At 40.0% G+C, this 131,163-nt stretch overlaps 2 protein-coding genes and 2 long non-coding RNA genes across 7 annotated transcripts; all 4 read left to right on the forward strand.

The window, feature by feature from the left end:
* Positions 1-4,510: 4,510 nt before the first annotated feature.
* Positions 4,511-5,560, forward strand: LOC121143745. Of its 2 annotated transcripts, none has more exons than XR_005881065.1 (3): positions 4,511-5,066; positions 5,158-5,272; positions 5,343-5,560. It is a non-coding gene; the product is annotated as an uncharacterized LOC121143745 (long non-coding RNA). The 2 variants fall into 2 exon arrangements; XR_005881066.1 differs by having other exon boundaries at positions 5,161-5,272.
* A 37,895-nt stretch (positions 5,561-43,455) lies between these two features.
* LOC121143479 (ankyrin repeat domain-containing protein 26-like) lies at positions 43,456-81,489 on the forward strand. Of its 3 annotated transcripts, none has more exons than XM_040755331.1 (9): positions 43,456-43,655; positions 59,947-60,061; positions 60,224-60,397; positions 61,956-62,068; positions 68,509-68,566; positions 73,675-73,811; positions 76,306-76,339; positions 76,904-77,033; positions 81,156-81,477. In XM_040755331.1, exons 1-9 carry the CDS (start codon positions 43,591-43,593, stop codon positions 81,410-81,412), a joined length of 1,083 nt encoding a protein of 360 aa, XP_040611265.1. In that variant the 5' UTR covers positions 43,456-43,590; the 3' UTR covers positions 81,413-81,477. The 3 variants fall into 3 exon arrangements, with proteins under 3 accessions (XP_040611265.1, XP_040611264.1, XP_040611266.1); XM_040755330.1 differs by lacking the exon at positions 43,456-43,655 and adding an exon at positions 56,976-57,206 and having other exon boundaries at positions 81,156-81,480; XM_040755332.1 differs by lacking the exons at positions 43,456-43,655; positions 73,675-73,811; positions 76,306-76,339 and adding an exon at positions 56,976-57,206 and having other exon boundaries at positions 81,156-81,489.
* An 8,176-nt stretch (positions 81,490-89,665) lies between these two features.
* On the forward strand, positions 89,666-109,251 carry LOC121143723. Its single transcript, XM_040756190.1, has 7 exons — positions 89,666-89,998; positions 99,719-99,798; positions 102,000-102,078; positions 103,656-103,735; positions 105,941-106,019; positions 107,333-107,412; positions 108,823-109,251. Exons 1-7 carry the CDS (start codon positions 89,666-89,668, stop codon positions 109,028-109,030), a joined length of 939 nt encoding a protein of 312 aa, XP_040612124.1. The 3' UTR covers positions 109,031-109,251.
* Positions 109,252-111,606: 2,355 nt separating this feature from the next.
* LOC121143480 lies at positions 111,607-118,940 on the forward strand. The gene is made up of 3 exons (XR_005880670.1): positions 111,607-111,675; positions 116,562-116,641; positions 118,847-118,940. It is a non-coding gene; the product is annotated as an uncharacterized LOC121143480 (long non-coding RNA).
* Positions 118,941-131,163: the final 12,223 nt, after the last annotated feature.

Consider the following 131,163-nt stretch of genomic DNA (forward strand, 5'->3'; position numbering starts at 1 on the left):
TGAAAGCAAACCTCTTTATAAAGCAGGGCATTGCAGGCCCCACATAATGAACCTTAATTGTTCAGTGAGCTGTGATCCCTAGAGGCTGTAAGAGACTTAAAGAAATTAACCTCGAGGATGGCATGGATGCTAAGAACAAAGGGTCAGTGTTTCAGTGTGGCAGAGATTGGAAGCCTGATCTTCTGATCATGACATACCTAATGATCCTCATGACATTTACAAGTGTTTCCAGTGTGGAGAAATTTACTTTGACGTCATTACCCCCCACCCCGTGTGTGTGTGTGTGTGTGTGTGTGTGTGTGTGTGTGTGTGTGTGTGTGTGCGTGCACTCATGCATGTGTTCAATACCCAAATGGAAACTAAGATTGACTCAAAGGCCAAGGCCATTGGCTAGAGGCTCCTGCTCAGGGACATGTCCCTCCCTCTGTAGACAAGGACTACAGTGGAAAGCCCTTTAGCTGGATTTCAGCCACAATTCTCTTTCAAAGCACCCATTCAATTCAGTTTTGCCAGTTTCCACATGTTTAACATTTGTTACCTGCTTCTCCTAAGACTGGGTCCACCTCGGATTATAAACATTGCCCTTCTGGAAGGTAGAGGATCTTTTGAAATGTGAGGCTGCAAGCAGAGAGCACTCCCAGGTCAAAAAACTGGCATGGAACTGGGCAAATTGTTACTAAATGTTTTTGAAACATTAATTATCTAGATCATCAGGGTGCCCAAAGATCCTTGGACTAGGGGTCACCAATTGCGTACCCTTATTGCCAGATTCAAATAGTTTATAAGTCAGCCACAGCAGCTCCCACCTCCTGGGGTGTCCCTCCCCTAATCCAAATATTTATTCATTTTATGCATTACACATGAGCAATGGCCATTGATATTTAAAGGGCTTGGGAATGATAGGCAATAACTTGACGTTGCATTTTATAAATAACTGCCTCTTTTGGAGAGAGACAAGACCTTTTGCTTGATAAGTGCTCTGGCTTGTGGTAGATTGTTGATGAATATTGGTTTCATGAATAAATAAGTGGTTGAGGTACTGAATATTAATTCAGCAGCCTAAAATAATAGTTTCTCAAGCTTACTTTGCAACTCCCCACTACTAGAGAACAGAAAATAAATATGCCTTTAACACTTTGGATGTCTTAAATGGGTACAGAAGATTTTTTTAATGGGATGGAACCAGTGTTCTAGGATTAGCCGCACTGTGCAGAATGTAGTTCCAATAGTTGGATGTGTGACTTAGTTAAAACTTCTTCAAAGTGTGACCAAGAAGAATATCTCCCTAACAAGGAGATATTGGTAGCCACCATGAGAAATGGCAGCAACAGGGGCCATATTGAGAAAGGAAACTTGCTCACCTTCCTCCAGCAGCCAACAACTGCTAATAGCTTTTTTCTTATGGGTGGGGCCTCATAATTCCTCCATCCATGGTGGAATTTCCACTAAGGAGCCACTGCATGTCTTCTAATGGGGGATTTTTAGGGCACTAAAGGGTGCTTGTGAATTTTCTGGACAGATCTTCAGCTTCAAATCCGTGAAATTTCCCTATTAGATACTCCTCCTGGAGCTCTTTGCCCAGAGAGTCATAGGCTTTGCTTAGGCAATGACTAGGTCCTATTTCTTTTTATAAAGCTCATGATACTTGGAGGAGGGCTTGAGTACTAAAAGGGGGAGGGGGAAGTGCATAGCTCAGGGGTCTAGCTAGTGTTATCTGATCTCACTCTCCCTTGGGCTTTTTTGAATCTGGCTGCTCTTCATACAGTCTCAAAATATGCACCAGCCCTTCCACAGCAAATGACAAGTGGTCTCTGGAGTCAGAGTGCCTGGGTTGGAAGCCAGGATCATCTAAATATTTACTACCTGTGAGGTTTTAAGAAAGTCACTTCTTACCTCTCTGCCTCGATTTGCCTAATTAAACAATGAAGACTATAATGAATAAACTAAAAATCTTTCAAAATTAAGGAAATATTACATGCAAAGCTATTAGTGTGGCACATATGGTAAGCATGTCAATAAAATTTAGATATAAAATATATCAACAACCAAGAGTTTAAAAGGGCCCAGGGTCTTAAGAAAACACAATGGGTTGGAGGAAGAGAGTGTGGAAAAACATGGGACCTCGAATGTGGGCTGAGAGATCATTTCTGGGTAAAAAACCAGTCTGACAAATTCCTGGACCTTGGACAAAGTAGGATGACTTTGGTGGCTGCTGAGGTCAAGAGGGAGAAACGCGAGGACAGGGAGGGTGGAGAAGCATGTGGGACAGGGTTAAGGAAACTGGCCTGTGGGGTGAGGAGAAGAGAATGCCTGGAGATGGAAAACAGGTGCTGTGTTTGAAGACTGTCCTCTGAGCTGAGCCTTTGGGTGCCATCGTATCTGCTGGTGCAGTAGGCAGGTTGACCTTCTCCAAATAAGTCTCAAAAACTCCCCATAATGTCATCTTAAAAAGCAAAGTGTCCACATTCCTCCTTTTTCCTTGAAAATCATAACCAAAATAAGTAAGCAAGTAAATAAATAATAAAGGCTTCTCTGTGGAGTTCTGGTTAAACATCTAGGTTCTGCTTGCCCCCCCCACCCACAGGAGGCCATCCAGACACTTTAACCAGACCTGTAGAGTCAAGAAGCTCCTGCAGTTTCCCAGTATGCGACTGGAAAACACAAAAATCTAATCTGGATTCTCTTGCCTGGTCAGGATTTGCTTTCCTAGGCTGAAACAGTTGACCTCGGAGGCATTTCCCCAACCCCCACATTCAGCAAACATTGGAGGTAAAAATGTCAACTTGTGAATATGTCTTCCCTTAAACACAGAAAAGGTAAGATCATTTTAGGATTATCTTTAGAGTCCCTGTAATTGTATTTCTTGATTTCCTTGGCTTGATTTCTTACAACAAGATACATATATATACAAAATTGTGATTTTCTATGAAATGCAAATCTTCCCTTTTAAAGTTATGGAATGTTCATTTTCCAACTTCCACTTAGGAAAATCCAGAAACATTTGACTGGACATTCAGGAAATCTTAAATAGTTTTTAAAGGAATAGGATTTCGTGTGGTGGAGTTGTCAAGAATTGAGTTCTTTGAAATGTAATTTCTGCGATGATAAATATATACACATACATATGTATATAAAATTTGTTTTAAGAAGATTCAATTTAGTACACCCGGCTTGTTATTTTGAAGGAGGTGCTGGTTGGTTTATTCTGCTGCCATTAACAGAGAATCTTTAAGTAGCCAGAGGGTTCCTCGGACAAGCTGTAGCCATTACAGAGCTCACTGAGTCTCTGAGATCCTAAAGAAGTCAAACTCTAGCGTTGAAACAGACAGAAAATAGACAAAATCTACTAGCATAAAGAGGAATAATTACAAAATTTTGGAAGCTGGGTCAGAAATGATAAACTCGAGAACAGTGGGAGGAATTATTCGTATAAATCTCCTTAGGATAGTTAACAAAATTTGTTCATTAAAAAAAAGAAAAAAAAAAAGAAACAGGAAACAAATTCCTAATAGCACTGTGACTTGGCATTCGGGTACTCAAAGCACAGTAAGCTAGCTGGGGGAATGTAAGCAGTTTCAGGACATTTTTCTAAAGTGTTCTTTGTAGTGTGTAAGAGTTTAGAATGTGGTTGGTTTTATGCACTGGTTCCCTTTTCTGTAAATGCTTCAAGAGGCAACTTACTTAAAGCTAACTCACGTTTCCACTGTAGGAACCAAGTGTCAGCCTCCTTGCGCTATGCAGGGAAACAGAGGCACACAGCTCCGGAGCCCTTAAAAGTTTTGCAATGAATGAGTGAATGAATGAAACCCGGCTGGGGCGCTGGAGGCTGGAAAACAAGCAGAAACTTTCTGGACTCACTGCAAGCTCAAAGCCTGCAAATTTAGGACACAGGACAGGCAGGGCTGCTGACACTGGGTCTGTGTTTCCTAACCCAAACACCTGTTCTCAGGTGTGTTTTTGACTGAGCAGCCCCTGCCAGACACCAGTTAGGTCCCTGGGCTACAGGAGAAGCAGATGCCTCCAGGGAGATCTAAGGAACTTTCTGCTCTGTCCTGAGCTGTGAGTAACTCTGAAGATTCAAGTTGTAGCTGACCTAGAGACTCCATTCCTCCATTCTAGAGCACACCCAAGTCTGATCCCTAATCCTAATCCGACCAGGGAATCCTTTTCCTGTCTTTCCTGATTCCCCCCCCATCAACGGAGCGATTAAATTAGACACAACCAGAAAGAGAACCCAGACCACTAGGAAAGTTACAGTGTTTCTTTGAGGGGAGATGATGGTGCAGGTTGTTTGGACTGTGGCAGAGCTGTGGGTCCCAGACTGGGAGCTGCGCTGAGCGGGACCGGTTTTCCCGGGCTGGCAGCTGCCTAGCAAAAGTTTCCTGTGGAACAGTGACCGGCGGGGGCGGGGGCGTTGGCGGGGGCGGCAGGCGCAGGGGCGTTGGCGGGGCCGTTGGCGGGGGCGGCAGGCGCAGCCCAGGACGCGGGGGCGGGGTGCGACCGGCTAGAGCCAGGCCGGAAGATCGTTAGAGAGGCTCGCTCAGCCCCGGGGCCCCCTGGCTAGCCTCCCTGCTCGCGGCTGCCCACCTGAGGACGTGACGCCCCACCAATCCCCTTCGAGCTCCTCCAGGCCCCTTTGCCTTGCACCGCCCCCCTCCTCACCCTGAAAGGCGCACCCTGCCCTGTCAGCTGTGCGCTCTCCCTGCGGAGCACCCTTCTGGCTTCTCGACAGAAGGATGCCTAAGCTCTTCTGTTGCCCTTAGCCAAACTTACTTTCCCGCCTCTCGAAAACTCGAGCTTTCCTCTTCCCCATCCCTTCAGCTCACTGTTTTCCACTCCGTTCCCCTCCTCTCCCATGCCACAAACCCAAGTCCCCTTTCCTCTCTCCCATCCCCTCCTCCCTTCCCGGGACCCCTGTAAACTCTTCTTCCTCCTTTATCTCAGAAACTCAGTCCCAGAGCTCCTGCTGGACTCGGTCTCTGTCTCCTGCTCTGATTCTTCTCGAAGTCATGGCAGGACCTGGGGGTTGGATGGACAAGGAGGTGACAGATCTGGGCCACTAACCGGTAAGTAAAGTACCTCCAGACCTCCACCCTCCTCGTGAGCTTCTTTCAGAGGCTTTTGAAAGCCCAGGGGAAAACAGCCCACACCCTCCAGCAGCCTAGGCCAGGACTTCGATGGGCTGTGCCTCAGGATGGACCAGGAAAGCAGGCAGAATCAGCGTCCCTGGGCTCCTGGCTAAGGTGAAGGCCAGAAAAAAGAAAGGGACCAGGTGAGGTTGGGGAGAAAGAAGTGGGTCCTACAGGGTGGGGCCTTTTCTAAATAGAGCCCGCTTTGTCTAGGTGCTCCCGGGTACCTGTCACAGCAGCATTCGTGGAGAGGACAAGGGGCTGACCGCCCCCCCAGCTTCTTTTGCCAGCCAAGATCTCTGCCTATGGGTGACCCCTTAAAAAGTAATGAGCACTAGAAAATTGAAGCATTGAGTAACACTGCTCTCACTTTGTAGTACTAGTTTCTAAAAGTTTATTCTCACCAGGAAAATGTTCTCGATTCAGTATTGCTGGAGCGAAAAGGACTCGATGGCTCCTAAATAAGAACTGGATTCTGTACATGCCTTTTATTTTTTTATTTTTTATTTTTTTTGGTTTTTTGAGACAGGGTTTCTCTGTATTGTTTCGGAGGCTATCGGTCCAGCCCGAGCTTGAACTCACAGAGATCCGCCTGCCTCTGCCTCCCGAGTGCTGGGATTAAAGGCGTGCGCCACCACCACCCGGCTCTGTACATGCCTTTTAATTCTTGAAACAATGTATTATGCCCCTTAGATAGCGAAATATAATTTTATGTTCGTGGTTATGCGCAGGGTCTGCTTTTACTCCTTGTCCGGTTGAAATTGATTGGTGCGCTACTAAAGGCATCGTAAACAACAGACTTACTACTGTAACAACACAGTTTATTTCATGGCATCCGGTTTCTGGCTGATACTGGATCCCACCCAAATCCATTTTCAAGTTCCCTTTTTAGATTGGCATTTCACTTGCACTCTCTCTTGAATGCAAAGGGCCCCTGGACTCTCCAAAGGAGAACTAAGCAGGCTCTGTGCTGGAATGATCGCCAAGAATGTGTAGTTCAGGCCTCCTTGCCTTGAGAAAAGCTAAATATTAACTGTGAGGTTATAGCACTATTCAAAGTCATCTTGCCTTAATTAATTTTTTGTATGTTTGGCATTTAAAGATATGGGTTGTTAATGACGGCAGATACCTTCCTCCCTAAAAATGGTGTGGTATGTGGTGAGGGGAAGTGGCCTACATGGGTAATATTTTATCAGACTGCTATCAATCATTAAGAGAACATACTTCAAATCAAAACTGTTGAATGGCAACTGTTAGAAATGCTGTTATTGTTGCAACTCCATAAAATAAGACCAAAGATAAAAAATTAAACCATTATTCATCCCACATACACTTTAAACCATTTCTTTTCCAGGACCTATACATGATATTATGGATTATGGAGAACTCAATTGGTGGATTGCATTTTGAGCAGAATTTTCTTTTTCAGATTGTGATTAATTTGTTCCTAAATAAGACTGTAAAGCCAGTGAGTGAGCTGCTCACCTCCTCAGCATTCTCTGTGTGTGTGTGTGTGTGTGTGTGTGTGTGTGTGCATGCGCACACACATGGACAAGCTGAAATAAACTGCTGTCTAAAAATGACCAAATTGGGGGATGGAAAAGACCTTATAGAAGCGATAGCACAGGGAACTCCAAACCCAAAGAACAACAACCACAAAAAAGTTGTGGTTTATTACCACAAACATTGAGGATAAATTCCCTGGATTAACTGACCTGGTCATGGCTGTGGACATACAGCTTTGATGAGAGTCCAGGAGATAAGAAAAAGGCTGAAACCTTTATACTGTAGTTCACTAAGCATTAGTGTTTGTTCTCAAGATTGGATGAGGGTGGCAGTGGGTACAGGAGAAAAAGATGAGCTTGCTTTGTAATGTTAGGGGATATTGAAAAGACACAAAAACATGGGCTACAAGTGATATTTTCCCTCATTTTAAATTCATAGATGGTTCAATTTAGAAAAATTCCTATATTTCTGAATTTTATATTAATTTCTGCACTGTCTGAGCAAATAATAGGTAATTCCCCCTCTCCCTAGATCCGAATTCCAAGAAAAGAAACATAGCTGAAGAGCAGCATACTCTTCAATATTTTTATATCAAATGTGTAGAGATTTAAAGTCATTGTTTCTTTAGTCACTGAGCTATACTTTTTTGTTTTGTTTGTTTTTACATTTAACTTATATCTTGAAGACTTTGAAGTAAATGAATAGATGAATTGATAGTTAAGTTAGATAGACATTTACATTATGATGCAGAGAGACATGATCAAGGAAAAAGTAAAACGGCATAGGGCAGTGTCCCTTGCAATAGTTATTTTCAATAGGACACATGTGAAGGAGAGAATATTGGCACATGTCCCTGCTAAGTGTAACAGTTTGGAAACAGCTAGATAATGAGGAGAGATTCAACCCTTCAAACGTCAAATTGATCTAAAGGAATCTTGGAGGCCTGTGTATGGACTGACTGAGTTGTAGAGTACATGCCTAGCATGAACAAGTCTTGGGTTCAAGTCCCATATTACATAGGCACGCACAAACATATACAAATCTTTTTTTTTTCTTTGTATTAATCTAGCTCTGGTAAACACTGACTATTATTATCATAGCCACAAGCTCAATATTTTTATTTCTCTTTATTTTTCTTTTTTTATCATTTTTATTTTAATTTTAAATAGCTTGTTTTACATGTCAATCCCAGTTCCCTCTCCCTCCCCTCCTCCCGCACTCCCCTTCCCCCTCCCTCCCACCCTATTGCCAAATCCTTCCACATAGGGGATATCTAGAGTCTGTCATTTTACTCTTGGTAGGGTCAAGGCACTCCCCTAAGAGTCCAGGCTGAGAGAGTATCTCTCTTTGTGCTATAGGCACATGAAGACAGTTTGTATACCAGGGATAGACACTGATCCACAGCTCAGGGCCCCATAGGTTGCCCAGGCCTTCTCGCTGACACTCACATTTGGGGGGTCCAGATCAGTCCCATGCTGGCCTCCCCACTGTCGGTCTGGGGTCCAAGAGCACTCCCCTGTTCAGATCAGCTGTCTCTGCTGGTTTTGCCAGCCCATTCTTTGCCAATTTGCTCATCACTCCTCTCTCTCTGTCACTGGGTTCCTTGGGTTCAGTTCAGTGCTTAGTTGTGTGTTTGCCTCTGCTTCCATCAGTCACAGGATGAAGGCTCCCGGATGGTTATAGACATCAAGTTCATTATCAGGAATGGGCATTCGAGGTGGTCCCTCCACTATTGCTTAGCTTGCCAATTGATGTTATACCTTTAGATCACTCGAGGTCACTCTGGTGCCTGATCTGTCTTCGATCCTATGATTCCCTCTTCCCCCTATTCTACCCCCACCCCCTCAACTTCCTGTTCCCCCATGACCAACTCCCTTCCTCTTTACCCCTCTATTCTTCCCAGGTCCCACTCCCCCCACCCCTCGCCGTGTTCTCACCATCAGAGGATCTTGTCTCCATCCTCTTCTCTTGGGTACTATGCATATATGCATATCTTTTAGGTTCTTTCCTGTTTCCCAGACTCTCTATCTGTGGAAGTGCAGACTGGCACTATCCTGATCCATATCTAGAATCCATATATGAGTGAGTACATACCATGTTTGTCTTTTTGCGACTGGGTTACCTCACTCAGGATGGTTTCTTCCAGTGCTATCCATTTCCTGCGAATTTCAAGATTCCATTGTTTCTTTCTGCTGAGTAATACTCCATTGTGTAAATGTACCACATTTTCTCTATCCACTCTTCAGTTGAGGGGCATCTAGGTTGCTTCCAGGTTCTGGCTATTACAAACAATGCTGCTATGAACATAGTGGAGCAGATGCCCTTGTTGTATGAACCTGCCTCATTTGGATAAATGCCTAAGAGTGGAATTGCTGGGTCTAGTGGTAGATTAATTCCCATTTTCCTGAGGAATCTCCATACTGATTTCCAAAGAGGCTGTATGAGTCGGCATTCCCACCAGCAGTGGAGGAGTGTTCCTCTCTCTCCACATCCTCTCCAGCATAAATTGTCTTCGGTGTTTTTGATTCTAGCCATTCTGACAGGAGTAAGATGGTATCTCAGAGTTGTTTTGATTTGTATTTCCCTGATGGCTAAGGATGTTGAGCACTTTCTTAAGTGTCTCTTGGCCATTTTAGCCTCCTCTACTGAGAATTCTCTATTTAGCTCTGTACCCCACCTTTCAAGTGGATCCTTTGGTGTTTTGGAGACTTGTTTCTTGAGTTCTTTGTAAATTTTGGAGATTAGCCCTCTGTCAGATGTAGGGTTAGTGAATATCTTTTCCCATTCTGTGGCCTGCCTTTTTGTCTTTCTGACTGTGTCCTTTGCCTTACAGAAGCTTTTTAGTTTCAGAAGGTCCCATTTGTTAATTGTCGATCTCAGTGCCTGTGCCACTGGTGTTATGTTTAGGAACTGGTCTCCTGTACCAACTCGTTGAAGAGTATCTCCCACTTTCTCTTCTAAAAGTTTCAGTGTGGCTGGATTTATGTTGAGATCTTTGATCCATTTGGACTTAAGTTTTGTACAAGGCGATAAACATGGATCTATCTGCAGTCTTCTGCATACCAGTACCCAGTTATGCCAGCACCATTTGTTGAAGATGCTTTCTTTTTTCCACTGTACAGTTTTAGCTTCTTTGTCAAAAATCAGGTGTTCATAGGTGTGTGGGTTAAAATTAGGGCTTTCGATTCGGTTCCATTGGTCTACCTGCCTATTTTTGTGCCAATACCAAGCTGTTTTCAGGACTATAGCTCTATAATAGAGCTTGAAGTCAGGTATGGTGATGCCTCCTGAAGTTCCTTTATTGTATAGGGATGTTTTGGCTATCCTGGGCCTTTTGTTTTTCCATATAAAGTTGATTAATGTTCTTTCCAGGTCCTTAAAGAATTGTGATGGAATTTTGATAGGGATTGCATTGAATCTATAGACTGCTTTTGGCAAGATTGTCATTTTTATTATGTTGATCCTACCAATCCAAGAGCATGGGAGACCTTTCCATTTTCTGGTATCTTCTTTGATTTCTTTCTTCAAAGACACAAATTTCTTGATATACAGGTCTTTCACTTCCTTGGTTAACATTATCCCCAGATATTTGATGCTGTTTTTGGCTATTGTAAAAGGTGATGTTTCTCTGATTTCTTTCTCAGTCACTTCATCATCTGTATATACTAGGGCCACTGATTTTTTTGAGTTTACCTTGTATCCTGCCACATTGCTGAAGGTGTTTATCAGCTCTAGGAGTGACCTTGCGGAGTTTTTTGGATCACTTATGTAAACTATCATATCATCTGCAAATAATGAAAGTTTGACTTCTTCTTTACCTATTTGTATCCCCTTTATCTCCTTTTGTTGTCTTATTGCTGTAGCTAGAACTTCAAGTACAATATTGAAGAGATATGGAGAGAGTGGACAGCCTTGTCTTGTTCCTGATTTTAGAGGAATTGCTTTGAGTTTCTCTCCATTTAGTTTGATGTTAGCTGTTGGTTTACTGTATATTGCTTTTATTATATTCAGGTACGTTCCTGTTATCCCTGATCTCTCTAGGACCTTTATCATGAAGGGGTGCTGGATTTTGTCAAAGGCTTTTTCAGCATCTAGTGAGATGATCATGTGGTTTTTCTTTCGCAGATTGTTAATATGGTGGATTACATTGATAGATTTTCTAATGTTGAACCATCCCTGCATTCCTGGGATGAAGCCTACTTGATCATGGTGGATGATTTTTCTGATGTGTTCTTGAATCCGGTTTGCAAGTATTTTATTGAGTATTTTTCCATCAATGTTCATGAGGGAAATTGGTCTATAGTTCTCTTTCTTAGTTGTGTCTTTGTGTGGCTTGGGTATCAAGGTAATTGTAGCCTCGTAGAAAGAGTTTGGCAGTGAGCCTCCTGCTTCTATTGTGTGGAATACTTTGACGAGTATTGGAATGAGCTCTTCTTTGAATTTCTTTTATTAGAGTATAGAAGTACAATGAGATATATAGGTTTGGGATTTATACATTACATACTTGTCTATGATCAATTAAATAAAAGTAACATAGTAATCCTAGAGAGCACAGGCTTGTACAAGAGTATAAATTGGAATTTAAAGAAACAGATGGAAATTTGAGTCATGAAAATAGAAAAGAGCCATGATTTGGGGACGAGTGTTGGCTGCATAGTGAGTTCCAGGATAGCCTGAACTTCCAAAAAGACTTTCTTTGTAGCACAAAACAACAAAGGAGTGCTATAAATTTATGTGGTAATTTTAACTAGATAATATTTATGGCTAAAACATTAGGCAGTTGTGAAATTAGAGGAGAGAAATTACATAGATTTCACAATTGTAAACGCTATTTTGATGCAATTACAAAACCTCTTCCATAGGGTCTTAGAAGATAAGAAAGCCATTACAATTATCAGTTAATAGGTCAATTCAACTATATTTGCTCTGTTTTTAAGACAGGGTTTCATGTAGCCTTGGCAGACTTCCAGTTATTTATGTAGCTGACTGGTCTTGAGCTCTTGGTTCTTCTGCCTTTATTTTCTAAGTGCTGGTAGTAAAAATGGACCATACAGAATCATTCTAGTCAATGACCTGCTCTAACTTTTCCCAATTTTTAATTGAATATATACTTCCTATAGGAGAAGAAAAGTACAGAGATTTGTGGTACAGAGATGCTTCCTTTCTTTGCAAAGAGAATTGTATTGTGTATGTGTTTATAATTATAATTGTATATTACATTTTTGCTAATTTATAATTTATTATATAATGTATGTGTGACTGGTAAGCCTGCATAACTCAATCTTCTTCCTCTCCGAATCTAGCTGGTCTTTCACTATGATTGTCCCCCAAGCCTTCTCTGCCCAGTATGGTAATGACATTCCTTGTGGATTTGGGCTTGGTATTTGACACTGTCATGTATACTCCTAATCTATATTGGGGTCAGGATTAGACAGGCTTTGAGGCCAGTAGTGGCAGAGGTGATCTGAAATAGTACATGATCCAAACACTATATTTGAAATACACTAGGTTTACAGTTAAATATAACTTCCAGTTTTCCCAGTCTTCACTAAGAAGGCAAAACCCAAGTTCCACATTCAGTCATGAGAAGCTTCCCACTTTACCAAGCCCCTGAGCTGCTCTGTGGAAGCAGTTTTGCCTTCAAGTGCACAAGGTTTGAAATAACCAGCATATCATCCATTACATGTAGAAGCTTCCCACTGCCTCAGCTTGACATTGTAATTCAGTCTATTTTCTGAAGCATGTTCCCCGTCTCCAAGACAGCATTTTTTCCATGTTAGTGCACAGAGACAGGGTACGTGCATTGAGAATCATCTGGGTATCTTAAAAGAATCGTCCAAGGGAATTCTGATTTCATAATAAGAATTCTTTAGTTTTAAACAGGGTTTCTATATGAGTCTCATGGAGGGAATATATATTCAAGCCATGGACTATGAAGTAGAGATCTATACGGATTTTTCCTTCCTAAGTTCTGATTCTATTGTGAAGCTCATCCTTCACTCTCATCTCATTAGAACCAACATTTTAGGAACTCTACCGACAAGTTCTTTTCATAAAACTACTATTTGTAACATTAAAATAATGGAAGAAAAACACTATATACTCAGTGTTTATTCTCACCTTTGTTTTGTAAGCAGTGGAACATGTTCCCTAATCTTTAAGTGAATGTCAGTACATTTGAAACTTCTTGCTACCTGTGTTGACCGTGTATTGCTTTCCTTTCCTCCTTTGCATAGGTGCATTTAGTTGTATTGATCAGGCTGGGGAATGTGTCTTCCTTGACCAGGAAACACTGCCTTCTAGTGGTTCATTTGCTTCCTTCTTCCACACCCTTAAGAAAACAAACCACTGGGTGCTCAGTCTTTCCTTCTCCTGCCTTCCTTCAGAAGAAACAACTCTCAAATCCCGGTTTTCAAGGACAATTCCATTAGGGTTTTTAATTTACTAGAGACAATTTGGATATATAGAAATATGTGAAAAATCGTTTTAAAAATTGCCTAAAAGTTTCTGGCTCAGAAATAATTTGACTTTTTTTTCATCTCACTTTTTGAGAGAAGATCTAGAAATTTGGCTTTCTTATTTTATAGTTCAGAATACATATGGGCTGACTAAAACAGAAAATGAGATAGAAATATTGTGCATTAGTTTACAAATCAGCAAAGTTCTTCTCTCTTCATCTGAATTTAGTAACTCATTTAGTTGTAGAACAGATTAGAGGAGAGATAAGGATTAACAGAGCATGCAGAATGAATGAAAGGAATAGCCTTAGAATATAGGAATACTAAGTTGGATATGCTTTTAAAACTTGAAACTTAAAAATTTGTTATTTTATTTAAAGTGAGCATTAGGGTAATTAAGATGATTTCATTGCAAGTGACTAAAAAACAAAGATTTTTGACAATGTTAATGAAGCTGAAACAAGATTTCTGTGATTTACACTTTCTCTTTTGACTTAAAACCCCACTATAAGATATGCTTATTGTTGAAGGGCAGATATAGGATTAGATACATTTCTGAAGATTCAGAGATTCCAGCTATATATCATCAGACAATATGAGAGTTCCCAAACATGGTATCTTATCAGGTTAAACACAACCATACTTATAAAAGTAATAGCTTACCAATAGGATTTAGATAACTTGTTTGTTTTAAAAAATAACCTGGCCCAACAAGATGGCTCAGCAGGTAAAGGTGCTTGTGGTCAAGTCTGAAGACTGAAGTTCAGTTCCTAGAACCCACAGGCCTGAAACCAGGACTCTGAGAAGTTGTCCTCTGATCTACATGTGTGCATTATGGCATGCATGGATGTGCCCACACACATTACAGAAGAAATAAATAAATAAATAAACAAATGCATTTTTATTAAGTGAGCAGTTGTTGTTTCTCGACTTCCTCATGGTGTAGATAAACTTCCCAAGGATATCTTTGAATGAAATGTGCTAAAGTAATAGTCCCTAAAAGCTGGTTCTTAGTAACTCCTTTGTTGTTTACCATTACCCCATAAGTCTTCCTGAAAGTCATAGCAAAAGTTATGTACAAGATACTAAATATAGTTTGCTTCTCAAATACTAAAAGCTGTTATTTAAAGATTTTTTTTAAATTTTCAGCTGGAAGATGTGCCTTGATCAACTTGTTTATAATCATGACTTTATTGTGTTATTATTAATTTTAATGAGTGTTTTTAAGAAAATAAGAGTCTGCTGCCTTAATGCTTTTGTCATTTCTGTGGAAACATCTGGATTTTAGGATGAAAGTATCAGATTTTTTTCCTGCAAAATATTAGAACTCAGAAATCACTGAACACAATACCTTCATTTTCCACATGTGATAATGGAACCCAAGAGAATAAACGTCACCCAGAGTTGTACATTTAGTTATTAACAGCTCTGGAGTCAAAACTCACTTCTCCTGACTCCATTTGTATACTTGTTGATTGAGGTTAATCTGGAATTGTCATTTAACCATGGCAGTTTTGCTAGATCACATAAATATCACACTAATCTTAAGAAATCTATGACTTTCTTCATATATGTTCCTTACTGAGTAGCTTTCTGTTTACTCTTTTTATCTTGCATTTTTCACAGAGATAAAATTATTTTATGACATCACTACATATTTGTGTTCTGTACACTTTCTGAATTTCCAAGTACTTGCCAATGCCTTTACCATTCTCTGTATAGACTGATATCTATTCATGGTTCATACAAATATTTTTTAAGTCTCTAGTGTTGATTAAAAAAACAAACTTTATGGAACTATATTTTGGTGAATGGGAAGATAATACTCACATTACACTGTAAGAGCATAATACTCGATGATGAGTATGAAAGATTCAGGACTGTATTCATAAATGTATTTTCTTCGATATGAAGAGTCAAAAGAACATTGATCAGTTTGTGCCATGGAAAGACACTAAGCTGATATAAATGTGAATGTAAGAAGCAAAACCAAGACTATCTCCTGGTTTTAGATAGAAGCTCCTAATGCTGTGGTTCGTGCTTTGGTGTTCATATTAGAAACAGTAGTTCTAAGTGTTTCTGTGGTATAAATCAGTTAGACTTTGTCCAATATTTACCCCTCCTTCATGAATGTTAAACTTTTTAATCTATCTCATTAGAACTCAGAAAGGGATAATAAGTGAATACTTTTTTAGCATGTGTGTGAACTTGTTCTATCTTACTTATATCTATGTAGTTTACTCAGAATTACTTACTTATGGTGATATTATTTATGATTTATTAAAGTTTTCCTGAGGATTCAGAAATCAAAGTCAGCCACAAGCCATAGAAGCCAGGCACACATCTGTAATCCCAGCAGCCAGAAACTAGGAGGTGGTGGTACACACCTCTAATCCTAGGACTCAGGATTAAGAGGCAGACAGATCTCCGTCGATCCAAGACTACCCAGATCTACACAAGATTAATCCAGTCCTGTAGAGAAACAGCTTACACAAAGATGATCTCAGCAACTGGGATCATACACCTTTAATCCCAGCATTAGGGCGGTATATAAGGTACATAAGGAGCAAGGTCTCTGTATCAGACATTAATTCTCTAGCCATGTTGAGAACAGGAACACCCCAGCCCGTATAGAGGTAAGAATTTACTTTCAGGCAATCTTTAATATATCATAAACAGTATATCACTACACTTACCAGTATACAGCTTAATGGATGATTGCATACTTTCTTAGTGTGTTTTAAAATAAATTACTACACTCAATCTGAGGATATTGCTCCATATTCTTTTGGGAAATGGGTTCATCAAACAACATGTTTCAGGGGTATCTTTTATTTTGTGAATTCTAAAAGAACAATGAGGATTGGAATTTTTTCAAGGAACTGATAATTTTTGTCCTGCTTTTTGTAGGATCCAACTGGAATATTCTCACCAGATAAAAACATTGGTCTCGGTACTTATGGGAAAATCTATTTGGTAAGTGGAACTAGATTATTTATTCATGTTTAATTTTCTAATAACAACAGTAATTGTGAGTGAGACCCCCAACAGTGTAAATAAAATATTGCTAAAATATATTACATAAATCTGAGAGGTGAATCAAATTAAAATACATCATTGAGATTTTAAAATGTTGAACCAATAAGCATAAAATGCAAAATTAGAAGCAAACATGAAACTCCTTGATTAAAAGAGGGAAATCAAATAGAATGTACAAAAATAATAATATTACTTGTTTTATAATATGTATCAGTGGATTTGTCATCTATATTCAACTTTAAATTGAATGTTTTATTATTGATAGACAAAATTCATTAATTTTCTATATTAACAAGTTTGCAAATGTGTAAATAAAGTTTGCTAAAGAATTTCTCAAGAAAAGCTGTACTTATTTAATAATTATATATTACAAACTAAGTATGCTCTAGGAACTGTGACAGTCCCCTAGGATGAACTAATGAATGGAACAAGTGTCCTGCCTACTCTTCTGGGGATTATAATATTGAAGCAGATCATCAAGTGTGCATATGTATACAGGATTGTTTAAAACACCCACATAGGGTATGCAAGTAAACACACAGCTATGCCATTCTAATTGTCATGTGTTAACTGTTAGAAAACTCATAGCAATATAGGTGTACAAAACAGGGAAATTCATTTGGATTGGAGGTTCATTGTTGACTGGCTTCCTGAAAAATTAAAAACTGCTATCAGGAGGATAAAGGCAAGGTGTTGTTGAGGTGGATATTCAGACGTTCCAGGGGGTTAGGACAGTATTAAGAGATTGCAAGTAGCATTGTCACCTTAGTCAAGCCTGCTTCTTGTACTCTAAAATATGGTAAACTTCTATTTTCTATCTTATGTTTTAAAATACAAGGTTTTATACAAGGAAGCCCTTCTTTTGCCAAGGACTTTCCCTTGAAAGCAATGTTACTATATGTAGGCTAACCTTACTGCCCAGTAAACCACAGGTCATATTAATATGGATTGTGTAGCAATGCCCCAATCTACTCCTAAAGGAAACATCTTCTTACCCATTCAGACAAGGATGTCCTCTATAAGGACATGTCTGGAGCAGCATCTTCCCAGTGAGGCTTCGTCTCTAATTTATCTGCCCACGTTGAAGTGTGAGATGCTTTATAAACTTCTTACCAAAGCACATTCCACAATGTAGGCAGGCCCTAAGTATGGAAGTAAGCTTAGCGAGTACAGGGAACAGAGAGAGTGACAACAAAAAGGATAAAGGTTTCCTGTTCTTCAAATAGTTTTGATCTTACACATAAACAGAACTGATTATCTACAGTTGCCTATGCAATGTCGAATTTCATATTGCTAATATTCTCAGTTCTGCCTCCTAATACAATGATAAAACACCTTTACATGGGTAACAAAATATCTTTTTATGACAGACACATTTAGAATATGTATATTACATAAATATTTCAATTCCTGAGATGGGTATATATATGTATATATGCATTTGTAATTCTTCTAAGAAGCATAGCACCTTCTCCATCACCAAATGTTGGAAATAAGGTAAGAATTAAACATTCATCAGAGCTCTGATATCCTCACCAGAAGAATAGTCAAAAAGGGAAAAAGGTATGTTATGCATGAAAATTTATTTTTTAAAACTCTGGGTCTACAGCAACTGCACTCTTAGGCATATATCCAAAAGATGCCCATTCATATAACAAAGATGTCTGTTCCACTATGTTCATAGCAGCTTTATTTGTAATAGCCAGAACTTGGAAGCAACCTAGATGTCCCTCACCCGAAGAATGGATAGAGAAAATGTGGTACATCTACACAATGGAGTACTATTCAGCAGAAAAAAATAATGGAATCATGAGATTCGCAGGCAAATGGATGACACTAGAAGAAACCATCCTGAGTGAGGTAACCCAGTCACAAAAAGAGAAACATGGCATGTACTCTCTCATATATGGATTTTAGACATAGATCTGGGGAGTGCCAGCCTACAATCCTATTGCCAGAGAGTCTGGGAAACAGAAACTTCATTTACTGGCTGGTTAAGTACTGAGCTGAACTCAAGAAAGCCAGTATCAGAGAGGGAGGACTGATGATCAAAGGGATTAAGACTGGGCTGGTTGAACCCCCAGAAACAGCTGACCAGACAAAGGTTAACTCTTGAATCCCAGGCATCAGCCTGGGAATCCAGCATGGGACTGATCAAGACCCCCTGAATCTGGGTGTCAGTGAGGAGGCCTAGGTAATCTATTGAGCCTTGGACAGCAGATCAGTACCCATCCCAAGTATACACACGGTCTCTGGATTCCCATAGAACAATGTGAGGTGCACTCTCACCCTGAACTCTTGGGGAAGGGTCTAGGCCCTGCCCTATATGAAATGACAGACTATGGACACCCCCATGGAGGGCCTCACCCTCCCTGGGGGAATGAGGGGATAACGGGGGGGGGGGATGGGGAGGAGGGCACGGGAGGAGGGGAGGGAAAGGGAGAGGGACCTCGTACTGACTTGTGAAGCAACCTTGTTTCTTATCTAAATTTAAAATGGAAAATAAAAAAAAATTAATAAAAAAAAAACTCTGGGTCTAGCCGGGCGGTGGTGGCGCACACCTTTAATCCCAGCACTCGGGAGGCAGAGGCAGGCAGATCTCTGTGAGTTCGAGGCTAGGCTGGACCGACAGCCTCCAAAACAATACAGAGAAACCCTGTCTCGTAAAAACCAAAAAAAAAAAACCCCTGGGTCTAATATATAATTAACTAAATTTACTTATGAGTTTAAGCAAATATTTATAATCATTAGTTTAAACCAGTATTTATAATCGTATAGCCATCACCACAAATGAAGATTTAAATATAGGTTTTATGTTAATGCAAGTCAAGCAATGCCCTTACACTTAGTTGTATGGTATACCAGATGACTTGGAATGATTATGACATGTAATAAAAACCTTCAATTGTGCTATAAGTTTTATTTATATTGAATATACTGACTCTATACTCACCATTTTTTGGGGGGATTTAGATGGTCTACTTCTTTAGACAAAATAAAAATAATGCCTTTTATATTAACGTTTAGTTTAGCCATTTCTAAAATTTTCATTTATTTGTGAAAATCCAGTTTTATACCTGACACGAAGAGTTTAAGACTAAAGACTTTAATGTTCCTTATAGTTTGAGGCTTCTACTAATGAAATGCATGAGTTCTTTTCTTCTGGAAGATATTTACAGGCATAGGGGCTCTATTGACATTTTCTCTCAGCAGTATAAACATGTCACTCCATTTCCATCTGGTTTCCATAGTTTCTGGTGTGTGTTTGTGTGTGCGTGCATGCGTGTGTGTGCACGTCGGTTTCCAAGATGTCCTCTCTCTTTTCCTTGCCTCATCCTAGTAGTGTTGCATCTTCCTTCATTATGGCTGTGCCATAAATCCACACGGAGTTGCCTGTGTGTCTGTAGTTACATACTGTTTCTCACTTCCCAAGACGTTTGCAAAGTCATGCGTGGTCTTTGGTGAATCACATAAAAAAATCCATGCTTTCTTCATGTCTGCTTGTATGTATGTCTGTGTCCCCTGCAGCCATATGTGAATCCATGTCTTTCTTCAGACTTAAGGCTTGTTTATGGCTTTGAACTCCTCTAGATTCAAAAAGTGTGATTTTGTAGATTGTTTGATTTTTTTTCTTGCTGTTAGGTTAGGAGTGGCTCTCTTTCTGGATTTCATATCCTCATACAAAGTGAGAAGTTTATGTAAATATCTTTTAAATGAATGCTTATGATGCAGTCGTTCACTGTATGTTAAGACACATCAACTTCGAAGAATTTTATGTGAACCTATTTAGATCCAGGGCTAAGAGTAGTTTCCACTGTCAGATTTTCTAAGCAGGGCCCAGTTTCAGGATAGTTATGATTAAAGTTCTACTGACAACATAAAGATTTTTTTCTGTCACTCACTTGTGACTTTACCCCTTTTTATTATTTCTCAAATTAATTTCTTTGTGTAAAAAGATACATTAATATTAACCTCGTAGAAAACAACATGGAGTAAGTTGTCATCAGTTTTAAAGGGATTATCCTCTTTGCACTAATAATTCTAATTTTAGAAGTTTATAATAAAACACTCCAAATTAGAACAATAAAGAAACTCTCTGCAGCAGAAAGTTGGTATATTATGGTGACGGCATAGCTCCTTTGAACCAGGCATGTCTAATTCAGTCCTTGGAGCTATGGTAGGGAATCAGCCATTTAACCTCTGATTACACATTCTTTTTGGTTATAAGATAGAGTTCTTCCTACTTACCTTGCAAACATGGATGAAACTTAGAAACAGTAGTTATAGAATGTCTGAATTATGGTAGATTTCTGTTAAAACGACTGTTACTTTCATTACTGTTGCTCATGTTTCCACAAAGAAAAACTCAAGAACACCATAAATAAAAAAATGATGGAAAGGACTTACCTTATATTTGGTATTACACTGTTTTGTAAAGCAGTATTTAGTAAAATAACAGATGTATACTTAGTGTGCTAAATAACATATTCATTATTACACTTACATCTTAATTATACTTATGCTTGAATATGCAACTGAAAAATATTGAATAAAACTATTAGATTAGTAAGATATTGGGTAATTTTTCTAGTTCATGTTTTTTTCTGGATTGTCTTTTCTCTCTATAATGTTACATTGTCGAGATAAAATATGTCTATGTTTTACGTAGATATATTAGACAGTAGCAGCTGTTAAACAACTAACCTATACAACAAAATGGAGAGATACCATTCAAAGTCAATGTGAGTCCCTTGCTTTTTCGGTACTGCCAACCACATCCCCTGCCGTTGTTTGTTTTGGTAAAGTCTCTCCAATGTCTTCCTGCTTGTTTCCAAGGCCTCCTTCTCTGGCAGGTTTCCAGCTGTCTGCTGAGGTCTGTGCACATAGAAGTGAGGACCAAGTTTCGCTCTATTCTACCTTGTAACTCTTTTCCCTTCCTTCTTCTAATTAGACACCGATCTTCCCACCCTACCCCTCTTCCTGCCAATACAAGCTTCACTTGAAATTGTGGGTTTCCTTTTCCTTCTTCATTTTAGGAGAGAAGTACTGCTCTTCCCCTTTTCCTCAAGTGGGCTTAGAAATGGTAGTTTTTCTTTACCTTTAACTACTAGTCCCATAGCATCTGATTAGTAATTTCATTCGGAAGAATAGTTAATATTTGGCCGTGGGATGACATAGCTACAGAAATGGGCTATAGGCTGGTAAGATGGATGACTCACTGAGTAAAGGTGGTTGCAGCATAAGCCTGATGACCTGAGTCCAATTCCCAGAGCCCTGTGAAGGTAGGAGAGAATCAAATCTACAAAGGTGTTCTCCAATCTCCATATGTACACCATAGTACATAAGTAATGATCCCCAACCCTCCAAAGAGTATAAAAATAGGTTGCAACTTATTCTTCAATGACACAGGATAAAACTCAAATTTCTCAAGGAGAATGTACACAGAGATGCCTCAGTAATTTTATGAAATATTAAGCAAGAGAACAAGACCCTTTAGGAGGAAGGGTAGAAAATGCAACCTGACAGTCTTTCTTACATAAGCGTGGCACTTGAATTTTCTGACCATATTTATTCAACAATAATATAAGTGATCTAGACATGGTAATTGCAGCAGGTTCTTGTGGCTTTGAGATACAGCACTTCACATAGTGCCTGACATCACATATAATGCAAGTTAGTCTTACTATCAACAATGTAATGACAGCAATCCTGTAGTCCTTTCACCTTCTCACACACTACAAGTTGATTACTGGCCAGTGGCAATTCGTCGGAGTAGTTCCACATTTTGGTTCACCCAATAAAGTATTCTTCAGTTTATTTTTCTGTTTCCTCCTCTATTTCACCACCTGATTGGCTTGATAATTAACTGAGTAATTATTATCCATTTCACAGGTAAAAGCTGGCAATAGGAATACTAAGGATGCAAAGTTGCATTGGCATGTAATATTAGCAAAACAGTCAATAGAACTTTCAGAATGAATAAAATGACCTTGAGCTTCATGAGCTTTCAACTGAACTGCTACCATCTGAAACCTGCTCCTAATTGCCATTTAACATGGTGAAGACAATAAAAGGAACTAAGTGTTTCGAGGCAACCATTTCAAGGAAAGGAAAATTTATCTGAAATATAGTAAAAAATTTATATGGATTATCTTCGATGTTGATCCTTAGAGACCTTAGTGGAGAAATCTGCCTCTTGGTAGTCAGAGGGTTAATTCAGGTAAATGATAATGTGACATTATAGTCATGAGCAAATTCCTGACTTGTTTTTGCTTTGGAAATGCACCACTAATCTTGGACATCTTGTTTAAAAACACTGTCCAGTGCATGACTCTTAAAATTTAATTTTTTTGTACACACTGCTGGACACATTGCAAACCAGCCAGGTGAGATTGAAGTTTATTAGTTACATCTTCTGCATTTGAATTTGGAGCAATGAATGGGAAAAGAAAGGAAGGAAAGAAATGTCTTCAAAGTTAATGACATGCAATTTATGATATTTAAAATTAATTTCCAGACATATGGTGCTGACATTTGAGTTGCCTAGTCACTAGATCTATGGGATGGGAAAGTGAATATTTTTCCTTTTAGGCTGAAATTATACTGTTTATTTGCCTACCAAATGTCTAGTACCGTGAATGCTTTCTTTTTAGGTAGGAAAGTTTCCTCACATCCTTGCCATTTTGCAAATATAGCTCAATTAAGTCAGCCAACAAATATTACTTGAGTGCCCATAGAGAACACAACACTGGGCATTTTATCATACAGTACAAGTCTCTGGAGCAGGCACTGAAGCTGGAGCTGAGGTGAAGCCATAGGCCTACCAAGCTATTGTGTCTTCCTAATGTAATATCACAACTCCAGAGCAGCGCCTTGGTTCTAGTTCCTTCCTGTTACCTTGCTCCTTTTTGATAATATGCTTCAGATGTAAAGATTGATCTTCCTCAAGTAACATCATACTGACCTAGCATTAGAAATGTTAAATGTGTCTAGTACAGAGAAGCATTGTTTTGAATGCTTAAAACGTTCATGATAGAAATTTCCCTATTGTTATTGAATACATACTATGCCCCTTATACTGTGTTGAGTAGAATGTGACAAGATAGCCTTAAACCTGTTAGGAGACAAGTTTTCTTGGTTTACTTAAGTGAGACCTCACATTCGACAAAGAATTAATGATGAGGAAGAAAAATAGAGAAAGATGAATTAATTGGAGTGGGCAAGAGAGAGAAGAATAAGAATATTTTTAACTGGATGTAGAAAGTATACTGAAGCTTCTGATCCATGATATTCCAAGAGTTTTAGCCACAGTAAGAGAACAGAGGTTGAATATTTGTAGTGCAGTCGTGAAAAGAACCAGCTCAGGCCAACTAAATTGAGACTCAATACCAAATTAATGGGAAGTACTGATTCTTAAAGGCCTTGTAGAAAAGGATGTTTTTCTATCATGGCAATGACATATCTCAAACGGTGTGAAAGGATATAGGCTTCTGAATTTTAGGTTTGCCTTTTCCCCCTATTTTATCAAAACTCTTGTGTCTCAATTAAACCTGAAGAGGGAAGAAGCCATCAGTATTATAGTTAGAGAAGAATAAGTCATGTATGAATTATTCATCTGTCTCTAAAATATCATTGATTTATTCAATATAATATACAGAAGAGCAAGTTTTAAATACATGTATAAATCATGTTCATAGTTACAGAGAAAATTCATTTCCTTTGGCTTTTTTCTTAGGTTTTAGTAGTTTCCTAAGAGGTCACAATCACATTTTATTAAATGAAGATTTTGTAAAATACCAATGAAATAATACAGTGAAATAAGAACAAGTCCTAATTGGGTTTCAGGCTTTTCAACAATCTATCATATTGTGTACCTCTGTCTAAGGTACTGTCGTGAGTGGTGCCAAATTTGTGTTTAGAAATAGATGTATCATTGTGACTCTCTGAGGGATGTAAGAAGAAAAGCAGAAGCTGCTAGAAATTTATTTTGCTCAGCGAATGCAATGGTAAAAACATACAGAGAAGCCTATTAGCAAAACGAAATGAAAATATAAAGGACAACCAAAATATACAAACAGGTCTTTATGCCACACTTTTATTTTCCCCTGCTTATTCACCATATGTTAAAATAAATTGCTCCTCTACAAAAGCATGAGAAAGAAGGGGAAAATGAGATGTGAATTGTTGTGCTATTTAAATTGGAGAAATAATGGCATCATGATGGTGGCTTATGCGTCATTTGTATTACAAAATAAGAAAGCATTTGTAAGTTTGTCTTTTTAGGCAGAGTCCCTGTATGAATAGGAAAGGAAGATTAGATTGTCCAGAGTCCCCTGAGGGGAGAAAAGATTGATTATATTCTAAGCACTTCCAGTGACATTTTGTATAAATCATTAACTCTGAAAAGCAAAACCAGAAAAAAAGCACAGGTGTAGAGTACTTGGAGAAGGACTGCTTTTCTTGACTTTGAGAAAAATACTGTAATATATGATTTAAATATCCACTTGAGAGATTGTGACCTCAAGGTCCAAGCAGCACATATAGCCTTAGTTCTTACATTGTCCCTAGCACTTACTTTTCATTATTACCTTTACTTCTCATAAGAGCACTGTGATATGAGTACCTTGCCCATTCACACATTGGGAAACATAAGATGGTCAAGATAATGAACAAACTGACAAAAGTAGTAAATTAGAAATCGCAAAGTAAACCCCAAATTTCTCCATTCTCTTGGTGTGTGTGTGTGTGTGTGTGTGTATGTATATATATATATATATATATATATATATATATGAATAAAATTATTCTACCAGACATCGGGTGAAAATAAATGTTTTCCCCAAATGGAAAAATACCCATGTTTACAAAAAAAAACTAAGCTCAGGTCACCGTGAAGACCATTGAGTATGTGTCCCTGAAACATACTTTGTTTCCTTCCTGATGAGCACTAAGACAGTGAGTCTCAGGGACTTTTTCTGGAACGTAATAGAATTTCAGAACTGGATGGGTGCAAAGAGGTAGGCTTTAAAGAGCACTCAAGTGTGTGACTGCATTTCTCCTCAGACAAGGTGGGATGGATATGGAGTAGGAGGTCAAAGATGATCAAAAGGCATTAAATGGGATTCTCAAAGAACTAATAAAAAGAAAAGTGAGATCAACATTATATGTATGTGTTAAATATATCTATTGATGTACTTCTAGTAACTTGTGTAAAGAATAGGCTGTAAAAAACTAGACATTTTTTCTCTGTTTAAGAATTTAACTCCTCCCAGAAAAGACAGGAAAACATTACATGTAGGGGTTACATGGCCATAGCTTGGTTAGACTGTGGTAGAGGATGAGAGCTGAGCAAGTGGACATAGAGTGTAAAGCTTTGGCATTGCAGATGTGGAGATGAGAACCAGGTGTGCCGCTTGAAAGTTCTCTTATATTGTTCCCTTCAGATGGGGATGCAAGTTTCAACAGAATTACTGCTTGAGGTTTCCCTAGTGGTTAACCTCTACAAGAGTTGTAATCAGCCAAATTCTTCCCACCTTGTCTCAAATTAGTGTTGCAATGACAGCATAAAATCTGCTAGAAGGCTTAGAGTGGATATCTAATGATTAGTCTTTAAAACTGCTACACAAATTCTATAGAGAGCAGGGATCCATGTATTTTTTTTAAACTCTACTCCTGGAGTATCTAATAAGTTGAATTCCACATGTCAGGGATAAGGACATCAGGAATAAATAACAAGGGAAAATTTCCTGGTTCATTTTCTAACGTCTACATTTATGTTTCCATTTTATTTTAAAAATTACCATTAACAGCCGGGCGGTGGTGGTGCACGCCTTTAATCCCAGCACTCGGGAGGCAGAGGCAGGCGGATCTCTGTGAGTTCGAGGCCGGGCTAGACCGACAGCCTCCAAAACAATACAGAGAAACCCTGTCTCGTAAAAACCAAAAAAAAAAAAAAATTAACATTAACAAAGAGATTCTGAATTAAAAAGGGTGCATCCAGTAAATCTATTTTGCAAAGAACTCAAGAAGTAAGTCTCCAAAGCACCAAAGGATCCCATTAAAAAGTGGGCTGCAGAACTAAACAGAGAATTTTCAATAGAGGAGTCTAAAATGGCTGAGAGGCACTTGAGAAAGTGCTCAACATCCTTAGCCATCTGGGAAATGCAAATCAAAACAACTCTGAGATACCATCTCACTCCTGTCAGAATGGCTAAAATCAAAAACACCAATGACAATTTATGCTGGAGAGGATGTGGTAAAAGGGGAACACTCCTCCATTGCTGGTGGGAGTGCCAACTTGTTCAGCCACTTTGGAAATCAGTATGGAGATTCCTCAGAAAAATGGGAATAAACCTAACACAAGACCCAGCAATTCCACTCTTAGGCATATATCCAAAAGATGCCCATTCATACAACAATTTACTTTCTTATACCAACCCCACAAAGCAGTTTTATGAATGTTACTTGTTTGTTTTCCTTAAGTGTGTGTGTGTGTGTGTGTGTGTGTGTGTCTGTCTGTCTGTCTACGTGTCTGTTTGTCTGTGTGGATGTGTGGATGTGGAGGTCAGAGGATGGCTTGCTGGAGTAGACTCTCTCCTTTTACCATGTGGGAATTGAATGCAGGTCCTTAGGCTTGGCAGCAAGCACCATTACCCGTCCAGCCACTTTTCCAGCCCTATATATGTTACTCTTACTTGATCTATGAAACTCAAGTGTAATGAAGTGAGATCATTTACCTAAAGTCATGCAGTAAGTTTCTAAGCCAGATTTGAAACATGGTTTGCTTGGCATACAAAAGTGCTCACTGTGCAGTGTAAAATTGTCAGAAAATTGGTAAATACAAAAAGGGGGCCTCTTATCACTTGACAGGTCAAGGACAACACAAAAGTGGGTCACCATGGTCTCCTGGAAGGTGCTTTCGAGGAGGCACTAGTGTATACAACTCTCCTGATCTCTATGGGTTTCTTGTTTTTTAATTTTAGTCCATCTCAAAAAGTTGGGCCTTCCAGATAAAGATGGAGAATTAGAGAATCGTCATTATGGTCACTTGATGAAGTCAAATTACCTGGTATATTTTATGGAGGACTTGGGTGGCCATGTGAGATACTTATTCTGAATGGTCAATGTTTAAGAATTACATTTTGTCACAAAGCCCAAGATTTCTTTTAAAGAATAACTTTTATGTAAAACAGTTCAACAGCAAAGTGTCCAGTGCACAATGTGTTTTGAAACTACCCAGAAGCCGGGTGGTGGTAGCACACGACTTTAATTCCAGCACTTGAGAAGCAGAGGCAGGCAGATCTCTGTGAGTTCGAGGCCAGTCTGGCCTACAGAGGGAGAGCTAGTAGAAGCTCCAAAGCCACACAGAGAAACAGTGTCATTAAAAAAGAAAGAAACAAACTAACCAGAGCAGAAATGAATAATTAGCTATGCTATTGATGTTGTGCTATAAAGTTTTAAAGGGAAAGCTTTCTTCCTAACAATTATATAATATATATACCTACTTAAGAGACTACTTAAGAGAGTAATGTTCTTGATGAGAGCTCTGCCCAGGAAGATAACTGTTTTGTGTCCCTAACAAAAATTGACACAAAAACTTACTTTGCCCCACCTTTCTGTAATCAAATATATCCTTGTCCCAATGCCACAGTAGGAGCACATACTTTGGTATCACACAGGTCTGAATTTAACTTTTTATGAGCTAAATGACTTTCATGAGTGGAATGGCTGGAGGGTAGATCACTTAACCTCCTTTAAGCTCAACTTTACAAAACAATGGGAACAGGGAAATTTATTATGAAATGTAGTTGTTAGTATCTCTGAAAGAATTTGCATTAACTTTTCACCAAAACTAGAAATTATACAAAACATTGTTATTGTTGAGGATGGGGAAAGAGCTACAGGCAACTAAGGAATGCTCAGAATGAAAAAAAATAGTCTTCCCCAGGGAAGAGCACTGCAAATGGTCATCCAGTACCAATTGGTCAGCCTCAAGAACGTACAAGTAACAGTATATAGACTGAGCAGGTTATGTTTAAGAATATGTATGTATGTATGTATGTATGTATGTATGTATGTATGTATGTATGCAACAATTAATGAAAAAAGAGGTCATGAATTTGAGGGAGAGAAGGAAGGGGTATATGGAAGGGGTTCGAGGGAGAAAGGGAAAGAAGAAAATGATGGAATTTTATTATAATTTCAAAAATAAAATAAAAAATTACTGCTCTGAAAGCTGAAATAGATTGGGAAGAATCAAACTGTACTCTGCAGGTCAGAGTGGGAAGACCTCCTTAGATGCTATAGGTCCGCTATTAATTTACAAACAGAAAACTCAAGCCCTCAGCAGCAAAATTACATGCTTAAGGTCAAATAAGTAAGGATGTACAACCTCATGCTTTATAGGAAACTCATGTTCTTTGCTAACTTACCCACACCCATTCAAAGCTTCCAGATATTAACTGACACTCCAATTTACAGACAGCTGTGATCTACATGTGCTACCTCTTTCCAGAGAGCTGAAGGTGAAATATCTCACTTTTTCCTGCTTCAGTACCAGATTGCCAACCATTAAAATGCTATGCAGGCTGGTAGTACTAGCTTTTGTTCTTATACCAGCAGAGTGTCATTTCTGTGGAAATTAGTTGTGACTCAAGTGTTTCTCTGTGCTCCTTTAATGATAGCCACAACTAAGCAATAGTAATCAATTTATGAAAAGGGGTGCTACTGATATTCACCAAAATTCAAGGAGGAAATTAAAGTCTTCCATCTTTGGCACACATTACTCCCATGACATGCATCTTCCTGTGGGTTAGTTCTTTTGTTTTCTAGCCATTTCCTACCACATTTATATCCATATGTTATGTATTACTTTGTAAAATCTTAGGTAATTTGTCCTAGCTGTATTGAAAGGAGGAAAGTCTGGCTCTATGTCTAATGTCTGATATACCGGGAACTAGGAGGTAGTAATTAGAGGGAGAATGAATGATATAAAATGGAGTAAATTTCAGTACTTTCTTCTTTCCAGAGTAATCCACAAGTTCATATGAACTAAGAAACTGTTTAGGCAACACTGGAAGCAGAGTAAGTCACAGGCCTGGACTTGCATTCTTCCAATGGAATATAATATCCTTATTTTTGTACTGCACAAGTTCTTAAATTGGCCTGCACAGCAAAATCCTCTGGAGGGATCATTTGTACAAACACATGTCCAAGGTCTACATGAAAATATTTCCATTGGGAACTACTGCTAAGCTAAACCTCAGATGTGAACTAGAAGTCTCAGAGAAGGTTTATCAATTATTCAGAAGCTAGAAACATTATAAAATACTAAAAATAGAAACATATTAATAATAGAAACACAATAGGTTTTGAGAAGATAGAGATTTGACTCAATATGGTATGATTTGCTGAAAAGATAGACCAAAATTATTTCCCACAGAACATTTCCCTTGGGATTGAGGTGAGAACTAATGTCATGTGCTAAACTGTTAACCAGTGGCTCACTGCATCTCTTCCTTTATCAAATGCATGTGAAAAGGTGATTTCTGGCAAGAAGACCTAGAGTGTGACTGCCCAGTGATGGACATTTGGCAAAATGCATCAAGTTGCATTTTGCACTGTCTTCTGGGTTTCCCTTGAGAAAGTGGTCCACATGCCACTTAAACTGGCTTCCTTAATTGAAAACATTGTTGATGCTTTAGGGGATAGATGTCTAACATCAGAAGGGAGGAGTAAATTCAAGAGTCTGGCTTGGTTTAAGCCCTGCTGCTTAGATTTGATGTGTGTTTTAATCCTCCTTTTACATAGCAAAATATGAAAAAGAAATTATTAAAGTCCAAGGCTCAAGTTAACTGACCAAAAAGAAACTGAATGATCCAAGAATCAATTAATCAAAACCACATTTTAAAGGGAACATAGTCTCTGAACTATATATGTACTCTGAGGACATCTAGACAAACAGGCTTTATTGACAACTGGAAATAGATTTAAAGGAGGACACTAAAAGTCACGGTTACCAATATCAAAGACCCCAAATTCCATTTATAACCACAGAGCTTCACCATTTCTCTCTTCATCAGTTAATTTAAAACAGCCTAATCTACATGACCATGTTCCCATTTCCTCTGTCTTTCAGCTTAGTTCAGTAGCCTGTGACCACTTCAACACTTCACCGTATTGAAGTGGTCTCACAGTATCTGACCCAATAGTCAATTCCCTTTCCACACAGAACTTCAAAGGCCTCATAACTCTAAATGAGGTTCAGGTAAGCATATAAAATACTGTGGGCAAAGATATTGGGAAAGTTGTTTCTCCATTGGCTTAAATGACAAATTTGAACAGTTTGAATATACAGTGTTTGTAGTCTCTTCTCCGAATTGGTTCAGTCAGGTGTTTAATACTCTGTAACTTAAGGAGTAGGATTAAGTCATTCAGTCTTTCTCTTTCTGTTGCTTTGCATTAAATGAACTAGGGTCAACAGAGGGTCAATCTAAAAGTGACTTGAGCCTGTAGAAATTGGAGAACCAGGCTCCCTCCCTCAAGGGCCATTGGTCAACATCTGGCAAAGTGTACTTTGCCTTCATCTCCCCCCCACAAAGCCCTTAAGGCTCTTTCCCTTTATAGAGGTGCTACATCTGGCTTTGCTTTTCTTGGGAGCAACTCTCCTTGTTAGGAAAATCTCCCTCTTAATTCTCACACAGCTATCAGAAATAATTTACCTGCCATGGACCTCTTCCTTCCCAATTTGTATCCCCTTGATCCCCCTTTGTTTTCGTATGGCAATGGTTAGAACTTCAAGTACCATGTTGAAAAGGTATGGAGAGAGTGGACAGCCTTGTTTTCTTCCTGATTTTAGAGGAATTGCGTTGAGTTTCTGTCCATTTAGTTTGATGTTGGCTGTTGGTTTACTGTATATAGTTTTTATTATGTTTAAGTATGTCCTTGTTATCCCAGATCTCTCCAAGACCTTTATCATGAAGGGGTGTTGGATTTTGTCAAAGGCTTTTTCAGCATCTAGTGAGATGATCATGTGATTTTTGTTTTTCAGCTTGTTTATATGGTGGATTACGTTGGTGGATTTTCGTATGTTGAACCATCCCTGCATCCCTGGGATGAAACCTACTTGATCGTGGTGAATAATTGTTTTGATGTGTACTTGGATCCGATTTGCCAGTATTTTATTGAGTATTTTTGCATCAATGATTATGAGGGATATTGGTCTGAAGTTCTCTTTCTTAGTTGTGTCTTTGTGTGGCTTGGGGATCAAGGTTATTGAAGCCTCATAGAAAGAGTTTGGCAAAGACCCTTCTGCTTCTATTGTGTGGAATACTTTGAGAAGAATTGGTATAAGCTGTTCTTTGAATTGCTGGTAGAATTCTGCACTGCGGCCATCTGGACCTGGACTTTTTTTTTGGTTGGGAGACTTTTGATGACTGCTTCTATTTCCATAGGGGTTATAGGTCTATTTAAATTGCTTATCTGTTCTTGATTTAGTTTTGGCAAGTGATAGCTATCCAGGAAGTCATCCATTTCCTTTAAATTTTCGAATTTTGTGGAGTACAGGTTTTCAAAGTATGACCTGATGATTCTCTGGATTTCCTCAGAGTCTGTTGTTATGTCCCCCTTTTCATTTCTGATTTTGTTAATTTGCATGTTCATTCTCTGCTGTTTGGTAAGTTTGGACAAAGGTTTGTCTATCTTGTTGATTTTCTCAAAGAACCAACTCTTTGTTGCATTGATTCTTTGTATTGTTTTCCTAGTTTCTACTTTATTGATTTCAGCCCTCAATTTGATTATTTCCTGGTGTCTACTCCTCCTGGGGGAGTTTGCTTCTTTGTGTTCTAGAGCTTTCAGCTGTGCTGTTAATTCTCTAGTATAACTATTCTCCAGTTTCTTCATGTGGGCACTTAGTGCTATGAACTTCCCCCGTAGCACTGCTTTCAAAGTGTCCCATAGGTTTGGGTATGTTGTGTCTTCATTCTCATTGAATTCGAGGAAGTCTTTAATTTCTTTTTTTATTTCTTCTTTGACTCAGGAATTGTGCAGTTGACCATTATTCAATTTCCATGAGTTAGTAGGTTTTCTGCAATTTGTGTTGTTGTTGAATTCTAATTTTAAAGCATGGTGGTCTGATAAGATGCATGGAGTTATTCCAATTTTTTTGTAGCTGCTGAGGTTTGATATGTTGCCAAGTATGTGGTCGATTTTTGAGAAGGTTCCATGTGGTGGTGAGAAGAAGGTATATTCTTTTTTATGTGGATGAAATGTTCTATAGATATCTGTTAATCCCAGTTGGGTCATTACTTCTATTAGACCCTTTGCTTCTTTGTTGAGTTTCTGTCTGGTATTCCTGTCTAGTGGTCAGAGTAGTGTGTTGAAATCTCCCACTATAACTGTGTGGGGCTTTAGATGAGATTTAAGTTCTAATAATGTTTCTTTAACGAATGTGGATGCCTTTGTATTTGGGGCATAGATGTTCAGGATAGACACTTCATCTTGGTGGGTTTAACCTGTGATGAGTATGTAATGACCTCCTTCATCCCTTTTGATTGATTTTATTTTAAAGTCTAGTTTGTTAAATATTAGGATTGCTACCCCTTCTTGTTTCTTGGGTCCATTTGATTGGAAAATTTTTCCCAACCTTTAACTCTCAGGCGATGTCTGTCTTTGAGGGTGAGGTGTGTTTCTTGTATGCAGCAGAAGGAAGGGTTCTGTCTTCGAATCCATTCTGCTAGTCTGTGTCTTTTTATGGGTGAGTTAAGGCCGTTAATATTGAGGGATATTAATGACCATTGATTGCTCATCCTTCTTCGATTTGCGATGGTTGTTGTTGTTGGAATTATGTGTGGAATTTCACCCCTTTGTTCTTTTGGCTGTTGGTAGAGAGGGATTCTCTAATGCTTATGTTTTTCTGGTTGTAGTTAGCTTCCTTGCATTGGAGTTTTCCTTCCAAAATTTCCTGTAGGGCTGGGTTAGTGGACACATATTGCTTGAATCTAGTTTTGTCATGGAATATCTTGTTTTCTCCGTCTATAGTGATTGAGAGCTTTGCCGGGTATAGGAGTCTGGGCTGGCATCCATGGTCTCTTAGTGTAGGTAGAATATCTATCCAGGACCTTCTGGCTTTCAGAGTTTCCATGGAGAAGTCAGGTGTAATTCTGATAGGTCTGCCTTTATATGTTACTTGACCTTTTTCCTTAGCTGCTCTTAATATTCTTTCTTTATTCTGTATGTTTGGGGTCTTAATTATTATGTGGAGAGGGGATTTTTTTGTGGTCCACTCTATTTGGTGTTCTGTAGGCTTCTTGTACCTTCATTGGCATGTCTTTCTTAAGGTTGGGAAAGTTTTCTTCTATGATTTTGTTGAATATGCCTTCTGTCCCTTTGAGGTGGATTTCTTCTCCTTCTTCTATATCTATTATTCTTAGGTTTGGTCTTTTCATGGTGTCCCATATTTCCTGGATGTTTTGTTTTAAGGATTTGTTGGATTTAAGGTTTTCTTTGGTTGATAAATCCATTTCTCCTAGTGTATCTTCAACACTTGAGATTCTCTCTTCCATCTCTTCTATTCTGTTGGTAATGCTTGTATTGGTAGTGCCTGACTGTTTTTCCAGCTTTTCTATTTCCTGCCTTTCTTCAGATTGTGTTTTTTTTAATGTCTCTATTTCAGTTTTCAACCCTTGCAGTGTTTGCATTGCTTCTTGCAATTTTCTGTTTATCTTTTCGTCCGTTTGTTGCCTTTTATGAATTTTTTGGTTTGTTCTTTCTTACATTTCTTGCATTTTTTGGTTTGCTTTTTGTTCCATTTCTCGCATTTTGTGCTTTGTTTCTTCTTCCATTTCCTGCCTTTTTTGGTTTGTTTCTTCTTCCATTTTTTTCATTTTTTGCTTTGTTTTTTCTTCCATTTCTTGCATTTTTTGCTTCAGTTCTTCTTCCATTTCCTGCCTTTTTTGGTTTGTTTTTTCTTCCAATTCTTGCATTTTTTGGTTTGTTTTTTCTTCCATTTCTTGCATTTTTTGGCTTGTTTTTTCTTCCATTTCTTTGAGGGATTTTCCTATATCCTCTTTTAGGAAGGACACACTTCTTCCTTTCTTATTTCATGCAATAAGATAAAAAAGAGTATTGGTGTGTATTCTTTTAAGGTCTGTAGAATTCTGTGCTGAATCCATCTGGCCTGAGGAGATAAATTTGAACATTTATTTTTCTTTTCATCTCTCTGTGTATAAGTGTTTTTCCAGCATGTTTTCATGCACAAGCTGTGTATACTGAGGACAGGAGGGGTATGCCCTGGAACTAGAGTTATAGTTGCAAGTTACCATGTGCACGCTGGGAACTAAACCAGAGTCCTCTGTCAGAGCGAGTGCTCTTAACCACAGAGTCATCTCTCCTGCCCTACTTGGGTGGGAGTATTCAGATAGATGGTATCTTCAGTGTAAATATTATTTTACTTGTATTGATTCTTTGTGGATTTCATATCATATATTATGATCCCTCTTGTCTCCCCATCTTCTCGGCCAACTCTCTTCCCTTGACAACCTTCCCTGCCAAAACAAAACCAAATTTAAAGGAAAAACCAAAAACCACACCAGACAAATGAGAGAGACAAAGGAGAGAGAGAGAGAGAGAGAGAGAGAGAGAGAGAGAGAGAGAGAGAGAGAGAGAGAGATTTTGTCATGGAAGCTGTAGTGTGGTGGTCCACTGAGTCACACAGTTTATCCTTTAGACCATTCATCTTTACTTCCAAGTGTGTATTGCCACGAGTTATTGGTCTGGCTCAAGGCTTCCCTCTGGCCTATGCTACACTGCCAATAATGGGCTGTCACTGGGACTCCTGCTGTTGTCCTGTGTTGCGGAGATCCTGCTGTGTTGGATCTGTAGGTTTGTTCCCTTCACCTGCTGCAACAGTTCATAGATGAGGTGATGCTGGAATGGGCTAACTCATAGCCCTAGTTCTGGACCTCGTGGAGGGGAGCTCTCCAGCATGGCTTCAGTTAGCTCACCCAATGCAGCCTGAAGCAAGGAGCCAGGCTAGTTCTCCTTTCAGGTCCTCAGATCCAGGTAACCCACACTCACACCTCCAGGGCCAGCTTTACTGTTTTGCCTAGGCAAGGTGCAGGTCCCTCTCTCGTGATTGCTATAGGGGGAATACTAGGTGTGTGTGATGGAGGCAGCTCTCCTGCTCTCATGCCCTCAGGGCTGGCTCACTTGCATCCCTGACAACAGGGTCAGCTGTAGTGTGCTGCCAAGGCTGTACAGAGTGCTCTCCCGTGTGCTGCAGCTAGTGAGGGTCAGGGCTAGCTCCCTACTGTGTAACCCCGGGCCAGTTCTCTCACCTGCTGCAGGTGGCAATGGCTGTGGGGGGAGAGGGCATCTTACTGTCTCACCCATGCCACCACATGGCAGATGGGGTGGCAGGATCAGCTCTCCTGCTCACACACCCTCAGAGTCTTCTTACCTGCATCCCCAACCACAGTGTGAGTTCTAGAGTGCTGCCCAGGTGAGGGGCATGCCTGTGGTGATGGGTGTGGCCATCTTTCAGGAGGTGGGGGGCAGCTCTCTTCTGAGGAGCTAGGCTGGGTATCCAGGGAGGGGCAGGACCAGCTATCCCAGGGCCAGTGAAAGGTGGGCCTGCCTCAGCATTGTTCCAATGACTCATTGTGCTAACACAGGCCATGGACATCACCACAGACCCCAGCTACAGAAGGACCATGGGCCCAGGCTATCCCTTGGCAGAAACTTTGGCCCAGACATCACCATGGTCCCAGTGACAACACAGGCCACCTGAATGAATATGGCTCTGGTGGCAGCATGGCCATCGGACACCAACATCGTCTCAGGTAGCTGACTAGACCCTGGGCATCTGCAGAACCTTTAGTGGTAACAGGAGCCATGGACATTACCCCAGACCCTGGCCACTTCAGGTCACAGACCCAGACATGGCAATAGCAGAAGCCTGGGCCTGGACAACTCCATGGCCCCACGTGGCAGCACCTGTCACCCAGGGTGACCAGACTCCAGTCATCTGCATGGCTCTTGGTGGTAACAGCAGACACAGACATCAACTCAGAGCCTGGCTGGTGCAGAGCTATGGACCCAGATATGGCTCTTGGCAGCAGCCCTGGTCTAGAGGATACCATGACCCTAGGTGACAACACTGGCCACTCAAATCAACTTGGTCCAGGGGTGGCGGCACAGAAACCAACATGATCACAGGTTGCAGCCTAGTCCCTGGGCATCCATGAGTCTCCAGGTGGCCTCACAGGCGGGGACATAAACTAAGACCGGCTGTGATAGGAACTTGGACCCAGACATGGTCCTTGACAGCAGCCTGGGCCAGGATGTTATTGTGGCCCATGTAGCAGAATAGGTCACCCAGATTGATATGGTCCTTGTGGCAAGATGGTTCTCAGATACCAAATAGCCCCACATGGTGGCCCAGACCACAGGCCTTCACGCTACCCTCAGTGACAACAGGAGCCATGGACATCAACATAGGCCCCCTTGGTTGCTTCAGGGCCTCAGACCTGGCCCTTGGCAATAACCCAAGCCCAGATGTCACCCTGAACTCAGGTGGCCAGCAGGCCATTCAGATCGGCCAGTTCCTAATCACCCTCACCTCTTCAGGTCTACCTCTCTCTCCCAGCCCATGAACCCTTCTGCCCTTCTCTCTTCCATTTCCCCACACTGTACTCCAGCACCATAATGGTGCCCAACCACCTGGCACCAGGGCCCTTGGTTGGGTCACAGGTGGCACTCAGTTGAGTTCTGCCCACCCCAGACACAAGGCGTGGTGAGGAGCTGTTGTGTTTCTTCTGTGCCCAGTCCTAGGAACCACAGACAGTGCTTGGTACGATGGTGATCAAGAAGTGTGGGGGAAGCAGGGAGACATGTGTGTCTTCCACTGGCCCAGGTCCAGATGGGAGATTTTTAATTACTGTTTCTATCTCATTGGTAGTCTTGTATCTGTTTAAACTATTTGCTTTTTCTTTGTTTAACTGTTGTAGATCAAATACATCTAGAAATTCATTCAGATTTTTCCAATTTAGTGGAATATAAATTTTAACTATATTCTCATGATCCTCTGAATTTCCTGTGTCTCTTGCCATCTCTCCCTTTTCACTACTAATTATATTAGTTTGCGCCTTCTTTGAGTCTTTCGGTTAACTTGGTTAAAGCTTTGTTTACTTTGTTTATTTTTTCACAGAACCAGGTCTTTGTTTCATTGATTATTGTTTTTGGTTAATTTCTACTCATTAATGTCTGTCCTGATCTTAGTTATTTCCATCAGTCTACTGTTCTGGGGATTGGCGTTTTCTTTTTCCAGTTCCTTAATGTTTGTCCTCTGATTCTGAAATGTATACCCTTAGAGCTATATGTGTCCTTCTTAAGACTGCCTTCTTTTTATCCCACGGGTTCAGGTGTACTGTGTTTTCATTCAATTCTAGGATTAAAATTTTTTTCTTCAAAGACCCGCTCATAATTCAGTAGTGTGTTGCTACATGATTTTGTGTATTTTCTGTAGTTTTCCCTATAGTTTCCATGCTATTGATTTATAGCTTTATGTCATCATGATCAGGTAGAAAGTGAAACACTGTTTCAGTTTTCCTGTATTTGTTGAGACTTATTTTATGTCCTAATATTATTATTTCAGAGGAAGTTCCATGAGCTGCTGAAAAAAATGTCTGTCTTTTGGTGTTTGGGCAGAAAGTGCTATAAATGCCTCCCAGGGCCATTTTATCTATGATAACATTTAATTCCTGTTTTTCCATTCACTTTTTGTACGGATGATCTGCCCCATGGTGAATGGTGAATATTGAAGTCACCACTGTTACTGTGTTGGGGTTAAATGTAGTAATGTTTGCTTTACAAAATTGTATCTGCCTGTTTCTCGTGTGTAAGTATTTATAATTGTAATTTCTGACTGCTAGATTATTTTCTTGACCAGAAAGAAGTAACATTATCTCTTTACCTCCCTTTACCTCTCCTGACAAGATTTGGTTTGCAGTCTGTTTTGCCCAACACTAGGACAGCAGCACTGGTTTCCTGGCTTCATTTGTTTGGGATACAAAACCTGTGGTAGTGGAAATCTTTAATTGTAAGGTATTTTTCTCAGAGGCATCAATATGAGGGATCTGCTTTCTGTCCATTCATCTAGTTGGCGTCTTTGGACAGGTGAACTGAGGTCATCGGTAGTCAGAATTACCATTGAAAGGTGTTTTCTTAGTTAGGATTTCTATTGCTGTAATGAAATACCACAGCCAAAAGTCATTTATTTGACTCACATTTCCACAGCACTGTTCACCATTGAAGGAAGTCAGGACAGGAACTCAAACAGGGCAGGACCTTGGAGGCAGGAGCTGATGCAGAGGCCATGAAGGGGTGCTGCTTACTGGCTTGCTTCACCTGGTTTGTTTAGCCTGCTTTCTTAATAGAGACCAGGACCTCCAGACCATTGGTAGCACTGCCCACAACAACTTGAGCCCTCCCCCATCAATCACTAATTAAGAAAATGCCCTACTGGCTTGTCTACAGTCTGTCCTTATGGTGACATTTCCTTAATTAAGTTCTCTCCTTTCAGATGACTCTATGTTGTATGAAGTTGACATGAGACACACACACAAGCCAGCACAGACGTGTATTGCTTCCTACAATTTTGTTGATTTTACAGTTTTGTAGACTTTCTCCACCCTCTTATTTAATTTGTCTCATCATTTTTGTTTTCCTCCTATAGTCTGTTGAATGTGCTTATCTTTCCTTTAACACAGAAGTATTCCTTCCTGTATCCTCTGTAGGGTTGGCTTGTGGTCATGAGCTCCTTTAGCCTGATTTTACCATGGAAAATTTCCCTTTCACCTTCAATCACAATAGTGTTATCGGGTATATTAGACTGACATTTAGCATCTTTCAGGTTTGAAAGGTATCAGTTCAAGTCTTTCTTGCTCTCATGGTTTGGATTGGCAACTCAGCAGTTACTTTGGTGGCACTGCCTTTGTGTGTGACTTAGCTCTTTTCTCTTGCAGTTTTCAACATATTTTCTTTGTTCTGTACATTTAATGTTTTAACTATACTATGATGCATGGAGTTCCTTTTCAGGTTCTTTTGTGTTCTGTGTGCCTCTTGTACCTGGACGGACTTTTCTTAGATTCGAGAAATTTTCTTCTATAAGTTTCTTAGAGCCATTTCCTATGCTCTGTGCATAAAACTCTTTTCCTTCTTACATGGCTATGCTATATGTCATAAGTTTTGCCTTTCCTGAAATCCTGAAGTTCTTGCATATTGAGTTCATACATACATATCATGACCTGCTCTGAATTATCAAGTTTGTCTTCATATCCTGATACTTTATCTTCCACTATTGGCAAACTTCTTCTTTGACCTATTGTGCTTTTCCTTTCCATCAACATTTCAGTTTGGGTTTTCTTTAGTATTGATATATATTTAATACTGTATCTTCATATCATTCAACTGTTTATATTCTCTTAGAAAAAATATATATGGGCCCCTGTAGGCAGGGGTTTTCTGTCTCACTAGCATGCTTTCAAATAACTACACAGATACTTACATTAATTATAAATGCTCAGCCTATAGCTTAAGCTTGTTACTAGCTCGGTCTTACAACTTAAATTAACCCGTATTTCTTATCTAAGTTCTACTACATGGTTCAAGGCTTGTTACCTCATTTTGCACATGTCCTGCTTCCTCTGCATCTGGTTAACAACTTTCTGAATCTGTTCTTCTTCCCAGCATTCCTCTGCCCAGAAAATCCCGCCTAGCTATTGGCCTGTCAGCTCTTTATTAACTAGTGAGAGTGATACATATTCATAGTGTATGAAAAGATTGTTCCACAGCAAGTACTCTTTGAGTTGTTTTTAACCATATTTGTATCATTCTTTTGTATCCTGATTCTGGAATTTCAAGTAAGTCATTTTTATTGAGGGGTCATTGTTATGCAATTCTATTTTAATTTTTATGTGCATAAGGGTTTTCCTGAATGTAAGTATGTGCCTCACGTGCATGCATGGTACTCATGGATGCCAGAAGAGAGTATTGGATCCCCTGGAACTGGAATTGCATATTTCTGTAAACAGTCACGTGGTGCTGCGAACTGAACCCTGGGTCCCCTGGAAGAGCAGAAAGAGTTCTTAATCTTTGAACTGCTTTAGAGGCCCAAGTTTGGTAATTTTTAGGAGATGAGTGATCCTGGTTTTTAATGTTATTTGTGTGTTTGCCCTGGGATACGCCCATTTGGGGTTAGATTGCTAGTAAATATTTCTTCTTTATTATTATTTTAATTCAGGTTGTCCCTCCTCTTTCAGTGAACTTGTTTGCAGTGTTCAGGAGAGTCTAGGTCATAGTACAGTTGTGTTTGTCTACTAGACTGGTGTTGCAGGCACCAGACTCGATCTCTCACCCACCCATGCAGCAACAGTCAGTATCCAAGAGTTGACCGACTCTGCAGGAGACTACAGAAACAGATGTGTGTTAAGTCTTGATTGGTTTAGGGAATGGGGGAACTCATAGCACTGTGTATGTTAATATGTTAGAATTGGTGGAAAGGAAGAGGAAAGGAAAAGTGAGCCATCAGTGGTAGGTCTTACATCAGGCTAAATGGGATGTAGATCAGAGGATGTACATAAAGAGAAGTAGGAGTAATTGCACCACAGGGGAAAGTGGGCTGAACTGATAGTTAACAGTAGACCGTACTGAGAGGGTAAAGACGTGCACCCTCTCTCTTTAACAATACAGTAATAAGGTAAACAATAATATAATAAGGACATGTTATAAGCAGGCCAGCCTCTGGGCTTTGGGAGATGTCATAGTAAGAAGAATACTTGCTACTGCATTTGGAATCAACTAAAACTCAAGATTTTAGGCATTCCTTTAAGGGGTTTTCTTGATCAAATCATTTAAAGGGGAAAGAGAAAGGAATTAAAAAATGAAAAAGAAGACACACACACAAGTACATGCACGCACAGGGTTGGGGAAACATGAACAGCAGAGGACAGTGCTTGCTACAGCACCTTACTGTGTTATACTGGTGAGAAATGGCTGTAGGTGAGGGAGAAGGGCTGGGTAGAGTTTAGAGGATTGGGTCACCAAGAGCTGTGGTGAGGGAGGAGAGTTGGATGGAGACGTGAAGGAGACCCCTGGCCTGAAGGCTGACTTCCTCTCCTTGGTGGATCCGCTGCTCCATCTCTCTGGTCCAGGATGGGGCTTTGCCTCATGTTGACTTTTCTCAGTCCTGTCCTTTATGGCCTCCCAGTTCTACTTGTGTGTCTTTTCTTGGTTGTCCTGTGGGCTGTGGCGCTGTGGATAGCTGAGGGAAACTCCACTCAGCCACCAACTGTGCATCCACAGGCCAAGGGGCTGTATGGTACCCACAGAGGTTAAGAGCACTGACTGCTCTTCCAGAGGTCCTGAGTTCCATTTCCAGCAACCACACGGTGGCTCACAACCATCTATAATTCAATCTGGTGCCTTCTTCTGGCATGTAGGCAGAACACTGTATATGTAATAAATAAATCTTTAGAGCTCATGCTTAACCCCCACTGCTTTGCCTTTCCCCTTTGGGGTGCTCTTGGTGGCCCTGACACAGTTTCTCACAGTACTCCTATGGAATCCCTACTTTTTAGATTTCCTGGTAGGAATCTGGACTCATTGGTCATAGTTTTGGCAGCAAGTCCAGTCCAGTGGGAGGGAAAGTTCGTGGGCCCAGTGGTACAATGGGTTTGTTAGGGGTGTTGATGAAGTCAGTTGCCAGGCTGGAGAAGCAACTCCGATGGGATGATAGGATATTCCCTTTCACTTTGTTTTCCAAAATTATAATCGGACATTTGTCGCAATGTAGCTTCTAGTCTGCCATCTTACCTGGACGTCTTCAGAATTTTTCTTTTAATCACTAAACTGTTTTCACTTATTGCAGGTGTGTTTGTCAGGGTTCTCTAAATGAATAGAGCTGATAGAGTGACTATATATGCACACACATGTACGTGCATGCACACACATACACACACACATGCACACGTACACCCACAGGGATTTATTAGATTGGCTTTCAGGATGCAGTCTGAGTAGTTCAACAATGGCAGTCTGGTATTGGGGAATCTGAGCATCTGGTGTCTGCTCAGTCCATAAAGCTGGACGTCTCAGTATTCCCAGCCTGGCATTTGAGGGTTCCTGGAGAACTGTGGTCTTCGGTCTGTGTTGGAAGCCTGAAAAAGTTGGTCCTGATATTGATGAAGGAGAGCTGCAGCAACAGATTAGATGAATTTGCCAGACAGAGTGAGGGCAAGCAAGCCAAAAGCTAAGTTTCCATTTTTCATGTCTTTTTGTTTGGGCTGCTACCAGATGGTTGCACCCACATTTAGGGTGGGTCTTTCTGCTTTAAATGATTTGATCAAGAAAACCCCTTACAGAAGTGCCTAAAAGCTTGAGTTATAGTTGATTCCAAATGCAATCAAGTTGAAGTCCTGGGTCAGCCATCACAATAAGTATTCTTTTTTCTTTTCTTTTCTTGTCCTTTTTAATTTAATTTTTCTTTTCATTTCTTTCCTTCCTCTCTCTCTCCCTCCCTTTCTCCCCCCCTTTTGAAACAAGGTTTCTCTGTATAACAGCCCTGATAGTGCTAGAAGGCTCTTTGTAGACCAGGCTGGCTTAGAACTCACAGAGACCCTGCTGCTTTTCCCTCCCAAGTGCTAGTATTAAGCTCTACCAGCACACTCAAATATTCTTATTATTAATTATATGTATTTTAGTAGTGCAGCATGAAATTTGAATGTGTTCACATGCAATGAAATTATTGTAGTTATCAAGCATGCCGTTATCTTGAATTACCCTTTAGGGATATAAATCTTCAGAGGTGCATTTAAAAAAATCAAAGTAGATTCTTTCCATGTCCCATAGTTTTAACTGTAAGCTGCATATCATTGATGGGGGTTTTTCTCCATCCTGTACTGTTTGATTCACTAGTTGGTTCAAAATTTCCCTAGAAATAGACATATGTTTTTGTTTGTTTGTTTGTTTGCTTACTTGCTGTCCTTTGAGACAAGGTCTTTCTCTATAAATGAGGCTTGTCTGGAACTCATAATCCTCCTGTATCTACTTCCTAAGTGCTAAGATTACAGCAAAATGCTTCTGTGGTCAGCTGTGTTTCTTGAGAACAATCCTCAGCCGATATGTAGTCAGTGTCCTGTCACTGTTTCAGTGTAAATGTACTATTTTACTCTGCTGTCATCATTCTCTAAGAAGCAATCTATGTAAGAACCCTGCAGTCACTTGGGGGAACCTGAGACATATCCAGTGTTTACATTTTTCAATCTGTGCAGGACATGCAAGTGTCCAGAGGGGTCCAGTGCAAATCTTGAGGAGATGCAATGGAACACCTCTGCACCGGTGGCCTTGCCCCGAGTGCCCTCAAGTGTCATATCTAACAAGCAGCAGCATGGAGTCACAAGGACATGTGCCCCACCCCTCCCAAAGCCAAGAAATCAGCTGTGAATTCTTGGAAAATCCTAGGAGCTGGGTGAGTTGAGTAATCATTCTTTGTTTGTGTTTTAACTTCCTGGTGTCACTCAGTGCTTAATTTGGGTGAACTACTGAGTTATTTAGTTGGCTTCCACTTAGTAAGGCAAGGTCACAATAATGTCCATAGGGAAAGAGAAAATTTATACTATAAAATTTATAATTATAAAATTTAGAGGAGGAGTTGATCTGGGGAAGGGGGAAGTGGGGGAGGGCCTTGGAGGACTGGAGGGAGCAGTAACTGCAGTTAGGATGTAATGCATGAGAGAAGAATAAAAGTTAACAACAACAACAACCACAAAACACCTTACCCCAAGCTCTCATTATCAGTAGATACAGCTCACCACTTGTGTTAATACTTGCACACAGATGGATACAGATTGGCTTTCTTAAACTCTACCCTAACAGTGCTGTCAGAAATGGGCACGAGCAGGGCTACAGGAGTCCTGAAGTGTTTAAGAAAGATGTGCAAGTCTTCTTATTTAAAGAAATGACTTTCTGCTAATTTCTTTCCAAAGTCTGAAGATAAGAAAAAAGAGAGGGAAAGACTGAAGGACTCAGTGCACTCTCTGCTCTGTGCTTTGCGCCGAGAAGCAAGGAGGACTGAAGTGTTACAAAACGAGCTAACCGAGTAAGGGTTTAGTGTTTCAAATCTCTCCAACCATTATTTGACTTAACTATAATGCCGTGGAACCTACATACAAATTCACACTGAAGGTACAGTACTGCAACATGGACTTCATACACTTGCAGTACAACCTCAACCCTTTGAGTGTCAAAGTATTACATTTAATGATTTTAAAAACAGTAAGAATAATGCCAACTGCACTCTTCTTCATCTACCTTGAATTTTTATTTTTGTGGATTTTTTCATTCATTTCCTTTATTTTGTGCTAATAATAACTTGATTCAAAATAAAAGTGCATCAACTAGCCGGGCGGTGGTGGCACACGCCTTTAATCCCAGCACTCGGGAGGCAGAGGCAGGCTGGGCTGGACCAATAGCCTCCAAAACAATACAGAGAAACCCTGTCTCGAAAAACCAAAAAAAAAAAAAAAAAAAGGGCATCAACTTTGTTTCATATGAATTTTCATTATTGGTAATTAGTACAAAAAGAGGAAACATATACTACAATTATATCACATATAAGACTTTTATTATTAAAATATTTTATTGTTTAAGATATCATATGTATACATAGTATGTTTTGATCAAATCCACCTCTAAATTCCTTCCTTCCAGTTTCTCCCTGTGTCTTGTCCACCAGTTTTTCCTCCAAACTTTATGTACCTTTTTTTTAGACATGCCAAATCTCTTAGTGATGCTTGTATGGGGATGGGTATAGGACCATCTACTGGAGTATGATTCTCCTAGCAAGGAATGCATCCCTAAAGAAAACCGATTCTCCCTCACCCACTAGCCATTAATTGCCAATAGCTCTTCTTCTAAGGGTAGAGGTTTGTGAGCCCCTGTGCTGGAGAGTTTTATGTTAGTGTGACACAAGTTTGTAGATAAGCCTGTAGGTCATTTTCTTAATTAGTGATTGATGTGAGAGGGCCCAGCCCACTGTGTGTGGTGCCATCCCTGTGCTGTTGGTCTTGGGATCTTTAGGAAAGCAGGCGGAGCAACCCATGGGGAGCAAGCCAGTAAGCAGCAACCCTCAATGACCTGAGCATCAGTTCCTGCCTCCAGGTTCCTGCCCTGTTCCTGTTCTGGGCTTCCTTCAGTGATGGATTATGATGGAGAAGTGTAAGCTGAATAACCCCTTTCCTCTCCATCTTGCTTTTGGTCATGGTGTTTCATAGCAGTAGAAACTCGGGCAGCCTCTTCTCCCATTCTTGCTGGGATTTTGACTGACTTGATCGTGTGCAGGTCTTGTGCATGTAGTCATTGCTGCTTTGAATTCATGTGTGCAGTAGTCCTGTTGTGTCCAGAAAATAGTTTTTCTGCATGCAGATGCCCACTGCCTATTGCTCTTGCAATCTTTCTTCTTTCTCTTCTGCAATGGTCCCTGGGACTTGGAAAGGAGGGAATGTGGTATAGATGTCCCAGTTAGAGGTGAGCACTCAGTCTCTTATTCTCTGCCTCTTGGCCAGTGTGGGTCACTGTATTATTCACCACCTACTGCAAAGAGAAGTTTCTCTGAGGAGCATTGAGAGATACATTAACCTATGGGTATGAAGATAAGAATGTAGAGGGAATTGGGTCACTATGTCCATTTAGCATGTTAAGAGTGTAAGTTTTCCTCTAGAGTCTATGACCTAGCCAGCCATAGATTTGTGAACAATTAACAGTTGCAGGCATGAGTTTGGCCTAGTGGTGTAGGATTTAAAATACAGTCAGGAAGAGCTTGGTTACTCCCATAACATTCATGCTGCTGCTGCACTGGTGGACGTTTCATGCTAGACCAGCCATTACTGTAGCTCCCAGAATTCACAGCCAGGTGAGACTATTGATAACTCTTGTAGCATGCACTGTGTGAGAGAGAGCCTGTAGGTAAGAATCACCCAGGTGAATTGCTTCCAACTTGATTTCTTCATGAAATGGGAAACAAGTAGGTGGTGTCTTCAGCAGTGGGTCTTACTATCGGGTTCTAAATGGTAACTAAGAACAGTAGCAATAATCCGCAGTGTTTGGGGGGAGTCTACAGTACCACAATTTATCATCAGCCACACACTATATTCTGCTAACGTGACACACCCTTCCCATCTCACAGACAGAAATGGGAGACACACAGGAGGCACTGCCCACATAAGACTTCAGTGAGCAATCAGCCCTCAGTGTCTGATGTTTCTCCAGGGTTCTTTGCTGAGTCCTCAGGATGCTGTCTTCTCCTTCTTCTTACCTAGTCTCTCTAGGGCTGTGGATTGTAGCATGGTTATCCTTTACATTACAGCTAATATCCACTTATGAGTGAGTGCATACCATTTTTGTCTTTCTGTGTCTGGGTTACCTCACTCAGGATCTTTTTTTCTAGTTCCATTCATTTACCTGCAAGTTTCCTGGTGTCCTTGTTTCTTACAGTTGAGTAATACTCCATTGTGTAAGTGTACCACATTTTCTTTATCCATTCCTTGATTGAGGGACATCTAGATTGTTTCCAGGTTCTGGCTATTACAAATAATGCTATGGTGAGCAAGTGTCCTTGTGGTATGATTGAGCATCCTTTGGGTATATGCCCAAGACCAGTATAGCTGGGTCTTGATGTAGACTGATTCTCAGTTTTCTGAGAAACTGCAACACAGACTTCTGAAGTGGCTATACAATTTTGCACTCCCACAAGCAGTGGAGGAGTGTTCCCCTTACTCCACATCCTCTCCAGCATAGGCTGTCACTTGTGTTTTTTATCTTAACCATTTTGACAGGTGTAAGATGGAATCTCAGAGTCCTTTTGATTAGCATATCCTTGATGGTTAATGATGTTGGACATTTTCTTAAGTGTTTCTTAGCCATTTGAGATTCTTCTATTGAGAATTCAATGTTGAGATCTGTGCCCTATTTTTAATTGGATTATTTGGTTTGTTGATATCTAGTTTTTGAGTTCTTTATATATTTTGGAAATCAGCCCTCTGTCAGATGTGGGGTTGAGGAAGATCTATTCCCAGTCTGTGGGTGAATTAATTTTCCTTTGCCGCTTGAGAGTATGAATTTCCCTTCTGGCCAATTACAGAAGAAAAGAGCCTTTAACTTAAAATGTTCACCCAAGTTCAGAGACAGAATTAAGTTGAAACCCAAATCAGCTGTACAGTGGCAAGGACAGAATCTTCAGATGAAAGTAGGGACTTGGTCAACAGAAGGAGTCCCTGCCCTGGCTCACACTTCTGCAGATCCTTTAGCTCCTAGTGCTGATAAACCAGCAGTCACCACTGGCCCACACTGTCACTTAGCCAATTAGCTCCACATGTATAAGTTCCACAGAAGAAGAACAACTTGAAAATCCAAGGAATATGTCTCCTCCCTAAAGATACTAGGCTCATAATCATCAACCCCAATGAGAGTGACCTGTTAGAACTGCCAGATAAAGAATTCAGAAGAATTAATATGATGATGCACAAATGACTCAAAGAGGACATGAATATACTCCAACAACAACAAAAAACTGAATGAAAGAAGAAAGTCAATGCAAAAATGTGAAAGTAGAATTCAATGAGGATACAGAATTATTGAAGAAATGCCAAATTTAAACAAAGCTGGAAATGAAAAATCCAATAAGCCAAGTAAAAACTCCACCAGTAGAATGGATCAGATGGCAAACAGTGTTGGGCCTGAAGGCAAGGTAGAGCAATCAGATTATTAGGTAAAGGTCAATGATGAATTGAAAACATTTGAAAAGAACATGTAAGATCTCTGGGACACTATGAAAAATTCAGATTATGAGAAGAGCAGGAGAAATATAGTGAAGGAAGAAAGAACATTTTCTATAGAATCACAGAAGAAAATTTCGCAAACCTAGAGAAAGAGATTCCCATCTAGGTACAGAAGGCCAACAGAACTCTACATAGACAGGACCAGAAAGGAAATTGCCCACAACAGATGATGGCCTCTGACCTAGGAACCAGCAACTGTAGCAGGGAAGAGAGTGGCTTTAAACTCCTGCCTCTTCCCCACCTCAGGGCTGTGATGAGGAGGAAGAAGCTTGTGCCAGCCTCATTGAGTTCATGAATTGATCTGGCTGAAGAAATACAGGAGGCTGCACAGAAGAGCTCTAGGATATGGATATGAAATAGATGAAAGGGAATGACTGATAATCGTGAGGAGCTAATTATGTTAACATCTCCTAGCAACAATACTGTACCCAACATTTACATTAGCCAAACAACTGATACAAATGGATGAACTCTTTCCACACTGATTTAGATCTTGCTTAAATTTGACTTTCGTCTTTTCTTAGTTTTGAACTTATGTGATTGCCTAACACTTGCTCTGAACAGGTGACAACACACCTTCAAAGTGCTTTGCCAAGGTTATATTTGTAATTGTGCTGTCCTGTGTCTGTAAAAGGTTTCATTATGTAGATGGTAAGTCACTAACTTCTGAGTGTTTGGAGATCTGGAAACCCATTTAAGTGTTGCACCCGAAAGATCAAGCATGGGAGCTCAGTTCACAAAGGATACAAAGGTCAGATGTAGCTGTGGACTTTCTGGTTGGGTAAGGCACAAGTGATAGCAACTAACATGTTTGGGAGAATTCTACAACAGCTTGGGCCTGTACATGCTAAGGAATGAACAAAGATAACTTGTGAAGAATGCAAACAGATGCTCCCAGAAGGTTTTTTAATTATATTTTTTCTTTTTTAAAATTTATTTATTTTTCAGTTTAAATTTAGATTAGAAACAAGGTTGCTTCACAAGTCAGTTCCAGGTCCGTCTCCCTTTCCCTCCCTTCCTCCCGTGCCCTCCCCCAAGCCCCCCCATTATCCCCTCATTTCCCCAGGGAGGGTGAGGCCCTCCATGGGGATGTCCATAGTCTGCCATTTCATCCAGGGCAGGGCCTAGACCCTCCCCAAGAGTTCAGGGTGAGAGTGCATCTCACATTGTTGGATGGGAGCCCAAAGTCCATGTGTATACTCAGGATGAGTACTGATCTACTGCCCAAAGCTCAATAGATTACCTAAGCCTCCTCACTGACACCCACATTCAGGGGTCTTGATCAGTCTCATGCTGGATTTCCAGGCTGATTCCTGGGTTCAAGAGTTAACCTTTGTCAGGTCAGCTGTTTCTGGGGGTTAAACCAGCCCAGTCTTAACTCCTTTGGTCATCAGTCCACTCTCTCTGTTACTGGCTTTCTTGAGTTCAGCTCAGTGCTTAGCCATGGGAGTATGACTCTTCTTCGATCAGCCACTGAATGAAGTTTCTGTTTCCCAGACTCTCTGGCCATGGGATTGTAGGCTGGGACTCCCCAGATCTATGTCTAAAATCCATATATGAGAGAGTACATGCCACGTTTCTCTTTTTGTGACTGTGTTACCTCACTCAGGAGGGTTTCTTCTAATGTCATCCTTTTGCCTACAAATCTCAGGATTCCATTATTTTTTCTGCTGAATAGTACTCCATTGTGTAAATATACCACATTTTCTCTATCCACTCTTTGGTTGAGGGACATCTAGGTTGCTTCCAAGTTCTGGCTATTACAAATAATGCTGCTATGAACATAGTGGAACAGACATCCTTGTATGAATGGGCATCTTTTGGATATATGCCTAAGAGTGGAGTTGCTGGGTCTTGTGGTAGGTTTATTCCCATTTTTCTGAGGAACCTCCATACTGATTTCCAAAGTGGCTGAACAAGTTGGCAGCCAGCAATGGAGGAGTGTTCGCCTTTCACCACATCCTCTCCAGCATAAATTGTCATTGGTGTTTTTGATTTTAACCATTCTGACAGGAGGGGGATGGTATCTCAGAGTTGTTTTGATTTGCATTTCCCGGATGGCTAAGGACGTTGAGCACATTCTCAAGTGCCTCTCAGCCATTTTAGACTCCTCTATGGAAAATTCTCTATTTAGTTCTGCAGCCCACTTTTTAATTGGATCCTTTGGTGTTTTGGAGACTTGCTTCTTGAGTTCTTTGTAAATTTGGAGATCAACCCTCTGTCAGATGTGGGATTAATGAATATTTTTTCCCATTCTGTGGGCTCGCTTTTTGTCTTGCTGACTGTGTCCTTTGCCTTACAGAAGCTTCTCAGTTTCAGGAGGTCCCATTTATTACTTGTTGATCTCACTGTCTGTACTAGTGGTGTTATGTTCAGGAAGCTGTCTCCTGTACCGATTCATTCAAGGGTACCACCCACTTTCTCTTCTAAGAGGTTCAGTGTGGCTGGATTTATGTTGAGGTCTTTGATCCATTTGGACTTAAGTTTTGTGCATGGCAATAAACATGGATTGATCCGCATTCTTCTACATGCCAGCCTCCAGTTATGCCAGCACCATTTGTTGAAGATGCTTTCTTTATTCCATTGTATATTTTTAGCTTCTTTGTCAAAGATCAGATGTTCATATTGTGTGGGTTAATATCTGGGTTTTCAATTCGATTCCATTGGTCTACCTGTCTATTTTTGTGCCAAAACCCAGCTGTTTTCAGGACTATAACTCTATAATAGAGCTTGAGGTCAGGGATGGTGATGCCTCTGGACATTGCCTTGTTAAAAGGGTTGTTTTGGCTATCCTGGGTCTTTTGTTTTCCCATACAAAATTGATTATTGTTCTTTCAAGGTCTGTGAAGAATTGTGCTGGGATTTTAATGGGGATTGTATTTAATCTGTAGATTGCTTTTGGCAGGATTGCCATTTTTACTACATTGATCCTACCTACCCAAGAGCATGGGAGATCTTTCCATTTTCTGAGTGCTTCTTTAATTTCTTTCTTTGAAGATGCAAACTTCTTGCGATACAGGTCTTTCACTTGTTTGGTTAGTGTTACCCCAAGGTATTTTATGTTGTTTGTGGCAATTGTAAAGGGTGATGTTTCTCTGATTTCTTTCTCAGCCTTTTTATCATCTGTATATAGTAGGGCTACTGATTTTCTTGAGTTGATCATGTAGCCTGCCACTTTGCTGAAGGTGTTAATCAGCTGTATGAGATCCCTGGTAGAGTTCTTTGGGTCATTGATGTAAACTATCATATCATCTGCAAATAGGGAAAGTTTGACCTCTTCTTTCTCAATTTGTATCCCCTTGATCCCCCTTTGTTGTCCTATGGCAATGGCTAGAACTTCAAGTACCATGCTGAAAAAGTGTTTGGAGAGAGTGGACAGCCTTGTTTTGTTCCTGAGTTTAGAGGGATTGCATTGAGTTTCTGTCCATCTAGTTTGATGTTGGCTGTTGGTTTACTCTATATAGCTTTTATTATGTTTAGGTATGTCCCTGTTATCCAAGATCTCTCCAAGACCTTTATCATGAAGGGGTGTTGGATTTTGTCAAAGGCTTTTTCAGCATCTAGTGAGATGATCATGTGATTTTTTTAGCTTGTTTATATGGTGGATTACGTTGTTGGATTTTCATATATTGAAGCATCCCTGCATGCCTGGGATGAAACCTACTTGATCGTGGTGAATGATTGTTTTGGTGTGTTCTTGGATCTAATTTGCCAGTATTTTATCGAGCATTTTTGTATCAATGTTCATGAGGGATATTGGTCTGAAGTTCTCTTTCTTAGTTGTGTCTTTGTGTGGCTTGGAGTCAAGGTTATTGAAGCCTCATAGGAAGAGATTGGCAAAGACCTATCTGCTTCAATTGTGTGGAATACTTTGGGAAGGATTGGTATTACCTGTTCTTTGAATTTCTGGTAGAATTCTGCACTGAAGCCATCTTGACCTGGACTTTTTTTGGTTGGAAGACTTTTGATGACAGCTTCTATTTCCATAGGGGTTATAGGTCTATTTAAATTGCTTATCTGTTCTTGATTTAGTTTTGGCAAGTGATAGCTATGCAGGAAGTCGTCCATTTCCTTTAAATTTTCGAATTTTGTGGAGTACAGGTTTTCAAAGTATGACCTGATGGATGATTCTCTGAATTTCCTCAGAGTCCATTGTTATGTCCCCCTTTTCATTTCTGATTTTGTTAATTTGCATGTTCACTCTCTGCTGTTTGGTAAGTTTGGACAAAGGTTTGTCTAACATGTTGATTTTCTCAAAGAACCAACTCTTTGTTGCATTGATTGTTTGTATTCTGTTCCTAGTTTCTACTTTATTGTTTTCAGCCCTCAATTTGCTTATTTCCTGGTGTCTACTCCTCCTGGGGAGTTTGCTTCTTTGTGTTCTAGAGCTTTCAGCTGTGCTGTTAATTCTCTAGTATAACTGTTCTCCAGTTTCTTCATGTGGGCACTTAGTGCTATGAACTTCCCCCATAGCACTGCTTTCAAAGTGTCCCATAGGTTTGGGTATGTTGTGTCTTCATTCTCATTGAATTCGAGGAAGTCTTTAATTTCTTTGTTTTTATTTCTTCTTTGACCCAGGAATGGTGCAGTTGTGCATTATTCAATTCCCATGAGTTTGTAGGTTTTCTGCAATTTGTGTTGTTGAATTCTAATTTTAAAGCATGGTGGTCTGATAATGGAGTTATTCCAATTTTTTTGTAGCTGCTGAGGTTTGATATGTTGCCAAGTATGTGGTCAATTTTTGAGAAGGTTCCATGTGGTGGTGAGAAGGTATAATCTTTTTTATGTGGATGAAATGTTCTATAGATGTCTGTTAATCCCAGTTGGGTCATTACTTCTATTAGACCCTTTGCTTCTTTGTTGAGTTTCTGTCTGGTATTCCTGTCTAGTGGTGAGAGTGGTGTGTTGAAATCTCCTACTATAAGTGTGTGGGACTTTATATGTGATTTAAGTTTTAGTAATGTTTCTTTAATAAAATGTGGATGCCTTTGTATTTGGGGCATAGATGTTCAGGATAGACACTTCATCTTGGTGGATTTTACTTGTGATGAGTATGTAATGACCTCCTTCATCTCTTTTGATTGATTTTATTTTAAAGTCTAGTTTGTTAGATATTAGGATTGCTACCCCTGCTTGTTTCTTGGGTCCATTTGATTGAAAAATTTTTCCCAACTTTTAACTCTCAGGTAATGTCTGTCTTTGAGGGTGAGGTGTGTTTCTTGTATGCAGCAGAAGGAAGCGGTTCTGTCTTCGAATCCATTCTGCTAGCCTGTGTCTTTTTATGAGTGAGTTAAGGCCATTAATGTTGAGGGATATTAATGACCATTGATTGCTCATTCTTCTTCGATTTGCAGTAGTTGTTGTTGGTGGAAGTATGTGGAATTTCACCCCTTTGTTCTTTCGGCTGTTGGTAGAGAATGATTCTCTAATGCCTATGTTTTTCTGGTTGTAGTTAGCTTCCTTGGGTTGGAGTTTTCCTTCCAAAACTTTCTGTAGGGCTGGGTTAGTGGATACGTATTGCTTGAATCTAGTTTCGTCATGGAATATCTTGTTTTCTCCATCTATAGTGATTGAGAGCTTGGACTGTTATAGTAGTCTTTGCTGGCATCCATGGTCTCTTAGTGTTCGTAGAATATCTATCCAGGACCTTCTGGCTTTCAGAGTTTCCATGGAGAAGTCAGGTGTAATTCTGATAGGCCTGCCTTTGTATGTTACTTGGCCTTTTTCCTTAGCTGCTCTTAATATTCTTTCTTTATTCTGTATATTTGTGGTCTTGATTATTATGTGGCGAGGGGACTTTTTTGTGGTCCACTCTATTTGGTGTTCTGTAAGCTTCTTGTACCTTCATTGGCATGTCTTTCTTAAGGTTGGGAAAGTTTTCTTCTATGATTTTGTTGAATATGTTTACTGCCCCTTTGAGGTTATTTTCTTCTCTTCTTCTATACCTATTATTCTTAGGTTTGGTCTTTTCATGGTGTCCCATATTTCCTGGATGTTTTGTGTTAAGGATTTGTTGGACTTAAGGTTTTCTTTGGTTGATGAATCCATTTCTCCTTTTGTATCTTCAACACTTGAGATTCTCTCTTCCATCTCTTCTATTCTGTTGGTAATGCTTGTATATGTAGTACCTGACCGTTTGCCCAGCTTTTCTATTTCTGCCTTTCTTTAGATTGTGTTTTTTATTGTCTCTATTTCAGTTTTCAGCTCTTGCAGTGTTTGCATTGTTTCTTGAAGTTTTTGGTTTATCTTTTCGTCCATTTGTTGCCTTTTATGATTTTTTGGCTTGTTCTTTCTTCCATTTCTTTCATTTTTTGGCTTGCTTCTTTCTTCCATTTCTTTCATTTTTTGCTTTGTTTCTTCTTCCATTTCTGTGCCTTTTTTGGTATGTTTCTTCTTCCATTTCCTTGCATTTTTTGCTATGTTTTTTCTTCCATTTCTACCTTCTTCGTTTGATTTCTTCTTCCATTTCCTGGCTTTTTTGGTTTGTTTTTTCTTCCATTTCTTTGAGGGATTTTCCTATATCCTCTATTATGGCCTCTATCATTTTCATGAAAGTGGTTTTAAGGTCATTCTCTTCTGCTTCGTTTGCATTGGAATGTTGGAGTCTTGCTGGTGTGGAGTTTCTAGAATCTGGTGGTGTCTTATTTGTTTTTCTGTTGCTGAGTGTGTTTTTGTATTGTCTCTTTCCTGTCTCTTCTTTTAGTGGGTGCAGAAAGAGCCCCTTACTGGTCTGGTGGTTAGGGGACCAGAGTTCCCTTTTGGTAGGTGCTAGCAAGTCCAATAATCTGGTAGTTCTTCTATTCCTTGTCCTTGTTCTGGTCCCGTGGATGGAGAAGAAAAACAAGAATCTGGGGCACTTAGCCTCCCACCTGGTCCCCTGGACCCTTTTTTGGATCCTGTTGTACCTGATCCCGCCACCAGAACAGCTGCTCCTCTGGTCTCCCTGGCTCTTCTGGTTTCCTGGTCTCATTGGTGGGGAGAAGTCCTGGAGTCTGTGGTGTTTGGCTCCCAGACTCCAGGATTGGAAGCTCTGTGCAGTTCCCAGGTGATCCCCAGGCACTGGAACACAGGACTTCTCTCCCACCAATGAGACCAGGAAACCAGAGGAGCCAGGGAGACCAGGGGAGCAGCTGTTCCAGCTGGATCAGGTACAACAGGCCCTGCTTCTGGGCCTGTGTTCCAGTGCCTGTGGATCGCCTGGGAACTGCACAGAGCTCCCAGAAGTTTTAAGGTTGTTGAGACTCCAAGTGATAGGGGGGTCACCTCCCAGTGCTTGGGTGGGTCACCTCCTTAGAGTTTTTGATCAGAGGTCACAGAAGACCCTAAAACAATAAAGACCAATGCCACTGCTCTTGGGTGTTTTTTCAGAGCTAGATCATAAGATCCTATTGCTGAATGCATCATATGCTTTGGCTGCAGGACTTGGGTAAATAAAGCTTGTCTCCACCCTATGAACTATCTCATGTGTATCATAAATTGATACTAAGACTGTCCAGGAGAGTTAAGGTAAAATTCCTACTGGGTTGCAAATCTTGCATGTTTCATAATGGAAGTATAAGGAGAGATCTGCCAGCTCATGCAACAGTGGCACAGAGTAGTTAGTCATACACAGAGCCAACTTTCTGATGTGATCTGAGGTCCACTCTACAAGGGAAAATTCATATCTGACATTGGGAACGTGGGCAAAATCTGTTACTAGGGAATTCCAAGGCTCCTATGCAGAAACAACTGATATTGCACTGTATTTCTTAAATGTTGTAGCAGCTAGGGTCCATCCTAACATTTTAATTTACTGTCATAACCTATCACTACAATAAATGTACATTTGGATATTTTTCCAGTTTCCCTTTTCATTTATGTTTTGTAGCAGGAGGAGTGCCCCAGTTCTTACCAACAGTGGTGTTCCAGAGACAATGAATGACCTGACAACATGACAATATCTAACTTGGAGGAGGAAAGGGGTCATTTCTGTTTATACTGGAAGCCAAGGCACGAGCTGAAGACAGGAAGCTGACAGTAGGAAGTCAGGCAGAAACCATGGAAGACTCACTGTTTGCTGACTCCTTTCTAGGCTCGAGTTCAGGCAAACTTCAAATTGACATAATTAACAAAAGAACAAAAGGAGTTCTAGGACCCAGGAGGGCTAAAGGATTAAAAAATTAAAATGTTGAAAATGTTACCTAAGGTTCCTAACTGAAGGAGACTCATCTGACAGCAAGGAATAGGGAAGGCAAAACTGGGCCACAGGGCAGAAAATGGGGCAGGCAACATGGGGCATGATGGCTTTGTGTGTCATCAGGTACGACCACGATGAAACGTTTCAATGAAATGATTCACATGTCCTCTGGTGCACGTTTCCACTGAGAAAGTTGCAAAGAAGTAACTCTTGCCACTGCTTCTGGAGTCACTAAAGTCATCTTCTGTGCCTGGTGGTGCTAAGCCCCCGCCCCCACCTCACCCTTGTAGATAGCAGTGGGGGTTAGGTGGCCTTTGCCTCAGAAGGAAAGTGACTGGCAGGTTTTAGGAAAGTGCTCCTGGAGACTCAACCTGTGCAGACTCCAGTGTTCCTAAGCAAATGCTGCTTGGCTATTCAATGACTCTGTTGTTTGAAGGCAACAATAGGCTGAGATAGTAGGCTGACTTCAGGGATCAGGTTTTTCGCATATGCAGTAAGCATGCTTAGAATGCCTGAACTGTCAGAGTTCTCTGACTTATGCTGTCGAAATGGTAGGATTGACTGTTTTAGAAGTGTTGCTAGGTGATGGTGGGATGGAATACCCATGCTACTGGGATTCTACCCTACAGGGCTTGCCCGTAGGTGCTTTGTGGTGGTCGTGGGTGCTGGTGGCAAAACTTACTTGCTGTATTTTTCCTATCCGTATCACTGTTTTCTCCCTGAGGGGGGAACAACAGCCACAGGGGGGAGGGCAGGGGGGAGGGGTAGATATTTCCAGAATGAGGAAGTTCTTGACCTTCTTTGGTCAAAGGCAGTCTTCTGAGGCATCCACCAGCCAGAGGCCTTGGTTTCAGAACAGGGCTTCTAGTCCCTGCTCCACCACACATCTCCCAAAGTATAAAGCTCGCGGAAAGTACCACAAGGCCGCGAGCTTGGGTGATGTTGCCAAGGTTCAGTTCAGACTCGAGACTTGGAGAAATGGTGCTAATGACCGAGACAGGAAAAACAGGTGACTGGGGCTGGGAGTCAGTGTCAAGGGGCAGGCTGGGAGGCACGTGGAGAAAGAAAAGTCAACTTCCCCAACTAGCCCGGAGAACCAGGGTGAGGAGGGGACTGCCATGGCTTCCAGTGGTGGTGTCTAGAGTGCTGACCTTTGTCATGAGGCCATCTTGATAACCAAAGGTGGCAATCTCTGTGCTTGGCAGTTATTGTGCTGTTCCCAGACACTTGGAATTCTCAGTCTTTGATGTCCAGCCCTCCTCTTTTCTGTGACTTCTTGATGCAATTGTTTCTCACCCAGGCACCTCATGCTCACCCATTTGTCCTTATTTCTTCTTTCAATCCCCCAAAGAAACTCAGTTTGAATTAATAGGCAACCTTTCGAGATGGGGTCTGAGTACCCACATGAAGAATACAGAGAGTTAAGGTGGACTCGTCCAATGCTAACCTCACTCTCTGGAGTCATTTTCAAAGGGGGTCCTCCAACTGGGTTTCAGGATTGTGGGAGCTTTGGTCTTATCTTGTGGCCTAGGGTGGCCACACAGTCTGCTTCCTCATCAGCGCCACCCAACCTTTCTATGTCTCTGAGTTTTTCATCTGTCTGAAAACTATACTGTGACTTCAGTGTTTTCCCTCATCTCTTTCCCATAGACTCATTTGTTTTCTTTATTTTTCTCAAGCTGGCCATCAATAATTCACTTGTAATATGCCATCCTTGTAAGATGGCTCCTTCCTTTTTTTCTTATCTGTGATTTCTGCCATGAACACATGCAGAAATATTAATAAACATTTAGTGGTAATAAAATAGTTCTTAGGAAGAGCATGTTTACCCATATTTTACATATAATAATTTCTTATATCCTATTTGTACCTTTATATTGATATATTCCACAGCACTTAAGTAAAGACAGCTTTTAATAGAAACTGTAGATTTATTATGAAACCATATTATTATATACATACAGTTTTATTATACAGAAATAATTAGACACTGCCATTTTAGTTGAATTTTCCTGAAGATCAGATAGCAAATGTTATTCATTAATTCAAGTTTTCCTTTGTTTTAAGAACATTTTTCTTAAAAATATTTAATAATGACTGCAGTCATGAGAGAAGGAAAACATGAATAGAAAAGCAAAGAGCTTGGCTCTGTGAAGTCAAGAAAAGTGTAACACAGAAATGAGAAAATAACTATGAGCTTTATAAAAGTGGTGTGCATTTTCACTTTGGAAAATTTTGGACAGTAAGGTCACATATATCACCTCTCATTGTGCTTGATAAACTCTGAATAATTAATGTAAGTCCATATACAAATAACAACCATTGGAGAATCTAATTTGCATATCTCTATGACATCATTGGTCTGTATTGGAGAATCTGCGCAGTGCTATGTGTAATTCTTACTGGCCATTGCCATATTTATATTTCTGGTAAGTTTAGTATTTCATTCTCAATGGTTATCAGTTATTCACCATGAAACTTCTTAAAGGTCACTTAACTATTGTCATAGTTTCATTTCTTTTGTCAGGGTGAGCAAAGAGTTTATTTGGCTGGCAATTCTAGGTTATAGTTCATAGCAGAGAAGTCAGAAGCAGGATCTGGTCACACCACATCCGCAAGTCAAGAACAGAGTGAAACAAATGCAACCTGTTTGTTCACTGCTAGCTTTCATTGATCTCACATAACTCAAGTCCCAGCCTAGGCAATAGTGCCACCCATACGGTGTCTTTCTATATCAGTTATCAAGGTAATACCCCACAGACATTCCCACAGGCAAACCTGACTTATGTAATTCCTCAGTTGAGGTTCTGGTCACAGGTGATTCTAAGTTGCGACAAACTTGGACTCAACGTCAGTTGAACTATTGCCTCTTTTATTTCAAATAACAATATTTCACAAGTTAGGAAATTGTATAGAGTAGCCATTTTGAAAAGTTATAGCAGTTTCAGATACTCATATTAATTACCAATTGAAACATGCTACTGTGTAAATCTCAGTATTGAATAAAATGATCCATACCTTCTCTTCTGAGTCCTGATTATTCTTTTGCTGAAGAATATATAAATCAAGAGTTATATTTTGGATATAATTTTATCATCACACTCCCTTTACCTACCCAACTTTTCAGATCTTAAATTTATTTAAATATCATGACTAGAATTCCCAAAATCATTTAGAATATACATGTGTGATTTAACATGGTCACATGGGTTGTGATGCCCATCTACTGTATAAAATCTAAAAACTTCTGTCAAAGCTTAATATACCATGAATCAGAAGTAGCCTTCTAATGCAGAGTGGTCAGAGTGTATGAAGAGGATCACAAGCCAGGCACAGTGTGATCACTTGCAGTCCCAGATACCAGTTGCCTAAAGTGGGAGAATTGCATGTTTAAAGCATTTGAGACACATGGTGAATTCATGACCAGCCTGAGCTCTGTAGTATGTCCAAAACGAAAAAACAAAACAAAACATCTTAACAGTGAGCATTTTTGTGGTAGAAACCCCATTAAATGCTTTATGAGTGTTATTGTTGAATTGTCCCAGTATGTCCTGTGAGATGAGTATATTTTGATCACCTTATGATTGAGGGATTTATGTGTGGCGATGGAATAATGGGTAGCTGATAAGTATTGTCCATATGTCAGAAGAAAATTACTTACTGACATAATAATGTTTACAGTTACATGAATACTTGTGTGCCTTTGACTTAGTCTTATATAAATTCTTAAAAAGTCCTCATTTCTACAGAACACCTTTGCATTATGCCTGTGCACATGGCCATCCTGATGTAGTGACCCTCCTACTACAATGGAATTGCGACATTGAGCTCCGTGACAGTTACAACAGCACAGCGCTAATTAAGGTAGATAGTAGCCAACAGTTTCAGTATGACATGGATTTGCTGTAAATGCTGAGAATAAACATGATTTTTTCTCAACTAAATGCAAATAATTAGTGAAATCCATGGAATGCTCATCTTGAATTTCTTATCTTTCCAATGTATTACTTGATGTGATACCCACAGGCTGCACAGTATGGCCATGAAGCATGTTTGACAATTTTATTAGAACATGGTGCCGACCCAAATGCAATTGACAACAATGGGAGTGCAGCTCTGCACTATGCCGTTTACAGAGAGTGCATCTCAATGGTAACGATCCTTCTGGAATACAAGGCCGATACCAGTATAACGAACAAGGTAGAGACTACACAGCTTTGATTTCCAAATTATTTGGACTGGGTTTGCTTTACAAAGATTCACCAAATCTAATAAGGCCTGACATGGATATTTAAAAGTATTTTCATTGAAATTCTGATACAACTATGACATAAGAATCTCTGAAAAGGTAAGTTTAATATATGAATTCTCAGATTTCAGGAAGTTAAAACATCTCTAGAAGAGTGGGGTTTGATGGGAACTCCTTCCTTCCCAATGACATTTCACACTTTCCTTTGATTACATGGTTACTTCTGGGATGAATGTTATAAAGAGAATTGCTGGCAATATTACCCTGGCAGTTGTAAATATATAATCACAGAACTCATGAAAATGCTGACAGAAACCTTCTGGCTTTTTCATTTCTTGGTTTATGAGACAGGATGTCATATAGTCCAGGTGGGCCTTGAACTTTTTATGTAGATGAGGATGGCACTGGTCTTCCTACATTCATCTCTGAAATGATGGGCTTATGGATACTCTCCATCATGCCTCTCTCTGTGTTTGTGTAGCTCTGGTTGTCCTGGAACTCTGTCTCAGCCTTTCAAATGCTGAGGCTAATGGCATTCTCTCCCACACCCAGTTAGGTTAGTGGTTTTCATTGTGCTAAAATGACCCACATGGATGATTATCAGATTTTGTACTGATAAAAATTATATTTTATTTCTCATTTGTATTTTGCCTAAAAGTAAAAGTAACTTTAAGTGGTAACTAAAAAGGAAGTGACCTAAAAATAAATTTTAAATAGATGTGTGTCCGATGTGTATAAGAGATCTTACCAATGAGATATTACTCTTCTTGTGATGGGAAAAATTCCCATGGACCTTTTACTAATAAGCCACCAAAGTTCCTTTGCATCCCATGCCATCTAATTTACAACCTTGTCCTTAGTGATCCATTTGGAGCAGAGTGTCTGCTGTGGGTTCCTGTTACTGTAAATAGAAAGAGTCTACTGAGCTCTTCCACTGCCTGGTAGAAATGTAGTTGTTTCTGGAATTCTGTCAAGGCCAGGACACTGAATGTTTGCCACAAAAGCTGATATAAAGACTACACATATGTCTCCATATTTCATACTGGACCTGTCCTGCTCAAGTTTATCTTTCAGATTAACATAACATATATGTGAGAGATGGCATTTCTGGGAAAGTAAATATTCTTTTGGAATACTATTTGATGTTTGGGGCATTAGAGGTAAAAGACAGCTCCCATCCTCAAGAAGCTTTGGTTTAGCTGGGAGCAATCACATCCTCCATAATTACATGGTAAATGCCAAGGTGGAGGCAAAGCTCAGGGAGCTAGCTCATGCTTGAATGAGTGTGGGGAGAAAGCACTGGTGTTCATGGGCAGCTCCAGGTAGGCAGAGGCTTTTCCAAGGGCAGAGCAGCAGGTGGAAAAGCAATGTGGGGTGGGAAGGCCCAGGCTGTGGTTCACGGAGCCCTCAGCAGACACTAAGCTTCACTGTATCTTCCATCTGATTTCCAGTTATTGTGAGAAATACAAAGTCCTGAGAATCCTGAGTTGTTGTTTCTTTCCCCAATAGGATGGCGTTTCACCCCTTATACTGGCTCAACAGGGAAGCAATGAGAGCCTGATAAAATTGTTAGCAGGCAAGGACACAGTAAAAAGGACAGAAGAAGCTGAGGAACCAGAGAGGTAAGGGTAATTCTTTTATATTTTTTTCTTCGTGGTATTCTATAGTGGGTACAATCACTCAAGCCCAAACCTTTAAGTAGGTATGAAGAACAATTAGACATTCTTAGTAGGATGCCAAGACATACTTTCAATTATATAGAGAGGCAATTATACAGACTGAGCAACACTAAAAAGAGCATAGCAGTGTAACATGGAAAATAAATGAACTCATAGACAGATATTGTGGTTCAAACCTCAAACTGAAGATGAGAAAAGCAAAGCAGTCAGCCACTAGCCTCAAACTGAAGCTCAGGCTGAAAGGGATGATCCATGAAGGAGCTCTTCACCAAGTCTCAAACTGCTGACTCTCCTCAGTTTGTCAGGAGAATGAATGCCTGCTCTGAGCCTTATTTTCAGTGTGGCCAGTGAATCAACGCCTCCTACTGAATACTGAAGACCCTCCTTGTGTCTTTTATACCCCTCTAGTGCTGGGATTAAAAAAGGCATGTGATCTGTTACTCTTTCAGACTGATTCAATCTCATGTATCTTCAGTGGCCTTGAACTCAGAGAGATTGGTCTACCTCTTAATCCTGTGTCCTAGGATTAAAGGTGTGTACCACTATGTCCTAGCTTCTGCCTTCTGGGGTTAAAGATGCATGCCTGGCTGCTGGATCCTCCAGCAGGTAGAGCAGGGGAAGGACCGCTCCAGTCAGTCTCATTCCAGGGCTGAGCAGGATGGTGAGTGCCAATGACTCAGACCCCCTCACCCCAACTAGTTACAGGGGAGAAAATACACACTGAGTCTGAAGCTTGTTGACGCAGCATCTCGATTTATTCCAACAGGCAGGAATTTATATAGGGCTGAGGTAGGGGTGGGAATCTTAGGATAGGGTAAGGTGATGTGAGGCGTAAGGGCAAATAATATTCCAACAAGCTGGCAGGTAGCTAGGCAGGCGGCAGTCTTACATCAGGCCTTGCTGAGTCACCCTCACATGGAGGTTACAGGCCAGAGACAGGCCGCCAAACTCTAGCCAAGCTCAGAAGGTTAGACTGGGCCTCACATCCAAGCCTTTTTAAGCCCAACATCTGGCTTCCATGGCTTCTGGCTGGCTTTTCTTTCTGAAGCCCTAGGCAGGTTTTACTAAATCATAAATAATATATCACCCATTTTTGTCTAATACAAAAAGAGGCTACAACTAACATGAGAAAAATTATACACATTTAGTATATACAATAGATACAACAAGTTCATCCACAATGTCTAGTCCTTTTGTATTTTACAAATACAGAGAAAATATCTTAATCCATTTGCATTTGACAAATTCAGAAAATACTTCATTATTCTATCTTGGTTGACTTCAAAGTCGTGTACCAATTAATATTCTATTCTAATTTGCATTATCAAATTGTCTTTTAATGTCTCTCAACCTTTTACACTTTACATATCTTTAGTGAATGTCTTTTCTGAGTCTGGAAGACAATAAAAACTATAACTGTCTAGTCTTCAACTCCCACAGAGACCCTAGAAGGAAATAATATTAACTGAGTAAGCAGGGAGTTCGAGCAAGAGGCTTCCAAAAATGTGAGAAATAACAGAAGCAGCTGGCTACCTTGACAGTCACCCAAGGTTCTTCTGCAATGTTGGGGCATGTATCTTCTGCCTATAAGTCTCTGATAGACTTTTCTGTGAAGCAGGATTCCCCTAAGGACTATCCTGCCTTGCCTTGGCAAGGTTTTGTAGTCACTCTTTTTTGTGTCCTGTTTGTCCAACTTGGACAGCACTTTGTCAGCAGTTGAGGCAACTGCACTTTCTTGTCCAGTGGCTTACCTTTACCACAAAGAAAGTAAACTCCATGTGAGTTTCTTTCATGCTCATCATCTTCTCTTAAGTAGATTGGTGCTGCCAGGAGCAGACATATTTCATTGTCATAAAAAGTGCCTATGTTGGGCCAGCCTTTCTAGTGCCTTGCAGGAACCACCTGAGGCCTGGAGACTGCGCACTGAGGATCCCATCCTGGCAGGGTCCACCCCACCCAGAGACTGCCAGCATCCTAGTCCCTTTCTCTACCCATGGGACTAGGTAAGCCTGGGCCTGTTTCAGTCCCACCTTCAGTGCTTTGCTTGGAGTCAGCTGAGGCCTGGGGACTACTCACTGTGAATCCCATCCTGATGGGGTCCAGCCCACCCTGAGATTGCCAAGACCCCAGTACTAGGACTGCCTCTATCCACAAGAAGAGGAGAACCACCAGAATATTGGACCTGCTTGTACCCACTGGCAGGGAACCTTGGTCCCATAGCCACCAGGAGAGGAAGAGACTCCTTCTGGACCTAATGGAAGAAGATATCACAAGGAGAAAATATAAAAACACACTCAGCAACAGAAAAACCAATATGACACTGCCAGAGTCTAGAGAATCTACACCAGCAAGACCTGAAAATCCCAACGCAGTTGAAGCAGAAGAGAATGACCTTAAAGACAACTTCATGAAAATGATAGAAGCTTTCAAAGAGGATATGAAAAAAAACCCTTAAAGAAATGAAAGAAAAAACAAACCAAAAATTAAAGAAATGGAGGAAAAGACAAAGCAAAAATTGCAAGAAACAATTAAAACACTGCAAGGGTTGAAAGCTGATACAGAGACAATAAAAAATTACACAATAAAATACTGGCAAATCAAATCCAATAACACATAAGAAAAATCATCCACCATGATCAAGTATGCTTTATCCCAGGGATGCAGGGATGGTTCAACATATGAAAATCCACCAATGTAATTCACCATATAAACAATCTGAAAAAGAAAAAAAACACATGATCATCTCACTAGATGCTGAAAAAGCCTTTGACAAAATCCAATACCCCTTCACGATAAAGGTCTTGGAGAGATCAGGGATAACAGGAACATACCTAAACATAATAAAGGCAAAATACAGCAAACTGACAGTCAATATCAAATTAAATGGAGAGAAACTCAATGAGATTACTCTAAAATCAGGAACAAGACATGGTTGTCCACTCTCTCCATAACTATTCAATATTGTACTTGAAGTTCTAGCTAGAGCAATAAGACAACAAAAGGAGATCAAGGGGATTCAAATTGTAAAAGAAGAAGTCAAACATTCACTATTTGCAGATGATATGATAGTTTACATAAGTGACCTGAAAAACTCTACCAGGGAACTCCTAGAGCTGATAAACACCTTCAGCAAAGTGGCAGGATACAAGATCAACTCAAAAAAATTAGGAGCCGAACTATATACAGATGACAAATGGGCTGAGAAGGAAATCAGAGAAACATCACTCTTTACAGTTGCCACAAATAACATAAAATACCTTGATGTACCACTAACCAAACAAGTGAAAGACCTAGTAGACCCAGGTCTTTAAAGAAAGAAATTAAAGAAGATACCAGAAAATGGAAAGATTTAGCATGATCTTGCATGGGTAAGATCAATATAGTAAAAATGACAATCTTGCCAAAAGCAATCTACAGATTCAGTGCAATCCTCATCAAATTCCAGCACAATTCTTCACAGACCTTGAAAGAACAATTATCAACTTTATATAAAAAAAACCCAAAGACCCAGGATAGCCAAAACAACCCTGTACAATAAAGGAACGTCCGGAGGCATCAGCATCCCTGACTTCAAGCTCTATTATAGATCTATAGTCCCTGAAAACAGCTTGGTATTGGCACAAAAATAGACAGGTAGACCAATGAAATTGAATTGAAGACCCTGATATTAGCTCACATACCTATGAACATGTGATTTTTGACAAAGAACCTAAAATTATACAATGGAAAAAGAAAATATCTTCAACAAATGGTGCTGGCATAACTGGATGCTGGCATGTAGAAGACTGCAGATAGATCCATGCACAAAACTTAAGTCCAAATGGATCAAAGGCCTCAACATAAATCCAGCCACACTGAAACTCTTAGAAGAAAGAGAAGTAGGTGATACCCTTGAATGAATTGATACAGGAGACCATTTCCTGAACATAACATAACATAACATCAGTAGCACAGACACTGAGATCAACAATTAATAAATGGGACGTCTGAAACAGAAGCTTTTGAAAAGCAAAGGACACAGTCAACAAGACAAAACGGCAGCCAACAGAATGGGAAAAGCTATTCACCAACCCCACATCTGACAGAGGGTTGATCTCTAAAATTTATAAAGAACTCAAGAAGCAAGTCTCCAAAACACCAAAGGAGCCAATTAAAAAGTGGGGTATGGAACTAAACAGAGAATTTTCAATAGAGGAATCTAAAATGGCTGGGAGACACATAAGAAAGTGCTTAACATCCTTAGCCATCAGGTAAATGCAAATCAAAACAACGCTGAGATACCATCTCACTCCTGTCAGAATGGCTAAAATCAAAAACACCAATGAAAGTTTATGCTGGAGAGGATGTGGAGACAAGGGAACACTGCTTCACTGCTGGTTGGAGTGCAAACTCATACAGTTACTTTGGAAATCAGTATGGCAGTTCCTCAGGAAAATGGGAATCAGTGTACCACAAGATGGAGCAATTCCACTCATAGGCATATACCTAAAAGATGCACATTCATACAACAAGAACATCTGTTCAACCATGTTCATAGAGGCATTATTTGTAATAGCCAGAACCTGGAGGCCACCTAGATGTCCCTCAACTGAAGAATGGATGGAGAAAATGTGGTACAATTGCATAATAGAGTACTACTCAGGGCAAAAAAAACCCCACAATGTAATCTTGAAATTCGTAGGCAAATGGATGGAACTAGAAGAAACCACCCTGAGTGAGGTAACCCAGTCACAAAAAGACAAAAATGGTATTTACTCACTCATGTATGAATTTTAGACTTAGAGCAAAGGAGTACCAGCCTACAATCCACACCACCAGAGAAACTAAGAAACAAGGAGAACCCTAAGAGGGATAGACATACATGGTCTCCAAGAGATGGGGAAAGGGACACAATCTCCTGAGCTAAATGGGAGCATGGGGGGAGGGGAGCGGGAGATAGAAGAAAGAGAAGGGGAGAAGAGGAGGGGAGAGGAGGACAGGAGAGAGCAGGAAGATGGAGTCAGGGGAAGAATAGAGGAGAGCAAGAAAACAGATACCATAATAGAGGGAGCCATTATATGTTTAAAGAGAAATATGGCACAAGAAAAAATGTCCAGAGATCTACAAGATTGACCCCAACTAACACTCTAAGCAATAGTCGAAAGCTACCGTAAATGCCCTTCTCTGATATTGAGACTGGTGAATACTTTATATTCCATCCTAGAGCCTTTATCCAGTAGCTGATGGAAACAGAAGCAGACACCCAGAGCTAAACACTGAGATGAACTCTGGAATCCAGTTGTAGAGAGGGAGGAGTGATGAGCAAAGGGGTCAAGACCAGACTGGACAAACCCACAGAAACAGCTGACCTAAACAAGGGGTTTCTCATGGACCCCAGACTGACAGCTGGGAAACCCGCATAGAACTGTTCTAGAACCCCTGAATGAGGATGTCAGTTTGGAGGTCTGGTTAATCTTTCGGGCCTCTGGTAATGGATCAGTATTTATCCCTAGTACACGAATGGACATTGGGAGCTCACTCCACATAGAGCATGCTCTCTCAGCCTAGACGCACGGGGGAGGATCTAGGCTCTGCTCCAAATGATATGATAGACTTTGCAGATCTCCCATGGAAGGCCTCACTCTCCCTGGGGAGCATAAGGGGATGGGATAGGGGATTGGTGGGGGGCAGGAGAGGAGGCAAGGGAGAGGGAACTGGGATTGGCATGTAAAACAAGCTTGTTTCTAATTTAAATTAAAAAAGGAAAAAAATGACAGCAGATACTGGTGCGGACATAGGGAAAGAGGGACACTATTCATTGCTGGTGTGAGTGCAAACTGGTACAACTGCGATGGACAGCAGTGTGGAGGTGCCTCAAAAAGCTGGAAATAGATCCACTGCCAGATCTAGCTGTATCACTTCTATCTGATACCCAAAGGACCAAACATCTTACCACAGAGATACTTTCTTACACATGGTCACTGCTGCTCCATTCACCATAGTCAAAAATTAGATTAATCCAAGATGTCTGTCAACTGATGCATGACTAATGAAAATGTGGCATATTTACACAGTGTTGTATTATTCAGCTGCTAAGAGAGACAAAAAATTTGAAATTTGCAGGAAACTAGATGGAGCTACAATGTATTTGTTTGACCTTGAAGACATTACCTAATGTGATTGTAAGGTGGATTGTAATAGGTGGCTAACTAGAACTGTGAATGATGCTTTCCTGAATATTTGGGAGTAGTGAGGGTAGAATGTGATAACCAAAAGCTTACTTAAACCGCAAGTGGAATCCCTTCAGTGCAGAAACACATTTAACACACAGCAGCCCTGCACACCACAGTGTGTTAGAGAAACAAACTCAACCATGTATATTATACGTTTTTTTTTCTCTGAAGGACACCGGGTGGATCCAACTCCCACGGTTCCAGTTCACCAAAAGAATTCAAAGATAAGGTAAAGTGTCTGTTCATGGATTTAATTTCCTGATCTGAACTGGGATTGTGTGACTCTTACTTTTCAATGTTCCAATGGCTCACCTACCACCATTTTATTTCACTTTATTGTATCGGTTTTTCAAGATAAGGTTTTGTGGTAATATATCATTTAAGATTTATTAAAGCTTGCCTGGGGATTCAGAAGCAAAGTTGCCTCAAGTTGTAGAGATCAGGCATTGATGGTACATACTTTTAATCCCAGGACTCAGGAGACAAAGGCAGATGGATCTCTGAGTTCAAGGCCACCCAGGGTTCAGTGAGATTGAATCAGTCTAAATGAGCAGCAGAGCTCACACCTTTAATCAAAGAACTAGAGATGTATGAAAGATAGGAGCAGGGTCTTTAGGAGTCAGTCTCAGGATTCTCCAGCCACGTTGATTAGAGCATAGAAGTCTGGGATTGTAGTGTGAGGTTTGATGGAGCCAGGATCACCTTTCAGCCTGAGGCAGAGGTAAGAGTTAGTGGCCTGGCTGTTTTACTTTTCTGATCTTGAGTTTGAAGTTTGGACCCCAGTATCAGTCCCTGGGTCTTTTATTTTTCATGCTACAGGGTTTCTCTGTTACTTTGAAGCCTGTTCCAGAAGTCACTCTGTAGACCAGGCTGGCCTCAAACTCACAGAGACCTGCCTGCCTCTGCCTCCCAAGTGCTGGGATTAAAGGTGTGCACCTGTCCCCACTTTATTCAGACAGTTTGTTAAGGAAAATTATTTCCTGGAACTATGCATGATATGGCTTATTTTCCTGGCATACGATTTTTATGCTGTTAGTTAATTATCCTGATTTCACTATCTCACCGTTCCTTGTGCTATTCTTTTTGAAAACATTTACTAATTGACCCTATTTTACAGAAATTACTTATAGTTGCTTCTATATCTGAGTCTGTCTATGACCATTCTGACTCATGGTGTTTTGCTTCTTCAATACTTGTCTGCATAAAGAATTCAGCTCTCAGTTGTGTCTGATGGAGCATGCCTTTAATGCCAGCACTTGGGAGGCAGAGGCAGGTGGATCTCTTAATTTGAAGCCATCCTAATTTACAGAGCCCAGGACAGGCAGGGTTACACAAAGAAACTTTGTCTGGACAAAACAAACGAACCCCCCACACACTTTAGCCTTTAAATTTACATTGCCTTGGTTATCTGTACAGGAGAGAAAATGTTGTCCACTTGTGAATTTACATGTGGTGAGATAAATATCTTACAGAGATGTTACTTATCCTCAATTGTAACATGAAAAATAAAAGACCCAGAGACTGATACTGGGGTTCAAACTTCAAGCTGAAGAACAGAAGAGCAAAGTAGCAGGCCACTAGCTCTCACCTCTAGCTCAGGCTGCTTGGGCTGATCCTGCTGTCTCTCCTCAGCATGTCTGGAGAATCTTCAATGTGGCTGGAGAATGAATGCTCTATATTGAGACCTTGCTACTGTTTTATATACCTCAAGTGAGTTCTGGGATAAAGGATGTGAGCTATAATTCTCTTATAGACTGATTCAATATTGATTAGATCTGGGTAACCTTGAATTCACATTGCTCCATCTACTTCTGAGTCCTAGGATTAAAGGCATGTACCACTACTTCCTCGATTCTGGCTTCTGGGATTAAAGGTGTGTGCCCGGCTGCTGTGGCTTTTTGCTGATCTTGCTTTCTGAGTCCTAAGGGAAGCTTTAATAAGTCATAAATAATATATCACCACACTCAATAGCTTTTACTAAACAGAATTATAGTTATCACTAGAGAACATATTAACAATTTATTTTGGAGATATAGTAATAATATTTAATGTATAATAAAGATGTATATTAATACAGATGTTTAGCTATATATATGTGTGTGTATATATAGACATATAGTGTATATAGTACAATAATATAGATGTATAATAATGTAAATGATGCAGTTGTGCTCACGCAGCCTCTATGCTGCAGGTGGACTCAGTCTCCTTGACTTTAAGAAGTGGAACTGGTTCATTCAACAAACACTCTTGACATTGATGTCAGTGACAAGAGTGAAATTTCCTTCAGTCAAGTCATATTCACTGCATTTTCTATGCCTGTTCTTCCATGGACACATGAGGAATTACTATTATCATTTAAAAATTAGATTTAATTAACCAACTAATTTGTTGTGTGTTGTCATGTGGCTGCCATGGTGATTACAGAAATCAGAGAACAACTTGTAGGATTTGGATCCCTTCTCCCACCAAGTATGTTCTAGGCACTGGACTCCATGGACCTATTTGCCAGTCCAAGATATATATACACACACACATATTTTCCCAGTGCTGGGGATAGAACATAGTACCTTGGGAATACCAGGCAAAAACTCTAACATTGAGCTACACTCTAACAAGCACTTTGTGACTTCTATTAATAATGCTAATAAGGATATTGTTACTTGGATATTTGTTTGAATTCTTGATAAAACTCTATCATGATTTTTAAAAATAATGTTATTTAAAATTCAAAAATCTCAAACATATGTATAATTTATTTTGAGCATATACTTCCATTTTCCCCTTCCAAGATTCCCTAGAGCCCCCCTTAACATGTTCTTCTCCCAAATTCATGTTTCCTCCTCTCCGTTTTCTTCTACCCCTCCCATAGTTGGAATTTTCTTTGGGTCACCAACCAGCCCCCAAATAAAGACATGGAGATTTATTGTTAATTACGAATGCTCAGCATTAGCTTAGGCCTGTCGCACTAACTCTCTCTCTCTCTCTCTCTCTCTGTCTCTGTCTCTCTCCCTCTCTCTCTCTCTCTCTCTCTCTCTCTCTCTCTCTCTCTCGTTATTTGAGACAGGGTTTCTCTGTATTGTTTTGGAGGCTGTCCTGAAACTCACTCTGTAGACCACGCTGGTCTCGAACTCACAGAGATTCACCTGCCTCTGCCTCTGGAGTGCTGGGATTAAAGGCGTGCGCCACCGAAGCCCGGCTTCCCACTAGCTCTCTTAATTTAACTTGTTTCTATTCATCTACATTTCCTCTGGATTGTTTTCTTACATTTCTTTCATCCTATGTGTCCTACTTTCCTGTTTCCTCCATGTCTGTCTGGACCTCAGTGTCTCCCTGGCATCTCTTTTCCTTTCCTCCCCAGAGCTTAAATTCCTCCTTCTACTTACTGTCTCTACCTGGAAATCCCACCTATACCTCCTCCTCTGATATTGGCCATTCAGTTTTTTATTAGACCAATCAGGTGCCTTAGGCAGGCAAGGTAAAACAGCAACACATCTTTATGTAGTTTAACAAATGCAACACATCTTTGCACAGGTAAACAAATATCCAACAACACCTTTCTCCTCCTCTTTCTCCTCTGTTTCCTCCACTTTTAGTTATTCCACTGAGTATAATTAATGCTGTTCATATATTTATAGCTATGAGGCTATCTCTTCTGTAGTGTAGTCAACCTACCATTGTTTACATTCCCAAAGGAAAAAAAATAATCTCCCCCAGCAGTCATCAACCATCAATTGCTCCTTAGCTAAGGGTGGGGCCTCATGAGCCACTCTCCTGTAATTCTGTAATTTTGACTACTTTTATTTTCTACAAGTCATGTGCCGGTAACCATAGCTGCTTCGGGTTCATGACTATAACAACTATCTTACGTCAAGAAGAAAACATTCCTCCCTGTTCTCTGGCTCTTATGTTTCCCAATTCCCAATTCCCAATTCACATTGCCTTCAGTGTTCTCTGTGCTTGGGGCATGTTATAGATGCCCCACTTAGGGTTGAGCATGCACAGTCTTCTATTCTTGTCTCTTTGAGCAAGTCTACGTCTCTGCACTAATTGATGCTCCTGCATAAAGAAGCTTCTCTCACTTGTTGCTACTCTAGTTGGCAGCATGAACCTGGGAGAACTGGGCCTAAAAATGAGGCAGACTAAAGTCTTGTGCAATAATCCACTTTATTCAGAGAATCAGGCAATTTATACTCCGAGGGCTAAGAAAAATCACGTGAGTAAGGTGTTCAATCACAAGGACAAGTCACACGTGACAAAAATACATTTTGCCATGGAGGTTAGTGAATAACAACACCTGAAGTAAACTCACTCCTATCTGCTACCCCTAGGGGGAGCATGGAAACACATTCCCAGAACATTTCTGTGTTTTGATGAAAATGAGGTCACAAGGCTCTTGTCCTATTTTCTTATAAGCCTCAGCATTCTCGCACAACTCTGTTTCTGGACTCTGTTCCAACACTAACCGGGCTTGAGAGTAGCACAGATATACGGGTATAAACACTAATATTTAGAAGGCTGTTTGATAACATGACAATTTAGCAATGGTCTCTTCCTTTTCGATCAAACAGAAACAAGACAAATGATATAAGTATTGATGCCATGTAATGATGCAGTTAAACTGAATATAACGTCATGCTTTCTATTTTTTAAAGTTATTTTTCTTTGTGTGTATGTCTGTCTTCCACATCTGTATGTGGCTAAGGTGGCCAGAAGAGGGAGCTAGAGTTACAGGCAGTTGTGAGCAGCTGGCCCTGAGGGCTGGGAACCAAAGTTGTTCCCTTTGGAAGAACATGAAAGTCTCTTAAGCATCGAGAGCCTCCCTCATCCCACAAAGTAGTTTTTATGAAGGAAAATTGTGGAAACTAATGAGTCAAGTGGTGAAATTAATGAAAAAGTTTTTATATTAAAGAACATCAGTTATTGGGCTGGAGAGATGGCTCAGCAGTTAAGAGCACTGGACTGGCTACTCTTTCTTTTCTTTTCTTTTTGGTTTTACGAGACAGGGTTTTTCTGTATTGTTTTGGAGGCTGTCAGTCCAGCCCAGCCTGGAACTCACAGAGATCCGCCTGCCGCTGCCTCCCGAGTGCTGGGATTAAAGGCGTGTGCCACACTGCCCTGCTTCTGGCCACTCTTTCAGAGGACCCCAGCACCCACATGGTGGTTGGCAACTATCTGTCACTCCAGTCCCGTGGGATTAGATGCCCCCTTCTGGCTTCTGAGAGCATGGGACGTGTACATACTGCACAGGCATACATGCAGACAAGACACTCATACACATAAAATATTTTTTAAAAATTAAAATTAGTTATTCTTAATATCAAACTGTTATCAAAGGTCACAGAAAAAACTGTGGAGCACAATGTCAACGAGGTGGATACGTCAGAAAACCTGAATCGTGGTGCTGCAACTTCAGTTCTTCAAGCACTTGATGAAAAGGCTAAAGACCAAGTGGAGAACCAAGTAGAGCATGGGTAAGGCTACAGTGATTATTTAACAGCAGACCCTATTCTCCACTGAAGCGTGTGTGCCTGATGAACATGTCCTATACTTCTTACACCTGGGACACTCTGTCTTGCATGATCATAAGATGTTAATCAACAACCAGATGCTATTATTTCCCATTCTGCTGACATGTTTTATTAAAATGGCAAACAGGGTTGGCAAGTTTGAGAATAAAGCATTTGCAAGCACTGTCATTGAAATCAGTGAACAGATTTTGAAGGGTAATTTATTATGTGTGGCATGTATCAGAATTTCAAATGTTTTACTCTTTTAAACCTAATTGTTTACTCAGGAAGTAGATCATTCTGAGATGGAAAAATATTGCTTGTGAAGACATATGTATACATGATGTTAAAGATATTTATGTGTTTTATACTACAGGTGACTCTATATATTACATGTACATATCAAGGGTATATAATATACATAATAAACACACTTATAACAATGTGTTTCATATGTGTGTATGCTGAGGGTGTGGCTATTCATGGTGAAATCATAAATTTTGTAGGTTCTCTAAACAGTCATAAAGATACTGAAGTTGTCACATTCATAGACTAATGTATTTTAAAGTTTTTACATGAAAGCTTTAGAATATGGTTGCATGGTGTCAGACTGATCTAGCAGAGAAGAGCATGTTTATTCAATTTGTTATGTTTTGATGTCTAAACATTAGAAATCTTAATACATTGCCTTGGGAGATTTACACTAGACAAGGTCCTTGGAACTTGTATTCATACTTGTATTTCTATGGTAGGAGGTTATTGTTGGGTTAGAATATTTTCATCTAATTCAATATAGAAGCTGTAAGTTCAAAAATGAACTATCACACATAGATTTTTAAAAATTAAAAATTCATGTTGCCCACTGTTAAAATTTGAAAAAAATAGTAGCTTGGTGCAAAAATAAAAATCATATTCCTATTCATTGCAAAAATTATGTGTAAGAAAATATGTACATTGTCTATGCAGAATGGAATTTAACTATTCATTAAGGGATTTCATAGTATCATCATGAGTAGCTATAATTTAATCAGATGTAACAACTAAATTTATTAAGTGACAACTTAGTTTAGTTAGCAGGTGTCCAAAATTGTCTAAGTTAAAGTAGTCTTATGATTGTTTATGTATCTATTCATGAATGTTGAGACCAAAGGACAGTCACCTGCCAGTCCTTAGGTACCATCCACCATATTGAGACACTGCCTCTCATTGGCATGGATTTCACCAGGAAGCTCCAGGGTTTTTGCCGTTTCTGTCTCCACAGGACTGATTACTGATTACAAGTGCACATGACCACACGCAAGTTTCAAGAAAATTATTGCTTTAAAACTTACTTGTGTGCATGTGTGTGTGCAGTATGCATGTGTACATCAGAGGACAATTTGCGGAAGTCACTTTTCTCATGCCACTGTGTGCATCCTGACTATTGAACTCACGTCTTCAGGATTGGCCGTGGGAGCTTTCAGCACTGAACTATCTCACCCACCCCACACCTAGCTTTCTAATTTGTCCTTTGGAGGGTTGAACCCAGATCCTCAGGTTTGTAAAGGGAAGACTTTACCAGTTGAGCCGTCATCAGCTCCATCCTGTAGCTTTAGAAAAAAATTCATGGTGGGCATGGTGGTTCCTGGGGCAGGAGAATTGGGAATTTTGACCACACAGACAGTTTCTCAGAAAAAAAAACTTAGTCTATGGCCATATGACACTAAATGAGCCGGATTTCATCTGCTCTCAGAAGTCAAGCATGGTCACCTGTGGTTAATACTTGGATGTGGGAACTCCCCAGATTATTTACAATCCTATGTTGTTAGCTGTAATTATACTAAAATAGGATGAGAATATGGATTAATCTTTTATTATGTCTCTTAAAGTCATCTGAAGATGATTATGACTTTCCACCATATAATATGGAAGTTCTGGACTTGAATTCTAAATCTTCCACTCAGCCAGCTGCTGGGACTGTGGCAACACAGCCAGTCTCTGCCTATATTCTACCTTTACACAGTAGCTAATAGGCTGTGAAAACTAAAGTAAGTGAAACACAAGCCCAGTCCTTAGATAGTGAGTACCACCTGAGTCATAGTTCCCAAAGAAAAACTGCCTTATGTTCTGTCACTAAGTGTTCACCATGTATAAAGAAGAAAATACTATTTTAAAATGAGTTTTATTGACGAAAAATATTTTTGCTGAAAATTACAGTAGAAATCTTTGTGTATTTATTTCTATAAAATAATGCATTTTTGCCTTAACTGGTAGGATGATGAACTAAAACTTTTCATTTTATGATGGTGGTAGTGATAATACATTTCTGATTCCTAGTTCTCTTCCTGTTTACAATCCTATTCTCGCATATGTAGTCATTGTAGTTCATATAGTCATAACATATTATGGAAAGAAGGAAAATTGGAATTTGTGTTTAATACATTTGATACTTTTCTGAAAAAATTTTATGTTCTTGTAGGTCTGTGATGAAAACTGCAAAAGCAAAGGATGAGGTACAGAAAAATTAATTTAAAACAGCCTAATTAAAATACAGTATAAAACACAAGCCAATATATCATTAATTTAAAATATATTATGAGAGTAAAATTTAAAAACTGTATTTTTAGTCATATGTAGAAATTTTGAAAAAGATTATTAAGAAAAAGTATCCCTGGGGTGGCTGAGGAGGATGGCAGGGGAGGAGGAGAGGAAGAGTGAGGTGGGATTGACATGTGAAACAAGGTTGTTTCTAACTTAAATACAAAAGGAAGAGGGGAAAAAAGAAAGAGTAACCGATGTAAAGCTATCTTTTCTATGAAATATATATCTACGTTTTTTGTTGTTGTTGAGGCAAGGTCTCACTGTGTATCCCTGATTGGCCTGAAACTCACTACTTAGACCAGACTAGCCTGGAACTCATAGATATACACCAGCTTCTCCATCTTGAGATTAAAAGTGTGCATAACTACACCCAGAATATCTGTTTGGTAACATAAAAAACTGGATACTTCCCACACCTTTAGTGTTTGGTATAAATAATATATAAACATCTGAAATTGCTACTACTCATTTTGTAGGTCAAAGAAGTAATTAATAAGTGTGACCCTAATAAATTTGTCCCACATGAAAGAAATTCGGAGGACTGTGAGATGCCCAAGTTTGATAAGATCTTGTCACTCATAGAAGAGCTCATGAAGCAGAGCAAAGGTAAGAGTGCTTCATCGTGTGTGTGTGTGTGTGTGTGTGTGTGTGTGTGTGTGTGATAGAGATGAGTACACACTGCTTAGAGCTGCCCGATAGGATAAGGGTGTATTAGAGTGTTGTCATGTCACTGATTGGCTTTATATCAAAGAAGAGTGAGAGCTAGTCTCAGCAGGAGCTGACACCAAGCCCACTGAGCTTCAGTGAGTGAGTGCGGGTAGCTCACTGTGTTGTTGTTGTCATTTAGCATGTTGTGTGGTTTAGCATGCAGACTTACATGCTAAAACAACAGGCTTCAGGCTAGGCAGCCAACATATTGTGTAAATTAATTGCCCAGGATTCTGGGTGCTGAGAAGTCTAATCCCAGTCACTGGTGGACGTAACTGAGGGTATACTTACTTCCTCATGAGGAGGTTGTGCCTTTTTCTTGCATCTTCCCTGGGCTGGAGGAATGAAGCAGCTCCCTAGAGTCACTTTGATAAAGAATGCTAAAGCTCTTCATGGTGGCTCTGCCCGCACCATATAACCGGCTCCTCACAGCCCCAACTGACAATACCACCAGTGCTGTGGTTACACTGCATAATGCAGATTTTGAGGAGACACACTAAGATGACAGGTATTGTTCATTGGTTCCTTTCTTTTAATGAGTTTGTATTATATATTACCTTCTATATTTTCTTTTACAAATATTTTATTTTTACTAAGTGTGTGTGTGTGTGTGTGTGTGTGTGTGTGTGAATCTGAAGAGGGCATCAGATACAGGTAGTGTTTGCTATCATGTGGGTGCTGGGAACTGAATTTGGGTCCTCTATAAACCAAAAAATGTTCTTAACCACAGAATCACCTCTCATTCCTTCTTTTGTTTCTTAAAATGGGAGCAAAGTCATTGCCTTGTGAACCTAGTGGAAACATCCAGTGCTAATATTTTTAGTTCAGCCCTGCCACAGTTACATTCCACAAACTCTGGTTTCCTCTATTTTTATTTTTTTCAACCCCTAATACTTTGGGTTATGTTTTCAATACCCCCTTGTCACATAACTATTCTGTTACTTAATTTTCAGGTATTTGAATAGTTTCTAGGAGCATTTTTGGTTTTAGTCTCTCATTTGCTTGTTATTTTTGTTAAGAAAACATAGTTGGCATGGTTTGAATCATTTTGATTTAATCTTTTTGTTAGTTTTTATTGTATAGAATATACTCTGATGTTATATTCTTAGACCATGCTCTGTGTTTGGAAGAAAAATGTAGGTTGACACTATTTTTCCTGCTTCTCTCTCTACCTGTTCTGTCACTTGCCAAGTAAAGAGAATTGACATCTCACCTGGCACCCATGAATTTGTCTTTTTTTTTGGAAGTTCTATTTTGCTCCATGTCATTGGATGCTGAACTTGCTCCATCTACATTAGAACTTTGTGTCTTATCGGTTGTTGTCATGGAGTGGCCCTGTTTTTTTCCTTATGCTAAGTTTTGCTGTGAAGTTTACATTGATACAAACATTGCCAGTTATTCCAGCTAAGCCATGTTTTTAAGTATTAGAATGCTACATATTCCCCTTTTAAAAATTAATTAAAACATCATCTAGCTGTGTTTTGTGTTCGCATGCACACACCTGTGTTTCTGTACACCTGGTGTTAGGCCGTGTGTACCTGTGTACATGTATAGACCAGAGGAGAATTTTGGGTATCCTGCTCTATCATCCTGTAGCTTATTCCTTTGGGGTAGTGTTTCACTGAAGCTGAAACTAGGTTAGCATACTAGCGGCACTCCTCTTGTCTCCAGCTCTCAAAGTCTGGGATTCCAGCTGCACATGTATGATCTTACACAGCTTTTTATATGGGTGCTGGAGATTTGAACTCAGGTTCCTATGCTCAGACAACTAGCAAATGCTCTTATGCACTGAGCTATCTCTCATAACCCTGGTTGGATCTAATTTTTATCCACTTGTATATTTTTACCATTTTGGGGGTATTGGTTTTCATGTGTTCATGTGTGTGTGTGTGCATGTGTGCATGCAAGCACATTCATGTGTGTATGCATATCTGTACCTGTACCTATGTTATTTGATGCCAGGCATCTTTTCTCTATTCTCCACTATAATTTTTTGAGACAGCATGTCTCATTGAGCCTGACATTCCCTAATTCAGTTGGGTTAGCAAGCCAATGAACTTCAGGTGTCCTCCTGTCGGTGCCTCCCAGCATTAAGATGGCAGGATGTGCCATCATGCATAACTTAAAAAAGGATCTAAACTCAGATTTGGATAGCTTGCATAGTAAACACTTTAATGACTGAGACATTCTTCTTGATATCATCGTTTCACATATTTCACACCATTTTAACTTCATGTGTTTACTGATAAAAGGTTGATACATGAAGAATTTGTGTCAAGAATGCCATTCCACTGCATGGTAAAATAAATGCACATGTTTTCATTCTCCAAAAACTTAATCTTTTAAATTGGCTGACAATTGGAGGTCAGACCAAGAATCTAAACAGCTTCTACAGACAGATTTTCCATATTTAATATACAATATATATTGTGAGAGATACATAAATATTATGAGAAGTCACTTAATATAGTGGGCAATTTATTGAAAGGAAGAGAGCTGTCCATATATGAGTTATTCACATCATGTGACTTTTTCTTTATATTCTCATAAGCCTTGAGCTTACTACAGTGGCAACAAGCAGTGGCCATGAAATTTGTTCAGTATTGTAGCTATGCATCTTAGCATTGTTTACATTCTTGCCTTATGCACAGACTGTGACATCACTCAAGTTTTCTTAACTTAAAATGAAAAGAAAATCTTTATAGTAGTAAATGCTAAACTATTTAACAATGACCCATACACTCGTGATACACATTTATCTCGTTTGTAACATTTCTAGTTATGTGTCCCATCAGTAAATTGGGTTTCAAATAGTCTCATGAGACTGCACAGATCTATTTGTGTTGCTCAAAGGTGATCCCATTAGGTTGCTGTTGTCATGCTATCTGATGTCTGCTAGTTGGTATCTCTACAAGGAAAGTTTGTTTAAAATTATCTTTCATGTTGTACCTATATTTCCTCATTTTATTATTGGTGCATGTTGTTTATACATAGTTTGATTCTTCCATTATTGTTTCTATAACTTGTTGGGTATACTAGCACAGAACTTATATTTGCTATACATTAGATGCATCCTCCTATAGTTCATTCTTGATGACTGAAGCAAGACTTTTCTCTTTACTACGGTCCTGTGAATTATGACTCATTCAACCTGACTTATGGGAAGGGACATACTCTTCCTGGCACTTTAATTGTGTCAAATGTAGAGTCTCTCAGCCCCAGGTCATTTCCTGGAATGCCTGTGTTGTTGGGTGCTCTGCAGTATGTCCAAGGTGGCCTCTCTAGATCTCAGAGCATCCATCCCCCCTTTTCAGTTCCTTCCTCTCTTGAGTTCTGTCCTGTGATTTTCATCTGCCTTGTTTCACCAAATAACTTAACACCTCAGCTCCAGGAGTCTGGTAGAGTCTGAACAACTGTATCCTCTTCATATCCTAACAAAGCCTGAGCTATCTCATAGCAGGGTGATAGAAAGTCAGGGTAATATAATGTAACTATTTTTATGCCTAATAGGGACAATTTTCTTCCTTGTCAGAAGTATTTCAGTCTTTAAAACATATTTTTTTTCCTGATTTGAGTTGTGTTACTTCAGGTTGGTGTCAAAACAAGGACCTGTTATTCAATCTTTGTCAGAACTGGAGGGCGGTAGCGCCTGGGCATCTGCTGTAGACTACGTACAATGTGCCTCATCGCACTGGTCACCTAGTTCTTGTTCATGTGTCATGCCTATGCATCTCTTCCACTAGAACATATTCCTTCATGTTTACATGATGTCAAAACTTGATTTCATTTCAGTATCATCTGAATTTGTAATGTTTGTGTTCATGTCTGTCTTTCCCATTAGTTTTTAGGCTAAAGTACAGTAAGTGTTCTCTTATTTTTAACTGCAGATATTACCATAATGTGTCCCACAGTATAGGCCATCAGTATACCTTTATGCAGGGCAACATTAAGTGAAAATCTCGAGCTTTTCATGTATTAAAGATGCTGCTGGACTTCATTTGCGCCTTTTCTCCAATTCAGATTCTAGCAGCCTCATGAGGATCTCGAATGCAGTTCATTCATATGAGAAATTACTGGAGGATAAAACACATGCTTTTGACCAACTTCAAGAAAAATATGAAGATTTAAAAATTAATCACAGTGATACTCAAAAAACGGTGTCAAAAACAGTCAAAGAAAAGTTAAAAGTAGATACAGAAAACACTAAATTGAAAGCAGAAATGCACAATCTGAGGTACGACATCCCAATTTTAAAATCCTTTAATTGTTTTCATTAGATGATAAATAGAATTTTTGTAGCTTGTCATTTACTTTTGAAGTGTTCTTCAGGGAAGGAAACTTTCCAAGTTTGAGTTTTATTATTATTTTTTGATACATATCTTAATGTAGTCCAGGGAAGCACCAAATTTGGGATCTCTTGGCCTTCACTGTTTGATGTTTGGGTTGATAGGTTGGGAGCCTCTATGCCTACCTGAAACAATTCTTAGTCTTGTGGAGTGTGAAATTAATGTAATTAACAATTATATCTAATTGTGACTATTTTCTATAATTACATATGTGTTCTTTCAAATCACAGTTTTAATGTCTAGAGAGAAACTTCACTTATTTGTGAGACAACAATTATAGTTTTAAAAGTTATTTTACAAGTATTCTGCAAGGAATACCATTTGTTAAAAAAATCTTTTCTACATGTTGAATTAATGACCTTGAATAAATTCTTCAGAATAGAATTATTTGACTCAAGGAAATAAATCCTATAAAAGGACTTGATTGGCAGATTTAAATTGTCCCAAACAAAATGTATATTAATTAAAAATTCCACCATTAGAATATGAAATGCTATTTTTCTCAATTCAGAAAAAATATATAAAATCATTTAGTATTTGTGATGCTATGTAATGAACCTAGAGTTTTATATGTGTGTGTGTGTGTGTGCATGTATGTAGTACTTAATGACATGTTTTAGTTAATATCATTACAATTTCACCAGAACTCCCCATGCTTTTTATATGTATTTTCTTTTTCTTTGATTTTTTAAAAAATTTATTTTATTAATTAATTATTAAAATTTCCCCAGTCCAATCACAGTTTCCCCTCCATCCTGCCTCTCTTCCCAGTTCCTACACTCTAGCCTCCCCTCTCCCCACACCATCAGCTCCTCCTCCTTTCTCTTTAGAAAGGGCCGGTCTCCCATGTGTATCAGTCAGTCATGCTATATCAAGATGCAGTAAGACTAGGCACCTCTCCTGCTGAGGTTGGATGAGGCAACCCAGTAGAAGAAAAGGGTCCAAAAAGCAGGTAAGAGAGTCAGCGAGAGGCCCTGCTCCCACTGTTAGGAGACCCAAAAGAAGACCATGCTACACCCTGTAACATATGTGCAGTAGGCCTATTTGAGTCCTATGCAAGCTCTCTGGTTAGTGGTTCAGTCTCTGTGAGCCCCCATGAGCCCAGGTTAGTTGATGCTCTGACTTTCTTGTCATGTTCTTGGTTCCTCTGGCTCTTACAATCCTTCCTCATCCTCTTCAACAGTTCCCTGCTGAATACATACATATAATTAAAAAGAAAAAATCTTTAAAAGACAGTGAGGAAATGATCATTGTTTTATGCAAAAATTAAGAAATAGAAGCAGCACAGTAAAGAACTGAGCAAGGTGAAATCTGTTGTTTGGGTTTGCCTTCTGGTTTGTTTTAAGACAGTAACCATGAGCTCTAGACCTGCTCTGAGCTTTCTCTTTAATGCACTTTGGACTTGAATTTGTAATTCTACTGCCTCAACCTTTCAAGTGTTGTGGTTATAGGTATGTCCCATCACAATAGATGTTTAAGTATTAAGGCATGAGAACTGCCCTTAATTGACTACCGAATGTTGATTTCACAGCATCATATTTTCAGATCAGTATTAGAGATGCCTCCCACAGTCTTGTCCTTTATCTCCTGCTTAAACCAAGAGATCCTCAATGCATTATGTTACATGATCATTGCCAGCTGATCGGTACTAAGACAGTAACCTATAAATTATAACGAATATACAAAATTGCTTGGTTAATGGAGTTAGTGAATATCCTTGAAGTACTGAGGCGTGTTCTGGGCTTCATGTTGTCATGTGTTGCCACTTCCAGTAGTATGATAAATGACTCAGTGCAACTTCCACAAAGACCTCATTCACTGGTACACCAGCTAAAAGATGATCAGACACAATCACACTAACACAAACCACAATTATTATATGAGGTTCACTTTGTGATATATATTTTCTAAGTGTTTTAATGCAGAGTTGCTAATTTAATCTTCTCAATATTCCACTTAGAAGCTTCATGTCCATTTTGCAGATGAAAAAATAAGACCAGAAATATTAACTTGAGTACATAATATATGTTTAAATCATAGTTGGTGAGCTGGTGCTCACCAACAAAGGTCACTGTAGGCAATCTCCCCCTGTCTCATACTTGGCAAATTTTACCAGTTTGAGTGTTTGGTAATTTCTAAAAACAACACCATGTACTACAGACCTTGAAGAGAGGTCCATAAATAAACAATTTTGAAATTGTCCAGATAACGTGACACTAGGCATTGTGGACAATGACATCCCTATTGCTATCAATGATATTCGATGCTATATGGAAAACAATATGTTTATTTACCAGAAGAGAGAGAGAGTCGCACAAACCAGGAGTTAGAAGCATGGCTGGCTTCCAGGAAAAAAGGGGGATTCCTTTTCCTTTCACTTCCTTTTATATCTACCTGTGTCAGTTTACATGTCCCCACCCTCATGGGTGGATAGCTTTGTGGGGTTCACTCCTACAATTCCCCTTTTAGTCTAAATAGAAGATTTAAATTTGATACAAACTCAAACATATACAACATATATACATAGAGGGTGATAATTAAGTTATAATCTACTTATCCTAAGCTAAACATATCCATTCCACCTAAATTCTAAACTTATCTGAAAAGGATGCCTAAGTCTGAACACCTCCTTCCAATCCCAACCCTAAAACAATTGTAAATTAACACTAACAGGTGTAAACTATCCTCTAATATCAATAGTAGGGAGAAGGGACGTGGAATTCTCAAATTTCTTCTTTAGGTATCCATATACCTAGTATTTTTTCACTGTTCAGAACTAATTTTCCTGTAAAGACACAAACAGAATACTTCTCTTTCCTTTGATAAGGTCTCCTTATACATAGCAGACCTTGTAGATGAGCCGTCATCCTTCCTCCTCCTGAGACATTTTCTGTTCTGATCGAATCTTAATTAATTTAGATGGGACCCAAAGATTTTCTTCTCCTGTGGAAACAAAAGCATAACCCCTTCCCCAACGTAACACATATCCTGGTTTCCAGACTGAGGTCATAACATCCTTAAAATACACCAGTTGGTTCAGTTCAGAAGTCTTCTCTGTAGTCCAGTGTCTTTCTGCTGCAGTTTGTCCTTTTTCATCAGCATTAAGAAAATTCAATGTTAGTAAAGCATTGTGTAACCTGTGTTTAGGGGTCTTTGTTCTCCCTGGCTGTTTATGAAGCATCTCTTTTAAGGTTCAGTTAGATCTTTCAATCACTGCTTGTCCTGTGGGATTGTAAGTTATACCAGTTACATGTTTTATATTATAATATTTGAAAAATTGTTCCAATTTATTGGAGACATATGCCGGAGCATTGTCAGTTTTTATTGTTTTAGGTATACCCATAACAGCCATCACTTCTAAGAGGTGTGTAATAACATAGTCAGCTTTTTCAGAGCTGAGGGCCGTAGCCCATTGGAATCCTGAGAATGTGTCTATGGTATGGTGTACATATTTCAAACTGCCAAATTCTGGGAAGTGAAATACATCCATTTGCAAAAGTTCATTTCTGTGAATACCTTTAGGATTACAACCTGCTGGTAATGGAGTTTGATTGCAGCATGAGCAACTGGGGCAATTTCTTACTATTTCTTTGGCTTGTTGCCAGTTGAGAGAAAAATCCTTCTTTAAGCCTTTGCTGTTAACATGGTGTTTCTTATGAAATTCTGAAGCTTCCAACACATTACCTACTAATAAACGATCAATTTCCTCATTAACTTGTGCTAGAGGACCTGGCAGACCTGTATGGGATCTGATGTGTGTTATATATATAAGATGAGTCCTGTTTCTGATGGTTTCCTGTAATTGTAAAAATAATGAGGTTAATTCTGTACTATCAGGAACAAATTCTGCAGTCTCAATGTGCAAGACAACTCTTCCTGCATACTGAGAATCCGTGATTATATTGAGAGGCTCTGTAAAGTCTTTAAGTACCATGAGAATGGCATATAACTCTGCCGTTTGTATGGAATTGTAAGGGCTTTGAACTACTTTACTTATGTTTCCTGATTTATACCCTACCTTACCTGATTTGTTTGCATCCGTGTAGAAGGTAAGAACTCCAGAAATAGGTGTTTGTCTCAGGATACGTGGAAGAATCCAAATTGTTTTCTTTATGAATTTGATTCTCTCTGTTTTGGGACAGTTATTACTAATAGTTCCCAAAAAGTCACTGCAAGCTATTTGCCAATACTCATTATCCTTCCATAAGGAGGAAATTTCATCATTTGTTAAAGGTACAATAATTTCAGCAGGGTCTTTCCCAGTCAGTTGACGAAGCCTTAACTTACCTTTTAATATCAAATCAGAGATCTTTTCCATATACGTTTTCAATTTTTTATTCTGTTTATGTGGCAGAAATACCCATTCTAGTATGATGTCTTCCCTCTGCATTAATATTCCTGAGGGGTATTCTCTAGATGGTAAAATAACCAGAATACAGTCCAGTTTTGGATCCACACGGTCTACATGTGCTTCTAATATTCTCTTTTCTACCCATTCTAATTCTTTTTCAGCCTCAGCTGATAGTACTCTTAAACTGTTTAGGTCTTTATCTCCTTTTAAAGGTATTTTCAGGTGTTTTAAATCATGCCCTTCTACACCGATAATTGTCTGTAATTGAGAGATTTCTCCTAATAGGTTTTGAAGATCATTAAGCGTCCAGTAATGATCTCTTCTAATCTGTACTTTCTGTGGTCTAATTTTCTGAGCATCTATTTTATAACCTAAATAGTTAATAGAATCTCCTCTTTGTATTTTTTCTGGGGCAATTTGTAATCCCCAGCGAGACAAAGTTTCCTTTACTGTTTCAAACATCTTTTCCATAGTATCCTTATTTGAATCAGGCAATAATATGCCATCCATATAATGATATATTAACGAATGTGGAAATTTTTTATGAATTATTTCTAGAGGTTTATTCACAAAATATTGACACAAAGTTGGGCTGTTTAACATACCTTGCGGTAGTACCTTCCACTGGAATCTCTGTACCGAACGGGAATTATTATAGGTAGGTACCGTGAAGGCGAACTTTTCTCTGTCGCTTTCTTGTAATGATATGGTGAAGAAGAAATCTTTTAAGTCTATACTATAATTGGCCAATTCTTAGGAATTAGAGAAGGTAACAGCATCCCAGGTTGTAGAGACCCCATAGGCTGAATTACCTTGTTGATGGCTCTAAGATCAGTAACCATTCTCCACTTACCAGACTTCTTCTTGACAACAAAAACAGGTGAATTCCATGCACTAGTTGATTCCTCAATATGTCCAGCATCTAGCTGTTCCTGAACTAACTTCTCCAAAGCCTCTAACTTCTCAGATGTCATAGGCCATTGACCCACCCAGACAGGTTCATCTGTCAGCCATTTTAAGGGTAGAGCTTTTGGTTGCTCTGTAGGTTTGGCACTAGCATCCTGCTTCTGTACAGCCTGTACACTTCGAATCTGTTTTCTGTACTGCCTTACTATATTCTTTGTACCACTAAGAGCTTGTCTATAATACCTAGCTGATACAGGAGGAATGTTAATCTGCGTATTGCATTGCTGTAATAGATCACGACACCAGAGGTTTATAGCAATATCTGCAACACATGGCTTTAACCTTCCTCTCTGTCCTTCTGGCCCAATAAAGTCAATCCATCTAACACTCTGTTTAACTTCAGATAGGGTTCCAATCCCTAAGAATTGAACGTTAACCTCTTTTAAAGCCCAATTTGGGGGCCAGGACTTCTGATTAATGATGGTGACGTCACTTCCTATGTCTAAAATGCCATTAATCACCATATTATTTACTTTAACTGGTAACTTGGGTCTATGATATTGTATAGATATATGTTTTGTATTTCCTCCTGATATAATTGATTCATCCTCTGGAGCTACTGCATTATCCAGTGCCATATTATTTACAATGGGCAGTGGATCTTCTAATTGTCCTGGGAGAGGCTATCCTCCACTGTCACTGGGAATGACCGGATAATCTTTCTTTCTGGGGCCTGCTTGAGGCCCCAATTCCCGTTTCCCAGCTGTAAAGGTCTACCTTGTTTATCTCTTGTGGACCAGCATTTGTCAGTCCAATGACTGCCCTTTCCACACCTCCTGCAGAGACCAGGAGGCTGAGGCCTTCTGTTTGATGCATTCCTGGTAAAAGCATTATTTCTAGGAATGCGTTGTCTACAGTTCCTACTCAGATATCCTATTTTACCACAATTAAAACATCTAAAGTTTCAATGCCTTTTGAAATTTCTAAAGATTACTTCCCCAACCCAATTTGATATCTCCTCTTGGTTAGGCCATTTTTCATCCTGATTCCTCCTAAATCCTTTAGAAATGGCTTCTCCTATCCAGGTTCCTGCCTCTGTATTGTCATTCTTAACATTAGTTGTATATAAGACCCATTCCTCCAATGGTGCTGATCTTACCTTTAATGGCCACAGTATCTGTGTATAATGTGGGTTTGCATTCTCATAAGCCAAAGGTTCTGTAAGAAGTCGCCTAATATTAGGACCAGTTATTTGTAAATGTACTGCTCTGGATAGTCTTTGTAAGAATTCAGAGAATCTTTCTCTTGGACCCTGTATCACTTTTGAATATGATTCAACCTTTTCCCCGGTTCATGAACCTTATCCAAAGCATTTAGTGCTGCTGTTTTGCATAAATCAAATGTATGCTCATCATAACCAGCTTGGACCTGCGGGTCAGAAAATTGCTTCTCCCCAATAATCTTACTTTCGGAAGCTTCAAAGCCATCCTTCAAACCTTGAAGTTCAAGGGCCTTGGCTTCCTGTCTCCACAAAGCTTTCCACTGTATTTGGGAAGACTGGTCCAGCACTGCAGATATTAAATCATTCCAATCTGAGGGAGTTATCTTATTGGTAGTAGCCCATGTGTTTAGTAACTGTTTTACTTAGGGGCTGTGGACCCCAAAAGACATTATCGCTTGCTTTATATCTTTCATTTCTTTCATGGGAATAGGTTCCCATTTATGTGTAGTGGAACCAGATTGGTTCCTCCGCGATGCTGGCCTTTCTACCATGGTTACTGGAGAGGCTACCTTAGGATGTCTAGTAGCCATATTTTGTTTCTTTCCTGGTAGCCTAGCATCTGTTGACTCAACATCTGATGTTTCAGAGGATGTATCTCCTAGAGATTGAAATTTTGCAACCATGTCATCCTTTAGGTATTGGATTTCCTGCATTAAAAATTGTTCCAAGTCCTTGGATTGTTCATTGAGGTCTTGGTTTTCCTGAGTTAAAGATTGTTTTAAGTCTTTGGACTGTTCAGTTAAAAGTGATTCCAAGCTTTTCATACCATCCTCTCTAAAAACTCCAAAGGCATCTATTTTTCCTTCCAGAAAACACATTCGGTCCGCTAGAGAGTCATTATTGTCAGACATAGATTGAATTGACCCTGCTAATTTTGAAAATTCCTCCTGGCTAGACTCCATCTTAGCCATCAATGTAGTGGACATTGAATTGAATGTGTCTCGAAGGTTGTCCTGATCAAATTAACTAAATCCCCTTGTTCCTGAATTTTTGACTCTAATTTTTGAATTGACTCTGCTAATTTGTAAAGTTCCACCTGGTTAGACTCAGTGTTAGCCATAATGCAATAGACATTGAATTAGCTGTGCCTCGAAGATTGTTCTGATCAAATTCCAAATTATCTGTTTTGGTAACTAAATCACCTTTTTCTTGAACTTTTGACTCTAATTTTCGAATCATATGCACATGTTTCTTCCATGTGATTACATGTATTAATACACTAATCACAAGCATGGCACACATATACATATGAAAAATATCATAATTGTCTTTTACTGCATAATCCATCACATTGGTAATGAAATCTCTAAAATCCTGCAGTGTTAAATTACCTGCCATGTTATAATTAGATGTTCCTACCACCGATTGGTGATTCCTAAATTGGAAAAATCACCTCCTGATTTGTCTCAGATTAAACTACCTGTAGGTACCACACATGGCCAGTAGATGGCACAGGTGTACTGCCAGACACTGCCTCTCCGCAGAAAATTGGATGCTCCCCAAGGAACCTGTGAAAACTTAGCAAACAGATTTGGGAAGATGGATTCGCGCAGCAGAGCTTGCATTGGCTTTGGTAGCTGCTAAGGTGGTGGAAGAGAGACCTGGGCAAGGGAATCGGGCGGGTGGCAGGGGAAATGGGTAGCAGATGGCCGCGGAAGGTAGACGGCCTGGGTGCTGTTCTCGCGCGGCAGTGGCGGAGAGCGCGGTGGAGGCTGCGGTGGTGGCGGCGTCCACCCCAGGAGGACGGTACTCGCGGCAGGTGGTGGCGGGGAGTCTTTGCAGCGTCCCACCCCGGGGTTCCAGAGCAGGCAGCAGAAGATGTGAGGAATGGAATTCGGGAGAAACGGGAGGGTGCTGGGAGAAACAGGAGCAAGAGCGTGCAGTGCAGCTGCAGCCACAGCAAGAGACTGGGCAGCTGGAATGCCAATTAGCATTCACCTCGGAATGCTGGAGTCAGGCGGCCACTGGCCACAGAGGCGTGGGCTTCCAATCCCCTCAGCTGCCACCAGATACAATGATATTCGATGCTATATGGAAAACAATATATTTGTTTACCAGAAAGAGAGAGAGAGTCGCACAAACCAGGAGTTAGAAGCGTGGCTGGCTTCCAGGAAAAAAAGGGGGGTTCCTTTTCCTTTCACTTCCTTTTATATCTACCTGTGTCAGTTTACATGTCCCCACCCTCATGGGTGGATAGCTTTGGGGTTCATTCCTACATATTGCAGTTGCTGAGATGACTTTGTAGATGTAGCTTAACATAGTCATAGCAACATGCAAAAGAAGAAGGGCTAGATGTGTTCTAATTAAACATCAGCATGATGTGTAGGTGGACATTGTGATGCAGAATATTGTTGGGAGGCCCTGCTGGTCAGAGGTTGCAGTCTACCATGGCTTAGCAGTCTTTCTCAGAGCTTGGCAACATGAAGGAACTCCCCCCACCCCAGTGAGGCTTCCTGCTCTCTACCTGCCCTTATTTGGAGAAGATCTCTAGGCCTGGAGGAGGCCTGGCCTTACCTGAAAACTGTTCCTAAGCCTGGGTGCCTGATTTATCTCTAGTGTGATCCTTGGCATAGTTCCCTGCTGGAGCTCCCCACTGCTGCCCATATAGTAATTAGACATTGTGCTTTTTGACAGGACCACTCTTCCACAGAAGATAATTAAGACTTGTACTAAGAGCTTTACTATAGGAGCCTGCTGTTTAATGCAAATTAGATGATTCCCCAGCTGCCAAAGCTGAGCTGACTCACTGAAGCTGTCTCATGGAGAGCTATCTCTGCAGACCCTCAGGCAGTCTGACCCTGCTCACTTTCTGTAGTTGGGGTTTCTGGTTCTGCTTGGTCCCACAGTGGTTTAGCCCTAAATAAACACACAGAGGCTTCTATTAATTATAAACTCTTTGGCCGATGGCTCAACCTTCTTACTGGCTAGCTCTCTCTTAATTATTAACCCATTAACTATTAATGTATGTATTTCTACATGGCCTTATCTTACCAGAGAACTCCTGGCATGTTCTATCTTTCCAGTGGCTACACAGTGTCTCCGTGTGGCTACTCTCTCTGCCTTCTCCCCAGAATTCTTCTCATCTGGTAGCCCCACCCATGCTACCTGCTTGGCTACTGGCCAATCCATGATTTATTCACCAACTAATAAGAGAAACATTTATATAGAGGGTCATCCCCCATCAACTTTTTTCTGCCCCCACCTCATGGACGGGTGGCTGATGATCACCAAAGAGACTCACAGAATATAATGTTATTTTTCCTAGTTCTTAGGTGGATCTCTTGTGAGTTCGAGGCTGGGCTGGACCGACAGCCTCGAAAACAATACAAAGAAACCCTGTCTCGTAAAAACCAAAAAAAAAAAAAAAGACTATTGGTTGTTCATAGGTTACAAGAGATTTCAGTCCATCATGTAGCCCAAGGCAGTGGAGTAGCTCTGTCTGTGGCTTTCTCATACAACAATAGACAGGAAGCAGGAAGAAGAAATTGGATCCAGGGGCAGTGAAAACCTTAAAGGCCTGCCATTTTGATTGAGTCACCAGGCCCACCATCGAAATGCTGCATAGCATTCAAAACAGTGTTAAAATCTATGGAGCAAAGCTTCAAAACATAAGAATGTGCTGGACACTTCAGATTCAAACCATAGCATTCTACCACTGACCTCCACAGGCTCATGATCATCTCATAATACAGACTTTACTTAGTCCAACTTCAAAGGTCAGTTAATCTGAACAGTGTTCACATTATTTAAAAAACTTGAGTCAAATTTTTAACTGTAAGTCTTTGTAAACAGGAAAGGTTACACAGGTTTTATGGCTATTACATAATGCTCACCAAAAGACAAAGACAGGAAAATATTACTGAAGATTGTCCCCAGAGAAGACAGAAACCCCATAGGACAAATACTAAAACCTAAAGCTCCATATGCAGCATTTGGGGTACATGGTGATCTCATCTGAACATTGACAGATTTGGGCAGCACTGGCTCTTGTCATGCTGTTGGTAGCATGAAGGGTCTGTTTTGTGTTATAGTTCTCTTAACTTCCTGGTACTTCTTTCACTAAATACGTCCTATTTCTGATTTCTGCAGTATTGTATCATTACACCTATTCCAACATAATGCTCCTCTTCATTGCTTTATACATATCCTCAGAGGCTAGATGAGGGATGGTTCCATTCAATTGTCCCAGTAGATCACAGATGGGGTGGATGCTGGGGTGGGCCAACTCATATTCCTGGTTCTGGGCCTGGGTGGTTGCAGGGTTGTTCATCTTGCCAGCTCTCCCTTGTCCTCACCACCATGGTGAGCTCTCCTGTGTTGTCCTGGCAAGTTCACCCCTTGCAGTGATGAGCTTTCAAGTCCACAGTGTCAGATCCACCACACCCACACCTGCAGTGGCAGCTCTGCCGTGTTGTCCAGGTATGGTATAGGGGCCTGTCCCTGGAGTGCTGCAGATCATGAGGGGCAGGACCAGCTGGGGAATTAATGGGCTCAGGATTGGGGGTTTGAGACAGAAGTAAAGGGTATTTCTCCTTTGCCCAAGCCATGGTGTTACAGTTGAGTTACAGGAACAGTTCTCCCATGCTCACAGATACAGAGATGGCTCTGCCAAGAATTGGCTTTATTGTACTGTCCAGTGGAGGTACAGTATGTCCCCTGCATAGTGTTTCATCTGCGGGGGGGAGGGGACAGGGACAGATCGCTCACCCTTATGACTTCAGGGCTAGCTGTCTTCCATTCTTGCTGTTAGATACCTGATACCTAATGGGGGCAGTTGTCACCCACACCTCTGCCAGCAGAATCAGCTCTGTTTTGCTGACTAGGTGAGAGGTGAGGTCTTCTTTCCTGAGCGTTGCAGATGGCTAGAGACAGGAAGACAGGGACTACTGCTCTCCTGTCCTTATGCCCTTATGGCCTCAGGGACAGTTCTCCCACTGTCCTCAAGCATTGATGGGTGGGGGGCAAGGCATGGGATCTCTCATGCCCAACATTTTTACACTTCAATATCACTGTAAACTCTGCTAAAAACAAGAAGAATAACAATGTCACAGCCTTAAGGGTAATGATTTGTAAAATATTTCCACCACTCAATAAACTATCCCGCTATTTTTAATTCCACATCAGTGAACATTTCAGAGAATGGATCCACATTCCTTGACAGAATGTAATGTGGATGGTTCCGACTGACTCTCAGTAAGAATATTTAAATGCACAAGAAACCTCATGATCAGAGCTTTTGATGTCTACATTTTTATGGACATTCTGGTATCATGAATCACATCAGAATGTCTCATTAGGATGATCTTATTCTGGGCCTTCTGTAAACCATAGCTCCAGATTCTTTCATAGGCTCTTGAATAAGTTCCCGAAGTCTAAGGATGACATGGCCACTTTTATTATAGCAGTGATTATGTTGTACCCTCTTCCCATGTCAATCATGCTTCCTCACTGCAGAGAAGCCATCTGACAAGTCAAGTTGATAGAGCAAATGTGATTTTGGCTAAATTTTCCAGAGGATTTCTAGTCTACCGTGACAGAAAATGCTGGATGACAGAGTTCTGTCTGTGGGAGCAGGACCATGGACAGCACCTAGCCATTGCTTCTTCTAGCTGCATGAGGCATGGGGCACTGTATGAACACTGAGAATTGCAACATGAATTTGGGAGGTGATCATCTAGAGAGTTCTATGATGAAAGCACTGTGCTAAATAGAATGATTGTATTCCACATAACAGGAGGATTAGTATGATTCATATCCCGCTGTATTTTACTTCATATGAGTGAACTTTTCAGAGTCTGGATCCGAATTCCTTGAAAGAATGTAATGCGGAGGATTCTGGCCAACTAGCAGGAAGAGTATTTAATAGCACCAGAAACCTCATGATCACAGCCCTTGATGTCTTCATTTTTATGGACATTCTGGTATCATGAGCTCACATCAGAATGTCTCATTAGGCTGAGCTTCTTCTGTGCCTTCTGTAAACCATAGCTCCAGATTCTATCCTATGCCCATGAATAAGTTCCATAGTCTAATGAGCCCATGGCCACTGTTATTAGAGCAGTGATGATGTGGTACCCACTTCCCATGTCAATCACGTTTCCCCACAGCTTGATAGAAAGGTGGTTGTGGCGAAACATCTCAGAGCATTTCTAGTCTATCATGACAGGATAGGCCAGATGACAGTGTTCTGTGTGTGGCAGCAGGACAATGGGGCCTCCCCTAGTTAAGGCTTCTTCTAGCTACATGAGGCATGAGGCACTGTGTGAACACTGAGAATTTACTATGAGATTGAGAGATGGAGATCATCTGCAGAGTTCTATGATGAAAGCACTGTACTGAATAGATTGAGTGCATACCAGCAAGCAAGCTGTGACAAGATAGAATTTGTATAATCCATACTAATTGCACACTTTTGAAACCAGAGGGAAAATCTGTACTTAGTTTACCTGAAATGCAGAGTTTACTTTGGTTGTTGAAGCTCAGTGGAGGTGTGTATGTGTTGTGTGTTTGAATCTGTAAGTTTGATACACAGTAACACTAAGACAAATAAGAAAACTCACATTTGTTCATATTACCTCTAAAGTGTGTACAGACAAAGGGCCACCCAAAGACTGGTACAGTTTCAAAATCACTGTATGTCGAAATGTTCAGAATTCCTATGATCATTCACAGTTTTGTTCAGAATCTGGTTGGGTATTTTTAAATGTTTGCAGTAAACACAACTCATTCTTAAACTTGTATTTTAATCTAATTGGATATTATCAAATGTGTGCAGTAAACATCTGAAACATGTATTTTAGGCTTAACCTTGAAATTTCTGACTTACAAGCAACAACAAAACATCAAGAAGAGGAAATAGAAGCATTGAAGACAAATCAAGTAAGTCCATATTTAGAAAGCCTATTTTGTATTAATTTCTGAAAGAGTGAGAAGAAAATTTCCTGATTCTAGCAGTAGTATACAATCACATTTTAGGAGATATGAATATTCTCCCTAGTCATATATTTGATATATCCATATGTAACTGTTTTTAAATACTAGTTTAAATTGTCTTAGCTTGCAGAAGTTCTTTGAATTTGTAAAATTCATTACTCTGAGAATGATTTCTTTTTTGAGACAGGGACTGTGTAGCCCACGCTCATTCCAAATTCATGCTGTGGTTTACTTTAATTCCAGACTCTGGGATGAAAACAAATACAGTAGCTACCATGTCCTATCAGTGTTATGTGATTAATTATAAATACTGTGATTATCTACACTCAATAGTTTGTATTTACCATAGTTGGCAGACCCAATTACCCATTGATGGACTCTTAATTTTCATGTGTTTGGCTACTGTTAACAACGCTGTGTGGAAAACTAATCTCAAATTGAATTTTTGATCCCTGCCAATACATCATCATAATGTATATCTAGAAGATATAAATAACTAATGAAATTTTGGATTTCAATTTAACGTTAGACTTTCTGTGATATCTTGAGTATTAGTTATCTGAAATATTCAGTTTTCTTAAAGAATAAGTACTAGATCTTTAGACAAGGATATTTCCCAGAATAAAGTCTTTTCTTCTTATTGTAAATAGTTCATTGAGTATTTTCCACAATATATTTTGATGATATATGACCCTTCCCCAAGTCATCTCATACCTGCCTTCAATTCACCAAACATACTGCTGTATGTTTTATTCCTTCATTATACTCATGATGTAAAATTTGTGATACACATACATGTTTGGAAGGTGACAACCCCGCAAAGATTCTACCCTTAAAAATAGTCATTCATCCTTCTAATATGGATCACTGCCAACCTCTCCAGGCTGTGTGTAGGTATTTATAGCCCCTCGCTCTTCTTGGTGCAACTCTGTTGGTCATGAGCCTGCACAAGTCTTCTGCATGCTATCTTGCCTGCTGTGAATTCATATAAGCTACTTTACTGTTGTGTCCAAGAAACACGCTTGCATAATCCACTGCCTTGCACTCTTAACAATCTTTACATCTCCTCTTCCATAATGATCACTGAGTTTTGGGATTAAGAGATTTTGCCAAAGATATATTTAATATCATACATATAGTTTTAAAATGTACTTTATGTACTTTTTTCAGAAACAGTCAATTCAAGCATTGACAATGCGTTTGAACAATGGGAAAGAAGAAAAGAGTAAACTACTAAAAGAAATAGATAGGTAACGAATTAATTTTCGAATCTTTCATCCATGACCTAGAACTATTATCCATATATCTTTAATTGCAAGTAAGTGTTCATCGCAGAGTCATTGGTTTGATTTGAGGACTCTGGTTTCTGCTACACTATCGATGCTAGGCTGTCAGTGGAATCAATCTTTATTGTCCTGCTGATTGTCTGGGTTGTGGAGATCCTGCAGATTGGGGTCTGCAGGACCGGTCCATTCAGTCTTCCCAGATCACAGACAGGGTGGATGCAGGGGACGACCAACTCACATGCCTGGTTCTGGCCTGGGCAACTTCAGGGTTGTTCAGCCTGCCAGCTCTCCCTTGTCCTCACCACCATGGTGAGCTCTCCTGTGTTGTCCTGGCAAGTTCACCCCTAGCAGTGACAAGCAAGGGGCAGGACTAGTTCTCCTGCTATCAAGTCCTCAGTGTCAGATCTCCAAAACCCACACATCAGCAGCAACTCTACTGTTTTTTCCAGGTGTGGTATAGGGGCCTCTCTCTGGAGTGCTGTGGCTGATGAGAGACAGGACCATCTCTACTGAAGCTGGGGGAATTTATGGGCTCTGGAATGGTTGTTTGAGGCAGAAGTAAAGGGCATCTCTCATTTTCCTAAGCTGCCATGTTACAGATGAGTAACACAGACAGTTCTCCCATGCTCACAGATGGCTGGCTCTGCCAAAAGAATTGGCTTTATTGTACTGCCCAGTGGAGGGACAGTACATCCACTGCATAGTGTTTCAGCTGGTGGGGGACAGGGGCAGCTCTCTCACCCTTATGACCTCAGGGCTACCTGTCTTCCATTCTTGCTGTTAGATAACTAATGGGGGCAGTTCTCACCCACACCTCTGCCAGCAGGATCAGCTCTATTTTGTTGCCCAGGTGAGGGGCAAGGTCTTCCCTCCTGAGTGTTGCAGATGATAGGAGATAGGGAGATAGGGGCTGCTGACTTCAGGGCCATTAACCCAGTCTCCTCAAACGATGATCGGTGGGGCAAAGCATGGGATCTCTCTCATGCCCAACATTTTTACACTTGAATATCATTGTAAACTCTGGTAAAATAGAACAATAACAAGGTCACAGCCTTAAGGGTAATGATTTGTAAAGATTTCCACCACTAAATAAACTATCCTGCTGTATTTACCTTCATATAAATGAACATTTCAGAGACTGGATCCAAATTCCTTGAAAGAATGTAATGCGGAGGATTCTGGCCAACTAGCAGGAAGAGTATTTAATAGCACCAGAAACCTCATGATCAGAGCCCTTGATGTCTTCATTTTTATGGACATTCTGGTATCATGAGCTCACATCAGAATGTCTCATTAGGCTGAGCTTCTGTGCCTTATGTAAACCATAGCTCCAGATTCTATCCTATGCCCATGAATAAGTTCCATAGTCTAATGAGCCCATGGCCACTGTTATTAGAGCAGTGATGATGTGGTACCCACTTCCCATGTCAATCACGTTTCCCCACAGCTTGATAGAAAGGTGGTTGTGGCGAAACATCTCAGAGCATTTCTAGTCTATCATGACAGGATAGGCCAGATGACTGTGTTGTGTGTGTGTCAGCAGGACAATGGGGCCGCCCCTAGTTAAGGATTCTTCTAGCTACATGAGGCATGAGGCACTGTGTGAACACTGAGAATTGTACTATGAGTTTGAGAGATGGAGACCATCTGCAGAGTTCTATGATGAAAGCACTGTACTGAATAGATTGAGTGCATACCAGCAAGCCATGCTGTGACAAGATAGAATTTGTATAATACATACTAATTGCACACTTTTTGAAACCAGAGGGAAAATCTGTACTTAGTTTACCTGAAATACAGAGTTTACTTTGGTTGTTGAAGCTCAGTGGAGGTGTGTATGTGTTGTGTGTTTGAATCTGTAATTTTGATACACAGTAACACTAAGACAAATAAGAAAACTCACATTTGTTCATATTACCTCTAAAGTGTGTACAGACAAAGGGCCACCCAAAAACTGGTACAGTTTCAAAATCACTGTAAGTTGAACTGTTCAGAATTCCTATGATCATTGACAGTTTTGTTCAGAATCTGGTTGGGTATTTATAATGTTTGTAGTAAACACAACTCAGTCTTAAACTTGTATTTTAATCTAATTGTAGTATTATCAAATGTGTGCAGTAAACATCTGAAACATGTATTTTAGGCTTAACCTATGAAGTTTCTAGACTTACAAGCAACAACAAAACATCAAGAAGAGGAAATTCAAGCATTGCCACACAAATCAAGTAAGTCCATATTTACAAAGCCTATTTTGTATTAATTTCTGAAAGAGTGAGATAAGATATTTCCTGATTCTAGCAGTAGTATACAATCACATTTTAGGAGATATTAATATTTTCCCTAGTCATATATTTGGTATATTCATATGTAACTCTTTTTAAATACTAGTTTAAATTTTCTGAGCTTGCAGAAGTTCTTTGAATTTGTAAAATTCATTAGTCTTGGAATATGATTTGTTTTTTGAGACAGGGACTATGTAGCCCTAGGCTCATACCAAATTCATGCTGTGATTTACTTTACTTCCAGACTTCTGGGATGAAAACAAAAACAGTAGCTACCATGTCCTATCAGTGTTAAGCGATTAATGATAAATACTGTGATTATCTACACTCAATAGTTCATATTTACCATAGTTGGCTTACCCAATTACCCATTTGATGGACTCTTAATTTTCATGTGTTTGGCTACTGTTAACAATGCTGTGTGGAAAACTAATCTCAAATTGAATTTTTGATCCCTGCCAATACATCATCATAATGTATATCTATAAGATATACATAAACATTTGATGAAATTTTGGATTTCAATTTAACGTTAGACTTTCTGTGATATCTTGAGTATTAGTTATCTGATAATATTCAGTTTTCTTAAAGAATAAGTACTAGATCATTAGACAAGCACATTTACCTGAGTACAGTCTATTTTTCTTATTTTAAATAGTTCATTGAGAATATTCGACAATATATTTTGATGATATATGACCCTTCCCCAACTCATCTCATACCTGCCTTCAATTCACCAAACACTGAGCTTCATGTTTTATTCCTTATTTAAATGAATTGATGTCAATTTGGTTACACATACATGTCTGGATGTGTAGCATCCTCTGGAGGGTGACAACCCAGCAAAGATTCTACCCATAAAGAAATTCATTCATCCTTTTCCCATGGATCACTGCCAACCTCTCCGGGCTAGGGTTGGGTATATGTAGCCACCTCAGCTCTCCTTGCTGGAATTCTCTTGGCCATGAGCCTGCACAAGTCTTCTGCATGCTATCTTGCCTGCTGTGAATTCATATAAGCTACTTCCCTGTTGTATCCAGGAAACACTCTTGCATAATCCACTGCCTTGCACTCTTAACAATCTTTACATCTCCTCTTCCATAATGATCACTGAATTTTAGGATTAAGAGATTTTGGCAAAGATATATTTAATATCATACATATAATTTTAAAATGAACTTTATGTACTTTTTTCAGAACCAATCAATTCAAGCATTGACAATGCATTTGGAGAATGGGAAAGAAGAGAAGAGTAAACTATTAAAAGAAATAGATAGGTAACGAATTAAATTTTTAAATCTTTCATCCATGACCTAACACTATTATCCATATATCTTTACTTGCAAGTAAGTGTTCATCGCACAGAGTCATTGGTTTGGTTTGAGGCTTCTGGTTTCTGCTACACTATCGATGCTAGGCTGTCAGTGGAATCAATCTTTATTATCCTGGTGATCGTCTGGGTTGTGGAGAGCCTGCAGATTGGGGTCTACAGGATCGGTCCATTCAGTTTTCCCAGGAGATCACAGACAGGGTGGATGCTGGGGCAGGCTAACTCATATGCCTGCTTCTGGCTTGGGCAACTTCAGGGTTTTTGAGCCTGCCAGCTCTCTCTTGTCCTCACCAACATGGTGAGCTCTCCTGTGTTGTCCTGGCAAGTTCACCCCTAGCAGTGACAAGCAAGGGGCAGGACTAGTTCTCCTGCTATCAAGTCCTCAGTGTCAGATCTCCCAAAACCACACAGCAGCAGCAACTGTTCTGTTTTTTCCAGGTGTGGTATAGGGGCCTCTCTGTGGAGTGCTGCAGCTGATGAGAGACAGGACCATCTCTGCTGAAGCTGGGGGAATTTATGGGCTCTGGAATGGTTGTTTGAGGCAGAAGTAAAGGGCAACTCTCATTTTTCTAAGCTGCCATGTTACAGATGAGTAACTCAGACAGTTCTCCCATGCTCACAGATGGCTGGCTCTGCCAAAAGAATTGGCTTTATTGTACTGCCCAGTGGAGGGACAGTACATCCACTGCATTTGGTTTCATCTGGTGGGGGATAGGGGCAGCTCTCTCACCCTTAGGACCTCAGGGCTAGCTGTCTTCCATTCTTGCTGTTAGATAAATATGGGGGCAGTTCTCACTCACACCTCTGCCAGCAGGATCAGCTGTATTTTGTTGCCCAGGTGAGGGGCAAGGTCTTCCCTCCTGAGAGTTGCAGATGATCGGAGATAGGGGCTGCTGACCTCAGGGCCATTCTCCCAATCTCCTCAAACATGATGGGTGGTGCAAAGCGTGGGATCTCTCTGATGCCCAACATTTTTACACTGGGATATCATTGTAAACTCTGGTAAAAATATGAGCAGTAACAATTTTACAGCCTTAAGAGTAATGGTTTGTAAAGATTTCCAACACTAAGTAAAATATCCCGCTGTATTTTACTTCATATAAGTGAACTTTTCAGAGACTGGATCCGAATTCCTTGAAAGAATGCAATGCAGACACTTGTGCCCAAACCTCTGGAACAGTACTTAATAGCACCAGAAACCTCATGACCACAGCCCTCGGTGTCTTCATTTTTATGGACATTCTATGAGCTCACATAAGAATGTCTCATTAGGCTCATCTTCTTCAGCGCCTTCTGTAAACCATAGCTCCTGATTTTCTCCTATGCCCGTGACGTGGTTCCAGAAATCTATTGAGCCCATGGCCCTGTTATTAGAGCAGTGATGATGTGGTACCCACTTCCCATGTCAATCATGTTTCCCCACCGCAGAGATGATATCTGAGAAGCCAACTTGATAGAGCAAAGGTTGTTGTGGGGAAACATTTGAGAGCATTTCTAGTCTATCTTGACAGGAAAGGCCAGATGACAGTGTTGTGTGTGTGGCAGCAGGACCATTGGTGCCTCAGCTTATTATGCCTTCTTCTAGTTACATGAGGCATGAGGTACTGTGTGAACACTGAGAATTGTACTATGAGTTTGAGAGATGGAGATCATCTGCAGAGTTCTGTGATGAAAGCACTGTACTGAATCGATTGAGTGCATACCAACAAGCAATCCGTGACAAGAGAGAGTTTGTATAGTCCATACTAATTGCACACTTTTGAAACCAGAGGGAAAAATCTGTACTTGGTTTACCTGAAATGCAGAGTTTACTTTGGTTGTTGAAGCTCAGTGGAGGTGTGTATGTGTTGTGTGTCTGAATCTGTAAGTTTGATACACAGTAACACTAGGACAAATAAGAAAACTCACATTTGTTCATATTACCTCTAAAGTGTGTACAGACAAAGGGCCACCCAAAGACTGGTACAGTTTCAAAATCACTGTATGTCAAAATGTTCAGAATTCCTATGATCATTCACAGGTTTGTTCAGAATCTGGTTGTGTATTTTTAAATGTTTGCAGTAAACACAACTCATTCTTAAATATGTATTTTAATCTAATTGAGTATTATGAAATGTGTGCAGTAAACATCTGAAACATGTATTTTAGGCTTAACCATGAAAATTCTATCTTGCAATCAATAAGAAAACATCAGGAAGAGGAAATTCTAGCATTGAAGACAAATCAAGTAAGTCCATATTTAGAAAGCCTATTTTGTATTGATTTCTGAAAGAGTGAGAAGAAATTTTCCTGGTTCTAGGCGTAATATACAATCACATTTCAGGTGATAAGAATGTTTTCCCTAGTCATATATTTGATGTATCCATACGTAACTCTTTTTAAATACTAGTTTAAATTTTCTGATCTTGCAGAAGTTCTTTGAATTTGTAAAATTCATTAGTCAGGGAATATGATTTGCTTTTTGAGACAGGGACTATGTAGCCCTGCTCACACCAAATTCATTCTGTGGTTTCCTTTACTTCCAGACTTCTGGGATGAAAACAAAAAGAGTAGCTACCATGTCCTATCAGTGTTATGCGATTAATGATAAATACTGTGATTACTACACTCATTAGATCATATTTACCATAGTTGGCTTACCCAATTACCATTTGATGGACTCTTAATTTTCATGTGTTTGGCTACTGTTAACAAGGCTGTGTGGAAAACTAATCTCAAATTGAGTTTTTCATGCCTGCCAATACGTCATCATAATGTATATCTATAAGATATACATAAACATTTGATGAAAGTTTGGATTTCATTTTACACTTAGCCTTTCTGTGATGTCTTGAGTATTAGGTATCTGTAATATTTAGCTTTTTTAACAATAATTGCTGGATCATTAGATAAGCACATCTACTTGAGGACAGTGTTTTTTCTTATTTTAAATAGTTCATTGAGAATATTCGACAATATATTTTGATGATATATGACCCTGCCCCAACTCATCTCATACCTGCCTTCAATTCACCAAACACTGAGCTTCATGTTTTATTCCTTATTGAAATGAATTGTGTCAATTTGGTTACACATACATGTCTGGATGTGTAGCATCCTCTGGATGGTGACAACCCAGCAAAGATTCTACCCATAAAGAAAGTCATTCATCCTTTCCCCATGGATCACTGCCAACCTCTCTGGGCTAGGGTTGGGTATATGTAGCTTTATTAAAGAATAAAAACTAGATCATGAGACAAGCACATTATCCATAGTAAAGTTTTTCTTCTTATTTTAAATAGTTCATTGAGTATTTTCCACATTATATTTTGATGATATATGACCCTGCCCCAACTCATCTCATTCCTGCCTTCAATGCACCAAACATTCTGCTGCATGTTTTCTTCCTTCATTATACTGATGATGTAAAATTTCGGCTACACAAACAAGTTTGGAAGGTGACAACCCAGCAAAGTTTCTACACTTAAACAACATCGTTCATCCTTCTCCCATGGATCACTGCCAACCTCTCCTGGCTGTGTGTAGGTATTTATAGTCATGTCCCTCTTCTTGATGGAACTCTGTTGGCCATGAGTCTGCACAGGTCTTCTGCATGCTATCTCACCTGCTGTGAATTCATGTAAGCTACTGCACTGCTGTGTCTAGGAAACACTCTTGCATAATCCACCGCCTTGCATACTTAACAATCTTTATCCCTTCTCTTCCATAATGATCACTAAGTTTAGGGACTAGGATGTTTTTACCAAGATATATTTAATAATCATGCATGTAATTTTAAAATGTACATATATGTACTGTTTTCAGAGTGAGTCATTTCAATCATTCATATGGGATTTGGAGAATCATAAAGAAAAAATATGTAAACTACGAAAAGAAAGAGCTAGGTAAGAAATTCATTTTCAAATCACTCATCCATGAACAAATGCCTTTGTCCATATATGTTTACTTGCAAGTGTTCATTGCAGAGTCATAGGGCTGGTTTGAGGCCTCTGGTTTCTGCTACATACACTATCAATGCTGGGCTGTCAGTAGATACAATCTTTCTTGTCCTGCTGATTTTCTGTGTTGTGGAGATTCTGCAGATTGGGGTCTGCAGGACTGGTCCCTTTAGTTGTCCCAGTAGGTCACACATGGTTTCGATGATGGGGTGAGCCATTCATAGATATGCCTGGTACTGGGCCTGTATATTTGCAGGGTTGGTCAGGTTGCCAGCTCTCACTTGTGCTCACCACCAGGGTGAGCTCTCATGTGTAGTCCTGGCAATTTGACCCCTTGTAGTGATGAACACAGGGCAGGACCAGTTGTCTTGCTTCCATGTCCCCAGTGTCAGATCTCCCACACACAAATTTTCAAGGGCAGCTCTACCGTGTTGTCTAGGTGTAGTATACGGGCCTCTCTTTAGGGTCCTGCAGCTGATGAGGGGCAGGACCAGCTCTACTGAAGGCTGGTACATTTATGGGCTGGGATTAGGGGTTGGGCAGAAGAAAAGGACACCTCTCCTTTGCCAAAGCTGCCATGTTACAGATGAGTAATGGGGTCAGTCCTCCCATGCCCTCAGATACAGGGCTGGCTCTACCCCAAGAATTGGCTTTATTGTACTGCCCAATGGAGGTGGGGGACAGGGCCTGCTCTCCTTCCCTTATTACCTTAGGGCTAGCTCTGTTGGATTCATGCTGTTAGAAACAAATGGGGACAGTTCTCCCCCACACCTCTGCCAGCAGGATCAGCTCTATTTTTCTGCCCAGGTGAGGGGCGATGTCTTCTCTCCCGATTCTTGGAGATGGTGGCAGACAGGGAACGAGGGACCACAGCTCTTAGGTCCTTATGCTGTCATGACTTCATGGCCAGTTCTCCCACTCTCCTCAAGCATTGATGGATTGGCAAGGCATTGGATCTCTTGTCCCCAACTTTTATAACTTGAATTACACTGTAAACTCTGCTAAAACCAAGAAGAACAGCAAAGTCACAGCTTTAAGGGTAATGATTTGCAAAATATTTCATCCACTAAATCCCAGCATTTTTAATTCCACGTCAATGACCATTTCAGAGAATGGATCCAAATTCCTCGAAAGAATGTAATGTGGATGCTACTGGTCAACTCTCTGGATGAGTATTTAATAGCACCAGAAACCTCACGATCACAGCTCTTGATGTCTGCATTTTTATGGACATTCTAGTATCATGAGCTCATATCAGAATGTCTCATTAGGATGATCTTCTTCTGGGCCTTCTGTAAACTCTAGGTCCAGATTCTTTCCTATGCCCATGAATAAGTTCCTGAAGTCTAATGAGCCCTTGGTCGCTTTTATTACAGCATTGCTGGTACGGTACCAACATCCCATGTCAATCATGTTTCCTCACTGCAGAGATGATATCTGAGAAGTCAACTTGATAGAGGAAAGTTGATTTTGGCTAAACATTTCAGAGCATTTCTAGTATACAATGACAGGAAAGGCCAGATGACAGTGTTCTGTGTGTGGCAACAGCGCCATGGGCAGTGCCTAGTTATTGCTTCTTGTAGCTGCATGAGGCATGAGGCACTGTATGAACACTGAGAATTTTACTATGAGTTTGGGAGATTGAGATCATCTGCAGAGTACTATGATGACAGCACTGTACTGAATATATTCAGTGCATACCAGCAGCACACTGTGACAAGCGAGAACTTGGATAATTCATAGTAATTGCACACTTTTGAAATCAGCGGGAAAATTCACACTTAGTTTACTTGAAATGCTGTGTTTACTTTGGTTGTTGAAGCTCAGTGGAGGTGTGTATGTGTTGTGTCTTTGAATCTGTAAGTTTGATACCCAGTAACACTAAGACAAATAAGAAATCTCACATTTGTTCATATCACCTCTAAAGTGTGTACAGACAAAGGGCCACCCAAAGACTGGTACAGTTTCAAAATCACTGTATGTCAAAATGTTCAGCATTCCTATGATCATTCACAGTTTTGTTCAGAATCTAATTGGGTATTTTTAAATGTTTGCAGTAAATACAACTCATTGTGAAACATGTATTTTAATCTAACTGGATATTTCCAAATGTGTGCAGTTACACAACTCATTCTGAAACATGTATTTTAGGCTTACACATGAAATTTCTGCCTTAGAGGCAACAACAAAGCGTCAGGCAGAGGAATGTAAGAACAGTCTGGCAACAAAAGTAAGTCCATATATGAAGGCCATTTTTGTATTCATTTCTGAAATACTTAGACGAAAATTTCCCGTGTCTTGCAGTAATATCCAACCACCTTTTGGGAGTTATGCATATTCTCCCTGGTCATATATTTGACATAATCATCTTATAACTGTTTGTGAATAGTAGTTTAAATACTCTGAGCCTACAGAAGTTCTCTGAATTTGTAAGATTTATGACTCTGACAATAAGATTTGTGTTTTTTTTTTTGAGACAGGGACTATGTAGCCCAGGCTAGCCTCTGAGAAAGTGACTATGTATCCCAGGCTAATACCAAATTCATGTGGTGATTTACTTTACCTCCAGACTTCTGGGATGAAAATAAAACAGAAGCTACCATGTCCTACAGGTGTTAAGTGATTAATGATAAACACTCGGATTGTCTACACTCAATAGTTCATATTTACCATAGTTGGCTTACCCTTTTAACCTTTGGTGAACTCTTCATGTTCATGTGCTTGGCTACTGATAACTATGCTGTGTGGAAAACTAAATGTCAAATTGAAGTTTTCATCCCTGCCAATACATCATCATAATTTATAACTAACAGATATAAATATTTGTTGAAAAATTGGATTTCATTGTAACCTAAGCCTTTCTTTGATATGTTGAGAATTAGTTATCTGTAATATTTAGTTGTCTTAAAGAATATGGACTAGGTCATTAGACAAGAACATTTCCCGGAATACAGTCTCTTTTTTCTCATTTTAAACATTTCATTGAGAATTTTTGACAATATATTTTGATGATAATATGATCCTTCCCCAACTCATTTCATACCTGCCTTCAATTCACCAAACACCCAGCTGCATGTTTTATTCCTTCATTGTACTCATTATGTGCAATTTGTGCTACACATACATATTTGGATGTGTAGCATCCCCTGGAGGGTGACAACCCAGCAAAGATTCTACCCTTAGAGAACATCATTCATCCTTGTCACATAGATTAATGCCAACCTTTCCAGGCCAGGGGCAGCGATTTATATCCACCTCCCACTCTTTGCTGATATTCTGTTGGCCATGAGGCTGCACAGGTCTTCTGCATGCTGTCTGGACTACTGTGAATTTATAGAAGCTCCTGCCCTGGTGTGTCCAGGAAACACTCTTGCATAACCCACTGCCTTGCCCTCTTAACAATCTTTACATCTCCTCTTCCATAATGATCACTGAGTTTGAGAATAGGGCATGTGATAAAGATATATTTAAAATCATACAAATAACTTTAACATGTATGTATATATATGTATATATGTATGTATGTATGTACTTTATTTTCAGGATGGAATAATTCAATCACTGACATGCAGTTTGGAGGATGGCAAAAAAACCATCAGTGAACTAGAAAAAGAAATAACTAGGTAAGGAATTCATTTTTCAAATCATTCGTCCATGACCAAAATCCTTTCCCTATATATCTTTACTTGAAAGTAAGTGTTCATCACACAGTGTCATTGGTCTGGGTCGAGGCCTCTGTTTTCTGCTACGCTATCGATGCTGGGTGTCAGTGGAACCACTCTTTATTATCGTGCTGATTATCTGTGTTGTGGAGATCCTGCAGATTGGGGTCTGCAGGACCGCTCCATTAATTGTCCCAGTAGATGAGAGATGAGTTGGGTGCTTCAGTGGGCCAACTCGTATGCCTGGTTCTGAGGCTGGGTAGTTGCATGGTTGGTCAGATTGCTAGCTCTCCATTATCCTCACCACCATGGTGAGCTCTCCTGTGTTGTCCTGGAAAGTTCACCCCTTGCAGTGATGAGGGAACGACAGGACCAGTTCTCCTACTTTCAAGTCCACAGTGTCAGATCTCTCACACCCAAACCTGCAGCAGCTGCTCTACCATGTTGTCCAGGTATGGTATAGGGGCCTGTATCTGGAGTGCTGCAGCTGATGAGGGGCAGGACCAGCTCTACTGAAGCCTGGGCATTAATGTGCTCAGGAACAGGTGTTTGGGGCAGAAGAAAAGGGCATCTCTCCACTGTCCAAGCCGCCATGTTACAGATGAGTAATGGGGACAGTTGTCCCATGCTCACAGATACAGGGATGGCCTGCCAAAAGAGTTGGCATTGTTGTCCTGCCCAGTAGAGGTACAGTACATCCCCTTCATAGTGTTTCAGCTATACAATGACAGGAAAGGCCAGATGACAGTGTTCTGTGTCTGGCCACAGCGCCATGGGCAGTGCCTAGTTATTGCTTCTTGTAGCTGCATAAGGCATGAGGCACTGTATGAACACTGAGAATTTTACTATGAGTTTGGGAGATTGAGATCATCTGCAGAGTACTATGATGACAGCACTGTACTGAATATATTCAGTGCATACCAGCAGCACACTGTGACAAGCGAGAACTTGGATAATTCATAGTAATTGCACACTTTTGAAATCAGCGGGAAAATTCACACTTAGTTTACTTGAAATGCTGTGTTTACTTTGGTTGTTGAAGCTCAGTGGAGGTGTGTATGTGTTGTGTCTTTGAATCTGTAAGTTTGATACCCAGTAACACTAAGACAAATAAGAAATCTCACATTTGTTCATATCACCTCTAAAGTGTGTACAGACAAAGGGCCACCCAAAGACTGGTACAGTTTCAAAATCACTGTATGTCAAAATGTTCAGCATTCCTATGATCATTCACAGTTTTGTTCAGAATCTAATTGGGTATTTTTAAATGTTTGCAGTAAATACAACTCATTGTGAAACATGTATTTTAATCTAACTGGATATTTCCAAATGTGTGCAGTTACACAACTCATTCTGAAACATGTATTTTAGGCTTACACATGAAATTTCTGCCTTAGAGGCAACAACAAAGCGTCAGGCAGAGGAATGTAAGAACAGTCTGGCAACAAAAGTAAGTCCATATATGAAGGCCATTTTTGTATTCATTTCTGAAATACTTAGACGAAAATTTCCCGTGTCTTGCAGTAATATCCAACCACCTTTTGGGAGTTATGCATATTCTCCCTGGTCATATATTTGACATAATCATCTTATAACTGTTTGTGAATAGTAGTTTAAATACTCTGAGCCTACAGAAGTTCTCTGAATTTGTAAGATTTATGACTCTGACAATAAGATTTGTTTTTTTTTTTGAGACAGGGACTATGTAGCCCAGGCTAGCCTCTGAGAAAGTGACTATGTATCCCAGGCTAATACCAAATTCATGTGGTGATTTACTTTACTTCCAGACTTCTGGGATGAAAATAAAACAAAAGCTACCATATCCTACAGGTGTTAAGTAATTAATGATAAACACTTGGATTGTCTACACTCAATAATTCATCTTTACCATAGTTGGCTTACCCTTTTAACCTTTGGTGAACTCTTCAGTTTTCATGTGTTTGGCTACTGATAACTATGCTGTGTGGAAAACTAATGTCAAATTGAAGTTTTCATCCCTGCCAATACATCATCATAATTTATAACTAACAGATATAAATATTTGTTGAAAAATTGGATTTCATTGTAACCTAAGCCTTTCTTTGATATGTTGAGAATTAGTTATCTGTAATATTTAGTTGTCTTAAAGAATATGGACTAGGTCATTAGACAAGCACATTTCCCGGAGTACAGTCTCTTTTTTCTCATTTTAAACATTTCATTGAGAATTTTCGACAATATATTTTGATGATAATATGATCCTTCCCCAACTCATTTCATACCTGCCTTCACTTCACCAAACACCCAGCTGCATGTTTTATTCCTTCATTGTACTCATTATGTGCAATTTGTGCTACACATGCATATTTGGATGTGTAGCATCCCCTGGAGGGTGACAACCCAACAAAGATTCTACCCTTAAAGAACATCATTCACCCTTCTCCCATGGATCAATGCCAACCTATCCAGGCTAGGAGTAGCTATTTATAGTCACCTCCTGCTCTTTGCTGAAATTCTGTTGGTCATGAGCCTTCACAGGTCTTCTGCATGCTGTCTGAACTACTGTGAATTTATAGAAGCTGCTGCCCTGGTGTGTCTAGGAAACACTCTTGCATAATCCACTGCCTTGCCCTCTTAACAATCATTACATCTCCTCTTCCATAATGATCACTGAGTTTTGAGAATAGAGGATGTGATAAAGATATATTTAAAATCATACAAATAACTTTAAAATGTACATGTATGTACTTTTTCCAGGATGAACTTATTCAGTCATTGACATGCAGTTTGGAGGATGGGAAAAAAACCATCAGCGAACTAGAAAAAGAAATAACTAGGTAAAGAATTCATTTTTCAAATCATTCGTCCATGACCAAACTCCTTTCCCCATATATCTTTACTTGCAAGTAAGTGTTCATCACACAGAGTCATTGGTCTGGGTCGAGGCCTCTGGTTTCTGCTACGCTATCAATGCTGGGTGTCAGTGGAACCACTCTTTATTATCCTGCTGATTGTCTGTGTTGTGGAGATCCTGCAGATTGGGGTCTGCAGGACCGGTCCATTAATTGTCCCAGTAGATGACAGATGAGTTGGGTGCTTCGGTGGGTCAACTCATATCCCTGGTTCTGAGGCTGGGTAGTTGCAGGGTTGGTCAGATTGCTAGCTCTCCATTATCCTCACCACCATGGTGAGCTCCCTGTGTTGTCCTGGAAAGTTCACCCCTTGCAGTGATGAGCAAAGGACAGGACCAGTTCTCCTACTTTCAAGTCCACAGTGTCAGATCTCTCACACCCAAACCTGCAGCAGCTGCTCTACCATGTTGTCCAGGTATGGTATAGGGGCCTGTATCTGGAGTGCTGCAGCTGATGAGGGGCAGGACCAGCTCTACTGAAGCCTGGGCATTAATGTGCTCAGGAATGGGTGTTTGGGGCAGAAGTAAAGGGCATCTCTCTACTGTCCAAGCCGCCATGTTACAGATGAGTAACGGGGACAGTTGTCCCATGCTCACAGATACAGGGATGGCTCTGCCAAAAGAATTGGCTTTATTGTACTGCCCAGTGGAGTTACAGTACATCCCCTGCATAGTGTTTCAGCTATACAATGACAGGAAAGGCCAGATGACAGTGTTCTGTGTCTGGCCACAGCGCCATGGGCAGTGCCTAGCTATTGCTTCTTCTAGCTGCATGAGGAATGAGGCTCTGCAGGAACACTCAGAAAAGTACCATCAGTTTGGGAGATGGAGTATGTCTGCAGAGTTCTATGATGAACACACGATACTGAATAGATTGAATGAATTCCAGCAAGCAAACCGTGACCAGAGACAATTTGTATAAAACATACTAATTGCACACTTTTGAAACCAGAGGGAGAATTGTGCAGTTAGTTTACCTGAAATGCATGGTTTATTTGGTTGTTGAAGCTCAGTGGAGGTGTGTATGTGTTGTGTGTGAATCTATAAGTTTGATACACAGTAAAACTAAGACAAATAAGAAAACTCACATTGTTCATATTACCTCTAAAGTATGTACAAACAAAGGGCCACACAAAGATTGTTCCACTGTCAAAATGTTCAGAATTCCTATGACATTAACAGTATTGTTCAGAATCTAATTGGGTGTTTTAAAATGTGTGCAGTAAACACACTCATTCTGAATCATGTATTTTAGGCTTCTCCTTGAAATTTCTGAATTACAAGAAACAACAAATCATCAAGCAGAAGAAAGTAAAAAGAGTCTGGCAACAAAAGTAAGTCCATATATATTAAGCCCATTTTTGTATTAATTTCTGAAAGACTGAGATGAAAATTTCCCGTGTCTAGCAGTAATATACAACCACAATTTGGGAGTTATGCATATTCTACCTGGTCATATATTTGATATAATTATATTGTAACTGTTTGTGAATAGTAGTTTAAATTCTCTGAGTTTACAGAAGTTCTCTGAATTTGTAAAATTTATTACTCTGACAATAAGATTTGGTTTTTTTGAGACAGGGTCTGTGTAGCCCAAGCTAACCTCTGAGAATGTGACCAAGTAGCCAAGGCTAATACCAAATTAATGCTGTGATTTACTTTACTTCCAGACTTCTGAGATGAAAATAAAACAGAATCTACCATGTCCTACAGGTGTTAAGTGATTAATGATAAACACTCAGAATGTCTACACTCAGTAGTTCTTATTTACCACAGTTGGCTTACCCTTTTCACCTTTGGTGAACTCTGAGTTTTCATGTGTTTGGCTACTGATAACTATGCTGTGTGGAAAACTAATGTCAAATTGAAGTTTTCATCCCTGCCAATACATCATCATAATGTATAACTAAAAGATATTAATATTTGTTGAAAATTGGGTTTCATTGTAACCTAAGCCTTACTTTGATATGTTAAGAATTAGTTATCTGTAATATTTATTTGTCTTAAAGAATATGGATTAGGCCATTATACAAGCACATTTCCCACAGTACAGTTTTTTTCTCATTTTAAACATTTCATTGAGAATTTTCGACAATATATTTTGATGGTAATACGATCCTTCCTCAAGTCATTTCAAACCTGCCTCACTTCACCAAACACCCAGCTGCATGTTTTATTCCTTCATTGTACTCATTATGTGCAATTTGTGCTACTCGTACATATTTGGATGTGTAGCATCCACTGGAGTGTGACAACACAGCAAAGATTCTACCCTTAGAGAAGATCATTCATCCTTCTCACATGGATCAATGCCAACCACTGCAAGCTAGGAGTAGCTATTTGTAACCACCTCCTGCTCTTTCTGAAATTCTGTTGGCCATGAACCTGCACAAGTCCTCTGCATGCTGTCTGGACTACTGTGAATTTATAGAAGCTGCTGCCCTGGAGTGTCCAGAAACACTCTTGAATAATCCACAGCCTTACCCCCTTAACAATCTTAACATCCCCCTTCCGTAATGATCACTGAGTTTTGAGAATAGGGCATGTGATAAAGATATGTTTAGAAGCTACAAATAATTTTAAAATATATATGTACTTTATTTCCAGGATGAAGTAATTCAATCATTGAAATGCAGCTTGGAGGATCGGGAAAAAACCATCAGTGAACTAGAAAAAGAAATAAGTAGGTAAGGAATTCATTTTTCAATATCATTCTTCCATGACCAAACTCCTTTCCCCATATATCTTTACTTGCAAGTAACTGTTAATCACACAGTGTCATTGGTGTGGGTCAAGGCCTCTGTTTTCTGCTACGCTATCGATGCTAGGTGTCAGTGGAACCACTCTTTATTATCGTGCTGATTATCTGTGTTGTGGAGATCCTGCAGATTGGGGTCTGCAGACGGCGCCATTAATTTTCCCAGTAGATGAGAGATGAGTTGGGTGCTGCAGTGGGCCAACTCGTATGCCTGGTTCTGAGGCTGGGTAGTTTCATGGTTGGTCAGATTGCTAGCTCTCCATTATCCTCACCACCATGGTGAGCTCTCCTGTGTTGTCCTGGAAAGTTCACCCCTTGCAGGGATGAGCGAAGGACAGGACCAGTTCTCCTACTTTCAAGTCCACAATGTCAGATCTCTCACACCCAAGTCTGCATCAGCTGCTCTACCGTGTTGTCCTGGTATGGTATACGGGCCTGTATCTGGAGTGCTGCAGCTGATGAGGGGCAGGACCAGCTCTACTGAAGCCTGGGCATTAATGTGCTCAGGAACGGGTGTTTGGGGCAGAAGAAAACGGCATCACTCCACTCTCTATGCCGCCGTGTTACAGATGAGGAATGGGGACAGTTTTCCCATGCTCACAGATACAGGGATGGCTCTGCCGACTGTATTGGCTTTGTTGTAGTGCCTGATGGAGGTATAGTACTTCTCGTGCATAGTGGTTCAGCTGGTGGGGCACAGGGGTTGCTCTCCCACACTTATGACCTCAGAGCTAGCTCACTACCATTCTTGCTATTAGGTGAAAAATGGGGGCAGTTCTCACCCACACCTCTGGCAACAGGATCATCTCTATTTTTCTGCCCAGATGAGAGGCGAGGTCTTCTCTGCTGAGATTTGCAGATGGCCGGAGTCAGGGACACAGGGACTGCTGCTCTCCTGCCCTCATGCCCTTATGCCTCAGGGACAGTTCTCCCACTCTCCTCAAACATTGATGTGTGCGTGAAGGCATTCCCAACTTTTTTACACTTGAATATCACTGCAAACTCTGCTAAAACACGAACAATAACAATGGCACAGCCTTCATGGTAATGATTTGCAAAATATTTCCACTACTCTATGAACTATCCCGCTATTTTTAATTTCACATCAATGAAATTTTCAGAAAATGGATCCAAATGCCTTGACAGAATGTAATGTGGATGCTTCCATTCGACTCTCGGGAAGAGTATTTAATAGCACCAGAAACCTCATAATGAGAGTCCTGGATGTCCGCATTTTTATGGACATTCTGGTATCAAGAGCTCACAGCAGAATGTCTCATTAGGCTGATCTTATTCTGGGACTTTCTGTAAACCATAGCGTCCAGATTCCTTCATATGCCCTTGCATAAATTCCATAAGTCTGCTTAGCCCAGGGCCACTTTTCTTATAGCAGTGATGAAGTGGTACCCACTTGCCATGTCAATCACATTTGCTCACTGCAGAGATGCCATCTGACATGTCAGGTTGTTAGAGCAACGGTGGTTTTGGCTAAATATTTCAGACGATTTCTAGTCTACCATGACAGGAAATGCTGGATGGACAGAGTTCTGTCTGCGTCATCAGGACAATGGGGCAGCCCCTAGCTATTGCTTCTTCTAGCTGCATGAGGAATGAGGCTCTGCAGGAACACTCAGAAAAGTACCTTCAGTTTCAGAGATGGAGTACGTCTGCATAGTTCTATGATGAAAACAGGATACTGAACGATCGAATGAATTCCAGCAAGGAAACCGTGACGAGAGACAATTTGTATAAAACATACTAATTGCACACTTTTGAAACCAGAGGGACAATTGTGCACTTAGTTTACCTGAAATGCATGGTTTTCTTTGGTTGTTGAAGCTCAGTGGAGGTGTGTATGTGTTGTTTGTTTGAATCTATAAGGTTGATACACTGTAACACTAAGACAAATAAGAAAACTCACATTTGTTCATATTACCTCTAAAGTATGTACAAACAAAGGACCACACAAAGATTGGTATACTGTCAAAAATCACTATATGTCAAAATGTTCAGAATTCCTATGATCATTAACAGTATTGTTCAGATTCAAAATGGGTGTTTTCAAATGTGTGCATTAAACACATTCTGAATCATGTATTTTAGGCTTAATCAGGAAAATTCTGACTTACAAGAAACAAAAAATCATCAAGCAGAAGAAAGTAAAAAGAGTCTGGCAACAAAAGTAAGTCCATATATATTAAGCCCATTTTTGTATTAATTTCTGAAATACTGAGTCGAAAATTTCCCATGTCTAGCAGTAATATACAACCACATTTTGGGATTTATGCATATTCTACCTGGTCATATATTTGATATAACCATCTTGTAACTGTTGGTGAATAGTAGTTTAAATTCTCTGAGTTTACAGAAGTTCTCTGAATTTGTAAAATTTATTACACTGACAAAAAGATTTGTTTTTTTTGAGACAGGGACCATGTAGCTCAGGTTAACCTCTGAGAAAGTGACTATGTAGCCCAGCCTCATAACAAATAAATGCTGTGATTTACTTTACTTCCAGACTTCTAGGATGAAAATAAAACAGAATCTTCCATGTCCTGCAGGTGTTAAGTGATTAATGATAAACTCTCAGTTTGTCTACACTCAATAGTTCATATTTACCATAGTTGGCTTACCCAATTACCATTTGAAGGACTCTTAATTTTCATGTGTTTGACTACTGATAACTATGCTGTGTGCAAAACTAATCTCTAATTGAATTTTTGATCCCTGCCAATATATCATCATAATGTATATCTATAAGATATTCATAAACATTTGATGAAAGTTTGGATTTCATTTTACCCTTAACCTTTCTGTGATATCTTGAGTTTTAGTTATCTGTAATATTTAGCTTTATTAAAGAATAAGTACTAGATCATAGACAAGCACATTTACCTAACGACAGTCTTTTTTTCTTATTTAAATAGTTCATTGAGAATGTTCGACAATATATTTTGATGATATATTACCCTTCCCCAACTCATCTCATACCTGCCTTCAATTCACCAAACGCTCAGCTTCATGTTTTATTCCTTATTTAAGTGAATTATGTCAATTTGGTTACACATACATGTCTGGATGTGTAGCATCCTTTGGATGGTGACAACCCAGCAAAGATTCTTCCCACAAAGAAAATCATTCATCCTTTTCCCATTGATCACTGCCAACCTCTCCGGGCTAGGGTTCGGTATATAGCCACCTCAGCCTCCTTGCAGGAATTCTCTTGGCCATGAGCCTGGACAACTATTCTGCATGCTATCTTGCCTGCTGTGAATTCATATAAGCTACTTCCCTGTTGTATCCAGGAAATACTCTTGCATAATCCATTGCCTTGCACTCTTAACAGTCTTTACATCTCCTCTTCCATAATGATCACTGAATTTTAGGATTAAGAGATTTTGACAAAGATATATTTAATATCATACATATAATTTTAAAATGTACTTTATGTACTTTTTTCAGAACCAATCAATTCAAGCATTCACAATGCATTCAGAGAATGGGAAGGAAGAAGAGAATAAACTATTAAAAGAAATTGATAGGTAATGAATTAATTTTTAAATCTTTCATCCATGACCTAAAACTATGATCCATATATCTTTACTTGCAAGTAAGTGTTCATCGCAGTGTCATTGGATTGGTTCAAGGCCTCTGGTTTCTGCTACACTGTCGATGCTAGGCTGTCAGTGGAATCAATCTTTATTATCCTGGTGATCGTCTGGGTTGTGGAGGTCCTGCAGATTGGGATCTACACGACCGGTCCATTCAATTTTCCCAGGAGATCACAGATGGGGTGGATGCTGGGGCAGGCTAACTCATATGCCTGGTTCTGGCCTGGGCAACTTCAGGGTTGTTGAGCCTGCCAGATCTCCCTTGTCCTCACCACCATGGTGAGCTCTCCTGTATTGTCCTAGCAAGTTCACCCCTAGCAGTGACAAGCAAGGGGCAGGACTAGTTCTCCTGCTATCAAGTCCTCAGTGTCAGATCTCCCAAAACCCCACAGCAGCAGCAACTCTACTGTTTTTTCCAGGTGTGGTATAGGGGCCTCTCTCTGGAGTGCTGCAGCTGATGAGAGACAGGACCATCTCTCTTGAAAATGGGGGCATTTATGGGCTCTGGAATGGTTGTTTGAGGCAGAAGTAAAGGGCATCTCTCATTTTCCTAAACTGCCATGTTACAGATGAGTAACGCAGACAGTTCTCCCAAGCTCACAGATGGCTGGCTCTGCCAAAAGAATTGGCTTTATTGTACTGCCCATTGGAGGTACAGTACATGCACTGCATTTGCTTTCAGCTGGTGGGGGATAGGGGCAGCTTTTCACCCTTAGGACCTCAGGGCTAGCTGTCTTCCATTCTTGCTGTTAGATAACTATGGGGGCAGTTCTCACCCACACCTCTGCCAGCAGGATCAGCTGAATTTTGTTGCCCAGGTGAGGGGCAAGGTCTTCCCTCCTGAGAATTGCAGATGATAGGAGATAGGGGCTGCTGACCTCAGCGCCATTCTCCCAATCTCCTCAAAAATTGATGGGTGGGGCAAAGCATGGGATCTCTCTGATGCCCAACATTTTTACACTTGAATATCATTGTAAACTCTGGTAAAAATATGAACAATAACAATGTCATAGCCTTAAGAGTAATGATTTGTAAAGATTTCCAACACTAAATAAACTATCCCTCTATATTTAACTTCATATAAATGAACATTTCAGAAACTGGATCCTAATTCCTTGAAAGAATGTAATGCGGACACTTGTGGCCAACTCTGGAAGAGTATTTAATAGCACTAGAAACCTCATGACCACAGCCCTTGATGTCTTCATTTTTATGGACATTCTGGTATCATGAGCTGACATCAGAATGTCTCATTAGGCTGATCTTCTTCTGCGCCTTCTGTAAACCATAGCTCCAGATTCTATCCTATGCCCATGAATTAGTTCCATAAGTCTAATGAGCCCATGGCCACTGTTATTAGAGTGGTGATGATGTGGTACCCACTTCCCATGTCAATCATGTTTCCCCACTTCAGAGATGATATCTGAGAAGTCAACTTGATAGAGCAAAGGTTGTTGTGGGGAAACATTTCAGAGCGTTTCTAGTCTACAATGACAGGAAAGGCCAGATGAAAGTGTTCTGTGTGTGGCAGCAGGACCATTGGGGCCTCCCCTAATTATCCCTTCTTCTAGTTACATGAGGCATGAGGTACTTTGTGAACACTGAGAATTGTACTATGAGTTTGAGAGATGAAGATCATCTGCAGAGTTCTGCAATGAAAGCACTGTACTGAATACATTGAGTGCATACCAGGAAGCCAGCCGTGACAAGATAGTATTTGTATAATACATACTAATTGCACACTTTTGAAACCAGAGGGAAAATCTGTATTTAGTTTACCTGAAATGCAGAGTTTACTTTGGTTGTTGAAGCTCAGTGGAGGTGTGTATGTGTTGTGTGTTTGAATCTGTTTGTTTGATACACAGTAACACTAAGACAACTAAGAAAACTCACATTTTTCATATTACCTCTAAAGTGTATACAGACAAAGGGCCACCCAAAGACTGGTACAGTTTCAAAATCTCTGTATGTCAAAATGTTCAGTATTCCTATGATCATTCACAGTTTTGTTCAGAATCTGGTTGTGTATTTTTGAATGTTTGCAGTAAACACAACTCATTCGTAAACATGTATTTTAATCCAATTGGGTATTATCAAATGTGTGTGTGCAGTAAACATGTGAAACATGTATTTCAGGCTTAACCATGAAATTTCTATCTTGCAATCAACAAAAAAACATCAGGATGAGGAAATTCAAGAATTGCAGACAAATCAAGTAAGTCCATATTTAGAAAGCCTATTTTGTATTAATTTCTGAAAGAGTGAGAAGAAAATTTCCTGATTCTAGCAGTAGTATACAGTCACATTTTAGGAGACATGAATATTCTCCCTAGTAATATATTTGATATATCCATATGTAACTGTTTTTAAATACTAGTTTAAATTGTCTGAGCTTGCAGAAGTTCTTTGAATTTGTAAAATTCATTAGTCTGGGAATGTGATTTGTTTTTTGAGACAGGGACTATGTAGCGCAGGCTCATACCAAATTCATGCTGTGATTTACTTTGCTTCCAGATTTCTGGGATGAAAACAAAAAGAGTAGCTACCATGTCCTATCAGTATTATGCGATTAATGATAAATATTGTGATTATCTACACCCAGTAGTTCATATTTACCATAGTCGGCTTACCCAATTACCATTTGATGGACTATTAATTTTCATGTGTTTGACTACTGATAACTATGCTGTGTGGAAACCTAATCTCAAATTGAATTTTTGATCCCTGCCAATACATCATCATAATGTATATCTATAAGATATACATAAATATTTGATGAAAGTTTGGATTTCATTTTACCCTTAACCTTTGTGTGATATCTTGAGTATTAGTTATCTGTAATATTCAGCTTTATTAAAGAATAAGTACTAGATCGTTAGACAAGCACATTATCCAGAGTAAAGTTTTTCTTCTTATTTTAAATAGTTCATTGAGTATTTTCCACAATATATTTTGATGATATATGACCCTGCCCCAACTCATCTCATACCTGCCTTCAATTCACCAAACATTCTGCTGCATGTTTTACCTTCATTATACTGATGATGTAAAATTTGTGCTACACATACATGTTTGGAAGGTGACAACCCAGAAAAGATTCTACCCTTAAAGAACATCATTCATCCTTCTCCCATGGATCACTGCCAACCTCTCCTGGCTGTGTGTAGGTAATTATAGCCATGTCCCTCTTCTTGGTGGCAGTATGTAGGCCACGAGCCTGCACAGGTCTTCTGCATGTTATCTCGCCTGCTGTAAAGTCATGTAAGCTACTGCACTGCTGTGTCCAGGAAACACTCTTGCATAATTCACTGCCTTGCACAATTAACAATCTTTACCCCTCCTCTTGCATAATGATCACTGAGTTTTGGAAGAGGAGATTTTGAACAATATATATTGAATATCACACGTGTAATTTTAAAATGTACATATATGTACCTTTTTCAGACTATATCATTTGAAACATTCACATTGCATTTGGAGTATTGTAATGGAACCATCAGTAAGCTACGAAAAGAAAGAACTAGGTAAGAAATTCATTTTCAAATCACTCATACATGACCCAAGGCCTTTATCCATATATGTTTACTTGCCAGTGTATATTGCAGAGTCATACGTCTGGTTTGAGACCTCTGGTATCTGCTACACTTTGAATGCTGGGCTGTCAGTACAATCAATCTTTATTGTCCTGCTGATTTTCTGTGTTGTGGAGATTCTGCAGAATGGGGTCTGCAGGACTGGTCCCTTCAGTTGTCCCAGTAGGTCACAGATGGGTTGGATGATGGGGTGAGCCATTCATATGCCTGGTACTGGAACTGTATAGTTGCAGGGTTGGTCAGGTTGCCAGCTCTCACTTGTCCTCACCACCAGGGTGAGCTCTCCTGTATTGACCTGGCAATTTGACCCCTTGTAGTGATGGACACAGGGCAGGACCAGTTCTCTTGCTTCCAAGTCCCCAGTGTCAGATCTCCCACATGCAAATTTTCAAGGGCAGCTCTACCGTGTTGTCTAGGTGTAGTATAGGGGCCTCTCTCTAGAGTCCTGCAGCTGATGAGGGGCAGGACCAGCTCTACTGAAGCTTGGTGCATGTATGGGCTTGGAGTAGGGGTTCGGGCAGAAGTAAAGGACACCTCTCCTTTGCCAAAGCTGCCATGTTACAGATGAGTAATGGGGACAGTCCTCCGATGCTCTCAGATACAGGGCTGGCTCTACCACAAGAATTGGCTTCATTGTACTGCTCAATGGAGGTATAGTATATCCCATGATTAGTCTTTCAACAGGTGGGGGACAGTGGCTGCTCTCCCACCCTCATGACCTTAGGGCTAGCTCTCTTGGATTCATACTGGTAGAAACAAATGGGGGCATTTCTCCCCCACACCTCTGCCAGCAGGATCAGCTCTATTTTTCTGCCCAGGAGAGGGGCGAGGTCTTCTGTCCTGAGTCTTGCAGATGGTGGCAGACAGGGAGAGAGGGACTGCAGCTCTTGGGTCCTTATGCTGTCATGACTTCACGGCCAGTTCTCCCATGCTCCTCAAGCACTGATGGGTTGGCATGGGATCTCTCATGCCTGACTTTTAAAAACTTGAATAACAGTGTAAACTCTGCTAAAAGCAAGAAAAACTGCAAAGTAACAGCCTTAATGGTAGTGATTTGCAATTTATTTCATCCACTAAATCCCAGCATTTTTAATTGCACATCAATGACCATTACAGAAAAGGGATCCAAATTCCTTGAAAGAATGTAACGTGGATGCTACTGGTCAACTCTCTGGAAGAAACCTCCCAATCACAGCCCTTGATGTCTGCAATTTTATGGACATTCTAGTATCATGAGCTGAAATCAGAATGTTTCATTAGGATGATCTTCTTCTGGGCCTTCTGTAAACTCTAGGTCCAGAATCTTTCCTATGCCCATGAATGAGTTCCTGAAATCTAATGAGCCCTTGGTCACTTTTATTATAGCATTGCTGTTATGGTACCAACATCCCATGTCAATCATGTTTCCTCACTGCAGAGATGATATCTGAGAAATCAACATGATAGAGGAAAGTTGATTTTGGCTAAACATTTCTGAGCATTTCTAGTATACAATAACGGGAAAGGCCAGATGACAGTGTTCTGTGTGTGGCAGCAGGGCCATGGGCAGTGCCTAGTTATTGCTTCTTCTAGTTGCATGAGGCATGAGGCACTGTATGAACACTGAGAATTTTACTATGAGTTTGGGAGATGGAGATCATCTGCAGAGTACTATGATGAAAGCACTGTACTGAATACATTCAGTGCATACCAGCAAGCACACTGTGACAAGAGAGAACTTGGATAATTCATAGTAATTGCACACTTTTGAAACCAGCGGGAAAATTCACCCTTAGTTTACCTGAAATGCTGGGTTTACTTTGGTTGTTGAAGCTCAGTGGAGGTGTGTATGTGTTGTGTGTTTGAATCTGTAAGTTTGATACCCAGTAACACTAAGACAAATAAGAAAACTCACATTTGTTCATATTACCTCTAAAGTGTGTACAGACAAAGGGCCACCCAAAGACTGGTACAGTTTCAAAATCACTGTATGTCAAAATGTTCAGTATTCCTATGATCATTCACAGTTTTGTTCAGAATCTGGTTGTGTATTTTTAATTGTTTGCAGTAAATACAACTCATTCTGAAACATGTATTTTAATCTAACTGGATATTTCCAAATGTGTGCAGTAAATTCAACTCATTCTGAAATATGTATTTTAGGCTTAACCTTGAAATTTCTGACTTACAAGAAACAACAATGCGTCAAGCAGAGGAAATTAAAGAAATTAAGATAACATCAAGTAAGTCCGTTTTTATTAAGCCCATTTCGTATTAATTCCTGAAAGACTGAGCAGAATACTTCCTGTGACTAGCAGTAGTGTACAACGACATTTTAGGAGATAAGAATATTCTCCTTGGTCATATATTTGTTATATTCATATTGTAACTGTTTGTAAATACAAGTTTAAATTCTCTGAACTTACAGAAGTTCTCTGAATTTGTAAAATTTATTACTCTGAAAATAAGACTGTTTTTTTGAGACAGGGACTATGTAGCCCAGGCTAGCCTCTGAGAAAGTGACTATGTAGCCCAGGCTAATACCAAATTCATGCTGTGATTTACTTTACTTCCAGACTTCTGGGATGAAAATAAAACAGAAGCTACCATGTCCTACAGGTGTTAAGTGATTGATGATAAATACTGTGATTTTCTACACTCAATATTTCATATTTACCATAGTTGGTTTACCCTTTTAACCTTTGATGGACTCTTAATTTTCATGTGTTTGGCTACTGTTGATAATGCTGTGTGCAAAACTAATCTCAAATTGAATTTTTGATCCTGCAAATATGTCACCATAATGTATAACTATAAGATATAATATTTCATGAAAAAGTTGGATTTCATTGTAACCTAAGCCTTTCATTGACATCATGAGTATTAATTGTCGGCAATATTTAGTTTTCTTAAATAATAAGTACTAGATCATTAGACAAGCACATTTCCCAGAGTGAAGTAGTTTTTTACTTATTTTAAATAGTTCATTGAGTATTTTCCACAATGTATTTTGATGATATATTACCCTTCCCCAACTCATCTCATACCTGCCTTCAAGTCATCAAACATTCTGCTGCATGTTTTATTCCTCCATTATACTCATGATGTAAAATTTGTGGTACACAAGTTTGGAAGGTGACAACCCAGCAATTTTCTACCCTTAAAGAACATCATTCATCCTTCTCCCATTGATCTCTGCTAACCTCTCCTGGCTGTGTGTAGGTATTTATAGCCATGTCCCTCTTCTTGGTGGAACTCTGTTGGCCATGAGCCTGCGCAGGTCTTCTGCGTGCTGTCTGGACTACAGTGAATTCATTGAATCTGCTGCCCTGCTGTGTCCAGGAAACGCTCTTGACTAATCTTACACTGCCATGCACACTTAACAATCTTTACATCTCCTCTTCCATAATGATCAATGAGTTCTGTGAATAGCAGATATGATAAAGGTATATTTAAAATCATGAAAATAACATATATATATATATATGTCCTTCTTTCCAGGATGAAGCTGCTCAAAAATTGGCATGGTATTTGGAGTATTGTAATGAAACAGTCTGTAAACTACAAAAAAGATTTAGCTAGGTGAGAAATTCATTTTTAAATTACTCATAAATGACCAAACTCCTTGATCCTTATATGTTTACTTGCAAGCGTTCATTAGAGAGTCATAGGTCTGGTTTGAGGCTTCTGGTTTCTGCTACACTATCAATGCTGGGCTGTCAGTGCAATCAGTCTCTATTGTCGTGCTGGTTTTCTGTGTTGTGGAGACTCTGCAGAATGGGGTCTGCAGGACTGGTCCCTTCAGTTGTCCCAGTAGGTCACAGATGGTTTGGATGATGGGGTGAGTCATTCATATGCCTGGTACTGGAACGGTATAGTTGCAGGTTTGGTCAGCTTGCCAGCTCTCACTTGTCCTCACCACCAGGGTGAGCTCTCCTGTATTGACCTGGCAATTTGACCCCTTGTAGTGATGAACACAGGGCAGGACCAGTTCTCTTGCTTCCAAGTCCCCAGTGTCAGATCTCCCACATGCAAATTTTCAAGGGCAGCTCTACCGTGTTGTCTAGGTGTAGTATAGGGGCCTCTCTCTAGGGTGCTGCAGCTGATGAGGGGCAGGACCAGCTCTACTGAAGCCTGGTGCATGTATGGGCTGGGAGTAGGGGTTGGGGCAGAAGAAAAGGACACCTCTCCTTTGCCAAAGCTGCCATGTTACAGATGAGTAATGGGGACAGTCCTCCCATGCTCTCAGATACAGGGCTGGCTCTACCACAAGAATTGGCTTTATTGTACTGCCCAATGGAGGTATAGTATATCCCCTGATTAGTCTTTCAACAGGTGGGGGACAGGGGCTGCTCTCCCACCCTCATGACCTTAGGGCTAGCTCTCTTGGATTCATACTGGTAGAAACAGATGGGGGCAGTTCTCCCCCACACCTCTGCCAGCAGGATCAACTCTATTTTTCTGCCCAGGTGAGGGGCGAGGTCTTCTCTCCCGAGTCTTGCAGATGGTGGCAGACAGGGAGAGAGGGACTGCAGCTCTTGGGTCCTTATGCTGTCATGACTTCACGGCCAGTTCTTCCACTCTCCTCGAACATTGATGTGTTGGCAAGCCATGGGATCTCTCGTGCCCAAATTTTTAAAACTTGAATAACACTGTAAACTCTGCTAAAACCAAGAAATGCAAAGTCACAGCCTTAAGGGTAATGATTTGTAAAACATTTCATCCAGTAATCCCAGCATTTTTAATTGCACATCAATGACCATTTCAGAGAATGGATCCAAATTCTTTGAAAGAATGTAATGATGATGCTACTGGTCAACTCTCTAGAAGAGTATTTAATAGCCCTGGAAACCTCACAATCACAGCCCTTGATGTCTGCATTTTATGGATATTCTAGTATCATGAGCTCACATCAGAATGTCTTATTAGGATGATCTTCTTCTGTAAACTCTAGGTCCAGCGTCTTTCCTATGCCCATGAATAAGTTCCTGAAGTCTAATGAGCCCATGGCCACTTTTATTATAGCATTCCTGGTACGGTACCAACTTCCCATGTCAATCACGTTTCCTCACTGCAGAGATGATATCTGAGAAGTCAACTTGATAGAGGAAAGTTGATTTTGGCTAAACATTTCAGAGCATTTCTAGTATACAATGACAGGAAAGGCCAGATGACAGTGTTCTGTGTGTGGCAGCAGGGCCATGGGCAGTGCCTAGTTATTGCTTCTTCTAGTTGCATGAGGCATGAGGCACTGTATGAACACTGAGAATTTTACTATGAGTTTGGGAGGTGGAGATCATCTGCAGAGTACTATGATGAAAGCACTATACTTAATACATTCATTGCATACCAGCAAGCACACTGTGACAAGAGAGAACTTGGATAATGCATACTAATTGCACACTTTTGAAACCAGCGGGAAAATTCACACTTAGTTCACCTGAAATGCTGGGTTTACTTTGGTTGTTGAAGCTCAGTGGAGGTGTGTATGTGTTGTGTGTTTGAATCTGTAAGTTTGATACCCAGTAACACTAAGACAAATAAGAAAACTCACATTTTTCATATTACCTCTAAAGTGTGTACAGACAAAGGGTCACACAAAGACTGTTCAGTTTCAAAATCACTGTATTTCAAAATGTTCAGCATTCCTGTGATCTATCATACTATTGTTCAAAATATAATTGGGTGTTTAAAAATGTGTTCAGTAACCACACTCATTCTCAAATATGTATTTTAGGCTAGAACATGAATATTCTGATTTGCAAGCAGTAACAAAGTGTCATGCAGAAGAAAGTCGAAAGTGTCAGAAAAACAATGTAAGTCCATATTTATTAAGCCCTTTTTGTATTAATTTCTGAAAGACTAAGAAGATAATTTTCAGTGATAAGAATATTCTCCCTGGTCATACATTTGATATATTCATATTGTAACTGTTTGTAAATAGTAGTTTCAATTCTCTGAGCTTGCAGAATTTTTCTGAATTTGCAAAATTTATTACTCTGAGTATAATATATGGTTTTTTGAGACAGGGACTTTGTAGCCAAGGCTAGCCTCTGAGAAAGTGACTATGAATCCCAGCCTAATTCCAAATTCATGCTGTGATTTACTTTACTTCCAGACTTAGGGGATGAAAACAAAAACATAAGCTACCATGTCCTACTGGCGTTAAGTGATTAATGATAACTACTGTGATCGTCTACAGTCAGTATTTCATATGTACCATACTTGGCTTAACCATTTGCCTTTTGATGGACTCTATTGCAAACAATGCTGTTTGAAAAACTAATGTCAAATTGAAATTTTTATCCCTGCCAATACATCATCATAATGTATATCTATAAGATATACATAAATATTTGATGAAAATTTGATTTCATTTTAACCTTATCATTACTGTGATATCTGTAGTATTAGTTATCTGTAATATTTAGCTTTATTAAAGAATAAGTACTAGATCATTAGACAAGCACATTTCCCCGAGGCCAGTCTTTTTTCTTATTTTAAATAGTTCATTGAGAATATTCGACAATATATTTTGATGATATATTACCCTTCCCCAACTCATCTCATACCTGCCTTCAATTCACCAAACACTGAGCTTCATGTTTTATTCCTTTTTTAAATGCATTATGTCCATTTTGCTACACATACATGTCTGGATGTGTAGCATCCACTGGAGGGTACAACCCAGCAAAGATTCTACCCATAAAGAAAACCATTCTTCCTTTTTTCATGGATCAATGCCAACCTCTCCTGGCTAGGGTTGGGTGTATGTAACCAGCTCCTTCTCCATGCTGGAATTCTGTTGGCCATCAGCCTGCAAAAGACTTCTGCATGCTATCTTGCCTGCTGTGAATTCATATAAGCTACTTCGCTGTTATATCCAGGAAACACTTGTGCACAATCCACTGCCTTGCACTCTTAACAATCTTTACATCTCCTCTTCCATAATGATCACTGAGTTTTGGGAATAAGAGATTTTTACAAGGATATATTTAATATCATACCTATAATTTAAAATGTACATTATGTACTTTTTTCTGAAAAAATTATTTCAAACATTGACAATGCGTTTGGAGAATGGGAAAGAAGAAAAGAGTAAACTACTAAAAGAAATAGATAGGTAACAAATTAATTTTTCAAATCTTTCATCCATGACCTAACACTATTATCCATATATCTTTACTTGCAAGTAAGTGTTCATAACACAGAGTCATTGGTCTGGTTCGAGGCCTCTGGTTTCTGCTACACTATCAATGCTAGGCTGTCAGTGGAACCGATCTTTATTATCCTGGTGATTGTCTGTGTTGTGCAGACCCTGCAGATTGGGGTCTGCAGGACCAGTCCATTCACTTTTCCCAGGAGATCACAGATGGGGTGGATGCTGGGGAATGCCAACTCATATGCCTGGTTCTGGCCTGGGCAACTTCAGGGTTGTTGAGCCTGCCAGCTCTCCCTTGTCCTCACCACCATGGTGAGCTCTCCTGTGTTGTCCTGGCAAGTTCACCCCTAGCAGTGACAAGCAAGGGGCAGGACTAGTTCTCCTGCTATCAAGTCCTCAGTGTCAGATCTCCCAAAACCACACAGCAGCAGCAACTCTTCTGTTTTTTCCAGGTGTGGTATAGGGGCCTCTCTCTGGAGTGCTGCAGCTGATGAGAGACAGGACCATCTCTACTGAAGCTGGGGGAATTTATGGGCTCTGGAATGGTTGTTTGAGGCAGAAGTAAAGGGCATCTCTCATTTTCCTAAGCTGCCATGTTACAGATGAGTAACGCAGACAGTTCTCCCATGCTCACAGATGGCTGGCTCTGCCAAAAGAATTGGCTTTATTGTACTGCCCATTTGGTTTCAGCTGGTGGGGGATAGGGCCAGCTCTCTCACCCTTATGACCTCAGGGCTAGCTGTCTTCCAGGGGCAGTTCTCACCCACACCTCTGCCAGCAGGATCAGCTGAATTTTGTTGCTCAGGTGAGGGGCAAGGTCTTCCCTCCTGAGAGTTGCAGATGATAGGAGATAGGGGCTGCTGACCTCAGGGCCATTCTCCCAATCTCCTCAAACATGATGGGTGGGGCAAAGCATGGGATCTCTCTCATGCCCAACATTTTTACACTTGAAAATCACTATAAACTCTGCTAAAACTATGAACAATAACAATGTCACAGCCTTAAGAGTAATGATTTGTAAAGATTTCCACCACTAAATAAACTATCCCACTATTTTTAACTTCACATCAATGAACATTTCAGAAACTGGATCCAAATTCCTTGAAAGAATGTAATGCGGAAGCTTCTGGCAAACTCTCGGGAAGTGTATTTAATAGCACCAGAAACCTCATGACCACAGCCTAGTATCATGAGCTCACATCAGAATGTCTCATTAGGCTGATCTTCTTCTGCGCCTTCTGTAAACCATAGCTCCAGATTCTATCCTATGCCCATGAATTAGTTCCATAAGTCTAATGAGCCCTTGGCCACTGTTATTAGAGTGGTGCACCCACTTCCCATGTCAATCATGTTTCCCCACTGTAGAGATGATATCTGAGAAGTCAACATGATAGAGGAGAGTTGATTTTGGCTAAACATTTCAGAGCATATTTAGTCTACCATGACAGGAAAAGCCAGATGACAGTGTTCTGTGTGTTGCAGTAGGACCATGGGTCCTGCTGTTGGCCATGAGCCTGCACAGGTCTTCTGCATGCTATCTCGCCTGCTGTGAATTCATATAAGCTATTGCACTGCACTGCTGTGTGCAGGAAACACTCTTGCATAATCCACAATTATTTAGCATTTTATTTTGAAAAGGATTTAATTTTTGCATTCTGTTCCTAGTTCCCCCTTCTCTCCTCTCCTTCTGCTTCTCCCAATCCCCCCACCTCCCATGTGCTCCTCAGATATGCTAAGGCCTCCCCTAGGAAGTCTTTTAAGTATGTTCCTTCATCTCATTGAGAAAGGACCAAGTCACCTCCCCACCTCCCACACCTCCCACACCCCTCTGTCTAAGCTGAGCAAAGTATATCTCCAAATATAATGGCTCCATTAAGTCAGTTTGTGCATTAGAGTTAGATCTTGAACCTACTGCCAGTGGCCTCTTATATTGTCCCAGCCACACCATTGTCGCTTGTATTAAAGGAGTCTAATTTGATCTTATGCAGGTTCCCCATTTCTCAGGCCAGAGTCAGTCATCTCTCACTAGCTTGGGTCAGCTGATTCTGTGGGTTTCCCCATTATGGTCTTGACTCTTTTGTTCATAGTATCATTCCTCCCTCACTTCGATTGTACTCCAGGAGCTTTGTCCTTTGGTTACTTACGGATTTCTGCATCTGCTTCCATCTGTTTTTGGAAGAGGATTCTAGCTTCTATGGGATTGTAGATGTAGATTGTAGACTTGAGTATCTTTTGCTTTATGTCTGGTATCCACTTATGGGTGAGTACATACTGTATTTGTTTTTCTGAGCACAGGTTACCTAATTCAAGATGTTTTATTTTTTAATGTCTTCTTTAGTTTTAAATTTAAATCAGAAACAAGGTTGCTTCACATGTCAATCCCAGCTCAGGAAGGTTTTTCCTAATTCTGTCCATCTGCCTGCAAATTTTAGGATGTCATTGTTTCTTAACACTGAGTAGTACTCCATTTTGTAAATGTGCCACATTTTCTTTATCCATTCTTCCGTTGAGGAGCATCTAGGTTGTTTCCAAGATCTGGCTACTACAAATAATGCTGCTGTGAATATACTCTAACAGATGTCCTTGTGGTATGAATGTGCCTCCTTTGGGTGTATGCCTAATATGGTATTGCAGGGTCTTGTGGTAGGTTAATTCCCTTATAATCTGAGAAATCACCATACTGATTTCCACAGTAGCCATACAGTTTGCACTCCCAGGGAAATGGAGACATGTTCCCCATTCTCCACATCCTCTCCAGCATAAGCTGTCATTTTTGTTTTTGATCTTAGCATTCTGATCAGTAGAAGAACACTCAGAGGTGTTTTGATTTGCATTTCCCTGGTGTCAAAGGGAGTTGAGCATTTCCTTAAGTATCTTTCCACCATTTGAAATTGTCCTGTTGAGAATTGTGTTTATATCTATACCCCATTTTTATATGGATTATTAGGTAGTTTAATTTCTAGTTTCTTCAGTTCTTTTGTACATTTTGGACACCAGGTCTCTATCAGATGTGGGGTTGGTAAACATCTTTTCCCATTCTGTAGGGAACTGTTTTATCTTGTTGACAGTGTTCTTTGTTTTACAGAAGCTTCTCAGTTTCAAGAGGTCTAATTTATTAATTGTTGCTCTCAGTGTCTGTGCTACTGGTGTTCTATTAAGGGAGTGGTCTCCGTTGCCTATGTGTTCAACTGTATTTCCCACTTTGTCTTCTATGAGGTTCAGTGTGAATGGATTTATATTGAAGTCTTTGATCCATTTAGGCTTAGGTTTTGTGCGTGGTGACAGATAGGAATCTATCTGCATTTTTCTACATGTGTTGACAGCCAGTTATACCAGCATCATTTGTTGAATATGCTTTCTTTTTTCCATTTTAGCTTCTTTGTCAAAAACTAGGTATTCATAGGTGTGTGGGCTGATATCAGGGTCTCCAATTCGATTCTATTGGTCTGCCTGTCTGTTATAGCTCTATATCAGGACTTGAAGTCAGGGATGGTGATGTCCCCAGATGATCATTTATTGTACAGAGTTGGTTTGGTTATCCTGATTTTTTTTGTTTTCCCATATGATATTGCGTATTGTTCTTTCAAGGTCTTTGAAGAATTGTGCTAGGATTTTGATGGGGACTGCACTGAATCTGTAGATCACTTTTGGTAGGATTGCCATTTTTACTATGTTGATCTTGTCTATCCAAGAGGATGAAAGATCTTTCCATTTTCTGA

This window comes from Mesocricetus auratus, unplaced genomic scaffold, assembly GCF_017639785.1.
Source record: "Mesocricetus auratus isolate SY011 unplaced genomic scaffold, BCM_Maur_2.0 Super-Scaffold_100013, whole genome shotgun sequence".
Classification (NCBI taxonomy): domain Eukaryota; kingdom Metazoa; phylum Chordata; class Mammalia; order Rodentia; family Cricetidae; genus Mesocricetus; species Mesocricetus auratus.

Excerpts from the sequence above, each read along its gene's own strand:
- LOC121143479 (XM_040755330.1), top strand. The coding sequence starts at position 56,977 with ATGAGGAAGTTCTTGACCTTCTTTGGTCAAAGGCAGTCTTCTGAGGCA. Across the intron at positions 68,567-73,674 it reads CAAAAGAATTCAAAGATAAG|GTCACAGAAAAAACTGTGGA; the intron begins GTAAAGTGTCTG and ends CTGTTATCAAAG. Across the intron at positions 77,034-81,155 it reads GCTCATGAAGCAGAGCAAAG|ATTCTAGCAGCCTCATGAGG; the intron begins GTAAGAGTGCTT and ends TCTCCAATTCAG.
- LOC121143723 (XM_040756190.1), top strand. The coding sequence starts at position 89,666 with ATGGCCGCGGAAGGTAGACGGCCTGGGTGCTGTTCTCGCGCGGCAGTG. Across the intron at positions 99,799-101,999 it reads CTATTAAAAGAAATAGATAG|GCTTAACCATGAAAATTCTA; the intron begins GTAACGAATTAA and ends CATGTATTTTAG. Across the intron at positions 102,079-103,655 it reads TAGCATTGAAGACAAATCAA|AGTGAGTCATTTCAATCATT; the intron begins GTAAGTCCATAT and ends TACTGTTTTCAG.